We start from the raw sequence: 144,179 nt of genomic DNA on the forward strand, positions 1-144,179 counted from the left end.
TACGCAGGTGAGATATCTTTCGATAAAGGCCGAATGTACTACATGCGTATACTATGATAGGAACGATCTTGTTACTCGTACGCACGACGAATAGATCGAAATGGAGCGTTCTGTGAGACAAGAATTAATCGATAACCATAGAAGTATTTGTCATCTGAATGATATTGAAACATCAAATTACGAAGAAAATTTCTTCAAGAGTTTTTCATTAATCGCTTAATGAGTACCTGGGTAAAATTTAAGTAATCCAAATGATCATTGACGATGATAATTTACAATTTTTATGATGCATCTCGATTGATCGCATCCCGACTAATGTGATCTATAAACGAACGTGTTAATATTTGATCAATATACACGAAGAAAAAACTCAAGTCGTCATAGGAGGAAGAAATTTATGGAAGGCCTATCTTGTCAAATGAGATGGCATAAAATGAGATGGAAATAAGGGACGACGAGAGAGACTTTCGTCAAGATTCTAGCAAGATTCCTCGACTTTTCCTCTGTGTATTAAGAGTCGAGAGGCTCGTTCATTTTTCTTACAATTCGGAGGTCCTTTCCTTGCGAACGTACGGGGATGAAACGAGAAGCGAGCAATTTCGAAGAGGACTACTCTTCTTCGGCCAATGTCTGAGAAAAAAAGAAGAAACACGGGGATAGAGAGGTAAGGGGAAAGGAAGGGGAGAGGTAGGAAGGAGTTAGCGTGCTTAAGCATACTTAAGTCGGTGCCATAAGAAAATGACGAATGCTAATTAGCATATGAAAAGCTTCCCAACCTCTCTTTCACCTACACCGCCCCCATATCCCCCTCCCCCTACCTCCTACCTATCTCTTTTCCCACCTCCACTCTTATTCCTCTCGCCATCAGGAGGTTTCTCCCCACTCCAGGGCTACGATCACGCTCAAACTCGGAGTCGCTTGGCAAGGCGATCACGTTTTTGAATATTAAGGGTGGGATTACACCGTAGGCTTAACGCGCGAAATTTAGTCCGGCGAGGCCAGAGACACGGGAGGGTACAAAAAATCACCCTTAAGACTCTGAGTAACGGAGTTCGAACAAGAAAAAGAAGAAAATACGGAAAGAGAGAGAGAGAGAGAGAGGGAGAGAGAAATAAGGAGAGCATCTAAGGTTGATAGCTACGAATGTTGCTCTCGTACCGCTATCATGCATCATCTCTTTCTCTTGAGGATGAAATATCTTCGCGATGACGCACTCGTTCGTTGACTGATAAAGAAGATAATAAATAACACCCGGATACTCGCCGGTGGTGCTTTTCCGATGAGATCTTCCTCTCTTTTTCTATTTTCCTCATTTTCTATTTTTTTCCCTTTTTCCTCTTTTTCTTCTTCATCTTCTTCTTCTTCTTCTTTGGAAGGTATCAGTGTTCCCTTTGTTTTATTAAAAGGGAAGATTTTGGGAGACAAAGAAAAGAAAATAAGTGGAAGGATTAAAAGTTTAATTATTAATATTTTCTTTAGATATATATATATATATATATATATTGTTTCCGTATAAAACTGATTTCATTGTTAAATGGACATCGTTGAAATAAGATTGAAAAATGTATATACATGTAATATCGAGTGCATATCCATTATTCTTTTTTTTTTTGTTTCTATAAAATCTCTAAAGGCAGGACAGGAAAAATTTCAGGTGGATATCTCGCGAAGTCGATTGAATATGGCTGATAGTAGCCGCGCACGAATGCTATAGAAAGTGGGGATAGTGGACGACGATAGGGATACACATATATGTCCTATATATATATATATATCTCTTTCACTCACCTTCTCTTTCTCTCTTTCTCTCTCGCGTATCGAGGATGCAGGGCTTTCCATTAGCGGAGTAAGTGACCGTCGCTCGCATTTTCTTTGATGTCAGTTAATTTACTAATAACATCGTTCTATGGTCACCATCCGGGCCACCCTCTAAATATTTGTACCGCCAACATATCGCGACTTGGTCTCATGTAATTGAGCTTCGTTATTATTATTATTATTATTATTACTTTTATCATTATTTTTAACGTCAATCGGACAAGGAGTAAAAATCTTTCAAGTTTTATATTATTCGACGACGACGAAGTAATCCATTTAATAAGAAATATTATACGTACAATGACTGTTACCCTCGTTCGAGTCGAGTGAACTTAAGAAAATTCTTCTTTACCTTCTCAGGAGCCCTAATCTTTAGCGATTAACGTACGATATAGAAAAAGACGATTGACGTAGAGAAAGCTAGGATCAGAGGGGTCGGAGGGAGGTATGGTGTGGGACAGGGGGGTTGAAAATCAGGGCGGAAAGGAAGCTCGCTTGGCTGGGTCGACTTGGGGGGAGGGGGTGGTGATGGGGAGGGAGCTCGGTTCAAGACGATCTTAGCAGAGGATTACGTAGAATTAAGTCCTGGACGAGGGCGTGCCCCCGTAACACTTAATTTTTCCCTCGATTTTTTAATCTCTTGGTAAATATCGTCCMCCCCCCAACATTTGCCGTCCACCTCCCCCCCCCTCTGCTCATCTTTTCCGCCTACGCTTCTCTCTCTCTTTCTCTTTCTTCTGTGTACTTTTTTTTACTCTTCGTTCTTAGAGAGGAAGGTTCCACCCCTTATCGCGGCCACCGTCTTCCCTCTTTCCCATTCCCACCCCTTTTACTACGGTTTTCCTATCTTTCTCACACTCTTTCTTTCTTTCTTTCTTTCTTTCTTTCTTTCTCTCTTTTCATTTCTCTGTCTTTCTTTTACCATCGTCAAAGGAGAACCCATTTAAAAACCTCATCAATGCTTAAGCTCCGATGCTACCATAGGAACTAATCCCTCCTATTTTAACGCAGAACAGAAAGAGAGAGAGAGAGAGAGAGAAAGAGAGAGAAGAAGAAGTGAGTTGGCGGTGCGCGCTTTTAAAAGTAAGACTCCGCCTTTATTAGTAGATACAACAGTTTTATTTCCACCGAAAAAGACGCCGGGTAGGAGTCTCTCACCCGACTACTAGTCTTTTACTTCCTTCGCTAGCTTCTTTTCTTTTACCCCTTAACCCTTTCTTTTCTTTCTTTGCATGTAGTCTTCCTCCTCTATCTTGAGAGAGAGAGAGAGCTTTCTAATTGGTTTGATACTTGTATTATCGGAACTCGTAAAAAGTTTCCTCGTTCTATTCAGAGTCATTGTTTTTATGATCAGAAAATAATGATATCTGTATAAAAAAGAAAATATTAGTTATTCAATGCTTACAATTAGTTCGAGAGTAATTCCATTTCAATAAAATGAATAATCAAATGAAAGGTGAATTTAAACCAAAAAGAAAAAAAAAACATCAGATTCTTATTTGGTAAGTCTTCATTAGAATGAAAACAAAAAGAAATGGATACTTTTCGCAATCGTAGACGAAGGATGCTCGTGTCGAATGAAATTTGAGTAGAGGGGAACAGCTTATTCGAGTCGATTTCGACCCGAACTGTGACTGCGGTCAAACGTAAGGGGTGTGCGCACGCTCGCGGTTATAATACGCTTTAAACTGTTAATAGAGTACGTCGAGGATGCTTCACCTCGGCTGAATCTCGAGTGTTGGGCTAACACTCATGGACGGAATTAATCTACACACAGAACGACGACCGGATGGACGCTGGCCGAGTTGGAAAAACCGTCGATTTTCGTCGCGAATTTTCCGCCCAACTCCCCCCTTATGTTCCCTTCCTACCAACGTCCATCTATTCTCCGCCCACTCAACGTTGACCTCTACCCTTTACAATACGAACATGCTCGAATATGGAACACGCTTCGTCCGAAAGCGATTCGTTCGAGAGCTGTTGACCTTTCCATCAGGATAATTGAAAGAGACTTTTTTGGGAAAAAAAAACAAAAGCAACTTCAGAGTGGATCATCCTATCGAATTATTTTGAATATCATTTGTATCCTATGTGTTGACAGGAAACGAAAATTTTGTTGTTTAACGGAGTTAAGGTTTTGAGCAATGCGTTAAGGAATTTTAGAGATTCCAATAATGACTATTCGAAAAATTATCAAATATATTTGAGAACTTATTTAAGATTTTGTTGTTTCAGGTGTCATTGACGTTGCAACGCCTGACAAGAATTTGACGACGAAAATCGTCGAAAACCCCAAAGATTATTGTTCCTATTCGATATAATACTTTACGATACCGATGCTGTTGCGAAAGAAGGCTGAAGATTTTCGGTATTGCTTCAAAAGGAAAATATAAAATAAGTAAGGTTTCTCTTAGAAAAGGAGTTCCAACGTGATAACGGAGGTTGCATTAAGAAGACCGCGAGAAGAGTGAAGAACGATAGCTTAACATTACAATACCTACTGAGAGTTCTTCCTTCCTCGCTCTCGTTCTCTCTCTCTCTCTCTCTCTCTTACACTCTGTTAAGCACTTTCCTGTTTCTCTTGCCTATCAACGAGTCAATAAACGAAATATCAGCGAGACTAAGGATTAGAAGTCTTTTATGAATAGCAGATCTTGATGAATCGTCCTACGTTGAATAAAATCTCTTTCTCTCTTTTTGCGTTGGGTCCAACCGACGCTAATGGCTTTTCTCTCGATCTTTGCGAGCTATTTTAAAATAATTAAACTTCAGCAGCCATTTACTATCATAGTCCGATTAAGGAGATACTTGAAACTTATCTGAAGAAAAGAAAGGTTCGGGTATAGAATTTCTATCTTAAAAAAAACACAAAGAACGTTTCATTTATTAACGACAAACGATCCGAAAATCTTCTCTCGAAAAAAGAACAGAAGAAAAAAAGAAAAAACAATAATATGGACACGACATTATAATTCTCTACGATATGTTTGTTTCTCGCGATTGAAAGAAACTACTACGAGTCGTTCTTGTGAAATTCTTGCCGAGATAAAAACTTGATATCGAAGAAACGGTGATGGTGAATGGTTGGCGGCAAAGATTGCCTCGACGATTTTTTCAAATAGAAATAAGAGTTTTAAGAAGCAACATATGCTCGCACGGCAGATCAAAAGACACGCGCCCACCGATAATTGGTAGAAATCTTTTCGCTCAATTCCCAGCCCTAATACTCCTGCCCTGTCGTCGTCTCGTCTTCGTTTGAGGATTATAAGCGTTTCTCCTTGCCAATGGTGCTCTCTTGCCAATGGAAAAAGATCGCATATTTATTCTGTGTCTTCGATATCGTTTGATGGGGGGTATGAGAGGGCTGAGAAGCTCCCTGAGAGTTTGGAATTTATAGTGGAGAGGAAAGTCGAAGGGGTTGGGCGGGGGTGTTTGACGCGGTCTGTATCGATAGGACGAAACGAAAGGTTCTCTCTCTCTTCCCTCGTAGAGTCACTCAAATGAGGATGTCTTTACTTTGCGCTTTACTTTTATTTATCTCTGTGAAAGACGAAATTCACGGAGGCGACTCGAAGACGACGAACTTTTTTTTTCCATGAAATGGAAAGAAAAAGATGCTCCTCTTGCTTTTTCATTTATTATGACGATTTTCTTTTTCCTCCCTTTCGACTCCTACCCTATCACTTTCATCGTTAAGGGAATCGATCGATCATAAATAACACGTATATCCAACCGCAAGTTGTAATAAGGATCGATACACAAAGCTTACCTTGAAAAAACATTTTCATTGTAATTAACAAATAGACGAATGTTTGTAATGTTTATCGATTGAACAAATTTCGTTGAAAGAATTCGTTCCCGTTCCCAGACCAATCGGATAAACCTCCTATGACGAACGATTCAGCGTCTAACAATATCTGTTCTTGATTTTGGTAAGAGAGATTTCGAAAAGAAAAGATACTGCGGATGAAACGAAGGTAAGAAAAGAAGAAGAATAAGAAATAGAAGAAGAAGAAGAAGAAGAAGAAAAAGAAGGGGTTAACTTCTAATTGTTTTGTTAAATGACGCGCGAGTAAGAATCCCTCGGAGGACTTAAGCCCCAAAGCGAGCGCGCTCGGTGGTTTCAGTTCATTCCGTTTTCTCTTTTCTCTTTCCTTCTTCTTTCTCTCCCATCCCAGTTTTCCACCCCCTATACCCTCCCAGCTACCTTAATTCTTAGCTTTATTCTCTCCTAAGACTCTCTCTTAATTTCTTATTTCTCCCTCCAACGTGCCCCGGTCTTCCTATCCTACCTTTCGCAATTTATACTTTAAAGAGAGAGAGAGGCCACTGAATGCCAGGCTTAAGAAGACAATGCTTCGCTTTCAAACGCCGGCTTCTGGGACCTTTCTTTCGCATTAGATACTTTAATTCTTTAAACGTGTCCCTCCTCAGCCGTGCAGAACCTTATTCTTCTTGTTCTTATTTTTTATGTACAAAAACATAGATACTGCATATACAGATATATATAAAGAACGTAAATGAAATAAATTCAGTTTATCTTCCTTGTTGAGGAAAAAAAAAAGCGATGGATAATATCGGCAAGATGGTCGGTTACTTTGCTAAAGCAACTATTACGAACCGCGAAAATGATTCTATATCTCTTGATATACCTAATTGGACAAGTTCTCCGAGAATCTGTAGCGAAATAGAGAGAAAGAGAAAGAGAGAGAGAGAGAGAGAGAGAGAGAGAGAGAGAGAGAGAGAGAACGTGAAAACGATACGGAAGGTGGAAATGAAAGCTTTTGACCAAGATGAAAAGAGATAGAGAGCCGAGTGGGTGGTAAAGAGGAGAAGGCTGTTGATACTCGTCGATTTCTGATGACCATCTACGAGCCAACCATCGGCTGGTAATGGCCACTTTGAGGGCCCACCATAAGCTTTCCCAAAGAGACGAACCCTTGCCCTAAGTGGTCTTACACCGACGTTTCGACGAGGTAGATACTTACCTATCCGCAATATAATGACCACCTGGCCTTTTGCCCCCTCGCAGCGTCCTTTTCTCTTTAAACTTTGTATTTCCTTTCCTATCTATCAATATCCGTCTCTCTCTTTCTCCATCCTTATCTTTTGCTTTTTGCTACAGCCAAAATATCTAGCGTCTTTCTCTTTAATTAAATGGATATCAATTACCGATGTTTTCTCCTTGTCACGATCCCAAAGGAAACTCAGGAAACCCCCCACCACCACCGAGCTCGGAACTTTCGACTGAAAAAAAGTCAACAAAACTTTTCGCTTCTTATTTCTTCATGACTTTCATCTCATTTTGCTCCATTTTTTTATTTTTTATTTTTTATTATACTTCTATCTATAAATTTGTAATTTGGATGGATCCACACATTCGTTAGTAATTGTAATCCCCTGTTTTTTTTGTCTTTAAATTTTTTCTTTATACAAGTAATGATCCGAGTTTAATCGAAGACAATCGAAGAAATGTTTCAAGGATGTATCACAACGAAGGAAGAGGAGGAGGAGAAGGAGGAGGAGGAGGAGGAGGACGAAGACGATGTCGAGACTTTGGATAGGGTGCGAGAGAAGATGGAAGAACGCGAAGGGCTGGAGAAGAGAGGACGCGGGTCGGCAGAAGTACCGGAACAGGGGGTTTCAGAGGCTAAATGGAGCCACGGCAGAAGCAAGGGTTAACTCAATAGAGCTCTAAGTGAATTACTTATCGCGTACACCCAATATACAGACTAGATGCGTTCAGCTATAGCTCGTGGATACTCAGGGCCGACCCTATATACCTTTTCCTCATCCTCCTCCTCTTTTTCTCTTTTATTAGATCCATGCACATACGTTTTATTTAGTTGATATTTTTCCTAGTATTACCTTTACTCTTGCTTTTTTCCTCTCTTTCCCGATAACGCGATGCTTTTAAAATTACTTCATTCGAGTGTTTCTCTCTCACGTAAGAACACTTTAGATACCGGGTCCAACTAATCGTGTTATCAAGCTTTTTCATCGATACGAAGGCGTACGTCCGGCTAGAAATTTTCATGTTTCGTTAAAAGCTCGACAAAGAAGCCGGTCAAAAATTAATGAGCCGATTGGTCATCGATAATTTCATTAAAACGCCTAGTTCTATAGAGAAACGTTTTACTTTTATCGTATGCTATCAAAACCATTCAAAATAGAAACTAAAAAAGAGGATATTCTAAACCTACAATATATTAATTGTTATCGTTTCTAACTTTTGTATTCTTACAGAATTCTATCAAACTAATTGTCCGTGTAAAAATTGATAAATAAAAACTAATCATAAAATAAATATTACAGAGTATCCTCTAAGATCAAAAATGTAAAAATTGAAATAGTTTGAAATAGAAGATTCTTGATGTTTCTCTTAGGAATAAGCGATCATTTAATATTGTCAAGAGACGATATCGAACGGAGTTGACGGTCCTGCCTGGGAGAGAGTAGCGAAAGGATGCAAGCAGGTTATGGCATTCCAGGGGAGCCCTTAGAAGGCCTTCTACTAGCAGGATCTTTGATGGACGCAGCCTGGCTGCTCAAGAAAATTCAGTTAGTCCGCAGCTTTGTGTCCTGTCGCGAATCGAGTAAGCGAGAAAGAGCTCTGCATGAGCTAGATAGAAACAGAGGGTGAAAGAGAAAGAGAGAGAGAGAGAGAGAGAAGGGTGGGGCAAAGGGGTGGGAAGGAAGAGAGCTAGTGCTCGGACGGATGTCTCCGCTCCCAACTTAATTAGCCATCGCTACCTTAATTGCCGCCTGATATTGCCCGGGGGACAATTAGCGCAATTAGTTCGAAGAAAGTGTTGCATTTTCTTTCACGTTGCTCTTTCTTATATTTTTTGATACGTGAAATAGATATGCCTACGACAAAAGTTCATTCTTCGTTTCACTTTTTAATATAATAATATAATAAATTATTTTTATATTATACCTATATTGATAAATATTTCAATAATTTGTCAAATTTATGGAAATTTTCATCGATTTATATAGATCTTCGATGAATACATCGAATGACGAATCAAGCGGGAAAGAAAAGATGCAAAAAAAAATAATTGAGAAGAAATGTGGTTCGTAAAAAATAAATCGGCGTTCGTTCGAATATACCGAAGAAGAAGAAGAAGAAGATGATGAAGAAGAAGGAGAAGAAGAAGAGGGTGGAAAGGGAAAGACGGGAAGAAGGGGGTAGTTGGCATAGGCGGCCAGCAAAAGGGGTGAGCTCGCATAATGTAGCCGGCACGGCATAATAATTCAGAAATTTGCATGTACGCGGGCTAACTCCCCAAGTAGGTTATCTATGCTCGAAAGTTTTCCACTTGATATATAACGTATCCGAGGCTGGCTTCGTACGTAAACGTTCGTTCATACTGCATCTTACGTCCACGTGTTCTCTCTCTTACTCTCTCTCTCTCTCTCTCTTTCTAGAGAAGCAAAGGGATGGGTGCTTTTACAAGTGGACGTTACAGAGGAAGGAAACAGAGGAAGCAAGAAGTTGTTGTAAGAGAACACGCCTTGGAAGCCTCCAGACATCTTATCTTCAACGAATTCGTATTATGCGTGCAACGTGCACGAAGAGAGGAGGTCGTGGAGTATCTCTCAAAGATATTTATTTAACGAGAAACGAGTAAAACGCGATAATTCAACGAGTTATAGGTGTTTTAAAGGTCTTATCGATTACCACGTTAGTTTCATCAATAAAAAACGTGTTATATATTATACAATATACATAAAGCATGTAAGTGCTTTTATGTAAAATTCGAAAATTCTTTATTTTTGCTCTTATCGTATTCCACATTTGATATTGACATAAAAAATATTATATTATTTTTCATATTTTTTTTTATCTTTCTTACAGTAATAGACCGTAACACGAATAGAGTAAAATAAAAACAGAGACAGAGTAGATTTAGTTCGAGAATTCGTTCCTTGTCATCGATCATGAATTGGTTCTTTCAATCTGAATTACTAAATACTCTGTCGTAAATTATAGCTATAGTCTGACGAACACGTTGAATATCGCTTAACGTTTAATCCATTTTAGTTTCCAATAGTATCCTATTCGTGAGGAATCGTCGTAAAATCGTTTAAGCAGCTTGCCATCGTTTGCCACATAGGCCTGATTACCAGTACACACATTCCCGATCATAGCACATACGAGAGAAAATTATGAGGAAGGTTCATTAGGGATGTGTCGCATATGATATAGAATGAACAGTTTCTCCTATCGAGTAAAGCAGTAGAAAGAGAGAAAGAGAGGAAGAAGGTCCTAATCCAAATTACAAAACCTCATCTTGCCTTTGAAATCGGCCCTATGCTTCCTCACAACTTTGACATGAGATGTTACGTGTGTGTTCATCGTGGATGCTTTGCGGAATGAAATCCGTAGGGCGGACGATATGCTTTGGTTCGTCCTTTCTAATTGAGAGAAAGTTACTAATCCAAATATTATAGCGTCTCTCTCTCTCTCTCTCTCTCTCTCTCTCTTTCTATCTCTATCCCTCTTTGTAGCATTTGCCTTTGAAATTGAGTTGCTTGGTTGACTCTGTTGCATACGAGTTTAGAAACATGTAGCCGGTTAAATCGATAAGAGGTGCAAAATGATGAGAAAGATCGAAAGAAGATAGAAATCTAAACCTGATAGGTGCATAAATTAAATAGACATTTCGTGTTAATGAACTCTTGAGTATGCTCTTATTCTGATTCTTCTTTGGATAGAAGAGCTTTTTGCGAACGGTTTACTTTTCTGTTACGGTTATTTCTTTGGAGATTTAAGATTCCTATACATTTCGAGCTCCAGTATTATTATATTATATTGTAACATGTGCGACGTGAGATATTTAACACTTGAATTGATTTCTTTTATTTAATATGTAAATATATAACGATAAATTTCTGAACAAAAAATTCTTAAAGTAACGTTACAACATATCGTCTAAATTTTCAGTGACATATGAGACTTAGAATCTAATTCTCTTTAGTTATCTCTTTTTCTCCTTCTCTCAATACTAATCAACTCTGTTACTTTAACGAAACGTTTCTATCCTCAAAGAGATTTTGAGTCTCTGGCAAAGGGATTACACTAGCTGAAACTTCTACCGCGAGTTAGAATTTACAGCTACGGAAAGCTGTAGTAGAAACCATGGACGCGAATTTATTGAACGAAGCTGTATCAAATTCCGCAATCGTTCGTTGAGTCAAACTGGATACAAGATAAAACATAGGTAACTACGATGAAATAGAAACCCGATGGAGAAATGATTTTCAAAGGGAAAGAACTAACACAAAGGAGAACCGTCGATCGATCAGTCGAATAATTCAATCGAGAATGGAACAATAATTATTACAATAGACCAACTTATCTGCCAACCATAACAAATTTTTTTAGTCGTTTAACTATGTTCAACGTCATATTTTCACAAAGTCGATAGCAAAAAATTATATTCATTTATTTAAATAATAGCATTTTTAATGATACATACTTTTACATAAAATTCGAAATATTTGTACGTCTCGTCGCGTATCATCTCATAGTTGGAATAAAAAAAAATAATTTATATTATACGTTCTTTTTATTCCAAAGGTTTCATATCAAGATAAAAATCAAAGCGTTTTGTTTCGAGTGTTTGAACCGCCAGGAGTGTTTCTTTTCCTCCCAGAACAATTTCAATGTACATATTTTTTCCATAGGCAACTAAAATGCATACATGTCGGTATATGTATTAAAAAAAACGATTCTTTCGTTTTGGAAAGAGCTCGCGTATTCGATGCGCGAATGTAGTCAAGCATGTACTCGCGTTCGAGCGCTTCTGCTCGATCGAGCGATAAAAGGATCGGTTTCGAGATGAAGAGAAGTGGAGTAGTAGGTAGTCAAAAATATTGCTATCTCTCGAGGAACGTAGAATACTTTTTACCGCTTTTTCTTTAAAACGTTTTATGTGCATGCACCCCCAACCACTACCTCTGTCCCCCAAGTTCTACGCACCCACGCACGCACATACGCACGCACATAACCCTCCCACGAAGCGTCGTAAAGCTGAATTTATTAACACCGGGAACGACGGTAAGATTTGCCGAATGGTTTTCAATTTGTACTGTAACGTTCCAGAAGGAGTACATGCCCGACAGATTCCGTCGGTGCTTTCGTAGGAACATCATTATTATTATCAGAGTATGCTTTCGAAGTGTCTTTTTATTATCTTTCTTTTTTTCTCTTATTGCTTTAATATATATATATATATATATATATATATAGAGATAAAAGTATTTAGTTATTTATTACTCCATTATCATTCATTTTGTTTAGAGTAATATTAGAGAGATCGATTATTTATAGTAATGTGAAATTATTTAGACATACAGCATACGTACAGTACAATACAATTTATAATAATTTAGTTTATCTGTACATGTATGTATGATATTACTCGCATATTTGGCTTAAGTGTTTGTTATAAATATCGTATGGTTGGTTTCGATTTGAAAGGCTAGACTACGGTAGGCAGGCAGGCAGGCAGGCAGCCTTTCTCGAATGCAAATTATTGTGGAAAGTGCAGTGTACGTGGAGTCTCCTCCTGGTTTTCTCGAGACTTCGTCTCGAACGTCGATGCAGCGACCGGATTGGAGAATAGAAGGAAGCCTTGGAGATGTTCGCGGACGAGGATATTCGAATGCATTGCGCGGGATGCTCGTAATTTCCCCGGGTAAGCTCCAGCAAATTAGCTCCGGGCATACGTTACCCGCGCCTTAGTCCTTCCTTTCCAACACCCAGCCCACCCTAGCCCACCCTGCCCTTTCCGAGGGCAGCTTTTCTAGAAACCTAGAGATGGAGGAGAAAGAGGAGGAGAAGGTTGGTGCGGATAGGACACCGGTCTTCCAAATGTCTACGTTACTCTCCATTCTTCGTATAGGTGAGCTCGCTGTTAAGAAGGGGTGAGACGGGAGGGGCAAAGCTCGGCTACCGCCTTGAAAAAGCTCCAAGAGAAAAGAGAGCTTCGAGCTCGCGTAGGAGCGAGACGAAAAGTCCAAATAGTAGGAAACAGAGATAGAAAGAAGAAGGAAGAGGGAGAAAGGCGAAGGGTCGAAGAACACCTTGCTGCTTTACCAGACAGACAGAGAGATAGAAAGAGAGAGAGAGAGAGAGAGAGAGAGAGAGAAAAGGAGAGAGATAGAAGGAGATATCTCTCGTTCTTGGAAGGCGTAACGAGAAAGCTCCGCCTGCAAGCTCATCGGTACACGCCCCGGGAGTGTAGCTTTGCCACCCACCAGGCGAACCTGGAAAACACTTTGGCTACCACCACGATAACGTTAACCCCACTCCATTCGGCTCTCTCTCTCTTTCTCGTCCTTTCTATCCCCGTTTGGCCAGCAACCTTCTATTCCCCTCTCTCCTCTTTCCACTCCTTTGCCATCCTCATCCGCCTCCACTTCTGAATTATCCTTTCTCTGTCTATTCCGCACGACTTGGGTAGGAGTCGCAAGTTCGAAGCGCTTTGCACACAGATTGCATCGAAGGCATCCGTGGATGCAATCGTTACCCCACTGTCGCCTACCTTTCCTACCCCTTCTAACTCCCCCCTTCGAAGCCCCGTCCTAGAATTCTGTTCTTCCTATTCGTAGCTCCCACGACAGGTCCTCTTTACTCTGATCCGCAAGCGGCTGGAGGCGCGCGCCCGTGTGAGTGGATTTGTCGAGCTGCTATGGCTGCATAGAGACCACCACCAGTCTATCCTGAAACTTCCTTCTTCGCTTCGCTCGATCCTTTCCTTACCGATCCAAGTTTCTATCTAAAACCCACCTTCCTGAACGTTGAACAACGTTGAAGCACGTGGACGCCTTCTCCTCTGAGAGATTTATACTTTCTCAATCTATGTCAGCTTCTTGGCTAACTTAATGCTAATCGCGTCTTCTCTGCTTCATTTTCGCCATACTGTGGAATATGTGGAAGACTAAACGATGGAATATTCTTATAAAGACTCATAAAACATTTTATGACAGCAAATACGATTATTATTTACCGGCATTACCGTCTATCCATACATATTTTGCTAAGATTAGTTATTGTAATAGTTAAGATAATAGATAAGATAAAAAATGTTATTGCTTGCAGATGTAATGACGCTTTTATCCTGGTACAAGTTCGTTTGTTATATTCTTCTTGATAACATAGGACCATACGTGATCGCGATATAAGCGAGATTAAATTTCGGCGCCGTCGTGCACATTTTCGTACACATTCTCCATCGGAAATCGGATTTGATGAGTGTAAAACGTTGTAACGTTAAACGAAATCTCTCAAAGAATTCTGGATCCGTCGGGGCGAATCTGTTCAAGAGTAGAGGTCTTTGCAAACATATCATTATTTCCAAAGTAAAGGTAAATCTCGTGAAAACAAAGTAGGTATATGCGAAAAACCTTCTAATCATTCTTGTTTCGTATCGATGTCGTACATATTCTGACGACCATTAACGTAATACAGCATGTAATGCGAAAAAAATAATCATAAGATTACTTTTAAAATGAAGTATAATTTTAGGATACTGTAAAAAATAAGAAATATTCCGTTTGTATTATAAATAATTCGAAAAGATACAAAATATTGCAACGAGTGAATTTACTTTCTAGTGGTTAGCACAATCATCGGATTATCCGATTTAGGATACTGCACTCTCGGGGAACGAAGTATATTTCTCTTCCAGCTTCGAGATCAATAACATAAATAAAAATATCAAAAAAATGAACGGGTTACACAATTTTTATTTACTTTTCTTTCCTCTATCCTTCTTTCTTTCACTCTATTCCTTCTTCCGATTGAAACCCATGCAACATCATTCATTCGTATACATTCCTAATTAAAAATGACGTAGACTCTCCTATCTTCCGGTACGTTAAATGTTAAATCGTATTAAGATACGGTTATCCAACGGAAACCGGAAATGATAAATTACAATGTCATCGTCGGTATATCACTTTGGTCCTCGCATTTCTAACTGCTAATGTAAAAGTATAGAAAATAAGAAACAGATATATCCGAAAAATAATGATATGTACAGTAGTCAGCGATTGAAAAATAAATATCTATAGGTAAATAAATTTAGGACTACACACGTATAATCTTGTATGGACATGTATATCTAATAGAAATTATAAATATTGCTGTTTCATATGTTTCCTGTAACATATACAAAAATTTATTCTTTTCAATGTGGCATATATGATTAAATATTTAAATCCTATTGTAATAAATGCAAATACAGTTTTAAATACATATGTAAGTTTAACCTTGTTTTACATAAAACCGCTTAACGTATAAATCGCATACATAATAGTGAGCGTTCAATTTTGCAAATCCGTTTTAGCGATTGTACCTTTGGGGATAAATACAAATTCTAAAATAATAGCGAAGAATGAAAATAAATTGTTGATTAGATTTTGCAATGATGAAAAAAAGATCGAAAATTAAATTCAAACATAAATATCTATGTGTCGTATGGAGACCTATAAGACATTTACAAGAAACTATATTCATATAATATATTTACGTAAGCATTTGGTTTAGATTAGAAGTGAAATGCAGAAAAGGAAAAAAACGAAAAAAAGGGAAAGCAGGCATATCGCGGACCGACATTGAGAAGCACCGAAATATAATATGATGACCGAGGAATAATAATGATTTTACTTACTTTGTATACCATCATGCGTTTAATGTCATTTATTAACCCCTTACGGACTATCGTCGCATATATGTGTTCTGCGTAAACCATTAATTTGGCTGAGTAACTCATATGTATGTTTAGCGAACACAACTGACAGAGCCGAAAAACACAAATGTGTGTCTTACACAAAACAAACTGCAGTGTCCGACGAAGCTTACATTTCCTCATTGAGAATCTCGAATAACTTGCTTTAGTATCAACACAGTCAGTCAGCGTTTTGTCCGCTATTCGACAAAGCTATTATTTTAAAAATTTGGCAATCCCTAAAAGTGAAAATAAGGTGCAAAGTAAGTGAGGAAAGCAGCAGTAATGGAAATATTACATTCGACGAAGAAGAAACTTATTATGAAAACAGTTTAGATACCATGGAAACATCGAATGTAGAAGGTAAGAATAATATCATAAATAACAATATGCTGTTATTGAATGGGAATGAATAGACGAAAGCTCAGAAGAATGAATACGAGTTCGGAAGATTCGATTGAAAATATTAATAATTTTAGAAACACACCTACAAATATTTAATGGTCAAAAAATAATTTGAACCAAACATTGCATCATTTCAATGAAACAGCTTCTGGGATTAAAGGTAATATAAATTCGAGCTATATTCGTTATTTGTTACTCATTACTTGGTACTAGTTACTCGTTACTCGTTTACTTGTTTACTCATTTGCTTTATGTGTGTACACATACATATAATAATAATTTATCTAGAATTTTATACCTTTGAGTGCTATGAATGAAAATTGCGCTTAAGCTTGCGATTTCGAATGATTATTGCGAAAGCGGCTCGACCCAGTGGAATACTTTGCTTTGTATCCTTCTATTCGCAAAGGGTTCATTCTCTCCAATCATCATTCGAAGCTGGAAAGCTGCTAACTAAATACCCGTTGCATTGCGTTTATTCGTACGCAATTTTTTCATACTAATCATTTATTATCCTTTGAACTTAACACTTGTTATACGATAGGTATAATGAATCCTTTGGGATACTAACCCTTTACGGTCGTATTAAATTTATACATAGGTGTCATTTTAATCACAAGTAATCGATGAACGAACAGCAATACAGCATATGCAAACTTATGAAGGAAAAACAAAATTTATTGACTCTTTTTTAGACATTAGATATATGTTTTCATAATATATGTTTTAATGTAATTTTTATATGTAAAAATTGTCTTCCGCCCTGGATTTTTATTTTTACATTTATATAATGCCGCAATTGATATGTAGTATGCCATTAAATCTTTCCTCTTTATCTGAGGACGATGGTCTTCCTGATTTTTTGAAGATACTCGAACACAAAAATCACCTACATTTTGTTCCACAAATTTCCGAACAAACATAAAATGTGACATAGGCGTCTTGTTTTCTCTATTATTTGACACCTTATATAAGATGTATCTTTAAATGTAAATTAAGATAAAATTCATATAATATAAGATCAGTATGATTCTTTGCTGTGGTGGCTAAGAGCAGATATACGACCACAAAGGATTAATATATATATGTACATTACATCTTTATTACTAATCAACGAACTAGTATTGAACTACTATAATGGAAATCTCACTGAATTGCCAAAATATCATTTCTTGTTATTTTTTTAAATTACAAATTATTTACTTAAATAACATTGGAAATAAACTTTCCGATAATATCGAAGCAATAATCGGGGGGAGGGGTTAACAGGAAAGGATCGATCGATTATATGTATTTAGAAGAGATTGTAAACTCGATCGTTGCGCCTAAGCTAGCACGATCACGGACTCGGTCTAAGAAGAAAGTGTTGCAGATGCACAGGTGCAATAGAGTAGCAGTCTTGCACCTTATCTCTCGGGACACACCCTCGAGTAGTAAAACGATCGAAAGAGTAGGGGAATTTTAAGGGAGAAAGGAGAAAGACAGAGATGATTACCAGATTATCGGGTGCCGATAAGAAAATATGGGACAGTAATTAATGCAAAATTAAGAGAAAATGTGTAGATAATGTTGATAAAACATTAGAAAAAATAAAAAGAGGGAGAGGCAAAGGCAACAGCAAAAGCAACGGCAAAGGCAAAGGCAGCGGCAACGGCAACGGCAACGGCAGCGGCAATAGTAGCGCCGGTAGGACGATGGTGGGGGTGAGCACGACGGAGGGTAGGGTGCCGTAGGGGCAGAACCAGCGCCGCGACGCCTCATCACGCACAGTCGCGGCTCGAACGCCGTTCGATGCGAACGTGTCTTGTTACGGTCCGTCCTCGACCGCCCTCTCTTTCTCTATCTGTCTACCTGTTATTTTTCCTTCACTATTCTTTCTCTTTCTCTTTCTCTAATTTTTTTTTGTATTATCTTTCGCTCCATCTAACCCGCCTTATTTTCCTTCCTTCTTTTTTTTCATCCTAATCATCGAAGAAGTATTCGACGAAAGGATTTTGGACATTCGAAGAAAAATAATAATAGCGCACGATTATTAACATTCTTGATTTTGGTATCAAAGTTGTTATTCATCGAATCGAGGTATCGTATGCAAATTCAGAGAGTGACCCCTAAAATAATAAATATTCATTGTCTTTTTCTCGCGAGTGACAAGTGACTTTTGTTTTCATCGAGGATCCTAGTGTACGTTTCGTTTAAATACTGAGCCCCCTTCCCGCCCCCGTCGCTGTTTACTTTCCACTTTTCAACCGAAAGAGTTAGAGAGCGATAGTTCAGTCGCGAGCACGTGTCTTCGTTACGAGAGCCGATAGTTTTCGAGCTGACAAAACCTTATTCCTTCCTTAATTCTAATTATTTAAACGTTGACAACGCGATTGATATTATCGTCGTGGAAATTTTCAAATGACCACCACGATGGTGTGAACTATTTAACATTCAAAATTCTTTTGGTAAAGGATCCTTTTCATTCTTGACTTTATGAAAGAGAGAAAATAAAGAAGAGTACATATAGAAGGAGAGGAAACAAGTCAAAGAAAATCGAAAGAACGAAGGTAAACAAACGAACGAAGAGTGCTGTGTCTGTCATAAATGGCGGTGACTCGCGAGCCCTGGAATGCTCGCTGAGAGCTTGTTCTAAGGAAGGGAATGGATTTTCAGAGCGCGATGGACACGTTCGTTGAGGCATGGATGGCTGCTAACACAAAAAACGATCAAGTACAGGTGAGTCCATTTTTTCGATCTTTACTTTTGTCTTATTTTTCTTTCTATTTCGTAATCCCATAAGTACTATACAATTCAAGGCCAATACTTTCGATTTAACACATTCGACAATAGTAATAAACCTGCTTATTTCGCGGAGATGACACGTTCATAAAGTCAACGCATTCCTACGTTCGAGGGTGAGTTAACCGAAAAGCAACCCCTTTCCGACATTACACGGCCAATTGGCCACCCTAGTCAATCTCTACTACCCTTCTTCTATGAACGTCCCATTAAAACGTACATCATTCCGTTGCTATACTTTTAACGTTCTTTAAACCGAAGTTTTTAGCTTGAAAAAAGGAAAAAAAAACAAAATTAAATCTACTTCCAACCTTATCTTAATGATTAATTAAATGGCAAGTAAAAAGTAAATGTAGGAAATTAAATATTTCATTTTTTCCTCTCTCTTTCTCTCTCCCTTTCTTTTTCTTCATTGACTCCAAAAAGTGTTTAATACCAGCGCCCGCAGATTTATGTAACTTTGAGTAAAAGAGTTTTCACTCAAAGTTTCGTTCATTTAATTGTCCAGAAAATGGTCTTTTTCGTTCTCTGTCTGCACTAAAAGTCAATGTTCGGGAAAATGAATACATACATATATATATATATATATGTATATATGGGATAGATAGAAATATATTCATACGTATATTAATCCGTGGTACGGTCTACAATTTCACGTTGAATACGAGGCTAGAGGCAGGCATGGGTTAAAGGGAGGACGTAGGGAGGGAAAAGAGGGCTGGAAGATAATCCTTGGTAAAGCCGTGGCTCTCGAATGTGTTGCGTGGATGAAAGTACGGGACGCTTACACGTGTAGGTTGCCGGGGGGTCACGGGTTCTGACCACGATACGGATGTGCCCCTGCCTTCTTCCTGTGCCACGATCATGTTCGTGTTCTGGCATTCGGTGCAATAAGACCGCCTATCCATTGACCGCTGGATCTCTCGTTCCTCGATCGTCACCGAACTACGTTTCCATTCGGTCGAATATTTTTTATCGACGGACTTAGCACGAGAATATAGTTTCTAGATCGTTGATCACTCGCTTTCGTTGGATTGTCTTATCTCGAAAGATTTATACGTATATACATATTTACGTATGTATGTATACATGCTAAGATATGATCGAGAATGATTTGAATATTTTGGTAAGCACTGACTTTTATATTTCGTAATATAACAGTACAATAAATTATGATACCAACGAAATAAAAGTCCTATTAATTCAGAAATCTTTTACGAAGTTTCAAGATTTATTTAAAGTCTTCTTTTTTTCATTTTTTTATTTATATTAATTTATTATTATAAAAAAACGACGATTAATAAAAATACATAAAATTTGTATTTAATTATATCATTAAATCGAAGTTGGATCAAATTATTTGGCAAATAACAAATTTTAATCAGTAGGGGTACGTATGGAAAAATTTCATTTCCAATCTAATAAATATTTTCCTCGTTTCTTTTCCAACAAACTTCCTCTCTTCGATATAATTCTTGTCCGAATTTATGAATTTCGTAGAATTTTTGAAGCGTACGCGCGAATTCTTGGTTGAAATCGTTGAGTAGTCGTATCGAGGATAGAAATCATCGCGCTAGAAACGTTACGTCGAGACGAAAAAGGTTAATGGGTTAAATATCGCATAGTGTTGTAAGATTTTACGCGCATTACCATCCGCAAATTCTGGAAAGCCGTAAGCTTCACGAGTAGTAGCATGGTTTTGCGAGAGGTACTATCTCATTTCTCTTAATACGAGAAACTGAGAGAGAGAGAGAGAGAGATAGAGAGAGAGAGAGAAATTAATCCCATAACGTTGCTAGTTCACTAATAAAAAGACACCAATCGTGAAATACTTTTAAGGGGGAGAAAAATAGCGTGTAAAAATTATCCCTCTTTTTTTCTACGTCTCATGCGATGTGTCACCTAAGGAACGGTATCTTTTTTTATATAAAAAAGAAAAAAAAACCTAAGGACAATGCTTTGAACCAAGTCCGAGACAACGGCTTTTGTGCATACTCGACGTTTACCGGTACGCCTGACGATGTGGCTTCCTCCTATGACGAATCGCCCCGTCCTCGCCTTTCAGGTATTTCATTTCCGCTGGGAAAAAAATCCGGAATAGATACGACTCGCCACAAGAGTAAGCCCTTATTTTTTCTAATTGGTTAAGAATAAAAGATATGGAAATATTAACCGAATTCGATATATAATAGAAATTTTTGATAGGAGGTATACTATTTAAGTGGTATAATAAAAGCTACAAATATCAACATTTTCTGAAGGCAACGGGTAACTTTTGAACGATATTGTACTACCAAAAACGTCCGCACCCTTCACATATTTTTTCAAGTATATTCATGAATTTGTTTCGGTTTGATAATGCTTTATGATAAACTCTGTTACATTCTCTTTAACGTTTTCCTCATTTGCCGTTTATCAATAAATAGAAATAAAATAGATCTTGACACGTCTGAATTTATCATTATCAACGTCATAGGAAAATAAAGGTTGAGAGTAAGTCATATAAATTTCTGTTTTTCCTGTTGAAAAAAAAAGAGAAGAGACTGTCGTACAATTGGTTCTGTTCATCTTTCGGTTACTTGACGATCTTTCGGGAGGACGTTTGGTAACGCGAAGGATTTCTAAGAAAGACGAGGCGTGCTTGGAAGTTCGTGAAACCCTGCACGTTTATATGGCAAAGTGCGTCGTGTGTGCGTTGGATACGTGGGTAGGATACGATCGAGGCACGCATGGTCACGGTATTTGACCACCCCAGGCTCCCGGAATTATCGTGATCCATCTATCCGGCCTACAGAGTCGATACGTCAAACGTCGACTAAAGCGGATAGAGAGACAACAGAGAGAGAGAGAGAGAGAGAGAGAGAGAGAGAGAGAGAGAGAGAGAGAGAGAAAAAGGGTAGGTAGTGGGAAGTTGAACATTTCCAGCTTTTTGATGTAATAGATTTTTAAATTATACGAGTAATCCGTGATATGTGACGCGATGTGACATAATAAGATCCGCTGAACAAGAAGTACAACAAATTTATTACGTTTCATTTACTGTAGAAACATTTGGATATTGCGTCAATGAAAAAGAACTTATATACTAAGAAGGCTACAAACGATAGAAAATGATAAGAAAATTTAATACTAATAAGATTGAAAGACCAAGTCGAAAAAGTAGACCAATCGATTATATAAGAAAAGAGATTAAAACTAAATAAAAGATAGATCGAGGTATGGCTGCGAAAGAAAATAAAAAAAATCTGTGATCGGAGTTAATAATTGATCTTGATATTCAAGAAAAAAAAGAAATGATTTCCTTTTTCTCGTCATATAATTTATATTCTTAAATGAACATCTGTTACGTTTGACGAAGCATGAACTACACGACAACGATGACGGCAACGACAACGACGACAATGATTTATGTAACGCGATGGCATCGATCTGCGGATTATCTCCTAGAAAGGGGAGAGGGGCCCAATTATCGTTCGTGGGTATCGACCATCCGATATTTCGATAAGCCTGATTAGAATGTTGCACGATTAGCATGCGACGGGCCATGACAACCATTTAATTCCACTATCGGTCTCTCTCTCTCTCTCTCTCTCTCTCTCCTTCTCTCTCTTTCACACACATATATACACACACACACACACACACACACACATTCTCTCTTCTTGCTCTCTTTATCTATTTCTTACATCAGTGATTAGAAGCATTATCGACCTTTTAAAAAACGTATAGAAAGTCGGGACGCTTTTAGAAGATTTTCTTACAAATTGTTTTATTCTCCGTCGATGAAAGCTTTTCCTTTAGGTTATAAACGTGAACGCGAAAACATTGATTGCCTTTCTCTCTTTAATTCCTTTCGTTTTCTCATCGTACTTTGCTAGATTTAACTTTTGGAAATATCGCAATCCCATTAGAGAATTAATGGGTAGCGGTTGATATGTGCGTTAGATGGTAGTAGATATGTCGTTTATTATTTCCTTCTCGAGTGTTTTTATAATGAATTAAAAGGACTTTGATCGGTCTTTATTAATCCGATATTTGGATAAATTCCGATTCTTTGTGTAAGTTAAATCCATCGGTTGAAATTTCGCCGTTGTCTATAGAGACGATGTAAAGAACTGTGTGGTAGGAACTAAAAGTTTAAGAACGAGTACCGATTAAGGTTATCGCCTTAACGGGAAGCGAGCAAGCAGGAAACATCGTCGGCACGTATCTCCCTTTTCGCGAGATAGAAGGATTCATCGATGAACCTCGCCGATGACCCAGGGCCCATTGAATATCTTCTCTATCGTACGATTTTCCATTTTTTTCTTCTCTTTCTTACTTCAGTTCGACGTGGCCGATAAGAGAACGAGAAAGAGTATTTATTACTCTTAGAGATTGGGGACCATACACAAGTCATATACAAATATAAAGATTCAACAAAGATATTAAATTGTCGTTAACGTCGTTGATCATCTTCTGGTTATTCCAAATAAAACTATGAAACAAATTTCGCAAGATAATAGTATTTATTCGAAGAATACTCTAATCTTAATTAGAGAAAAGTCATCCATACGTAATGATAAAGAGAAATAAAGAGTAAAACAATTGTTATTTTTGAGCGACAAAAAGATGATAACGTAAATCTCGCTCTAGCTTGTGAAAATATAAGAAATATGAAACGTAATACGTAAGTCAAGACGTAGAGGTGCAATTTGACGAAATTGAAAAAACGACGTAGAGTGAGAGAAAGAGAAAGAGGTGGAACATAAAAGTTGGGAGAGAGAAAAAAGTAAGAGGGTGGTAAAAGGAGTCGAAAGGGGAAGAGAGAATGGAAAAGGTTGGCGGAATCCGAGTAGGGAGAGAAGCGAGGGCGACATCCTCCCCGTGAGTCACGTCGTCGTTACACGACGATGCCGGTCGGGGCGTTAGCCGGATAAGCCGCTAACCCCATCCACCTGTTGCCCCTTCTTACGGGCTGCCGCGTTCGGAAGTTCTCCTCCTTCTTCCTTCTTCGTTTTTCGTTCTTCGTCGAAACGAACCATGTTTGGAAAGAGAAAGAGAGAGAAAGATTGAGATAGAAAGGGTATTCGTAAAAGAGAAAGATAAAGACTGTTTGTAAAAGTATAAGAGAAAGAGAGAGAGAGAGAGTGCGCGCGAGTGTAGGTTCGTGTGCGTTAAAAAGAAAGATGGAAGTATAGGGCCCCCTCGTTGCCCTTCCACCCTCCTCGGAGCTCTTAGCAAGGCCCCAACTCTTCTTCTCATCCTCCTCCCTTTCGAAGCCGACTCTTCAGCGGTCTGACGTGTTTTTTGCAAGTGCATACCTCCGAGCAGCTCCCGAAACAGTAGCCGGTACTCCAGTACAGTCCGGGCAAGTGAAAAAATCTTTTGGCCATCGCTACCGGTTCCTAGGCTAATCGAATCCTCGATATTCATGCAATTTTATTTTCAATTATTACAGCTTCCTTCTCTCTTGGTATGATCTTTCTAAATTAAATTTTTAGATTGTATTTATTGACAGGGGAATAATGTTTGGTACAATCGTGGAAAATCTTTAAAGAAATCGTTCGATTATCGAAATCAAAATTACGAGCGTAAGATCAAGGCGTTTCTTTTTTTTTTTTTAAATAATAATTCATAGAGAAATAAATATAGGTCGAGATATTATTAATTTTATGACAGAAAATACACGGAAGAATATATTTCATGTCAGAATTAGAATAATAAAAGGATCAATATCTCACATACATATATATATATTTAGAATCTAATGAAAAACAAAAGTTATCCCTTATGTTAGTCAGCGAGAGTTACTCAAGATTATAAGAGAGAAGATAAAGTGAGGGTAATGCAAATAGGCGGCACGGCACAGCACGGCACGGCACGACAATGGCACGGAATTAGAAAGGATGACGGAGGGTTAAACGTTCCTCTCGTTTCTGGCTCATTCGCGCTCTCGAATTCCTCGGAGCCGTCATCGACGATCCAGTTCTTGATCTGGCGAAAAAGAACGATCGTTGGTGCATTTCGTAGTTCGTGGCTTGCTTGCCTGCCGGCTCGGCGCTGCCACCGTGTAAGATCGTCGCATTCTGGACCCAGTTAACCCTCGTTGACACCATGGACGGCTTAGCCGTTAGTGTTAAGTTCAGTTCACTCATACATAAATCTAAGTCCGCGGTGCGCTTATGCCTTAGCAAGCCGCTACGTCGGAATTGAGCACGTGCTCAGATTTCATCGGCGACGACGCTTAGATCATCCAGCCGCTCTCTCTCCGATCGAGCTCCGAAATCTTCCAGCGAGATTCCTTCAACTGGAATCGGTAGGATCAAATTATAAATTACTCATTTTTAATGTTGACTACATGTTATATAAACATTTGATAGATTAATTACATATTTGAAATATTACATTGGATAATAAAGTATCAATTTTCGATGAAATTATACATGATCGGTGGTGAGTTGTAAATTGATCATAATATTCGAATTTAAATTGCGATTACAGAGTCAAGCGTTGGCATTGACGCACAAGACGTCGCCACCTTCGAGACCCAGCAGCGTCTCGTCTTTACCAAGGAGTCCGCAGTCTCATCAGTCTCAACAGTCGCAGCAACAGAGCACCCCGCAACCCCCGTCGAGCACGCATCCTCACCAGTCGCAGACTCCCCTTGGTACGTCCTCCCATCAGACACCGTTCTCTGCTCACAATCAGCACCCAAAGCAAGAAATTACTGCGAGTCCGAAACAGGAAGGCTTTGACCTCAGTAAATCGGCCTCCAGCTCCGGTGAGCACTCTTTTCATTTATTAATCACCTAAATCTTATACTTGTAAACATGTGGAACAAATTATTTGACAATTTTTTTTCGCGTTTATCGTGAAAGTGAAGTCATAGTAATTTGAACGTCTTTATAGGAACCCTAGATTTTCCGCCTCTATGCTTTTCTGCCTTTTTTCGCCATTTCTCTCTCCCTCTCTCTCTCTTTCCCTCTTTCTCTCGATGTCTTATTACCTGCGTTATCCTCGTACACTCCATTACACTCCGAGTTTCGGCCGACTGAACATCAAGTCGAACGTGGGACTCTAGCGGCTATAAATTTTATCCCGAATTAAGTCACCTTTTCGTAGGACAGGACCGTGTGAAAATCACTTCTCGTCGAGTTTGCGAAATGTTATTCGGATTATCGTACTTGTACCATAAATGTGTTAAAAGAGTAAGAGCTTAAGATATCGGATAGAAATAATGGTTCAGTCGGTAATATTAGGTTTTGTCTTCTTCCTCGCGAGTTATCAATTTTAATCATTTTTTATCGGCATATATTTACTGATCGTTTAGTTTGAATTTTTATATTTTTTTTTATTCAAGTATTATATTGATATTATTTTTAATTGGATATCATTTTTTAAAGATAACAACGAATGATAATTTCTCCAAATGAAAACAATGCTCCTCAATTTAATGCTTCAGCTTAGAAAATTGGTTTCTATGAATGATCACGGTCTCATTGTAAGATCGATCAGTTTGATTTGAATGTATTTAGAAATGATGTGAAGCTTTGAGCGTCGCTTGTGGAATACTTCCGTCGAGAACGATGAAGACGCACGAACGCGTTCTCTCGCCGGAGGCTGTTAAAGCTCGTAAACGAGATAGACTATCAACGGAATTTCCTTGATCCTCGATAATGCTGTGGAAACAATTTGCGCGCGTCCGTTTGCTGGGAGGAACGGGAATCGTGCGAGTACCGAACACAAATGTATGGGACTCTCGCCATTGAGTCGTTTAAAAAAATATTCACATTCTTTAGACATTTTATTGAAATAACGGATCCATCCAACTCTTTGCAAAATCCTTCTTAATTCATAGGGACGTGAAAATAGAATGAAATAAAATAGAAAATTCTCGACCCCTCTATTATACACTTTGTTATTTTTATTTTGAAACATTTGATTTGAATTTATTTACTCAATTCATCCTATCGCGCTCGCCAACAAAACTTTCGCTTACAAATATTTCCATCAAAGTATATAAGTATTTATTCGCGAATGAATTCGATATAAAATGATATTACGACGAAGGCTGGGAAAGGTCAAAATGCTTTGATTGATCTCCTTAGGGAAGGAACAATTTTTCGCTTCGTATCGAGACACCGACCATCGGATTAGAAAAAGTTAGAATCGCGAAGTTGGCCGGATTACGAGGAATGCTTTTGTTCTACGTTAGCTGGTTCTAGGGCAAGAAGGAGAAGAGAGTCGATGCAAGGACGAAAAGTACATATTTGACTTTCGAACCCTTCTCGTTCACCCTAACAATCCAGGCTATGAAGCTCGAGAAGGAAAAGACACGTACTTCCTAAATCTACGGATTCTCTAGGATTCAACCTTAAATCTTGTAGCTTCATAACTACTCCTCTTTTGTCGTTCCTTCTTCGCATCGTTTTTCTTACGTCAATTCTTTTCTCACTTTATCTTTCCCTTATCTGCTTCTCCACGTTTTACCTTTTCCTTCTTCTCGTTCTGTTATGTAGGCTGACTCCATCGAAAAAGATAGAAAAACTTTAAGCACGAGGCTGGATTGCCTTGAATGTCCTTGATCATTCTCGACGAATCTAATCGATCGGTATATCGTAATGAAACGACGAGGAGAGAATGAATTGAGCTTATAAAATGATTAAAATGATGATGACAAGAGAGAAAAGAGAGAGATAGATCAGACAGACAAAAAAAAAGAATGAAGGGAAGTACGTAAATATATTTATTGATTTTTAGAACAACATCATTTAATGAATATCAATTGGATGAATTTTTGATGATTTTTAATCGCATTAATTTCAGTTAAATTCAAATGGATCTACGGTAAAAACGATTATCGAAGATAATGGCGAACAAGAGGATATCTTTATTCTCGAAATTAGTCGAATTTGTAAAACGCATTTGTAAAAGGGATATATCTCTAATTAACTTACACGAGAATTATCAACTTAACATTATTTACGCATTCTATATAAATGTACTTCAATACTACTGGATTATATAAAAATTCCAGCATCCAATTTAAAAACACCCTATATACACACCGTATATTAAATACACACGCAAAACTTACAAATACGCGCAAACGCACGTACACATGGATAAACGTATCGAGGATAGGAACGGGGAAAACGTCTTCTTTTCTTCTAGCATGGTTATCCGACCGTTTGGAGTTAGGATAATCGTGCGAATGCGCGCGTATTTCATTCGGATTTACCTGTCCACGTATGTGTACGCGCGAATGTGTTAGCGTGTGCTTACACGTGTGTATATATATGCGTGAAGCTAAAGCAAAGGGAAAGCAGGGGCGATACGAAACTGGAGGTACTATGAAGAAGAAAGCGAGAGAAGGAGAACGAAGAGGAGGATATTGTGACCCTTACGAACTAATCCGGATTAAATTCGAATCCCCGGCTATGCGGCTAGGCGAGTTGCGAACACGCAGCCATGGAGCGCCATCGTCTTGCGCCATACGATCGTTCTCGTTACGCCATTTAACCCTCGCGGGAGATCGGCTTCTAGCTTTCGAGCAATTCTCTTCTTCTTCTTCTTCTTCTTCTTCTTTTTATTCCTATTTACTACCTTTGTCTTTCTCTTATCTTTCTTTTTTACACACGGTATATTTTCTAATTTATTATCTAAATTATTCAATTAAATCATTAACTATGTTTTGTGCAAGGGCTAATATAAAAACGTTATTATATTTATAAGAGTCATGTCTTATGCCATATGTATTATATACTTAGTTTATAATAGCGAACAGATGACCTTGTAGATTATTTGAAACCGATTGAGATAAGGAATCGAATAGTATCTCGTTAGTACTGGTCATCTTTTTATATTTGATCTGTCCACTGGCAGGTGCGAGACAGCAATGTATTGTCGCGAGTAACGCGTGTCTCACGTTTCATACGTTGTACAATAGGCATAGATAGAATGTGATAGAGAGAGAGAGAGAGAGAGAGAGAGAGAGAGAGAGACTCGGTCCAGCGTCTCCAGTACAAGATCGATCGCCATTTAAAGCCCGTGCTTCGTCGTGGTCTTCGAGCGTGATTAACGACGCTCGGTTAACCCTTAATCGATCTATGCGTATTCTAGGATACATCGACTTACAGCTAGCATTACAGCATCCGATCGGTCCACGTCGTTAACGAGTCCGTGCCAATCGTCCATAATATATGACATATGTATATATTTATATCATATGTGTATATGAACACGCAGGTTCATTTCTATGCTCATCGACGAAAATAGGGATCATTTGCTTTAATCAACAAATTTTGTCATTTTTAATTATATCGTATCACGTCACCCGGTAGATAGTTAGGTATACAGTGATGTAGCTTACGAGCACAATACAAGTCAAATGCAAAATCGATAATTGTAACTCACAATTTTGACCTAGGTGAGAAAGAAAATCGTAATGCATCATGGTTTCTTCTTTTTTTAACTTAGCTATCTCGCAAATTTTGACACGTTAGATAGTCAATTTCAAAGAAACAGGATTATTTTATTCTGTAAAGGGGATAACAGGATATCGTAGCAAATTTCTTCACGAATGTCGAGAACGGAGTATCAAAATAGTCGAATTTATTGAAGGAAGATTGTTAATTGAGAATTTACTCGTGTGGAGATAGTAGATTGGCAGAATCCTTTCACGTATCTAACCCAAATTCGTTATTTAGTTTAGAAATAAATCATTTAATAAAATATTTATAAGTAAAATAGAATTCACTTAATTGACTCGTTAATCTAAAGCAATTAAAAGCTTCTATACTTATTTTTAACGCGAATCATTGAAAGAATAATAAGCAAAGAGAGAGATTTTTCTCAATCAGTTAATACAAGAAAAATTCGTAAAACACGTAACGAATTATATTCAACATTTCCTTTTTCACGCATCTCGCATAGAATTATAACATTTCCTTATCTGCAATACTTATCAATTTCAAATTTTCAAAAAATATAAGACTATACAATTATATAGTCATCGTTTACACTGGTTTTGAAGGTGTTTCATGGTACACCCGTTATATGACGGGCCGCAATGCCGTGGAATACGCGGGATACGGCTACGCGCGAGAGGTGGAAGAGGACGAAGAGGAGTGCGGAGAGGAGTGGAGAGGAGAGGAGTGGCGAGGAGAGGAGAGGAGAGGAACGGTGACCGCGTGGAAAGGGCCGCGTAAGAGAGAAGGGTGTGCACGAAGGGACCAAGTGAGAGAGAGAGAGATATAGTTGGGTGGTGGATAGGGGGGATGGTTAGGATTAGCTGAGTTGTGTGCGCTGGATTTCGGATTTGGACGACGGGCCGCGCTCACACGACCAATAATCCCGGATTAATCCTGGACTCGCACACACACGCATTGAGAAAGAGAGAGTGCATGTGAACAGTGATGGAGGTGCAACGAGAGAAAAAGAGCCTGTGGAGGTTCAGAGTAGGATAAAGAGCACGTATAAATCGACGGATATACGTGTATAAATGTGTGCGTGTGTCTCTGTATGCGAGATAAAGAGAGAGAGAGATTGAAAGAGTATATGTGTATATTCGTTCATTTATTTATTCTTTCGTATGTATGGAAAATTCAATCGTAGGGATAACACATCGATTGAATTATTCGGGAGGTCATTCGAGTTCCGTTGATCGAATAAAATGCTTCTATCTGGGAACGTATTTTCGTTCATATAATTATTAGATTCGTCGATTCGCCCGAGAGAGAGAGAGAGAGAGAGAGAGAGAGAGAGAGAGAGAGAGAAAGAGAGAGATATTTGTTCTATTCTACAATCATATACACGCAAATGTCTGAAATACTGTTTGTTTGAATATACATTGATCTATATGTAACAATTCTAAAAAAAGAAATATAATTGAACTGTAATTTATATGATACACTTGTTGGACAAACAAATTTATAAAAAAACGTAACCATAAAAATAACACAAGTGTGAATCTGAAACTTTTCAAATCTATATTTGATATAAAAATTTAGTTCACTGTCACGCGTTAACATAGATACCGTGTACACGTAAATTCCTACTCACGCAGGAAGATTCAGTATTCGACGTGGTACGAACGACATCGCACGTCATAAGAGAATGTGTCGATGTGTGTGTGTATGTGAATATCTGCCTGCGTGCGTGCGTGCGCGCGCGCGCGCATGTGTCGAGCCAACGAAGATTTGCTCGCACACGCGAGATCAGGTGTGCTAGCGAATATACTAATACGTCTATAGTATAGAGACATACACACGTGCAGGAGAACGGCTCTCCCAAAGATAATCCCCGTGAATATAGAGACCGGATAATCCCCGGAGAGGGCCGACTATCTCTCTCTCTCTCTCTCTCTCTCTCTCGCTCTCTCTCTGTATACGATCGCGATTGTCCACGTGTGTATGTGTGTGCGCTCGTCCATGTGACTCTCACTCATACACCAAGCGCGGATGATGGCTTCGTACAAAAGGGCGAGGGACGCGAGCGGCTAGAGGAGATGAGGGCCGGGAGGACTATGGCAGAGCACACAAGGTTTAGAGGCTAAGCGGCTCATCCCCCAGGAAGCTTTACATCCCGCCCTGATACGAACGGGAATTCTACGGACGATTCGAAAGATATTGCGTCTGTGTATACGATTCTGCGCACAATCTATCTTTCTCTTTCTCTTACTCTCCCTCTCTCTCTCTCTCTCTCTCTCTCTCACTCTCTCTCACTCGTTTTATCTATCTTTTCCTATTGTTTCTACGTATCCTTTTTAGATATTATACAATAACATATACATATATGTAGTTAAATATTTAATCTCTCTGTTTTCGAAATTATGAAAATCTTGCATCTTCTCTTATTTTCATTCCAGGCAAGTACTTTATTCGCTTATTAATTCTATAATCTTACTTAAATACGTTTGAAATTTCTTTATCTTTTTTTTTTTCGATTTGTTTATACACAAAGAATATTAGTTTTAAATATTAAATATAAAAAATCCGATCTGTTTATACTCTTCTTTAAATCCTTCTATCGTCGTTTTAAATATTCTTTTCATATTGGTTCGAAATTAACCAATGTAAGTAGAATTTGTAAAATTAATTGCTGATAAAGTGTTTCGTTTTATTTTCACTAGGTCAACAATTTTTTAACATGGTAATGAAACACGCGATTTGTACATCAAGGATGGCGGAAAAATAAGAAAAAATGATATAGCGAAGAATGATTTACCTTGTAAAAAAGGGTACCTAAAAGAAATTATTTTCGGCAGAGAGAACAGAGAGAAGGAAAAAGAAGAAAAGGCGAGATTGCGTATGTGAGCGATCTTAATTCTGGATTATACGATCCCAGATTCCTATAATCCTACCAGGCTGTCGCCCGAAAGGAATCCTGGGATTAGAGAGTCGAAGAGCAAGCCGACCATACCTGACGATAAATCGCCGGATAGTAAGACTTCGGATTAACCGATTCTAAATGTTCTCGCTAACGTTTATAAAAAACTTTCACGACGTTTTAAGAAATAATAAGCAAAGGAAAGAAGACAAATTTTTGAATTTACCGATATAAAAAGTCTGCTGAGGCTTTGCAGAACACGAAAGATTCGTAGAAAAAACTTTGAACCCTGAAACGAATATTAAACATATCAATTGTTAGATCGAACAAAATGTTTTTTTTTTTTCATTAAATTGTATTAAAAACTCCAAAAATGCCATGGCTAATTTATTAGATTTTCTATTATTACAAAATTTCTCAAGTATCAGAAGTCACGAATGTTTATTGGAAAACTAGTGATTTATCGGAGATATATTTTTTAACAAGTTTTAAAGGATACTTTTTTATATAGCCAATAATCAATTTAATTATTAGTATTTCAGGAAGCCTTTTATAAAAAGTGTCGGGGTACTTGATAGAACATATCGTATAATCAAGAGTATAACAATTGTCCAAAGCCGCGAATAGCTTCCCATGAGAATATCGTTGCGAATTTCGAGTGTCAGGATAACAGAAGACCGAGGGGAGAATACGAGGAAGAGGAAGACACGTGAAGGTCCTTTCTGCTATGGTCGAGGTCCGATCTGCTATGGCCCCCATTGTAGCCTGTTGCGTTAACTGAGTGGTAGTGGCTGCGTATATCAGACAGAGAGAGAAAGAGAACTAGAAAGAGAGAGAAAGAAACGTTCAAGGACGCTCGAAACGACAGCAGTGTCTGAAGTACATGTGAGAGATCTCATGGATATATCGTCGCGTTATCCTTTCAGCAAGAGGACCGGGATAAGGAACGGACGAGTAAATCAGGATCTCAGAAACTATGAAAGTAGAATCCTTGTGAAGGTAGCAACAACAGGCAGGATATAAAGGCCTGATCCTCTTGGATTTCCCGACTTCCCGATTTTCTCTTCGTCCTATATCAAAGCTCTTCCCGCGCGTCCTTTAAATCATGTCCTGCGTTCCTGATTATCAAGGGTCATACGCTACCCTTTTTTACCTTGCCAAATTTCCTTCTCTATAGGACATCCTTTATGTTCGCAATCTGCACGCGTGTGGTTTTATTAATAAAATAAAATATATGTAAGATAAATATGTGTCCGTAACATAATCAATTATGGTCGGTTATAAGGTTTAATTAAAATATAACTATTCTATTTAGAATCCAAATGTGAAATTGAAATATTTATTAAATATTCAATCATATAATTTTCATAACTATTCATTTAAATTTAAACTTACGTACGCGTAGAAAAAGTAATGAAAATATTTTTCATCGCGTCAACGTGAATTTGAAATGAGCGAAAATTTCTTTGATCCTTCTCTCGTTCGGCCGATTTGAAAGAATCTCCGATTTTGCTTACGACCGAACGATCATTTCATTTCTACGGCAATTGAATTTTATATATCGAAGAGAATACGGGTTCTCGCGCCCGAGGAAATAGTAGTCCGTTTTGAAAATTAATTTTGAGGTAATACATAGGGCCGAGACCGATTCCATAATACATATTTTAATAATTTTTATCCGGCTTACAAGTTCTCCTCATTTAAATGTAGAGAGTTTATCGTTGCGATGCCTCGCGATTCTATAAGAGCTTTAAAATAAAATCGATAAACGGACGCGTATAATGACGGCGATAACGATAATAGAATGCCCATATATATTTATATATATATATATATATATACACATATACATGCATATACAAAAACATACATGCATGTATATATGTGTGTACTTACGTAGGTACGCATTACGTGAAAATTATTTTATAAATTACATTACTTTTCGGCGTATTAATTTCTTCGCCAGCTCGCTACACAGGATTACCCGTTAATCACGTTACAATCGGCTTAATCGCGTCAATATTATAATAGTAGCGTTTCGTTGTAAAATCGAAATCATGGACACGGATCTATCGATCAAAATATCTCTATAGAAATATATATTGAAAACAATAAAAATAAAAATAATGTACTTATGATTATTTTATTAAACACGTTCGAAATGAGAGAGAGAGAGAGAGAGAGAGAGAGAGATCTAAAGTTTCAACGATAATCAGAACATTTTCGCATGAGTACCTCTCATTTTCTCGTTAAAACAAATACCCAACTCGATCGCACAATTGCTTTGGAGTAATTCTAATTCTCTCTTTTTATATTTTTCTCGTTCCCTCTCCCTTTTTTTTCACACCTACCTCACTTTTCACAATCTTTTTCATAATAAGCCATATCGATAACCTTAATACAGCATGTACCCTTAACGAGTTGGTCGTATGGTTACGGTGCTGGATCGATGTCCAGCAATTTGTAGGCCTACAAGAGCATCCCATTACCAGGAGCGTATATCCTTCACGAAAGTTATTCGAGGAGAACCTTTCGAAGAAGCAACAAAGCTCTCCTGTCCTAATACCGTTGGATTTGAGTGCGTTGTATGTTAGTAATAGATGGACTATGATATGCCTCACGAGGATGAGAAGAAATATTTTTCTAGAACTAAAAATATGCAAATGCGGTCCTTTGTTCGATACCTGTTGGCTTATCTTTACGAGTAGGATAACAAGAAATAGTAAGAGGATGAATGGTATGCACTTGGAGGTTACTTGCCATCCACTTCGCGGACCCTCGAAATGCCCCGTGACCCAAATAAGGGCTTTTGTAGGACCCCGGTGATCAGGAAAGTAGGATCACAGGACGAACGGTTATCCTTACGCACTTGGTATACCCGTACGCACCCTTTCTTGTTCTCTGTCCTCTTCTCCCACCAGTTTGCCCTTCCCAACTAAACCTTCCTTATTCGTCTCCCGAAGGACACCAGCCTCGACCCCACCAAGAATCCTGTTCGATGCATATGCTTCCCTGCTAGTTGTTTACGCATGGAGGCGGTAAAAAAATTCCCATAACTGCACTTCCCTCGTCGAAAGGATGGGAGGAGTCAGGATAGAACGGTTAGGAGGTGAACAGGATGTTCCAATACAATCTGTATAAACAACTTTATTTCATTTATCACCTATTTAGAATTATATCTTTTCATAATATTTCCTATTACATAATCTTTTTTAGAAAATTATTGCCTTATCTTGTAATAATTTAGTAGCAATTAATTTGACAAGTAAAAGTATGGTTTTTTCTTCCTTCATTACTAAATATAAAATACTACATGTTTTCGAACGTATAAAATTTTATATTAATAATAATACAATCCCCCCCCCCCCATCCAGCTTATCTTTGGCATACATCTGTAAATTTGAAAAGCCTCCAATTTGTTCAGAATAATTTCTATTGCATCGTATATTAAATGCATTTATTACAGATTGACTTTATCCATAGATGCATTGATTTTAAATTCAATCGTTATGAAAAGCTAAATAAAATTCCTCTTTTTTTCTCGTAGACTCGTAATTTGAAAATACTCGTTCATATCTATTGTTTATTGCATTATCATCGAGGAAATTATTTCCCTTATCGATCACGAATAAGTTTGATGATCGATTAAAATACAAGAATGACGATGAAGTCGATCGATACTCTTTAAAATAATCATCCGAGCGTTATCGGCTTTCGGACGTTCGTATCAAATTAATTATCATGTTCCCATCTTTCCACCTACTTCCGGACTAGTTAATCCCCTCGATTATATAATCCAGCCATTTAGGACTTAGACTCACTAATCCTCGGAGCGCCATCGCCAAACAAAACGTCAGGGTTACGTAATCTTTGAAGATTGCTTGATCCAGGATTACAGTGGAGACAGCTTCGAGGTTGCAAGAACATCTTCTTTTCCCTTGTATTTCTTCTTCTTTTTCTTCTGTACTTTTCAATGAGAAGAAACTTACGAAACATTATTAGACTTTAAACTAAGGATTACCTCGAAACCAGATAGAAATCGATTTATAAATTTCTTCTAAAATAATCAATCTCTAAATGTTACGTAAAATATGACACATTTTGAGATAATCGTTTTAATATTTTATACAGCAGGATACCCAATATATTTACGTATTTATATAAATACAACCGTATTAAATGAACATAAATTTAAACTTCGCGGAAGCGAGAACAAATAAATTTATATATTTCTTCAAAAAAATAATCAGAGAGAGAGAGAGAGAGAGAGAGAGAGAGAGAGAGATAGTCCCCGAGTATTACGAAAACATGACACGTTTAAAGATAATAATGTTAATAATTGGCAAAACAGAATACTCACATGCCTACAATGATAAAAAATAGACAAATAAGTATTTGAGAAACAAAATGGAAGGATCAAATCCATTTCCTTGTGTTCATAGCAAGGGCGATCTTTACCTAAACGCTAACATGTTCTCCTGATACCATTGTAGGTATCCTTGTCAGAAATTTTTATAAAGAGAAAGCAAGGATGAGTCGGATGGTCGTGCATATTTATCGTATTCCATGGAACGTCGAACAAAACGACGAATAAGATCGAAATACATGAAATAAAAGTAAAAAGAAAAATAAAGAGGGAAAGAAGAGAAAAAGAAGAAGAAAGATAAGATGAATACATTTGTCGAATCCCTCGAAGGTGATAACTAGAAGTAGAACGCGCTACTCTTCGGCTCTTCTGAAAACCTCGGACAATATCATACCTCCAACTCCAAAAATGCAACCCTGATCATTAACAAGGGCATAAGGGTTAACCTGCAAACGCCCATTGGTCGCACTGACTATTTGACTTTGGTTTAAGGAGAGATCGAATTAACAACGTCAATGATGACGTTTGCTTACCAACCTAACAAGATGTTCTCCTAGTTACTGAGTAAACAATCCTCGTCTACCGTCGTTAAAGGACGACCCTCTTCTTCTAACGTAGTCAAACATTTAAAAAAATCACTATACCCTTATTTTTTCATTTCATTAGTATCTCATAATTTTTATATTAATCATAGTTTCATCCTTAGTGCATTTTAATTAAAAACTGTTGATTTTCTTTTTGGCTTGTTTATGCAACTTTCTGCGATAATTACTTTTGGATCTTTTTTTGTACTAAAATTTCATTGGTTATTTGCATCACGTTTATGAAATTCTAATTTACTTCTAAACATTCTATTTTGATATACGGTAAATATAATATAATTACGAAATATAACGATGTGGGTCAAAAAGTTACCTGTTCATCAAAATTAACACTTATAGCATGTCTATTACTCTTTGAATAAGAGAGAGAGAGAGAGAGAGAGAGAGGGATAAATATGTATGAACGTATGAACACATTGAAGGATATTACAAATTTAATTAATTCTATTATCCATTCTACAGCGATTGGTCTATTAGATCATCACTGACACCTTTGTTCGATGGACAATGGCTTCAATCAGATAATCCACAACTATTTGATTAATCGAATCGCACTCACTGATAAATGAATGAGTCTTGTGCGCGGCTATACTCTCTCTCTCTCATTCTCTCGCATAACTAATAATACCTATTCTTGCGACGTAATAGATCGAACCAATGCATAATAATATTCATATAGTAATCGATGCGCTCTATGGGAGCCTTTTGATTGGCTTAATAGACACTTGGCTAATCGCATCAATAATTTTTTGCAGCTATTTTTAAACAATTAGACAGGAAAATGAGCGAGTTCCGGACTAGTTTCTTTTCTTCAACGAAAAAAAAAACCAAGTTCGCGCAAAGTATTGTTTGAAAAGTGTTAAGGACCTTTGATTATGTACATAAGAATGACGACAAGGTTCGTTTAGAATCGTCCTAGTGGTTCCTCGACACGTGACTCTTGAAACTTTCTGCTCTCCTGGGACGGAGAGGTCACACGGTAGCCTTATCCGCATTCCCGTGGGATCCCATCGGATTCCCTAACGAAAAGGACGAAGATGGTGAAACAGGAACGACACGCTTCTGGACTTGCAGGATACGCGAAATGTACGAGGTTGCTTTCGAGCAACGACGAGGACGACGACGAGGATAACGATGATGACAAGGATGATGATAACCAAGCATTAACTCGAGGACGAATAATCTAGATCCGTGTTTTGTCTAGCCATCGGCGATTTAGTTGGGGATATACGGTCTCCGGGTTACCAGGATACCAGGATATCGAAGGATCCGTGAAAATTCTTCTTCTTTCTCGCTTACGTCCAACATACTGCTTGTTGACACTGAGGTGAAGATTCCAGGAATTCTGGGAAATCCAAGAGAAACTCATTTATGTAGTCCTGATAGGAAAAGTCCTACCAAATCTGGATAAATCCGTGTGAACTAGATGGATGGATGAGTTCAATCTTGTACATTGAGAGTGCTCTTCCTTCTCATTTACTACCCTACTATCTTCAATTTCACACGATTAAGAAAGAATCGTAAATGAAAGGATCGGCGAGAGTAATCGAATAAGTCCAATCTCGAAGTTGTTAACGATGCCATAACGCATGAAATTAATTACGTGTTTTCGTAATATTTCAAGATTTGTTTGTATGTGTTTCCTATAAAAGTAAAGGATATACATATATATATTGAAGATTATAAATAATTAAAAATTTTCAAAGGATATAACTTTGAATGAAGTTTTACAAGGATACAGGATTCTTTCTTCCTTTCTCTCTCTTTCTCTTTCTCCAGGAGTTCTCGAAGAATGTAATTGTGGAGAAAGAACGGACACCGTAAAGATTCATAAACTCCTGGTAACAAACCCCCTAAACTCCGTTCTAAATCAAGGATCAAACTGTGTTCTCTTCGAGCATCGTCCTTTCTGCAGGGTACGCACGCCTGATCATCCTTACCCCATAAGGTCCTGTTACCGAAAGCCCTTCGAATTCAACGGAAATATCGGTGAGATGGCAAAACGATCCTGGAAGGAACCGAATGCTTTTGGCTCCTTTCATGCTTTCCTGCTGATCTAAGGATTCGCTTATCCTTGCGTGTTCGATCGACTCTCTCGAGAATATATGCGTTTTCTCCTAATTGGAGGTGCTTGTCCTTTTTTTATTTCTTGGCTTTAAATTCGCGAATATAAGTATCTTTGATATTTTTTGTTTTAAATATTTGTATTCCTCTCGAGAATCTCGAATAACTTATGCGAGAATAAGGATATTAAGTAGTTTATGGGATTAACAAGGATCTGGTTTATATAAATGAATAATATATAAATCATTTTTGCTCCAACTTAATAATGTTTTTTTAACTTGTCATAATTATGAACAATCTTCAAGTCAATCTTCATTAAAATCTATTATTTGGATAGATTTTAATAATGACATTTAATTTATTATGAAAATCAAAGTAAAAGAATTGTCTCCATGCTTCCATACGAAATAAGACAGTGAAATGTCATTAAAAATAATCTAACAAATATTTGTGAAAAAGCAAAGATTTTTCAACGATCTGAAAGCATTGAAAAATTTGATAAATTGGAAGAAAAAAAAAAACGCGGATTTAGAGCAGTAGATTGTCGTAAAGAAGTAAAGAAAGAAGAAGAAGAAGAAGAGGAAGAAATCGACTTTACTTAAAATTAATCCTCGATTCTCGAAGATGTTAAAAATAATCCGAGATTAAAGCTCGCGACGCGCTACGAAAGTTTGATAGAAAGTCGTGAGCGCGCGCGCGCCACCAATTCATGGCACGCAAGAACCATTTCGAAGAAGGAAAATAACAAAAGAATAAAGAGGAAAGAACAGAGAAAAAGGCGCAACAACAAAAAAACCGGAACGGGATCTTAATTCCGTCGAATAGGGATCCCTCGCAAATCTCTATCTTCCTGCTTAGCTATCGTACTATTGCGATGGTGGTGGTAATGCTGGTAGTGATGGTGATGGTGTTGGACGTAATGGTGGGGGAAAAGGATCGAAAGAAAAAGATAGGAAATAAAATTTATTTTTATGACCTGAAACCGGTATGGGAAAGGGCCGGTGCACCGGAATAAATGCAGTCAAGAATTACAAAAGATTACAGGTTAAGAATAAAGTAATGAATGAATCTGATGAAATAATAAAGAACGGGAAGAAGGAAATAAGAAAAAGACCCATGAATTGTAAATAAAATATGATAAAACATTAAAATAAAGAATTTAAAAACAAGCAAAGAGTAAATAAAACTCAAATAAGACGATGCTCCAGCTCGAAACGAGTTTTGTGTGAATACTTTTTCTTGATGTATTACATTTATATCAAATTTATTTTACTTATATATACCGAATTAGATAATGCATCAATTTTTAACTCTTAATGAATATATACAAAAGTTATTATATACAAAATATAAAATAATATAAATAATAAGAAAATTTATTGAAAAAAATAAAGAGATGGGAGAAAAAGAGTAGATGTCACTGGGTAGAATGTAAAATACAATACAATGAAATTATTGGGAAGAAGGGAAGAAAAGGAAGGAAACGGAAGGTAAATAATTTCCCTCCGGATCGACCTGGTTAAGATTCATAATTTATGATCTTGGGAGTAATCCTAGATGGGAGTGAGGGGTTAGGATGGGGACGGGTCACTCGGTAATGCGAAGAGCCGAACGGAGAAAGATGCGTGCATGGAAAAAGGGAGACGAAGGAAGGTAGACGGATAGAGTAAAAGAGCGAAAAAGAGGATAGGAGTGAGAGAGAGAGAGAGAGAGAGAAAGAGAGAGAGAGAGAGAGAGAGAGAGAGGAGTTAGGACTCATCCTTTGATCCGGGATTTATTTAACTACGATAGCAGAGCGTGGGCTTATCCCGGGGGAGGTTTTAGCCGGCAAAGGGGCGCGCTATTGATTTTTAGCTGGAGGATTAAAAGCGCACTTCCGTAACACTATACTCCAGCGCACGCACATGCACATGCCTTTCGTTCGTTCGTCGTGTTTTTTTTATCGTTCTCTCTTGCCTCTGCTTTTTGTTATATTTTTCCAAAGCTGGGACACTATTTCGTTTTATAATTTTCCTTCCTTCTTTTTTTTTTTTTGTTTATCTACCTTTTTTTTCCCTCCCATATTCGATAAGCCAGGATAATATACGCGTTGCTTTTGTCGAGCGAAATGAAATAAAGGAAGAGAAGACACTCGTGGATGTCCATGATAACGAGAAGGAAGCTAGACCATGCGAGATAACGATCTTCCAAGCTTATCTCTGGCAGTACTTTCAAAACGAGGTCAGACCAAGCGCAAGTGGAATTTCACACTTTCTCTGTTCTCTCAGCCCCTCGCGCTACGACGCCAAACGTTATCGTCCTTTTCTTCCTCTGCTCTTAAATCTGTTGGTTGTTGTTATTGTTACTGTTACTATTGCTCCTCTTGTCGTTACGACAAACGATCTAAAATCGAATACTCAAGTCGACTAAATCTTAACAACGTTTAACAAGGATCAATGGGTGAATGCGTACGTTCAAAATAAACTAAATAATGTTAAACGAAATAAAGACAGAGATATAGAAAAAGAGAATGAAAGATATTGTCAAGCTGCACGTTATCCTTGCTCGTTCGTAAGGAATGAAAACGGACTAAGACCGAGATCACTCCCCTTGGCTTTGCATCCTCTATTTGAGATACACATTTTCCACTTTCGTTATCCGCCTTCTGACTCCCGTTCGATCTTGGATCAAAGTGCAACGAACTTACGGACCGAGCTTGAAATCTGAAAGCAAACGATTGATCGAACTGAGGAACAGATAGACGAAGAAGCGTCGTGTAACAACGCTACCGTGTCCGCTATAATAGAGGGTTGATAACAAAAAATGTCCTAAGCTGAGAAATGAGAAAAGCGTATAGGTGAGTGTATGTGTTGCGTGCCTACGTAAACACGATGCACCGATCAGGCTGGCTTTAGGAATACGTTACCGTCGTCATCGTTGTCGGTGGTTATCTTCATGGGTCAGCGCCCACGGCTGTTGGCTTAATCTTCAGCTGCCGAGGAAAGAAAGAAAGAAAGAAGGCGAAGAAGAGATCGGGGTGTGAGTGAAAGAGGAGAGAACAGAGGGAGAGAAAGAGAGAGAGAGAGTGAGAAAGTTCAGAGGAAGACGAAGGGTCCATACGCGCTTATCTTTATCCGATGCTCGTTCGTCGACGAACGTTCCTCGTTTAACCATTCTCTTTATTTCTATCCTTCTTTTTTTTTTTTCTTACTTCTGAAATCAAGCGAACGATTATGCTACTCGATTTAATCCAATCGCTAAATTTTTATTATTACCCCGACTTACGGGTGCGTCATCTCTCTTCCTCTCTTTCTTTGCATTCCTCCCTCCTATTATCCTATTTTTCTTCCATCCTTGTCTCTTCCTATCTATCTTCCGTTTTTTATGTTTCTTTTTCTTTTTTTTTTCTTTTCCCCCTTTCAAGAGCAATAATAATGAATTAATTATTGAATTATCTTTTCGCTAACGTCATACTCGTGATTCTTATTTAACTTCGTTTGTTTGTTGCATATTTTTACTATTCTTATATATATATTCTTTCTACGGGGTAATTAATTTTATTCTCACCATAAGTTTCAGTATTACTTTTTTTATTTGTTCTTTTCTCGGAAAGATTGACTTTGTTTTCAATTCGATATTTGCTTCATTAAAGTTACATTTAAAGTTAAATTTGAATTTCTTGTAATTCTCATTGAACTGCTCGTAGGATTCGGGTTTTGATCTATTGATCGAAAGAATCTAGAATTAATCCCGGTCTATTTCTTATTTAAAGTAGGACACGATCGATACTATTCACCTTTCTCTCTTTAATCAAGATCACTTTAATTGTCTCGCCGGAGTCAACGTTGCGTTCTCGAAGCTGTTCGATAATCGTTAGGTTAGTTTTAAATTGTCTTCGGGTAATTAGCCAGGGTCGTCGAGTCCTTTCTCGTTAGTTGATCGTTTTAGATAGATCATTAAATGTTGAATCGACGAATAACGGTGTAGAAGAAGAAGAAGGAGGAGGAATAGAAGATCGTACGACTAATATGATCTAGTAGGATGCACAAAGTGAATCGCAATGGTCGCCAGCAAATAGTGCGTACGTCCCTGCGAGCACGAACCGTGTAAATCGTATTAGGGATTATTGCATGATCAAAAATATCCCCGAAGGATAATCCTCGAAGGTAGTAGCTATGTGTGAGTGGCATTAGCTCGGACGTGTATTATGATGCGTGTAGGTATACGTCGATCCCCTGAAAACCCCTATGGCCTCGCTCTCTCTCTCTCCCTCTCTCTCTCTCTCTCTCTTTCATCCTCTCGCTCGCCACCAGCATACCTATCTATCTCTCTCTCTCTCTCGCAAACACTACGTCATCGAGCGTATAAGAGAGTCTGTGTGCGTATCACCGCTACGTCGACCTCGGCGAAAATCCACGCCTCTGCATCCTGCTTTCGATTTATCTTTCTCTTCTTTCAAACGTGAGAGAGCGCGCGAGCATAAACAGGTGACGCGTCGCGAAGGGTTGCATTTCGGTTATATCGACAAATTTTCTATCCTTTTCTCCCTTTTCTTTTTTTTTCTTCCTTTCTTTCTATTTTTTTTATCTTCTTTTCTCTCTCCTATTCTTTTCTTGACCTCATTTCCTGGATCTCTATCATTGCTCCCTTTTGTCCTTCTTTATCTACCTTTCTCTTTTTTGATGGAAAATCAATTCGACACGAATCAATGATAATCAGAGTTTTAATAATCAATGCCGAAGCAAAAAGATTTTCGTTTTATTCATATATCTCGGTCAGTCAACTATTTTCTAACAATAAATTCAATCAGCTTCTAATCATAATTAATTCATATTCGGTCGTTGACAAAAATATGGTTAATACAATTTATTAAAGTATTATTTCAAGACGAATATTGTACGTCCAATGAGAGTCGTCGGTCTTAGCAAAAAGGGAACATTCCTTTTTCTACTTTTCTAATTTTATTTTCATTTAATTACACGATAAGACATTGTCGCGTAATTGCTAGCTTCTCTTCGCTGGAACAGTATTAAAACGAGCATACACACGTAGCTCTGTGTTCGCATCATACATAATCAAAAATAAGGGCTCGTTTTAAGGTACACGAAGATATTCATTGCTTTTCCAAAAGACTTTGTTCTCTCTTTTCTCCGAGAACAATATTCTTCAGAGTTTATTCATTAAGACTTCGTTATTCATTGAAGAGACGTATTCTTTTGAAAAATTGAATTAATCCTTCCTGACCAGATATTGCACTCAGTTGTCCTATTTTAACAAGAAGAATCAACATTCTTTTCTTTCTTATATTTTTGCATTTAAGAAAAAAACTTTTCTCTTCGAGCATTGTTGCAAAATCTCTCATTCAGATGCAAGAAGATGCCCCAAGTTGGAGATCCAAAAATAATAAAGAGAGAGAGAGAGAGAGAGAGAGAGAGAGAAAAAAAGACAAGAATAATAATAATAATAATAATAAAAAAATAGAAGAAAAAGCATAACGAGTTTCAAGAAATTTTCGTAGTTCGTCGTAACAACGTCAACGTTGTTATTTATTACACTCTATCGTAGTAATCAAAATGTAGTAAGTAGCAGCTCTCTTTAGCGTCGACACATTCTCCGCTCGTTGTCGCTTGAGAATAATTAATCATTATTTATAGGGTTAGTAGCAACGATCAATTCGTCCTCCGGGAATCGATCAACGCGTCTCGATTGAACGAGTCTTCGAGAGAAAGGAAGCTGCAAAAGCAGTAACGTGCTCGTTATTTCTTTCTTACTCTCAATGAGAGAACACGACGACAAAATACTTCTTCGAGAAAGAAAGGAAGAAAAACAGTAAGATAGAAAGCAAGCAAACAAGCAAGAAAGGAAGAATAAAACGAATGAAAGAAAGAAAGAAAGAAAGATAGAAAGAAAGACGTCTGCTCGCGTTCGACGTGCACCGGCAATCCTATTTCTTTCTTATGCAAAATCTTGGAGCTGCGCGTAGCGTGTTAAGGGATTAAAAGTCTGCTCTATAGGGTCAGCCGAAGGCTTAGTACTCCTAACAAGATTAGCCTAAGATGCCGAGTCCGCATACCCCGAGGATTACACATTATGTATTCACCTGGATATATTCACGCAGAGTAAGAGAGAGGGAGTGAGTAGAGGTGGGGAGTGGAGGGGGGGGAGAGAGAAATATCTAGTTCGTGCCTCTCGAATATATGTAGATACGATGCCTTCCTTCAACGACGATGACGCTCTTCTCTTCTTATAAGAATTAGTATCTCCTTAATCCGAATGGATTCTTTTCTCGAGCGATGTTTCTCAAAAATATAATGATTATCTAAATAATATATATTGAAGAAGAAAAAACGTAAAACTTGGGAAAGTATTCTCGAACGATTCGTACATAATGATGGAGAGAATCCGTGTAAAAGAATTCGTTTGAAGGCATTGTAATAATAGAAGACGCTTAGAGTAGCGAGATCCTATAACGTGCTGGAAGAAAGAAAGCATCGCTGAGAGGGAGCCTTATCTTTCCCTCGTCGACTAGTACTCTATTTCGAGGCCGAGATACCAGAGTTCATTCTATCTCTTTCTCTCTTTATTTCACTCTTTCCACTCGCTTAATGTCTCTTCTCTTTTCTCTCTTTCTTTCTATTTTTCCAAGTACCACCACCACCACCTCCTCCTTCGATATTTCTCCTTTTCTCTCTGTCTCTCTCTTTTTCTTTCTCACGCGTTTTGATTATAACAGAAGCGAGAAAGTCTAAAACGAACGAAGGGAGATAGAAAAGAGATAGGTGAATAAGAAAGGAAAGAAGAAAGTCCGAGAGAGATACGGAGAAACGAGCATTGAGTAATTGTCGGCTTACGTCTGTCAGGTCGTCAAAAGCTCTCTCTCTCTCTCTCTCTCTCGTCTTCCCTCTTAAGCAACCGTGACGACCAAAAATCGAGATAAGCTTACGAATCTTTTACCCTATCTTCTTTGCCATTTCACCTCATGGAAATCGCGAGTTACAACGAATCATTCCATGCTTCGAATACTTTTTCCACTTCTCTTTTCTATATTAAAGAAAGTAAGGGAGAGAAAGAGAGAGGGAGGTGTGTACTCAAACGCATTTGAAATATCCTTTTAACTTTCCTAACATGCACGAACTTTTCCATCGTCTCTTTAAAAGTGGATCGAAATCGTGTTCCGAGTTGAAAAATAAATTCAAATTTAATAAGAGAAATATTATAGCGATGAGATGAACGTCAAGCGTATTACGAAGAATTATTTTCATATGAGTTATTGATCGATCTTCTTTTACATAGACATATGATCGAATGGGAGCTCGCGAATAGCCGTATAGTATATACATATGTATGTGTAATAGAATAAAACTAGAGTCCCTGGCAACCACTGACTCCGGTCGCACCAGGTGTAAAGTATATAGGTAAAAAGGAAATATATCTCTGTCTCAATACTTATATGCGAAACATCGCGTTCAAAGTTTCGAGCAATAGCCAGAATTAGAATTAATAGCAATCAATTTTGTTTTCAATTTCTATTGCAAAACGTCGTGTCTGCGTTTGAAATTATTTCATAAATATAATATCTTAGAAAACTTATCACCCCAAATTCGATACATCGAAAACAACTTAAAACCAATTCTTAAATCGCATAATCGCGAAGCGATTTTGTACTTTCAGGTAAGTTGGTTGGCAGGCAGGAGCAAATAAGACGTAGAAAGGAGAAGTTTTCCGAGATGATAGAAAGTGAAAGATAGAGAAACATAGAAAGACAAGACAAGACAAGACAGGACAAGACAAGACAAGAGAGGAAAAGGATAGAGCGATCCAAGAATGGTAGGAGTAAGTGGTGGTTTTGGCAAGGGGATGCTCTGATGCGATTTCACGCTGGATTTGCTTAAGATCTCCGCTAAGGAGCCCTTTAACCCTCCCCTTTTACCCTTCCATCACGCTATCTACGCGTTCGTGGCTTCCTTCATCTTTACTTACTTCGGTCACTTCTCCTCGGTAATTCTCCTTTCTCGTCCAAAATGCCACAATAGAGTTAAATTATTATCGATCTAAGACAATCATTTATAAATAGTATCATTTATTTGATATTTCTATAAGCTTTCAACGTAACTTTTGGCCATAATCGATAAAGATCTGAGAAAATCTTTATTTCAAAGATATCCCATAAGATCGTATAAAATTCTCTCCAGATTGAAGGATAATCCTTGAACTGACCTTCTCCTCCTTTGAACTCAAAGTTCCGTACGCAAGTCGGCCTTCGATCTCCCTAAATATTTGAGATCCGTCCGAGCAAGTGGAATAGCTAAATCCGACGTATTCCTTGGACGGATGGACGATAGGGAGAGCGGTCGGGGTTGAGGCTGGAGTTTGAACTCGGGGTTGGGGCTGGGGTTACGTCTGGAGGATGGGGTGGTTCAGGTTTTGCGTTGGAAGCCCTCACGGATTAGAAGCGTTCGTATTGCGCACGTATATCCGTGTTTTAAGGATGCTCGCGCATACACACGGCTGTATGCAAACCCTTATGGCTTAAGCTAAGGCTAAGGCTCTCCCTTGAGATTACTACGTCATTCTGCAGGACTCTCCAGTCGCCGGAAGGATCAGCCTCTCTCTCTCTCTCTCTCTTTCTTCTTCCTTCGGAGGATTTCGCCTTTCCTAAATCAGGTTGTCAGGCCACGATCCTGCTTCGCGTCCGCCGATCTAGAAAGACGTCGTCCAATGCCGTCCGTTCGAAGCTTCTTCGATATCTTCGAGGAAAAAAAAGGATCTCGTCTTTCTTTTTCAATATACGCAAGATTTGAGAAACATAAGAACGCATCTCGTTCGACGAATAATCCTTGGCATCTCTTCGACGACGAAGAAATCGGGGACGAAGAACTAATGGACTTGGTACCTACCTGTCCTCTTCCTATCAACCTCCCACCTCCCCACCTCTCCGCCACCGTTCTTCCTTCTCGTCTCTTGCCAACTCTAAATCATCCCCCGACAACGAGTTCGCGCTCGCAATAACTCGTTACCGAAAATCCAAATTAAGCTCCTTAGCCAAGAAATTTACGAGACGTTCGTTGCCCCTCTCTTCTTCCTACCTTCCCTATACCCACGTCTCCCTCCCCTCTTCTTCTCTATCTTTAAGACGCACCCCTTTTCCTCCTTATATACCTTCAAGAACGCAGTTTACCAAAGTAATTTTAATCTTCGATGCGTATGGGACGCGCGAACGCTCCACGATCTATATCTTCATCGAACAGCTGTCCTGAATGTGTGCGTCTTTAAATATATATATATGTATTGACGCGTTCATGTATTCGATAAAATAACGAGAGAGTGAGAAAGATAAAGGTACGTCGTTCTCCTTGCTTTTCCACTATATATATATAGATATATATGATATACATATATATCTCTCTCTTTGTCTCTTATTCTCTGCCTTGTATAAGAGCTTATTCTCTAAGCGTCTTAGAGCAAGTTTTCACCCTTGCTACTCTCCTACGTACTCGAACGCGCGCGTTCTTATGAGAGCACGATCGTCAGCGATCTCAGAAATCAGGCAAATCGTAGAACCGAACATACATCTCCAAGGATCTCCACGTATTTAGCTTTTAAGACATTCAATGGATAGGAACAATAATCTTTTCTTATCTTTTTTTTCTATGCTAATAGGATATGTAAGTTTTCAATCACAGATAATATATTATACAGTTCAAAGATATAGTATCAAATCTTGACGTTTAAAAAAGAGAGATCAATTTGTTGTTGACCCATATTTTCTTTCTTATCCGATGAAAAGTTTATAATTGCATAAAAGGAAGATATTAAATGGTGTTGTTAATTCAATTGAATAAAAAAAAAAACAAAAAAAGGAAGATATGTAACAGACGATCACGCAAAAAAATGCAAACGACGTACAAAAGTATTCATCCGAACAAAGTTTAATGATGAAAAAATAAGAAGAAGGAAAATAAAAGGTTAGAAAGTGGGAAGATAAGTTAGTTCTCCGCGATGCGTGATTATGTCGCTAAGAATGGGCTAATACTCGGATTTAGAAGGTTTCGTCGCGTGGCCGGTTATCTTATAAGTTACACCGACTGTAATGTTATCTCATTAGGTACGTCTTATCTAGTGCTTTCGTCCGCGCTCGAGCTTAGCTCCTCTACCCGGGCGGAGCTTAAATCGCACGCGAGCTTAACGGAACGAATGGCTGACCATTGGACGCACGCGAACGAAACACGACGCGGACGGCGAGCAAACCTCGAGTCATCCTAAATCAATCCTGAATTGTGTTAGTTCGATATCAACTAACACGACAAACTTTAACCTGAGCTCTTCAATCAAGTCCAACCACTTCATCCGTTGAAAATACTCATCTCGGCCGTAGGGGTCTATTATTATTTCGATTAACAATCACGCTTATAACAATGCGATCAAAATAATATATTTCGTTGTGACATATGTCAATACGATTTCAATGTAGCCTACAGTAGCTAGGATGATAAAAGTGTAGATATCCTACAACGTGTTAAACATTTGTCTATTTTTCATTTTATCAGAAAATAGAACGATAATCCTAAATTCAAATTGTATTATTTGTATGTCATAAAATTCCGAAGTCAAATTTAAATGAATACTTTAATGATCCGTTATTTCCCTACGTTTTCGATTAAGTATCAGAAAACATAGAATCGGTTGTATCATTCGCGAACGGATAAGATGTATTTTTCTGGGCAGGTACGATTGATAAAAAATAAAATCAGATATAGTTATCATTATTTTTTGCGCTATTGCATATCGTTAGATGCGATTTTATTGGCTTCGGCGATAACGATTCAATGGACACCTAATAATCCGCCGGAGATTATCTCACTTCGTTAATCGAACTTTCATTCGGGACATATGACTCAATTCAAACAGAACATTTTACGTTTTTTATCTACATTTTTTTTTTATTTCTACGCAATATTAGATAATTCTCAGTTTACGTAATAAATCTACGTTATTTTGTCTGTAAATGGAAAAATTGTATCACTATTTATGAGTCCAATCTTAGAAATGGGCCTATGGATAGATAATAATGATCTATATAATTCTTCTGACAAACATATGTTCCAGTTAATTTTTATCGCCAACTAATTCCAAGTTAAGTAGCATATTCGATGAAACTGCCACCGAATCCAACAAACGTCTGATAGTGGAATTTATCGAAAGAAGTTTAACAAAACTAATAACGTTCGTGTTTGCAGAACATTTTACGAAGAAAAAAATTGCTTATTGATCGAGAAAACAATACGAGAATGTGTGTTGATATAGAAACAAGGTCAGACAATATTTACATTTGTGCATGAATTTGTATCATTATCATCTCCGTTATCTTCTATCCATCCTCGAAGTCATTTTTACTTATCAAAGAGCAGACAAATTTTAGGACTTAGAAAATAAAAAAAAGAGAAATGGAGAATTCTAGCGCGCGTTAGGAAGCAAATAGAAACACCACAACCACGTTTTAATGTAGTCAACGATAAAAAGGGGAAATCATTGAAAAAGAAAGAAAGAAAGAAAGAAAGAAAGAAAGAAAGAGAGAACATGAGGCAGATAAACGCGTCGAAAGAGTTGGGTCCTTATCTGTAAAGGCCGACATCCGCCGGATCAGCTCGAGATACCGAAACCACCCACACTTTCCTTCTTCTTTATACACCCTTCTTTCTCTTCTACGCTCTTCGTACTTGATGCTTTAATTAATCTCTTTATTTTTTCATCAATGAGTGTATATATATATACACGTTCATGTGTATTTACGAACAAAAGGATTAGAATTATTGTTAATAAAGTGTAGATATAATACCAAAAATACTTGTTTAAAATTACAATACTATAAGTTTAACGGTGACTATGACGATGACAGAGTGTTCGAGATAGATGAAGTTAAACTTAAAATAGAAACTTCATTAGATGAAAAGCAAGCGAAAAGTATGGCTAACGTTTTGTCTTTGACCGAGGCTTCGTTATACCAACCGGCTGATTCGATTTCGAGAGATTATAGGCAGTATCGTCTTAGATTACCTAGTCACGAAGACGAAGAAGAAACCTTAGGATCGAGGTCCCACGCGTACTGCGACTCTTTCTATCTCTATTTTTTTCTCTTAATCTCACTTTTTCTCTCTTTAACCCATCTGCATGACACTTTTCTCTAATTGGGAACTACATTCAATCAAAATAGAAACTAGAGTTCCTTCGAATGATCCAATCGATTGAATTAGATACAAACACTCATTAAAATTATAAATTTCAATTATTTAAGCGCGAGAAAATAATGTAGAAAAACAATGATAAGTTGATACGTAATCGATTACATTTCATATAAATGGCTTATCAAAATATTTATGCGATTATAGAGAAAAAGATATTTAAATATAATAAATAATGAGAAAAAAGAAGAAAAAATATATAAAATAAAATAAAAGAATCGATATATACATTTGATCCACGTATTCGAACATTTCGCAATCTTTCTTCTATCACTCTTTTTACGTCTCTCGTCATTTCAAAATCGATCTTTTAAATAATCTCCGTTTATTTAGCCAGCCACGAAAGTGGGATTAATCCCTAAGAGTATCGCCCGTTTAAGAGATAAGCTAGTTCAAAGCACATAAGTATACCGCCATATTAATTCTATAAATAACACTTGCTAGTATCCGTCCAATAGATAATCGCGCTTAGTTCAACATTATTCTCAATCGAGTTTCCTCCTTCTTTCTTATTTGTGATTTAGAAAGACTACGAGCTAATCTAACCGACAAAAGAAATAATCTGCCTTATGCGGAAACTGAAGAACGAAGACGCGGAAAGAAAAATATTCCCAGAGAGTATCTTTCACTTCGTTTTCTCTCTATATCTTTCTCTCTCTCTTTCCCTCTCTCTCCACTGTTCACTCGTTCCCATTTAAAAGAAGAAGCCATTATCGTTGGGGATGGCCCACCGCAAACTCGGCCGCGGGGTTGTCGAAAAATATGTTCCAACTTTTTTATCTCACATCCGTAAAGCACCGAGAGTGCTGAATGCGACCAGGGAGTCGTTAATTTATCAGCAAAAGAGTCAAAAAGAAATAGAAAAAACATCGTAGGGAGAGTAAGAGAGAAACGCAGCATTTAAAGAGAGCGCCACTCGTTCTGTCGACGAATCGGCACCAACGTTCTTCCATTTTACGTTTATCGGATAAAAGACAAAGGGGAAGGAAAAAAAAAGAAATGAAAAACGAAAGGTCTCGATGGAGAATCGATTAGTTTTGCTGTTACTCTCTTTCTCGTTCTAATTCTCCCTCTTTCTCTCTTTCTGGCTCTTAACCGGAAGTGCGTGTTTGAAAATAATGCGACCGTTTCGCGGTTTTAATTGAATATTTAATAAATCGCAAATATATAGTGCGCCGTGTGTGCGTGGAGATTTAATTAAATTTTAATCGCCTTAATTAATTCCATTACAAAATTATGCGCGCGCTTACCTAACCCCCTTCCCCCTATCCCACCCCTCCTCCTGCTATTCCTTCCTCCCTCTCTCCCCCCCCCTTCATGATTTCTCCCCATGCTTTCTCTTCTCACATCCTTCTTCGTTCACCTCTCCTACCGATCGTGGCCCGTTCACGGATAATTTTGCGTTATGCTCGTCGCTTGAAACACATGCCCATATTCTATAGGGATATTCTACAGGGATTTTCTGTATTTTCAAATCTTCCTTTCCCGTTCTTTTCGTTATCTCGTTCCAATTAAAGTTTCGAGGCTAATCGATGAAAAAAGGGAAAAAGAGAGAGAGAAAGAAAATTAAATGTTGCAAATGTTGATATTTTGTTAATGTGAATATTAATGATAAACATTGAAAAAGTGAAATAATAATTATTTAAGGATATATATATAATTAAAGAAGAATAAATATGATTGCACGAGTGATATCTCAAATTTACGAAAAATAAGTGGATCAAGTAAGAAGAATAAATTTCAAAGTCGAAAAAACTAAGCAGAAATTCGATCTTAATGATTGGCCGAGAAAAATAAAAAATAAATAAAAAACATCGGTATGTGAAACTCGGTCTGGTCTTGATCTTTTCTCCTTCTTTTTCTTCATCTTTCTTTCTTGGAGGGTCCTCCCGATGAATCTTATCATCCAACATGAACTGTCAAAGACGAGAAGGTTGCTTGACGCTTCTTCCGACGTGCCAGTTCCTTCCTCTCCGTTAGCGAGCCGAACGGGGAGATAACCGGAAGTTAGATAGGACCTGCACCAGAAATGAGAAATGTCTTTGCCGTTGCAGAGATTAAAGATTTCGGGATGAGTTTGCTGCCACTTTCTTCCCGTCTTCCCCTTCTTTTGGACTTTCCTTTTCACGATCATTCGTCTTTTAAGGCAACAACTTTTTAGACAACTCGACCTTATTCCTTCATTTATAAATTGTACCATTAATTAAGATTATCAAACAGCTGATCGTTAACTAACAGATAATAAACTTATCTGAGCGAGTTGGGAAGAAAAAATTAAATATTATAATATAAGAGAAGAACGATTAGAGCAAGCAAGATTTGACTGCTCGTTATTAGATAGATTGTATCATAGGAACGAAGTAGCATCGGTTAAATACATCTCATCTTTGCTTAAATAGGCAACCATTATGAGAATAAAGGTAGTAAGATCGTTCTTTAACAGGACAAGTCACGTGGCACGGTGAATCGTAAGACACGAAACGTTGCTAATAAACAGACCGCGTAATACGGTCTACCGCGACTAAACCCTGTGGCGTAAAAGCCCACCTTAAACCAGCTGATCCCGGTACAAAGACGACGCAAGGACCAGGCACCTTAATGAAAACTGTACGTCCCTGGATTAAGGTGGCCACCGGTCAGCCTACAGCATCCCTCTAGGTACGACCTGTCTTATGCAATGTAGGGTGTAGATGAGAGGGAAAGAGAGAGAGAGAGAGAGGAAACCTTCTCTATGATGTCCGACCATATTAGATGGAAGTTTAGAGGCATTAATATCTAATATAGTGGCGCCAGGTAGTAAATCCTTTCTCGGTTATCTTCGCTGAAGACTTAGCACCTTGCATCGAGGAGCCATTGGCCATCAATCTACCTGTCTCGAGCTCCCTCGGCTCTTTATTTATTGACCTTAGTCGTTTAATATCGATTGTAAATAAGTTACTCGAAAACAGGTTGATATACACGTAAAGAGATAGATAGAAAAAGATGCTTGCTGCTTCTTCTTCATTAATTGTAAGAAAAGAACGACTAAAGGAGTAACGAGGAAATGAAATCAGCATTTAAGGAGCGTTTAAGATAATCAAAATCCACGAACATTGAAAGCATACTTTAAGAGATTCGGTATTATGCGAATTGGACCTGGTAAAGCACTGTTTTCTATCTCTTATTCCTTTTCATCCTTTCTTTCTCTAGATCTCTGTCTCTGTCTCTCTCTATTTCTCTCTTTCTCTCTTTCTCTATCTCCATTTTCTCGGTTTCGGAGAAATCTGGGATTATGATCTGAAGTAGGATAGAGACTCCGGGACTTAAGTCAGGGTTCACAAGGATCGTAGCTATTGTGCCATCGCCCAGCTTCCATTGTCTCGGGTTAGACGAGTAGATCTGCATATGCTTAACATCGGAGTTAGACAGCTCTTGGCGATCTTCAACTCCGCGAATCATCTCAAATATCATGATTCTCCAACATCGAAGTCGATACCCATTGTACTGTTGGAAATGCCTCGGTGTCAGGGTAACCAAGACGAATTACCAAGGCGGCTTTTCCTTCTTCGGCTCTTTTAGAAAATCTATCGTTGTCTTAATTTTCTTTTTTTCTTCCGCCTCTAATCGAATTCTCAATGTTCTTTGTTCCAGCTAAAAATCTGCCAGTTCATTGCGTCGTCGAGACAATTCATAACATTGTCGAGAGTCATGCGAGCAATGCCCGAGAAAATTGGCGAAGACCTCAAATCGAGACCGATTCTTATGTAATCATTCCAGTCGCAATGCCTTTTCAGGTAATTTCATAACGTTCAATTAATATTTAAAATATTGACTTAAAAAAAATTACTTAAATTCCTATTAGAGTTCAATAATAATGAAATTCATCTAAAAGAAATGAAAATATTTTATTTTGAGGCATTTGTTCATCCCTTCGATACGATTCACTTTTATATTTATTGTTTCAGGATTTAGTGGGAGAGGCATTGGTCCGGCTGGGTTATTCGAGCGATTTAATACCTAGCGCAAGAGGTAGCATAGTGATAAGAAACTGGAAACCTCTACCGATGGAAAAAGTAGCGGAAGGTCCACTTTTAACAGTTGGCGATATCCTTGCTGAACTTACCTCGGTAGCAACCTTGAAGATTCAGGTTTACAGATCGAGACCACCACCGCCTAGTCCCGCAGCCGAAGTTAGAAATAAATTGCTTAGGCTGCTCTTACTTCATAGCCACGCTCTTCTCGTTTCCGCAGGATGTCCTTTGGACGAGGTAAAAATCTCTTTCGTTGAATAAATTCTTTAGGAAATGAGGGAGAGAGAGAGAGAGAGAGAAAGACAAAACGATTGTCAAGGTCGACTTGTAAAGAGCCACCACAAGGAGCACTTAAAAATGTATAAAATGTAAATCTAGCCCGAAGAGTGTTTGCCTTGGTAGCTCTTTAATCTCATTAAGAAGTCCTCCTCTTTGGTACTCTTGTTCCTCCTTGGTAGAACGACGCTGGTAATCTTCGCCGTTGGTGTCTCGCACCCGGCTGATCCTCGCCTTAAATAAATGTTCTCTCGGTTTCGTGTCGCCAATCGAAAATTCAACTCTATAAAAGGCCCTGACCCTCTTTTCTTTTCTTTACCTTTCTTCTATCCTTTTTTCTTTCGAAAGAAAAACGATCACGAGTACTTTGGCAAGCTATTGAATATACATGGATCTTTGCAAGAGTTATCTCTCGAAAGAAAAAGCGTTGTAATTCTTGCAAGAAGTAGACGAAGCTAGATCGATGCCAAAGAAAATTGTCTTTTCGAGTTCTTATTTTATTTTATCTTTCCTTCAAGCTTTCCGTCTTTTTTCCAACAACGAAAACGATGATCCATGATACGTCAACTGGAAAAGGAGAACGTTTCGCGATCGTGCTTTACCGACAGTAGAAGATCTTATAGCATGTGATAGGATTACCCTTTACTCAACCAAATTCGCAGCCTTCATCAAAAGCCCCTTCGATATCGGCACAGGGTAGCCACCCTTCAACCACCCCTCTCTCTCTCTCTTTCGCTTACTTGACGAACTGGTATTATCTAAGTGCACTCTCTTTGAAGATCCTGCTACTCGCCCATCCCCGAACTTTAATGCCGCTCGCGGTGGTCTATGATTACCAATTTTCTCTGGCAGACGTTACCCGCTCGTATTTCGGCCCGTCGGCTAATGGCGAACAACCGTGATGGAGAACCTTCGTCTCTCATAGATTTGCTTTAATCTGACAATGATTCCTACTCGAAGATTCATTGACTAAAAGACGTTCGATTCTATCTACAATTTCAACATGACATTTTGATCTTTACTCTAGTAGAATATGTTGAAAAATTGATCCAATTAATATTCTTCCGACGTGAAGAAAAATTATATTTAGTATTGTCTAGATTTATTGATTTTCAATCAAAAATTTGGAGACGAGTTTCGGTATAGTCTAACATCGTCTTTATTCGTAATTTCACTGATCCTAAAGAATTCTATTAAACATCTTTATTACCCGTGCATATAAGATTATTTTTTACCAAAATTAAAAACAGACGTATCATCTTCGAGCAAATTTTCCACCCACTTTCTTAAGCCTTCGGAACCGTCGTGTAAAGTAAATCGCATTAGCCCTCGAAAGATGCTTATTGTTGACAAAATTACGAATTCGTTCTTCATACGTGTGTTTGTTCGCGGATTTAAAAGCGATTGATTTACTACTGGCCCGTACCTCGAGGAGATCAGCTGACAGACATCACCTACTGCGTCATCCTTCGAGAATAATAAATACGTGTAAATCAGGCTCGAAGAGAAGCGCAGCTACTTGTATAGTCTCAGATAAGCCACTCTCTACGTTTTTGAACAACGACGACGACGACGACGACAACGACGACGACGATGTCTGTTTACCGAACGATTTCTCAAATCTTCTTGAGAGAAGTCTACGTCGACTGTCTGGCCAATGACGCCTTTGCACTTACTTACACCGCTTTAACCTCACTGAATGATTAAGTACGCCGTTATAAAACTCACGGATGAAGATTCAATGTTGCTGTCAGTTTGTAATAACGGATTAAAGATACTTCGTTAAACGTCTACTTTAATTACAAGGTTAATTATTCTCCCATCTTCTCGTTTCTTTTTTTCTGACTGCTCGAACAAACGCACGTTTTCATGATGTATCTACCGGTAATATAAATTTATATCCATATGTTCGTTCTTGAGAAAATTAATTTCAAATATTTATTATTCCTTAGTATGTTTACTTAGATAATTGTAATAGATCTGACACGGAGTCACTTTATCATTGCTATCGTTAATATTATTATTAAATGGTATAATTTTATAGAAATATTTTGAACGTTCTTTTCTACATAGTTGTCATTGTTGAAATCTTTTATTACAAACAATACATAATTCCAGGAATATTTTTAAGTATCCAATTGATATCGTATATTTACTCGAAATAGAAAAAAAATATTCAACAATTTCACTATGAAAAAGTCACTTGAAATTATGACCCTCGTGGGTTACGCAATATTCATATCGCAAATGTAAACTTGGAGACGTTGTACTTAGGCGAATAGTTCACACCGAACGGAGCAAGGCCGTGTACAATTCTTAGCTACTTGATTGATATATCAATCCGACTTTAAGTGTTAGCGAAGAAGTATCGCTGAATCATGTCGAAAGAAACATTGTAAATCACGTTTAACACGAACGCTTTTAAACAATACTTATTTACGTTATGTTACAATCTATGATTTTGTTTGTTTCTGAAAAGAAAAAAAAAACATGAAAGATGGGTCATAAAAAATTGCGATTTAAGATCAATTAGATCGTTGCGATTTATAAAATGACGAGTCGTGGCGATGCTTCAGAAATACAGAATGGATTACCTCGGTTTATTAAGACTTCGTCGAGCTGCTTGATCCTCATTTCGCGGAGCATGTTTGTTCTTATAAATCATCCCACAGATAAGGCACACTCTCCGTACTACTTCCTACGACTTCGAACTTTTCCATAATCTGACTACTTAATGCCCGATGACGGTGAGCGCCATCCTCAGGGACAGCTATCGGCGCTGTGCAACGCCCACTTGTGTCAACACGATTAAAAGAAGACACGCGCGTGCCAGGATCTTACGCGATTCAACTCCCTTTCGATCACTCATATGTCCTTGCTATAATCAATCCTCCCCTGGTTAAACAAATCCTCTGATTATAATTGCATCCTTGTAATTAACGATTTTCTCGTGTCTTCAATAATAATTGTCAATTTTGTTATTCGTCAAATGAATGAAATCGAATAAAATTCAAAATAGTATTTCCCTAAGATATAAATTATTTAAATATGACGAATAATGTACATACTTGGAAGTCTAATCTTACACTCGTTTAATCCAAGTAAAGCAGGAATAGCAGGTAATTTCAAGAGGATTCCCATTTTGCCGTAGATGACACTGTTGTCGCTCTGCAGAGGCAGCAACGATCTCTCCGAGGAGACCAAGAGAAATTTTGAATCTTGGCTACAGCAACAACAATTGGGTCTTGGTCTTAATCCGATCGTACCATCCTCGAATCATCATCATCATCATACTCAAAGTCCTCAGCCAGATGGTAGCGGACCGATCGGTGCTGGGACCGGGGCGATTGGACCACCGCATCCAGCACTTTTACAATACTCTCATAAAACGCGTATGAGGACTAGCTTCGATCCAGAACTCGAGTTGCCACGACTTCAACGTTGGTTCGGTGAGAATCAACATCCAACTCGACAACAAATACAACATTACGTGACGGAGTTAAATTCCTTGGAGTCGCGACGGGGTAGGAAACCATTAGACGTGAACAACGTGGTTTATTGGTTTAAGAACGCAAGAGCTGCTCAAAAGAGAGCAGAGACCAGAGGTGTCAACGGTTACAGTCCACCAGGACTGAGTCCAAGAGGCGCTAGCATCGTTAGCGAAGATTGTTCTGACGAGGAAGAGGACTCCAGGCATCAGGTACACAATATTTTACTCAACTCTTTCACACATTTTATGTGTGTTCATTAAATATATAATATTATAATAAGTGTGCACAATATAATCATTTAATTATAACTTTCTTTTTCAACGAGCCTAATATTAGAATAATAATTTCGATATATATATATATTACTTCGCGATGATTATCCTGAATTATTACAAAGCTCGCCTTCGCTAAAGAATCTTTTTCGTTTCTTTGAGTTTGTAGTTAACAATCCTTAGCTTCTATAATGAATTAGCCCGGGTCAGGTCTGGTCGGTTCGTTCTGGAACGATGAATTTACGATCATTTCTAACAACCTCTATTAAAAGCCGGCTTCTCAGACTCTCTCGTCTCATCCATTTGCTTCAGTCGACGTCACCGTCGCCCTGCCCACCTAGCAGTCCACCGGTCGGTCCATTATCCTTGACTACACGACCAGAGGATCAACAACCGCCACCTTCGACGCCATCTTTAGTCAAGCAAGAGGACACCAGAGTATCTTCTGGTTCCGAGGACGAAGAAGCTAGGCCAACTGGTCCTCTCCCACCTGGATTTTCATTGGTACCAAGTCCAATGTTTGGACATGGTATTATGTACATGTCCCATTATTTACCACCACGTGGACCAGCCGGATGTCCGACGAATATGATCGACGAAAGGAGAAAAAGAAACCGAACGTTTATCGATCCTGTAACGGAAGTACCTAGGCTTGAAACTTGGTTCACTCACAATACTCATCCGAGCCATGCGGTACGTTTCGATCTTTTCAATACTTTATCACATCCACTGCATTTTTCATATTCAAGAATAATACAAATCTAAACGCTTCGTTGATTGAATTGTTTTTTAATAACTGGCAATATCTCTGAAACAATTCGTTTATTTCGAACAACTCGAGCAAACTGAACCATCGAAGCAATCTTTCATTAATTAGATCGCATATTTGAATTTGCTCGAGCACTTTAAGTATCCTTAACCTGTCAACCTATCGATCGAATTCGAGACATAAACTTGTGATACTTAATTTTAACCGAAGTATGCATTAATCTCTTTTCTAATTTTTAAAATAATACAAAATAATTCAATAAACACTCGATTAATTTCGAAATCGTAAAAATATCAGTATGATATTAAAAGTATTCATCGTGATCGATTCGCAGCTCATTCTCAAGTACACGGAGGAATTAAATCGGATGCCCTATCGCCAGAAATTTCCACGATTGGAATCAAAGAACGTGCAGTTTTGGTTCAAGAATCGTAGGGCCAAATGCAAGCGATTGAAGATGGCCCTTTTCGAAGGCGAAGCACCTCAACAGCATTCATATCACGCAGATTAGTTCCTTTAACCTTGATCGCATTAAATTAGAGACACTTGATTCAACGTTACTGCGGAAGAAGAAGAAGAAGAAGAAGAAGAAGAATAAAGGAAAGGTGGAGAAGGAAAAAGGGATTGTGTAAAAACGCGAACGAATGTGAAACATATTGTTATATAAAAAAAAAAAAAAAAAGCCGAATGCTCGAATGCACTATTACTTTGAACGCATTGACCCGCTGTCGGCCATCTTTATTGTAATTATATTGCGTAATTATTAATATAATTATCATGGAATTTGATCAATGTAAATACGAGAACGATATCGAATAAATCTGTATGTCACGATTGATCGTCTTCTTTCAGTGATATTTCCATCATATATTCTATTAAAGAGTTTTCATCGAGTTGGAGATTCAACAATTATATAGAGTAAGTATATCATTGTAAAGATAATTTACAATAACATTCGAATAAGTTCTTCTTAATCAATATAAATTAATTGAACAAATCAAATTTAGTTAAATCTAAATTTAAATGATAAACATATCCGTGTCTTTTCTTTTTCAACAATATTTATGATTTAACACGTTGAGTGCTACGTCAGTCCCTGGGGACTGACAGTAGACTTTTGGTTTGGAAGGCGTGGGTCTTACTGATTGTCTTTTTGTCGCCTGAGAAAGTATATCAAATCCTCTTTTCGTTAAACAAATAAGATAGAGAGATAAGAAATGATGGTGAAGGACGGTCGATATAGGCCTTACGAATTCTCAAAGTCGAAAAATTGTTTAAATTCATCTCGTATGTTGATATGGATGGCTAACTTTGAACCCAAACGAAGATAGACATATGCACACATTACATATGGGATATATCTTTCCACGAATAGGTACGTGTCGATAATGTCTTCAAGTTTGTTCTCGCACAAAGGACAACCATCGACCGAAATCTCGTCCCTAAGATAAGACTACGAGGCTGCCATCGAAACAACCCTAACTCAAGCGTCACGACGATCAATGAATACTTCTCTACAAATGGGAATCAGAGAATGTTTCTATCTTCAACTTACTACACATACCTAGACACTGTTAGAGAATTTCAGAATAGTAAGAGACTACTTCCTACGTGCTTTTATGATATTATGTCACTCTTAATTATTCATTTCGTATTCATAGAAATATTATATCAAGTAGCTGATTAATAGATTTTTCGTTGATTTCGGTAACATGCAGAAGAAATGATCAAATTTTCAATGTACAAACCCGCTACTATTAATTAAAAATTCGAGTACAAATTGACCGGTAAGTAATGTATTAATAAATATTTAAATGAAGTAAAGGATAAAACGTTATTTGTAAAAGAGTAATGAACAATTGAACGATTCGGACATATTATACAAATGATTTACAAGTGATCGAAGCTTCGATGAATCATTTAAAATCAATGTTTTATTAGAATATTGTATTTAGCGACTTTATAAAATTATTGATGTTTCTTTATTACTCAAATAACAATTTTGTAAAGAAAAAAAAGAAAGATCTAGGGTAAAGGATAAGTTCGAAGATAAATTTCGTTCTTATCTGTCAATAGTAGACGAATATATTCCAACTTTCTACTTTGTTCGAACAAGTAGTAACGTATAAAGATGACGAAAAGGATATCATCGTCAACGATGTATACTTAGAGAGGATAGGTCCTTTTGAATGCCCGTTGAGAGCGTCCCAGATTTAATGAACATAGGCGGATTTGTCCAATTAAAACGTCTTACAAGGATCCATCTGAAACCGAGGTTTATTTCGTTCACAAAACATCGAATCTCGACTTTGACACGACCCACCTCTTCTTATCCCTCGACTACGTAGGTATTATACAATATATATAATACATTTCACGGTTATCCCCCTTGTTATCGTTATCGAGTCTCCGTTTTTCCTAGAAAGGAAGAATATTATCGAGAGGAGCGGACAAATTTTTTCCTTTTGATTTCATGATAAGGTTTAAAGCGATTTTGTGATCCTACCTTTTCATTTATTTTCACCGTATTTCGACTTTAACTATATAATTGTTCATCGATAAATTCGTCTAATGGTGTTCAATAAAAATCCAAATATGATAAATCCTCATGGAATTTAATTTGTTTCTGGTAAAAGTGAACAATTCTTGATATCATACATGACGATTTATATATGAATTATTTCGTAATGAAAATTTAGGATTTTCACACTTAAACTCAAGCCTGACAGGCAATCGAAAGAAACGACAGACGGAGAGAAATCTTAATCCCATCAAAATAAGGAAATCAAAAAGAAAAAGTAGAAGAAGAAGAAGAAGAAGACGAAGGATCGAGGAGGAATGGGTCGGACGGATAAGTAAAATTGAGAGCAACGTCGAAGAGGAAGAAAAAGGGGAAGGGGTTGGTTGGGTTTCTCAGGCAAAAATCTAAAAGTCAGCAACCTCGGGGATCATCCCTCTATCTGATCTTAATTTGTCAGCCGTTACGAGTATTTCTCGAGCAGCGCGTTCGCGCCGATGATAAATCGGCCCGGTCGCGAGCGGCTTATAAACGGTTCGCCATTTTACTCGTAAAGTCGTTTCTTACGAGACCCGGTCTAATGGGAGACGAATTAATTAGCGAGAATAAAAAGATGATGATGATGATGATGAAGAAGAAGAAGAAGGAAGAGGAGCAGGAGGACGAAGACGAAAAAGAAGAACGAGAAAGAGAGAGAGAGAGAAAATTGGAGGAGTCAATTCTTATCGGCGTATTTCTCGAGTTCAAACTCTGGAGAAATATTCGGTTGATACAATATGCGAACGGGAAGAGATAGAAAGAGATAGAGATGGAGAGAAACAAGGAGAGAGAGAGAGTACGTTTCGTTCGTAAGGGAGCATTGTGTGCGCTTCGGCATTCATAGGACGTTCTTATCTTCCTATCCGGAGAGCTGTCAGCAAAGTTCCTGAATAATAATGGAGCGTGAGAGACAGAAGGAGAAAGAGGAAGAGAGAGAGAGAGATAGAGAAAATGTGAGGAAAGAGAAGAAGAGGAAGAGCTCGCGGCGTTCTCTCCTATCAGCCGGCTAGGATATGCCTAACTATTCTGTTTCAAAGCGCTTGCCGGACGTTTCGCCATAGATAATGTTGTCCAGGATGGTTAGATTGTTGGATACGACCGATAAGACGACCAAAAAACTCTTTCGCAACCTATATACATAGCTGTTACGAACAAGGACGAGTCGATTACGTCGAAACTACCCTTTCGGATTGTTACTTTACGAGGAATATGCCTTTTGAAGTTACGTGTCAAACGAATACGAAGAACATATTATACTAGAGAGAGAGAGAGAGAAAGAAAGAAAAGGGAACGATTTGCAAATTATATAAAAGCAGATATACAAATAATAATCTCAAATCTTCATATAAAATAAACATAATTACATTTTTATTTAAGAAAAAAATTAAGAAAAGAAACTATAGCATCGTAAAACAATTCATTTTTTCGGGTTATCGCGCGTAGGTACTTATAAAATATTGTATAATGTATTGTAGTCCTTAGCGAAAAGTTCTAGCAAAATAAAAGATAGGTTAAGGTGGAAGAACGTTATCACGGAGGGTCGCCGAGAAAGCAAAGAAAACAAGGAAGATGAAAAGGAGGGAGTCAAGGGAGAGTTAAGAGACTGAATCACGAAGGAGTACGAGAAATCGAGAGTTCGCAAATTAGCCGCAGGATTGGCCTCATAATCCTTGAGGGATGCGAAACGTTTATTCCTCTCTGTCTCCTTCTATCTATATATATATATATCTCTTCTCTCTCTTTTTCTTACCTCTCCCTTCATCTTTTTTTCTCAAGGGTGGTAGATGAGGTCGTATAAACGAACTCGCTCTGCAGCCCTACCTTCTTTCTCTCCCTTCCCACGTTCTTTCATTCTTTAATCCCACCCTCTTGGAGTTACTAGCAGCGACCGTAGTAAAAATTACGAGCACCGAGAAAAGGATCGGATGAGGAGAGCAACGATTGAAAGTAATGAGCCGTGTGATAGGAGGATCGCCCGTGAAAAGAGAGAGAGAGAGAGAGAGAAAGAGAGAAAGAAAGAAGGTAGACCATCTAATCCATAAGTTGGAACTAATTAATCCCGTTAATTTAACACCAATGGCCAAGCCATCCCTCGGTCAACCAGGACCAAGCAAATTTCACGTACGATGATACGTTGCTCGTATTACATATTACGAAAAGAAACGAATAAGAAGATAAACCAATCGGTAAGTTAAATACCCTCGAATACGAAGAGGAGATCCTTAATTGATCTATAGCAAAAGATTAAGTGGATTATATGTCCGTGGTTGGTCCTGAACGAGACGGTTGATTTATTACAGTTAAACAAACTCTAAGAACATTTTTTCATTTTGATCGTAAATAAATTATGCTTGAAAAAATTGTGAAGAATATTCAAGAAATATGGAGAGTAGATTGAAAAATCTGTTTACTTTCCATGATCTAATGATAAGTATTATAGATTATAAAAAAAAAAGAATAGGATAGAGTAAATGTAGTGGAGTTGAGCATTAATAGACAGGGGGTTTACTTAATTGATCTACAGCTAAATATTACGAGATCAGATACAACGTTAAGCCGAGGAAAGTGGGCAGTTGTTAATCGGTCATTCGGCACGATCTATCGTAAGAATAGTTGGTAGAGAAAAGGATCATACCACTTAGCCCGCTCGCTTGCTTTCTCGGCAAAAAGTATAGAGAAGAAGGATCTTTTCGCGACCGTAAATAAAAGAAATCCTTGTAATGGCTTTTGCCGAAGATCCTCCTCCTTGGTTCGTCCATCTCTCTTTCTCTCTCTCTCTTTCTCGTAGACCGGTTATTAAGCCCTGAGGCAGGGAGAGAGGCATCCAAGTACTCACCCTACCACGGGGCCCTGAAGGGTGAAACGTATCGAAGGTTCACGTTAGTAGGCTCGCTACGTTCTCGTCCACTTGCCGGCAGCAGCAACCTCGCTTAATTCCTTAACCCTTATAGACTTTGAGAAAATTTAGGGAGCTCCGTTCTTGGCGAGCCGATGTGGTACGCGTATAAACTGCCGCGGGTAGGAAGTGGAAGAAGAAGAACCGAGAGAGAAACTATGAGAGAGAGAGAGGGAGAGAGAGAGAAAGAGAATGAGCGAGTAGCATGAATACCAGGTGCTCCTGGGATCTTGGCGGCATCTTACGCCCGGACGATACATAATTTATGTCGCGCTCTGCCAGGCTTAAGACAGTATTAAGATCGAGCGAGCACCAACGCGAGCCGAGCCCTTTACCTCTCCTCACTCCATACAGGATTCAACCTTTCTTTTCCTTCTCTCTCTCTCTCTCTCTCTCTCTCTCTCTTCCGGATCCTCGAGATCGAGTTAAGTTTTCCTTTTCTTGAATAAAAAAGGATAATCCCGACTACGAATTTTACTCCTCACCAGATAAACGTTTTCAATGAATTTTTCTAAGATATCCTGCGGTTGATTTCAGTTTTCTTTGATTATATTCTTAAGTATATCTCAACAGATTGAGTTGGTTATTATAAAAGAAAGAATTGAGATCAAAAAATTGTCAATAGAGTTTTTCGAAGAGACGATGTGTGGGAAGATAATCGATAAATATTTTTCTATTACGCGCGAGTCCTTAATCGCAAACGAGAATTTCTAATCTATACCGATATATCATTTTTCGATTTTTTCCATTAGACATCAGAAGAAATTCCATAGGTCTTAAGGTCGGTGCCGAAAGGAGATCAGGATTCGAAGGAAAAACCACGCTGATACGATAGCACTGGCTTCTTAGCCTTTTTATGGTCTGCCAAACAGAATCCTTCTTCCTACTTCGCGTACATCCTTGTGTCCTTTTGATCCGATACACGCGTATCTTTCGCGAAGAGAAAGGGGAAGAGAGAAAGATAGAGAGAGAGAGAGAGGGAGAGAGAGAGAGAAAAAGGGAGAATAAAAAAAGGAAGAAGGAAAACGAAAAGCTCGAGGTCGTCGTAGCCGAGTCGTACAAGCCGAATCGTGGAAGGATCAAGGATATTACGGACATATTTTCTCTCGGGTAGACTCGACTCGATCTTTCTTAGCGGCATGTTTATTCAACGTGGGATTTAAAGCCGGCAAGCATAATAATATCCATCTCGCGTTATCACCGTGAACGTTAAATTAACTTTACGATCGTCCTGCGAGTTCGTAAAATTATTATCAAACGCAACGTTTACGAGCATCTTCTCTTAATGCTAAGAAACATCTTCGTATAACATTAGAAAATAAACCCATACACGTACATAGATATACCTTATAAATATATAAATGTATTATAGTAGACCGGTTGTATAAAAATATCTAGATCCTTCGTAAAATTTGACGAGAACAGACGGACGGGAAAGAACCCAGTAGGATTATCGAAGAGAATCCTGTCATCGTCCAGCAAAGGATTTTCCTCCAACGAGGAAGAAAAAAATAAATAAAAAAAGAAAGGCGGAAGAAGGTAGACAAAAAATAAGAAAAAGAAGAAGAAGAAAAGGAAAGAAGATAAAATAATTGAAAATTTTCAAACGGTCAGGGAGAAGGTGGGTACGATGGGGTAAAATCTGGGGGTGGGGGGGTAGTTGGAGAAGAACGTCTTGGCTGGGCGACTTGCGATAAAGCAAAGAGCCCGCGCTAAATACTTACATAAATCTGTATTGCCTTGCGCAGCACGAGAGGAGCTTATATTACACTTACACATACGCACACATAGATGCGATTGTAGGGAAGGAGAGTGTTGACCGGTTACATCCACCACCGCGACAAGGGGTTCGTTCTCGAGATATTTCGATGCATTCTACCTAAAGACGATTCCAATGGAAGTATCCTACCAAAACGATGATGGATTATATTTGCCTTCTTTTTTTTTTTACATTCTATTTCAAATATATTGTTTTCATTCGAATTAATACCTATGATTTAAATTAAGAATTGTAATCTTATTAATATTTCATCTCTTTTATATTTTACTTGTATAATTATTGTATAATTTATCCTATTATAACGTTCTTTATATGTATTTATGTATATGCAATATTACACACACATACACGCAACAAGAGATCATAAATAGTAAACTCCAAAACGGTCCAAGACGTACGCCGAGTAGAAAGAGGGTGATTACGTTTAAGGGATGCCGATAGTAGATAGGGTGTCTTATGGGAATCGCTCGATTGATAAAAGAAAAAGAAAAAGAAAAAGAAATATAAACAGATACAGGAAAAGAATAAGACAACATATACCTTTGGTTCTATGCGAATAAATAAATCTTTCCTTTCGTTGCCTAAGGTTAAAACATTAATTAATAAACTGAGCGAATGAAAAAAAAAAATAATAGAAAAAAGTGTAAAAAGAGGAAGAAATAGAAGGTGGTGAGGGTAAATAAGAGGAGAACGGTACCTCTCGCGAGGAGAGAGACGCAGGGAGGAACGAGAGGATAGGAGAAGGGGGTTGGGTTTGAGGTTTTCGCAGGATTCGCGACTGCCTGGGCAATAAATCTGCCGGGTATATCTGAGCTCATGAATGTTATTAAGATACAACCCCCCGCGTGCTGAGCGCGGGAATAGTAAGATGCACGGGTGTGTATGTGTATTTGTGACTATATACCCTGCGTAGGAAGATATAAAGGGAGTGAGAAAGATGGGAGAAAGGAAGAGAGAAAGAGAAGGTGAATGAAGAAGAAGAACAAGAAGAAGAAGAAGAAGAAGAAAAAGAAGAAAAAGCAAAGGAAGGAAAGTAGCTCGTGTAAGACCGGTAGCTCCTGGCAAGGCCAGCCAGCCAGCGCAGGGTTAAAGAGAAGAGTTGGGGTGGGGGGTTAGAGAGCAACGATGGAAGAACAGAAAAGAGTAGCGACCCGGAGAAACGGTTATGAAGAAATACCGCCGCCGGTAATCCCGCCATAGATCACCGCTTCTACTGGCCGCCTCTTCTGTCTTCTCCTTCTTCTTCTTCTTCTTCTTCTTCTTTTTCTCCTTTATGTCGTAATATCGTAGACTTAACGTGCGTCGACATCGTGTAGAAGTTCGTAAAACGAATATCGTATCGATTAGAAAGTGTATCCTCGTCGAAGATAACAGAAAATATATATAAACGAATATAGTTGTGATTTTTGATGAAGCCACGATTTAACAACGTCTTGAAGATATGTACGTAACACTCGAGTAACTAAGTTCAACATTACGGAGGGTTAATTAATTAAGCTTTCTCGAAGGAAATGGACCATGTCCTCTAACATCAAAGAGATACATTCGGGGTCTATCCCTAGCTCTTTTCGGTCTTTCTCGGTCTCTTACATTAGTCTGTATATCTGTCTGTCTAAGTTCCTTTTGCTTGCCAATTAATAAAGGACCAATAATATAATATATTTGTCCACAATCCGTCGTCTTATTTCCTAAATAACGAGCAAACATCGTACGGGACTATCATTCGTCGTGGGATTTGATTCTACGATAATTGCCGGTGTAACGGATAAAACTGTAAAATGAAAATATTACGTCAAGTGATTAAATCACGTTAGAAATATCCGGATTTCTTTTGAAAGTTATCGAGTTAGTTACCGAAATTGGCTCGTCATCGTTCGGTTCATGATAACGAGTTAGAGGAGGACAAGGATGAGGCGGTAGAGATGGTGGTGGTAGTGAAACAGAAAGGGAGGAACAACTGTATCATAGAACAACGTATAACGTGTAAGCCCGAAGGGTGGTTTATGTATCGCCAAGGCAAGATATCCGATGATTTAGCTGTGCTCTCGGGGCTGCTCTAGTGAGTTGGAGGAACGGGGAAAGGGAGAAGGGGAAAGAAGGATGGAAGAAGGAGAAGAGAGTAGTCTTCTTATCTCGCGGCTGGCCGCAGTAACCGTGGTGTAATCTTTTATTAATTCGTCGACTTAGGAAATTTATCGTGGCTTTTGTTTACCAGTAGACGCTACCGCGTTGTCTTAAATCTCGCGAATATAACAGAACAACACTGTTCCTCTTCTTTGCATTATCTCGACTATCTCTTTTGGCGAGAAACCATAAAGGGAAGAAAAAGAAAAATTCTCGTTCGAGTTTCTCGTTTTCTGTAATTTTTCTTTTCCAACAAAATAAGAAAAGAAAAAAATCATTTTAATATTATAATTCGAAAAAGTAGAAAAAAGTTTGAGCAAAGTGGTATTGCCCTTAATCGGTTGACATTTGTCGCGAAGGAAAGGAGGAGAAAAGGGGGTGTGGTTGGGCGAGCTAGGTCTACGAGTCTCGCGAGAATTTTCGTTATGTATATACAAAATTCCGTGGCATATACGCGAATTCCATATAACGGTGCCGGAATGGCGCTATATTATTATTAGAGTCCCTTAAGTCTAAGAGCCTTAAATCTGCGATAAGTTATGGGCACCCCTCGTGCCACCCCGCGCACCACCGTTCTCCTCCTTACCTTACCTTCCTTCTTCTTCTTCTTCATCCTCCTCCACCTCCTTCCGCACCTTATACCATTTCCCTGTAATATCTTAGTCTACGATGGCGCTTCTTCGGCCTTTATCTCGCATACATTATACGCCCCCGAACGGGCTGGTCTTCATCCCTGAGAAAGAAGGGGTAGGAAAGGAAGTATACGTTTGAAAAGGGGGTCGAAGAGTAATTGAAAGTAACTGCTACCACAGAAGCTAACCTAATCCTGTCTATTCTAATCAAGATAAACCTATGGGGATCATCTCGCATATTTCCACTTTCATATATATGTTTGTGCTTTCTTGCGATGGCTTTATTTCTTATAAATCATCGTTCGTCTTTGAGAAAATGAAGAAGATTTTTGTATTCAAGAATGGAAACAAAAATCTATTATTTATTCGGATCTCAATCTGAAAGGAGAAATTAAAAGAAAAAAAAAAAGAAATAAATTAAATAATTAATCGATTAATAAGTATTTTTGAGACGATGAAAAATGTGAAAAATAAAAGGATCGATTGTCGCGAGTATAACGCCGGAAAGAGTGTTTCACCGTGCGACACTGGCGTCGAAGGATCCTCGCGGATGAGCATATTTCACGGCGCTATCTGCAAGCATTTTGTGCACATCCGAGGAGTTCGTAGAGTCGAAAAGATGGCGGTTGTACGGTTTGCGGGCAACGTGCCAATCTTGCTCGATGTTTTTTACGGCCGTGATAAGCGCCGCTGTCCTCTTACCCCTACTCTCCAGTTCCTCCCATAGAGAAACCTACCACGACCACCCTGAAACCCCAACCCCAAGTCCCGAACGCAAAGAACCCCCAACACCACCCGAAGAAAACGGTTACGAATGTAATCTTTACCTTTGCTTCGCGCCTTAATGGACGTTTCCTCGTTGACAGGTCGAAGCCCGAGAAACGTTGAGCTCGTTCGTGTGTCTTTGACGCAGGATGCCTTCTCTCGTTTATGGCACCGAGGAACGAAAAAGTGCGATAAGCTCTCGAGAAGGACGTTTATATAGACACAAACACATGCGCAAGCTCTCGCGTGGTTATATCTACACAACTGTAGTATCAAATGGAATAATGGCAACTGAGCAACCCCCGCCTACAATTTTCTTCCCTCTTGTCTACATCGACATCGAACGAGCTCCGATTTAAACGTTTCCATCTTCTCCCAAGATCGAAATATTCAACTTGCAACTCTCTTATTTTACCTCAATGTTTATTTCCTGTTACCTCGATTAACTTTTCTTTTCCTGCGACCTGTCCTGGACGTTTAACGACCTTTTAGGTCGCGAATACCTAATGTCGACAAAACCTCGAACCACGACAAGCTCAAGAAGCTTAAAACTTTGATCTATCTTCGTTGACGAACGTCGATCGTCCAAAGCTCTCAAGATAAAATTTCGATTGTCGATTATCGCGTTGAAATAAAAGCTCTGTCGTCGAACTTAACTGTGAACTCTAATAAGGATTTGATGAAAACACCGAGAGAGAGAGAGAAACAGACGGATCAGAAAGGGTGTTGCAGATGAGTTACACGCGACAACGATTAGACAATAGAACGGAAACGTGAGGAGAACACTGAGGTTTTGGCAAGCTTCGAGATTCTCATCCTCTTCTGGATGCTTTGGGAGTTCCGACAGATGTGCCCGGTATCACCCGGAAAATACGCGTGCGCGCGCGAGCGCAAGCAACGAACGCAAGCAACGCTTTATCCTTACGGGGTGCCTCCGTGTTCCTGATCTTGTTAAGGATGCACTGAACCAAGAATAGCCGGTATTCATTCGCGTTTCAACGAGAGACCTACCTGTTTACGCCATCTCCATAACATTCCTATTATTAACGTTCAGTCAGCATTTAGTCCGACTAACTTCCATTATTTCCTTATTTTATATTTTCTCCGAGAAAACTTTTTATATTACTGTCTATAAATTTAGAATTATGATTTTGTACTGATAACTAACAAGTAGTTACAAACTTGTTTAATTCAAATTATTGAAACTTGAAAAAAACTTTAAAATCTGTAATTTTTGTTATTTGGAATTATTAATGAAATAAAATAATAAAATAATCACGGGTATATTAAATTAATATTCGAAATATTATTAATATTTTATATTATTGTACGTTTCATTCTGAATATGTAAATTTGTAGATAAAATAATTTCCAGAAAAGCAAGGATTTCGAAGGACCGACCGCTTGACCAAATACAAACATCGACCACTTTGATAATGCGACCCTTGGTAAAGTCCCATTATGATACTACCTTAATTCAAGACAATAAAGTACGCGTGAGTGACGAAAAAGCGAAAGAGAGTTCAGTGAATTTAATTTATAAACATGCCAGAGCAATTACGAATACGCATTTCGGAAGACGTTCTACGTTTCTTTCTCCCTCGCGCCCAAACACGCGCGATCCCTTTTCTAAAAGATATAAAAGGTGGTGTAAAGGAAGGAAAGGAAGGGAAGGAAAGGAAAGGAAGGGAAGAGAAGGGCACACGTAGGGACCGTGATTTCGGCGGCTTTGTACGAGACTCCGCGGTGGCGTTGAAGCCAACAAAAGATAAGCCGTTATTTATAACCCGACTTAAGGGGGTTGAGAGATCACGGGGGTGGTTCCAAGACGAGAATGAAATTATTTTCGAATCTCGACTAGAGTTTCTTCTTTAAAAACAAACCAAGAAAAAAGAAAAACAGAAGCAGCGTAAAGAAAAGAAGTGTTCGACATTCGGTTCACTAGTCAGACCGAAAGTTAAATCTCGAAAATGTCAAAAAGACAAAAAGAAGAATATATAAAAAATGTAAAGATAAGAAGTAAAAAAAAAAAAGAAAAAGGAAACTTGATAAGAATCTTCAATGCTCGTTCTCCCCGTTCTTAGGAGATTCAGTGATGCATGCTCGAGAGAAATTTAAGAAGAACCGGAGAAAATATCGAAATGTTCAGGTTCGCTGGTAAAAAGGGGTGGGGTTGAGGCAGTGCCGCGCGCGCTTCGAACCGCCACTGGGGATAGGATGAAGGCTGGATGAGGGTGGGAGGAGTGGGGGGAGGTCGTCGCTGCAGAGAGAACGTGCATCCCCCGTGAAGCTAGGTGTTCTGCCGGTGGTGATGGTAGTGGAGGTGGTGGTGTAGGTGGAGGTGGTGGTGTAGGCGGTGGTGGTCGTGAGCTGGCTCCTCGAACTGATCAATACCTGAAACACCGCGAGGTATCGTCCCGTTATTTCCGGTCTCCCAGCGAGACCGGAAATGAAGGCGTTAAAAATATATACTTAACTCCCTCCTATATCTATATCTGTATATATATATACATATATATTATAGAATGAGATATATAGAACCGAGAATTTCTACTTGGCTTCGACAACGAACCAAGACATTATACAATATATCCTTCCTTCGTTGCTAACGTAACTGGCCTCAATAGTCCTGAACTGATAGAATCGAAAAAAGTAACAGATATAGACAGAAGATGAGAGCATTTTATACGCTTTTATTGCATTAAATGCAATCCTGACTCTCTACGGTAGAAAACACGAACAAGTTTAGTTAATTCTTTGATCTCGAAAAGAGATCGTTTATATGAAATTTCCTTAGGGATATCTTTAAGAATATTTCTATTAATTCGATAAAATAGAACCTTGCTACCACTCTTTATTCATCATCTTCTAGAAGAGAAAAATGACAAATTAGAAGGAAGACAAATAAGATGATCTTTTCTCCCACCAACTTCCAGCAGTACGAACATCAGAAATTTGAGGGCGTGACCAGGAGTCCGGTGTGGAAGTCCGGATTTGCGAAATCGTAGTGAAGGGGTTGGTTTAATATCAACAGGTAGAACGTTCTCGTCCCCACCGGATAAGCCGAGGGCTAAGCGCCGGCGCTAGCTAAACCTCTGGCACCCTCCCTGGAGGGTGTGACCTACTCTTCCCATTGGTCCGAGTGGACGTGTGAAAAAGAGAGTCCTGCGCGAATAAAATCTTTTTCCAATCTTTCACCTTTGCAAAGGGTGGAGCTTGTTTCTTAATCTTCTTCATGTTTTCAACACTGACAATGAATAAAAAACATAATATGAATTTTAAGATCGAACAAATAAACGAATCAAACTTGTTTTCATTTTCTTCGCGACTTGTCTTTTCAAGTAAAAATAAAAGGTCGAAAGGTAAGTTTATTCCTGATCGATGTTACACACGTTATCGATCTAATCGTTAGAAGTAGCTATTATTTCAAAAAAAGAAAATAAGGAAAAGGAGAGACTACCGAAGAAGTATCATAGATGCTTCTGTCGGATCGACGTAGAGAAGGAGGAAGGAAAAAAAGAAGAAAAGGAGAAGAAAAGGTCGTAATACAGCGACGGTAAAAAAAAAAAAATTGGAAAGAGAAAATATCCGCATGGGTCAGCCAAGAGAGGCTTATACCGAAGAGCTAGCAGCCTCAATATCGGCTTTTGAAATGCTTCAGGTATTTATCTAATGTCTTATATTTTCCGCAGGACTGCATCATTCGAATTTCCATTTTTAAAGGTTTTACAAACGAACCGTTTTCTGTATCAGCATTGAAGGACTACCAGCACCGAAAGGTACTCCGTTGAAGAAGCGGAAACGAACGAAGGATCGTTTTGTGTTTAAGAAAATCTTTCTCGATTAGATTTATAGATGAAACAAAAAAAAAAAAAAGAAAGAAAAAGGATGGCGTTCATAATGCCCGCTCTTTTTCCTTTTTTTTCCTATCACAGGGAATAATCGCGCCATTACACATCGCTTATCTTACGGAGATATCGTAGCAGCGTACCTCACATAACTTATCAAAGATAAGTCCTCAGTAGTTTTCAGAAACCGTTAACAATACTTTCGGATCGGGCCAGTCAACTTCGTGTTAATTTTTGTTTATGGAATAAAATGTGAAATTGAATGATCCAAAACGATATTTCTATAGTAATTATAATCGGCGATGGTGCCGATAAAAATTTCATTATTTTTCAACTCGTGACCGTAAGACTTATCACCGGTGCATTAAGATGGAGCTCGGAAAAACGATTAGCTTGTTAATGATTCATCACCTAGTGATTTATCTATTGGGAAATTTATCCCTTGCTCATAGTTTTTGTCCCGTTAGATGTTTGTGTTATTTGGGCCGACATCCGAGAATTGTCATGTGTTCGAAGCAGGGCTTGACAACATTTCCATCTAATATCACCGATATCGTGAGTCTCTCCATGAAATATAATATAACAGTAATCTTCAAGTTAATTCATCCAATTGCAATATGTTCTCATTGGAAATAAAATAGTTTCGTTTCGCTTTTCCCATTGTTCCACTCAAATTATTAGTTCATTACTCCACAGGTAGAAAACTTGGATTTGTCGACTAATCTATTGACAGAGATCACGGATGATATAAAACGCTTCGTAGATCTACAAATTCTAAACTTAGCTAGAAATCAATTAAATTATTTGCCAGAGAGTATAGGAGAATTAAAAAATTTACGTAAATTAGATATCTCAGAAAATAATATTGAGGATATAAGCAATATAGCACCTATCAATCGACTGCCTTCTCTGATTATTATTTTCCTATCTAAAAATCCTCTAACAGAGTTAAACAATTTGAACAGTAATGTCCTTCAAGCTGTTGAAGCAAGTTACTGCGGTAAGATATTTATTATTTGCATTACTAACCGCGTTATCTTACATCTGTATGTTTTTTCTCATTTTCCAGGCATCAAAAAGATTGATGACACAACATTGAAAGGATTACCAGATTTACTGAGTCTAAGTTTAAAAGGAAATCCGTTGAAAACAATTCAAAAGGCATACAGTAAAAAGTTACGGTGGTTAGACATGTCCAATTGTCTCTTGAATTACTTAAATCCTGATACTTTCACTGGTTTCCCAGTTTTAGAGGAATTACGTCTGAATAATAATCCTGCGCTCGTTTATAGTACAAGGTAAGCATCTAATCATAATTTAGAAGAATATATCATCATGTTTAACTTTTGTAGGCATTCTACTCTACAGCATTTGAATTTGAAACAACTGGACGTTTCAAATTGTAATTTGGACAGACCAGGTCTCCATGGTTTGCCATCATTGACCCACGCCAGATTATCTCGAAATACGATACGTTTACTTCCAAATCGAATTTTTGCTAAAAACAGACAACTTACTCACCTGTACTTAAATTCAAACGGTATAGAACATTTGAATATAAGTACCTTCGAAGGACTGGTGAAACTTAATCATTTGGATTTGTCAATGAACGCTCTTGAATTCATCCACTCTTCAACATATTTTGACAACGTTGAACTCAAATCGGTCAATCTCTCTTATAACAGTCTATACCAATTTCCAAATTTGACGTCACTTTTGACATCTTTGGACTTATCTTACAATTTCATAGAAACGATGGAAAGTGATTCTTTAAATGGTATGCCCAAAATAAATAGTCTAAATTTAAATGATAATCGGCTACAACGTTTACCCAACGGATTGCAATCATTGACTTTGACAAGGCTAAATATTCGAAGAAACAGACTAATGGAATTAAATAACAGTAGTTTCGCGGAACTACCTGAACTTGAACAAATCGATGTTTCAGGTAAGCACATCATACCAAAATTATATAGAATTATTGACTTATTATTTCTACTTGTAATAATTATCCAATTCTAACGGTGCCAGGTAATCGTCTAACCGAAGCAATAGACCCAAGTATTTTCCAAAAGAATGTCAAATTAGAAACCATTCGACTGGAGGATAATCCATGGCGTTGCGATTGCATTCAATTATACTTAACTTATCAATATTTGACAAATCCACCTGCCAAAAGCTTGCCTTACACTTTGATCTGTCAGAGTCCTGCCAACGTCTCCGATTACACTTGGGAGAGTGCCTGCTACAACGTTTGGAACGGAGAACTCGTGTACAGTAATAACAGAATATGGGGTTTTTTCTTGATGTGCGTATTCGTGCTAATTATTATGGTGGGTACAGTCACGTCCATCAAACACGCAATCAAAATGAAAAGACAAGCTATCGAAGAAAGACATCGTATCGATAGAATGGAGGGTATTGAAAGACTGAGACTCTTACAACAGAGGTAACGTTTCTTATTCTTATACTTACTTTAAATCCCGATACTGTTTTACCTACGAGGTTTAACCTTTCTCTTATCGGCTGTTGATAATTATTTTCTATCTTAACTACAATCAATAATAGGAAACTATTTTACCTTAAGAGCAAAAATTGTATTATCATGAATTTAGTTTGTATAATTAATTCGGCAAGTAATTAGAATCGATGATGATCCAATTGACAGGAATCAACAAAGACAGGAAAGAACGGAAACAGCACCGGAACCAAGGATCCATCCTCTGGAATTGATCGGACCACCCAGTTACGAGGAAGCTGTTCAGATGCCAAGACTGACGCATTCCTTGGATACGTTAAACGAAGTTTCTATAGAGAATGTTTACTTAACTAGACTAGGCTCTGTCGACAATTTACAAAACAAGAGAAAAAGATCGAGAAGACCGAGAAAGAGAACCCAAAGCGAGGACAATTTGTTGAGAAGAGAAGAACGTCGCGTTGAAAGACTAAGAAGAGAAAGGAGTAACTCGGCTGGTAACGTTTCTGATAATGGAGAGAGACCAACACCGGTGACGAATCCTACAAGGTCTAAATCTTCGTCTACTCGACGACAGAGAAGGACAAACACTATAGAGGAACTTGAGGAGTCTGGAAGTAGTAACAAAGGTCGACCGAGACCGCAAACACCTAGCGCTAAAAAGAAAAAACGTAGAAGAACGATTAGAGACGGACACTCGACGGACGATGAGGATTCCGACATCCAAAGAATCACTAATAACAGGCCGATCGTCATCAAAGACCTACGAAGGGAACCGAGAAGTGGAATTTGGGAGATGCAAACCGAATGCGATTCTTAAAACTCTCAACAATATTAAACGTCCATGATGTTCTAATGCTATTATAATTTGTATATTATTTTTATTAAAAACGCTTAGTATTCTCGAGGTTAGATGTTTTTCTATTCTTAAAATAGAAATACTAGGGGATTGTTCTAGTTCAATACAAAATTCAATATGATTCCAATGCTTTGATTTAAAGTAAACCTTTAGTATAAACTTTGAAATTGGAACAGATACGAATCTCGTAGTGTTACTTTTAAACTCACGTAGCGTGCCTTCCCGTAACATCCAATTACTAAGTTAACCATAACGAATAGGTGTGCTCGCGGAATCATAGCAATTTGTTAGTAACCTTCGAGCTGCGTAAAATACAGTATTATTTCTACGATATACGCAACTATTAATTTCATTAATAATTACATATCGAGAGACATTGAAGAGAGAAAGACGAGATGGTAATCGGAGCGGCATGCTAGTAACTTCAAGGATTAAATGCAAATTATTCATTTCTTTCAACCGAATAATAATATTTCGTAGACTCTATTTGTTGCTAGTAACGAAATCAATCGATCTATAAATTGGGTTACAAATTATCACTTCGATGTTACGTAGAATGCTTATTATTCATTTTCACCGAGTATGGTCACTATATTTTCTTGTCCTCTTTTTCGTCTTTCTTCTGTTTTATTTGTTACCTCGATCCGTGCTAAACATCACTTACGTGATATTTTTTCTTTTCAGATTCATTTTATGTAATTATACCTTATCTTTTTTATATACAAAAAAATGTCATAAGGATTTATACATTCTAATTGAAGATTACACTTGCATACATATACGTACATATATATATGAATAAACATATTTTCTTCACAATGTAGGTAAACGAGGTAAATCTTTCGTTTCGTTTTATTAAATACACTAATGTAAGTATAAATAAAATCTTCATGTACTTACTCGGATCAATTACTTCCAAATATTATGCATCATTCGAAGAAAAGTTGAAGAAAAAAGATTCTTTTTCCGAGGAGAATTAACATGATAGGGATTATAAAATTGGTCATACACATTCTTAAATTATCCATCGTTGTTTGTACGACGTTGTTCACAAAGGTAGGCACCGTATTTCTAATGAATGATTACGTCCAAACATTATGTCTTCGTAACCATAATACGTTTTTAGGGGATGCACAGTACATAATATATAATACATATAATAATTATAATAATATATATGTAATCAGCTTATTTGGCTCACATACCTAAATACAAACGATCTTTGATTGATAGTACGAAATAATATTAACGACAAAAACTTATTTATACATTCAACGTTGTAAATACATATATGTAATTAAATGTGACGAACATTCGAAATCCTTAATCCTTAAATGAATTAACTAATTATTAAAACTCGCATAAAGCTCGTACCTTATAAAATATATCTCTCCTATTATCTTATAATTTTAACGAATAAATAATTGTAATAGTCGATAGAAAGGCAATGCGCGTATTGCCCGTTTGCAAATAAATTTATATGTAATATTTTTTCTTTCTCTCTCTCTCTCTCTCTCTCTCTTTGTCTCACTATATATATATATATATATTTATATACGACATTATAAATGGTATAAACAATAGAAGCGTGTTATAATAATGTCGATAGCGATAAATACAGGGCTGAAAAATAATGCATGCATACGTATTGATTTATCTAATAAATCGTGTCTTTAATTTCTCATACGAATGACACATTCTCAGCGACTGATCGGAATCGATGAACACGCATTAAAAATATATTATCATACAAATAGTTCAATTATCGCTTTGAAATGATACTATTTAGTAAAATTGATAGACATCGGTAATAAATCTAACAATTTAATACAAACAAAGTTCTATATTCATGTTTATAATCTAAAACCAGCCTTGCTGTATTCGCTAATTAATCTCAAACACGCAATATGAAGAAAAAAAAGGAAAATAAAAGACAAAAAAATAAGAGGAAAAAGAAGAGGAAAAAGAAGAGGATCAGAGTGACGGTAAGAGGAATTGCGTCTTATTAACAATCAAACATGACGGGTGTTTACGTATCGATCGACTAGCTATTACAATTTGTCCATTCACGCAATAATAAGAAACGCAACAAAATAATTATTAACACTTATGTAAAGTCTAAACTCCAGAGCGTCACGTATTCATCAAATATCAAACGATTCTTGTTCGTTTGGCCGATCAAGGCTAAAATTAGGAATTTCATTCAAATAAGCATACGGTATAAAAAAACAAGAAAATGAAAAGAATTATTATGGCAGGCTTGGAATGTACCCTCTTGACGATAATATACACAAAGTAGGATTAAAATAACAATATCGCTTGTATTCTCCTCACTTTTAGATTCGCTTGCACTCTGTGTCTAACATAAGAAATAATTTCGGAGGATACAACGGTAGGACTGGAAGATCTGTGAAGGAGACTGACTAGTGTGCTAGTACAACGAATGTCTTCACAAATCTCGTATACGATTAAACTCATGCGATCTTTTTGTTCTTTCTTTTTTTTTGTCTTTTTGCCTAATCATCCATTTTGTCGAAGTATAAAACAAATAAGAAAAAAGAAAGTTATGTACAAGTCCACTTAGTTCGCGCTCACTCTCGCCTAGAAGAATCACGTGTCGTAAAAAGAAAATAGATAATCCGTTAGATCAGATATTCGAAGAATATTCTCGTTGAACGTCCTATAATATACATGAAAGTGTCGATTTCTGAAGGTGTTTCGAACGTGGCCCTGACACGTAGGGGCTAGAAACCAACCAATCACGTTGTCCGTATACACTTCCTTGAATCACCTGACGTTTTCTTGGTATTCTTTCATTTGCATTTCGTTGCGTCATTAGTTGGATCCTTTGTTAAATGACATGGTTTGGCCAGGTAGGTCGTTTCACGGTGTTTTGACTAGATTATCACCCACAGACGTTCGCGTTATGAGTATAGGCGTTTTTGGAACGCTGTCTGGATTCTCTTGAAGAGTAATCTTTACTCTCTGAGCTCCAGGACTCAAGGGTGGACCATTCGGTTCGGAAAGACGCGGACTGGTCGTTCTTGCTGATTCCACGGGACTGGTCCTCTCTGAAAATGAGTCGTCTTTCGAGGATATCGAATCCTGTAGAGCTTCTTGCACAGGTTTACAATCTTCCTGAGTATTTAATATCTTTCTGGGAGGTTTCACGGGATCCGCGTGGTCTATGTGATCTGAATGACCATTTTGAGTTCTGTCTCTCTCTTGAGCCCTTATAGAATCTTTTGTATCCTCGTGTTCGATCGTACCATCAACCAACGGCATGTTTTCTGGACTACCGTTCGATGCTATTTTCGGTTGCGCTTGATTCCCTGTATCTAAAAGAGACTTTTGCATATCTTTCATCTCCGTACCATTCTCCACGTCACCCCGTTTCCTCTTCTTCTTACAAAAGTCACCTTTATAGGCTGCAAAGCCGACCAAACCTGCCAGAATGACCAACAAACCAGCCAGAACAACGTAAGAGCCCATTCCTTTTTTCGATTGTTTGGCAGGTGACACTTTGGCTAATTCATTGTTCATACCAGCGACCTCGGGTGGTTCCACCATGATCGTACCCAATTTTGACATGTCCTCGGCCTCATTACTTTCTACAATTTCTGGACCAATTGTAGAAAAGGGTAGTGGAACAGTTGCAAGAGTTACATTTGTTTTTGACTTTGTAACGGGAATTTCTCCGAGATTATCGAAGGTCTTTATTACCGAAACATTTATGAATCCTTCTTCTTCGATGCTAGGTTCTTTCTTCTCTGTGGTAGTATCCGTATCGGTAAATACACTAAGAATCATAGAGAAAATACTTTCTTCCGAAGTGCTCGATACATAAACCCCATGGTCTCCTATTTTTTCATCACTTTCGTCATCTTCGTTGGGCACTACACCAATTCCAGAACCCTCTAAACCAGAACCCTCATCTCCCGATCCTTCAACGGGATAAAACAAACTATCCTTCACTTTCTTTTTCTGTGACATTTCTGTAGTAATCTGATGTTTCTGGTCCTCGAAATCAAAGAACAGCTCTTCGGATTCCTTTATAGACTTTTCCAGAGGTGCTTCGGTTGGCGTTATTAGAAGTGGACTTTCACTGCTACTTGCTGGACTAACTTCCACTGTCGTTTGAATTAATACAGTCGTCGATGGCTCCACGGTAGATACCGGATGTATCTCCGGAGCTGGGGTTTCAACTTCTTCAACCTGCGTTCTTTCAGAAGGTTCCTGAATATCTAAAAACTCGTCGTTTGAATCCATCTCGTCGTAAACATCGCCAGAACCGAAGTCTTCTGATCCCTGATATGGCTGATCACCCAGCATTTCCTTGTCATCTTGCTCCTCTTTACAAATCCTCTGCGTCTCCAATTTCATAAGCGACGTACCTTTCGAACCATTCGGCCCAGCACATGTAACCTTCTTCGACAACTTAACACTTCTCGACGTCAACAAGTCTCTCACGCGTAACGTTGCGCAATTACATTGCAGTGGATTACCATGAACATCCAAATGTTTAAGGTTTTTCAGAAGAAGCAATACAACCGGCAACTGACTGATATTGTTCCTTCGAAGATTCAAACTACGTAACTCCTGTAGCCCTTCCAAAGATGACAAGTTCAAATATTCTAATTGATTGTTAGCGAGGTCAAGACTCTTCAAGTTGATCAACGTTCGAAAAGTACCAGGTTCTATTCGTTTCAAATTGCCACCGGACAAATCCAAATGTTTCAAATTGTTCAAGTGTTTGAAAATCTTCGGATCCAAAGCACTGCCGACCACGCTGGCTTTCAACTTTTCCAATTGATGAGCGTCGATGTATTTGATGTCCTCTAATTGGTCGCATTGTGTCTCCGTTTCGTTCTCTAAGTTGCACAGACAATTCGTGAATCTCGTACTATGCAGAATAATGAGGAGGAACGAGATGAAGCTCCCTAATGTCTTCATTTTTTTGTCTGATCTATCTGCAACGAAGAAAAAATCTTCGATTACATTCGTTTTATTTAAAAGTATTTACTTTAAAGTACAACGATCATTACATATATTAAAAAACAATTAATACTATGGAAGTAGGTGTGAATTTCAAGTTCTAATGAGTTCGCGAGAAAAATGATGGATTGAATATGAAATTAACACAACGGCGAAAAGTTTAATCGTATATCATTGACTAAATAAATGAATATGACCGATTATCGTGACTGCTATCAGTGGATAATCATGATTATCGTTGCCTGGGTGATTGTCAAAGTAGGTCTCATAAGATAAGAGGAAACTCACTTTCATACAATAACACGAAAAAGAATGTTTAAGAAATTGTAGTAAGAAAAATTCAATTCAATTAGCGATCAACCTTGACATTCTATCAACAAATCTGCTGTAAAATCTTGTCAAGCCATGCAAAGTATTACGTATTTCTGCTCTCGTGTTAATCATTTTCGTGAAGTCATCGTCAGCGAAGGAAAAAGGACTATTTTCTGATTCGTCTTGCCTGTTAAGTGTTAACCTTCCGCCCATACACATTCCATGTATAAATGAATAAGTTTAAAAACGGAGAAGTAATTAAAAGAAAAAAAAAGCTGATACATAAGCGGCAAAGAAGAGAAAAATAAGGAAGAAAGTATGAAAGGAAAGGAAAAAGTATAAAAAGAGAAAAAGAGAAAAAGTGAAATCGAGGAAAGAATGGAGGATAGCAAGTATTATTTGCATCTTTTTTACATACTGTTACCGTCCGGTCAGTGACGTCATCATACTGGTGATTCCCGTGCAACGTGTAAGAGAGATATTTCGAAAAAAGACACCGTTTCACGCGCGAGGAAACACGAGCGTTGAACTCTCCCGATCGATCGAACGATCCTACGGATCGTGTAATTTCTACAAACATTCTATACGAGGGACGTATAATAAAAGACCAATTTTCGATTCGAATGTTACAGGAAATGGAAAAACCAACGAAACTGATGATCGTAATATTTTCATATAGACATATATACTTTCAAGAGTTAAAACCGATGCTTAAAGTCGGTTTCTTAGGTCGACAAAATCGGAACTTTTACAAAATTCCTAGTTTCTAATCTAATCAAAAGCTCTGAAAAAAAGAGATAGGTAATGAAATAGTCATGCCTACGTTCAAGTAAGCAGATATAACATGAGCGTACGTGTATCACGTGTTTAAAAAAAGAATGACTTAATCTCGACGAGCCGAGCGTGTCCGTTCGATTAACGAGCTTTTCTCACCGTCCTTCGTTTTACCCACGTTCGAAGGCCTCGTTGATTGCGTGCGCGTGTACATGCGTGTACAAGTAGTCGTAACACACGGGAGCGTGTGTACCGTACTGACTACTTCTACTGTTAATTTGCAAACAGACGCGTTATTTAATGGGACTTAAGTAGGTACGCGGTGCGCAAAGCAGTCGTAGCATTTTGCCAGATCCCAGTGTGGGCGTTGGCAGGTCATGGCCAATACCTTTGAGATTTCAATGCACAACTAGATATACGTGGGAGCATCAACCGGGAAGAATCTACTGATTGTGAGATCGAAAAAAGGATTTGTCCACGGACTAGAGAGAACGAAAAAACTAGAAATTTGAGGCAGTATTACAAACCGATTATTTGTTTGTCGTCTCGACTACGAAGATAAGAGAAACATTGATAATAAACAAATACAAGATACTTACGACTTATTTACTCAGACGCGCGTCGCATCAACAGCATCGCATCAAAAGCATCTGCAATAAATAAAGATATACCTTGGTTAAAAGTTTATTCACTATAAAGCATCGTACAAAGCATCGTCGTACGGGCAAGTCGTCGTCAATGTTTAGGCAAAAAATCACGATACGTGATCCACGTGTTATAGGGAAGGATCTCAAGAGATCGTAAGCGAACGATCGGACACGCTCGACGGACATGGTACTTTGTAAGAAAATAAATCCTAAGATCCCGAGTCCAGATACCAAGATGTTTTTATGAAAGTTTCTTTCCTTCAGAATCACGCCAATAATTTTCGTTACCTTCTTCTTAACTTCTCTTCAGAGTATAGTACTTCTTCGGAAACCTCAGCGGAGAGGATAATTACGATGGACGTCATATTAACGTTCGCGCGTCGAAAGTAACCACTTCGAGTCTTTAATCAAGTAACAATTTTCGATCTGCCCCTTATCCTTATATTTTTTAACTCAACAAAATTCCATAGACCAACAAGTAAGTCTAATGTCTTTCTTTCCGAGCATTCCATTGCTAAATTGTTAGCTTATGAATTTGGAATCATAAAATAATATTAACAAAAAATATTCGGTACTTAAAATCGATCTCCTAGCAACCCCATTAGGACTATTTACAAAAAGTCTTAAGTAAATGTTTGACGAAGTTCCATTAAAGTAAAATGTCTCTGGAATTCTTAGCAATGCCATTTGTAGAATTTAATCGTTGCCTAGTCATCGTATAAACGTACAACCGACAATCTCTAACTAACTTTTACTAGGACAGGTCGAACATATTACGCGAAACTCATTTCCTTTTTATTCTTTTTTTCCCCCGTTAATCTCGCGATACAGACTATAGCATATCTCATCTTTGAATGAACAAGCCGCATCGAAATGTCCTTCATTCTCCTACACGTATGCATAGTTACGTATGCTGATAATCTATGTTGCTAACGTATATACGTATGTATATATTGTATATATCATTCGTGTGTTTCTGTCTTTTAGGTTGAAGGGGGCAACGTACGCGATACAATTACACTAACGCACACTTCACGAATTTTATCTCACTTCGATATTTGTGATCGATCATTGCTCTCGAAATGTCCGATTAATTCTAATTGAATAAAATAGTTAATCGAGAAATATGATTGATGATCTATTATTATTTCAATATTATCGGATGAATCCAATCGAAGGAAAATGATTAAAAGTCGTAATGAGCATGACGAGAAAAAGGAACATGTACGACGGCTTCGGACTCGTTTTTTGCTGCTTCTCTGCTTAACGGTATCCGGTACGACCTCGTGGTCCAGTTCGTAGCGCGTTACGGAAGATCCAGCTATTCCAGAAATCGTTCCGGGAGGTCGTACACCTTCCTGGAGCATGGATAAGGAAGTTCAAAGTACCCTTGTCCGAAACGTACCGAAAAAGTTCTACAGAAAATCGAGTGATTGATAAATAACTTCCGACAAATATAAAATAGTGCTATTTTTTATCAATTATTTCGTTTAGTTAAAAGCATTTATCTTTTCTATTAAAAATAAACTAAAAATCGAAGAAAATATAGACTTTGATTTGACATAATTTTGTTGTTAAAACTTTATTACAATTGAATAATAATCGAGGATTTATTTAAATAAAACTATCGAAACTAAGAAATAGAAAAGAATTATGTAATACCGTACGAAAAAGGTAAAATTTGAGTAGTCAAATGCCTCCTTCTATCGCTTCTTAGAAAAGGCAAAGTTGTGTCAAGTGTCAAGCTTAGATATTCAAGCGATTCAGGTTAACCGACAATGCGATTATTCTTGCAAAATCGTCTTAAAGACGTCAGAAAAAAGTCGAAGTATGTAAATCGTCATTCATGGTGACCGTCGTAGACAGTGCTTCCCCTATTTAACTTTTGCGAATCCTTGCATTGATTCAAACAATTAACACTTTCGATCTCTCCGAGGAAAAAAAATCACGAGAATACAATCGACCTCTCTTTACCTTTATCTTTCTAAGTAACGATAGATGATAATCTTAACAGTCAAATGAATTAACATCGGAAATGATCTTATTCCGAAAATTTATCTGCAATTTGATGATTTACATTTATGGAACAAATTCATATTAAAAATTATTTTTCAAAGTAAAATCATCGGGAAAACAAAATTGTTTCCAATTGAAAATCGAACCTTCACCTTTAATAGAATCTTTCTAAAAAAAAGCCTCGTATTTTCTTGAAAGAAAAACTCATAATAAAAACAACCAACTATTCTCGCGAACCGTGATAGAAAACGAGAAGATCGCGTGAGGATCGTGGAATTTCTCGCAAAAAATGGAAGAATCCCATGCCAAGTTGCAGACAGAAAACGATATCTCGAATACATAGTAAATGGAAAGAACGAAGAAGAGGAGGAGGAGGAGGAAAAGAAAGAGTGCAGGAAAGTTATTTAAAAAAAGTCAAGAAACGAAAAAGAAAAGCTCGAAGAGAGGACGAAACAGAGATTCATCTAGACTGAAGAAAAAGAGGTAACGGAGAAGGAAGGGGGGAGGGTGAATAGACTACACAAGAAGGCCGGAGAGCTTGACTCGTGCCCCCAATATACAAGGTGTCCCACTTAAATATTTTCTTTGTTTTCAATGATATAAAAAATGTTTAAGTCATACATTGATCGGTGAAAACAAAAAAATAGGAAATGATCTATCGTGGATAAAAATAATTTTTACTATAAGGAAATTTTGTATGGATTCTTTTCAAGATCACCGGTATTTTTTTTATATTATACATTGTAACGGATAAAAATATACATCTAAGTATAATAGGACACCCTGTATGTTAGCATACACAGATGTAAGTATGTACATACATACATATATCGAAAGATATCGATATCGTTCGGTCGTGCGAAACGATTAGCAAAGCGTAACGCATCAGAAATCGAGCGGAAGCCACGAGTACGAACGGACGGCTCGACCGAGCTGAAGAAATGCCAGATAACGTTCTCAAATAAAGCTCTTCTAGCTTTCTCTCTCTCTCTCTCTTTCTCTCTCTCTTAATTTCTCTATTCTATATATCTATTTATCTATCTATTTATCTAACGAGTAATCTATCCATCTATCCCTTTTTATTTTACGGAGAACGGTTTTCGAGTTTGATGCACCGTCAGTTCGCATCTAATCCAGGAAGCGAATGACACAGGATACGTGTACAAGGGAAACATCGATGACCGGTCGTGCGAGTTTCTTTAAAAATAAAAAATAAAAAGAATGTCACTCTTTCGCAAATCTCTTGTCTCGTTCTTTTAATCTTTTTTCTTTTTAACCTCATTACATCCTTATCGTTCATTTTTATCTTACAATAAGATAAAATGAATTCATTTTGATCGATTATATGATCTTTAATGTATTTTATACATAATAAATATCAGTATTGTATTATATAAATAAATTTATTCAAAATTACGTAATATAATGATTCCTTAAAGAAATAAATCTTATAGTTCGCTTTCTATTGATTTTCTAATCTCGATAATCGCAAGAGTCATTGAATAACATTACAAAAAAGAAATAGATAAGTTGAGAATAGTCAAAGTGCAAGGTTAATAAACCAGATGTGCTTTTATAACACGGCCAAAGAACAAACACTCTTATAAGTGGTATAAACTCGTGAGACGATCGATGCTCCGAAAATAATTCTTATTGGCAACCAATGGAAGCAATTACGATCGATATCTTCGATACGACATCGTACGAGATCGTTCCAACGATAGATCTATCGATCCTTTCCTTTAGATCCTATACTTACGACAAATAATGGTTTATCGAAAATTGTAAGACACGACTCGAAAGATTTATGAGATGTTGTACGTTTGTTCACTCTAAGAGTAATTAACTTAAATTGCTTTCGATGATTACACGGAGAATGACTCGTCCAGAGATACATTAGGATCGAATCATCCAACAAAATCACTAACCGATGACTATTAGATGAGTCTAGTCTAATTCCTTTCAGCTGAATCGAATCTCCTCTACTTAGTTTCAATGATTATTCGATCTAAGAATAGTTAACGTTGTAATGTTCTTTTCATGACTTTTATTGTTTTTTAAGTGCAACGCTTGGCTTTAAATTATCATCACTTTGACTTAGTTAACATCTACGTATTTATTTATTGTAGTACATATATCTTTTTTTTGCTATATTTCTTTAGGAATTTACATATGCCTACATTAATATTTATACATTCAATCTGACTTAGAAAAGTAACCGAGTAATTATGATAATTCAATAAACGCTTTTAAAATATTAACATATCAAATGCTTAAATAAATTCAATATTCACAAAAAAATGTGAGAAAGATAGAGTGTTATGAATATCACGAACTTATCATAATCCTCAATCCTGACAATTTTATTTCAAGAACGAAATAATCGGACATCTCCAAATAGGGAAAACACTTCCGAGAATCGATATAGATCAACCGAGTAAAATTACAAAGAGAGAGAGAGAGAGTAGAGTCCTCAGTACTTCTTGTAAAAACGAGAAGCTGCTCGTTATCCTTCGCTGTCGAAGTAACCCGCTCAATCTTGAAACAAATCATATGTTCGTTATTCGCCTTGCAATGACGACCAGTTATCCTTCGTTCTTAACATACTCGAGAAATAGCAGGAGTGCTTGTACGATAGGTAATTTGCAAATTTGCTCTTAAGCACGGGTAACAGCACACGTCTGTACGATTTACCATCGCATATTTCAAATGTTTTTTCCTCTTTCTCTATCTTTTTCTCACTCGCTATTTTTTGTTTAATTATAAGAAAAATCTACATCGTCACGTAATACCTTTTTTCAAACATAAAAGTTGCATACCTATAAACAAGTAAATAGACATTTGCGGTAAAAAATATCGATTAATATTAATCGTCCTCTTCCATTTGAATTTTTTGTTCTTCCAATAAACACAGGTATAATATGAATGGAACGTTGGGATAAGTTATTCAAGAAACTCTGCATTCTTCTGTACACGGAATGAAACAGATTTCCAAAGAAAGCTATGCATATTCTATATCTCTACATCGTATCGCCCCAATGATCGCGAAGGTCATCGAAATTACGTCCGAGAGATTCAATCGATATCCGTTTTCTAAAGGACAACAGTAGTTTCCTTGTCGCCTCACGTATGTAAATCTATTTTTTACTACAAATAAGTATACAAATAATTTTAATGAAAAAAAGTAAATGCATAAATAACATACACGTACAATTATTCCGGGGGATAATACTAAATTATTGGATATTAAATTAATTTCGTATGATCGACGACAATAATAATAACGCAACGTGAATAGATCTCTATTTGGTACAATAGATATAACACAAGAAAAAATATTTGAGGAAGGCTCGTTATATTTTCTTTTTTATCTTATAGCAGGTAAAAGAAAAAATAGGATTTTTAAACAAATATATCTAAAATGGTGAAAAAAGTAACCGAATATTTGTAAAACTCAGTCACTTCATATAGAAACACGATGGACTTTCACGATGCATGTCGTGAGAAAGGTGACATAAGAGAGACGCGAGTCAAGCAATAGTCTTTAAAGCTTATTCGACTTTCATCGTCGCTTCGAAGAGGAAGAGTTACACAAACCGGATTTGGAAGCTTCGCATACTTTTTATGTCAGTTTCTTGTTTCTCGTTTATTCAAATTAACGAGCCATTTTCTGATGAACTTTTACGATACGCTTATCACCCTAACAACGATTTCGCAGAATCCTCGGAGAATATCTTTTGATGTCTAAAAAAGAACGATAGAAAGATCTATGAAAACAGAGAGAGAGAGAAAGAGTCTTAAGTTATCACAAGAAAATGACCAACCTCCGTACGCTCGTTAGCTTTGTTCTTGATCCTTACTGAAGAAAGTTAATGATAGATACTGGCAATAGACTTTCCTCTTAAGGTGGCGAACATCGGGGACGTTAATTTCAACATAAATAAACCTCGAATAAAGAGTTACTATCTCTCTTGCTCTCTCTCTCTCTCTCTCTCTCTTTCTTTCGATTATACCGAGGTAAATACTTTGGTCTAGTAGAAACTATTATAAGTCATCAATTTTTATCCAACAAATATTATCCGTTATTCGAAACAAAAGACAATGTTAACATTTAACTATCATATTAATTTCATTACAAAATAGATAGAAAGTTCAAATCTTTTTAAATAATTAAAATAGAGAGCAAGTATGATTTTGAAAATCAATGAAAAACCTTAGATCTCAATCGGTACGAACATACGCGAAGTTGTTTCCCCCAAAAAAAAGTCTATATCGAGATGTTCATTAAGTCGATGAAATTATTAAGGATACATTTGACTTTTGACAGAATTAAAGTTCGTAGCTACGAATAAATGAAATAAAGAAATGGTTGCTTCGTGGATATCCAAGGTACCGCCTCCTGAAATCGTCCAAACGGCCAAGGTTCTTGGTTTTCACGATATAATACAGAGGCAACGTACGCGTTGCGTAAGCCGAAGCATTGCCGTGTTACATCATAATTTCTCCGGAGTAACCCGAGGACCTCCACCACGATACAACGATTCGTTTTCGTCCTTCTCTCTTGCTCGCATACGAACTACGTGAGATCGCGTATTCACACAACTTGCTTGTGTATAATAAGATATAATAATAAGTGTGTGTATATATACATGTCTGTGCGCCTATTACTTTTTATACCTTTCCACGTTCACGTTTATTCCATTAGTAACTCGTATATCATTACACAGTCCTGATACTTTTCTATATTAGAAAATATAATGTAAGATTGTTCGTTCAAAAAAAAAAACACAACAAACAAAAAGAATATAAATGCGTTAATCGTGAATTGACAATAAATATACTTGGCTAATTTAAAAAAATTTTAAAAGAGATCCTTGACAGAATTAAATGAACAAAAAAATAAAGTAAGAAACTGGCGTAAAAAGTTTCGTAAAAATGACTGACTCATACTGACTCGAAAAAAATACCACCTTTCGATTTTGCTGCGTTTCATTGTACGTGTGCATGGTGACTATATAACGTACGATACGTAACACATACGTGGATGCCGACGAAGAGAGCAGGACGAGAAAGAGAGAAGATAAAATATATACGAAAAGGTCATAGGTCAGCTCTGACCGTCTCTGAGACATCAGCATTGCTAATGCTGTAGCCAGTGACGTTCTTCTTTGCTCGGGTATACGACCATATTAAAAATCTGCCCTAATCGCCCTCTCTATCTCTCACTCTCTCTCTCTCTTTTTATTTTTATTTTCATTTCCTTTCCTTAGACGCGCATCAATTCGCTTGTACCTTCTTCCTCGAAAAACCTCACCCTCGCCCATTCCTCTCTGTCACCGCAAAAGGCACGCTAGTAGTACCTATACAGGGCGTAAGATACACGAGGGTAAACCAAGAGGTTAAACAGTTATCTTCGATTCAAATAATTGCATTAATCGAAACAAACAGATCATTTATATATGATCCACGCGCTTTGATCATTATTGGTAAATAAGAACAAAATTAATATTGCAAACGATCCAAATCTTTTTTTTTCATTTATCTAAACATTAAAATAACTCGCTACTATAAAAGTTAATGTAAGATAATGACGATTCTAACGAAGATACATAAACATTCTTCACAAACAATAAGATGCACACTTTACCGAGAATAGAAGGAAAAATAGTATTCTTGAGGTACATTAAAAATACATTTATGTATATATGTATGTATATAATATAATAGATAGGCAGTGTGACGTCAGAATCACATGTAGATAAAACAGCATTTGTTTAACGCTCGCACACGTTACGCTATCGCGCATCGATGATAACAGCTAACGATAAAAATAAAAAAGGAAGAAGAAAGTCGAGTTTTTGCCTAAGATCTTCGATAAAGAAAATGGTAAAGGAAAAACAAAGAAAAAAACATAAACCCGAGATCTTGATTTTTATACGAAAACAAATATTGAGATAACATATCAAGTTATATTTCTTCTTTCTGTTTTTCTTTTTCTTTTTTTTTTAATACGACACAAGCTCGTTCTGGAAAATTTTAATTGAAAAATAACATGAAAAATAATTAAAGGAATAAAGTGTAACAAATCGAGTTGTTTGAGAATCGATGATCAAGTTCAAACATCGGTAACATAACGCACGAGGCGTCCCTGCTAGAGAAACGACTGAAAAGGTAATGGCGGGTTCGATGACGTTGCGTAGTCGTAAACACCTGGAAACTAGTTATCGTCTTGATATAGGCGAGAATCGTATTGCGAGCATTTGAAACCTATGTGGCCTTACTAGATGAAAGAATTCAACAGATCGAACATAAGCGATCTCTCGATAAGTGATATTAACTAAAGTAATAACAATGATTTCAATCGAATGGTAATTGGTAACGTTATTCGATAAATAACGGGCTTTTATGCTATACAAAATTATTTATTACTATAATAAATATTACCTGGAACACGGTTTTGCCAATTCATACCAACAGGATATTAATCCAGTGATTAATCGTCTATTGAAATTTGAATAAAATTAAGTAAATTCTCTGACTTAACATATATTCTCTCCCATTTCTTATAATACTAAATATATTTTTCGTAACGCATTCGAAAAATTATAATTTTATGCTTAATCATAAATTGAATAATTATTGTATAATTAAATATGAAAAAATTCTTTCAAATGTTATTGTTTTGGAACGATATAAATTTAACAGAAAACTGTGTATAAGTGCATAGATACATAGAATCTAATGGCATGGAATCGTAAAAGAAAAATAAACGATCATTTATTCTCGACTTACCTTAGTCGTTGTTATTTTCGAGATAAATTCATGCATGTACTAGATCCGTATGATGGAATCGCAACGGGGATCGTAGTTTGACTTACATATGTATGTATATAAAGAGACTCTACTGCTCAAACAACGAATGGTGATCGTTGATTTAACCGACTTAGGAGTGCGTACGTTCACTGGCTACGATAACGTCTCCATGGAATATAATCGATGATTAATGATAAAAAAAATAAGAAAAATAAAAAGAACTAGAAATGAAAAAAAAAAGATATACTGAAAAAGGACTTTAGACTCCATTTGTAGAAAGATACATATCTAAAGCGACTTACGATCTTTCCTTTTCTATTCGCTTAATAACCATGCCTATTTACCAGTCGACTAACGATCGAAATTAATTAAGAACAAGTTAAACAAGCCTATCTGCCATCGTAACGCAAACTAGTCATGCACTTGTGATAAGATTTAAAGGAATGTCTTCTTTCTCTGCTTTCTCGTTAATATTTTCTTTTCTTTTTCTTCTTCTTTTATCATTCGTTTGTTAATATCACGTTTATTGTTACACATACAAATGTAAATACATTAACTCCTGTACATAAATTTACGCGTTAGGTGGAATGGTAAAAGCACTTTTGATAATTCTAATTTTTCATACGTAAGTAAATAACTTAAACGTTTCTTATCGAATTTCGCGGTAACATTTGAGACGTCGAATGATGATCTAAACGATTAAGTAAATTCATACCTTTACCTAATATCCTTGATTGTTCATTTTTCGACGACTATATTCTTATTGGCTCTGAGGTTGTTAATTTTGAATGGAAATAAAAAATTGATGACAGAACCAGTATTTCTGGCATTATAAATATTTTAAACGAAGTCTACAGAACATCGTGTGCTGGGGATTTTCACGACAATGTAAACTGATCGGTAAACCAAGTTCCAAAGCAATAAATAATTTTTAATGCAGTATATTTTACGTAGAAGCAGTTATTTCAATTATATTACAAAATATTCTTCCGTTTATGTGTTTGTAAAAACATTTGTACAAACTGAGCAAAAACAAGATACTGAAGACACTGGCATTGATATCTATCGTTAACCTCACAATACACTTCTAAGGCTATTTTTATAAATTCAGTTCAGTGATCCAACAATAAAGTTAAGAATTTTGATTCTCGACCCATATCCTAAAAGAACATATCTACGCGACATTTTTATCTCTTATTTGTTATCTTGACATATTCGGCACATGATTTCATCGTTTTTTATTCCAACGAGCTAAAAAATATTATTATTATTATTATTATTATTATTATTATTAACATATACAAAATTTGCATATTAACAAATTTCTACTATACATCGAAGGAAGAACAAATTTATTACAAAATCTTGATACAAGTTATCGTTATTTAAATTGTTTACATTTTAATGAGATTATTTTTATACAAAAATGATGATGAAATATAATATTACAAAATAATATATATATAAAATATTAAAAGTGAAAATGTAAAATATAAAAATGACTCTTTAAAACAATTTAACTGGAATATCGTAAATCTGAATCGCGTCATACGAGCGAATAAAAAAAGATAAAATTAAAAAAAGATCGATATCTAGTTGGATAAGGTCCCCGTTGATAGAAAGAGTCGAGTCATCATCATTTGAAAAGACAAGAAGATAAGAGAAGAATAAGAACGAAGAGTAAAAGACAGAACATAGGGAACGTTCGAAGTCATAATCGATTGGTCCTAATTCTGGCCAATTACTGTCCCATCACAGTCAACACCGGTTCTCTTATTGTCAGACGCTTTTTCTATGTTGGCAAGCCGTACACTTGTTCATTCTCTTACATATATATATATGTTAAAGTAAATATGTTAAATACGTTAATTCGTGAGTTAAAATGCATTTCTCGCTGGAAAGTGAATTTTCCAAATAATCTCGTCGAGGAATGGAATTATAATATTTCAGATATTTAATATTTGTGTATGTGCATGCATGTTAAATAACAAATTTTCCCAATGAAATAAGTATATGTATGGTACTATCATTAAAATGTTTTTATAGAATATAGAAAATGGAATTTTAATATTTTTAATATGTATGTGTATATGTTACTGTTAAAACATGAAATTAAATGAATTATACGATTTAACGCCGACATATATATGCATGTATAACACATGTATATATGCACGCACATAAATATATGCATACACACACAGTAGTCAAAGACGATGAGAACGGGCCATATGTCGAGCTCGATTCTTAAGCACTCAAGGTCGCAGTTTCCTCCTCCTCCTCCTCCTCCTCCTCCTCGTTCGCCTCTAAGCTTGTTCATCTCATCTTCGTCCACTTAAGAATTTCGTTTAGAAAGATTTGTAGCGAACAGAACCGAGGCACGCGCTCGGATTTAGTATAACTCCGATACGATGGGATTATTACCTGTTTCCTCATACACAATTGGTAAAAATTCCCTAAGGGAAAAGGTTCGATGCACAAATTACTTGCAAGGGCATGGCAATCGTGTGCAATCACTGATTTTTTCCAAAAAATTTTGTTTACACACTTGTAATGGTTCATTCTTCGTCGAATAACAATAGTTTCTTATTTTTGAATTACGAAAGTATTATAATGTGAAATAAAAAAGAAAAAATATATTTTTTGTATACATCGTTGCATCATTAATTCGCGTGAATGATCATAATCGAGAGGAAATTTTCATTTACACAAGTTTGACCATCGAGAAGAAATATTGTCGTAGCGATAATCTTTGTGAAATGACATAAATGAATATAGACAAATGAATTTGTGATTTTTTTAAAATTATGTATCACCACACATTTTTATTCTTGAAAAATAAGAAAAATTTATTCGAAAGGAAATCCGAAGGAAGAGAAACGATAGGACACTTTAAGTCTCAAGTTAAATCTGATATTTAAATAAAATCTCTGATCGAAATTAATGAACATTCGCAGAAGGACCGATCCTCCCGATAATTTTTACAATATTCTTTGATAAAAACAAGCTCGGCATTGACGTCATAGAGAATCAAACGAGTCATCGAGCGTAAAACTTTTAACGCGTACGTTTTATTCAACGTTTAACGAGCGCTAAAGTTGATTAAATGAATAAATTCAGTAATGATTCGTGGCAATACGAAATGACCTTAAAATAGTCTGATATCTATCACTTTTATTTGGGTTACATATCTGGCAATGAAATTAAAGCGATAAAAAAATGTGCGAAACGTGCGAATTAATATTAATTTCTTTTCTCTTGTTTTTTCTTTTTTTTTTCTTTATTTCTTTCTTTCGTGTCTCTAATTAAAACATAAAATATTATGCGTATATCGTAATCGAATGTTATGTCACGAAATTGTATTATTTCGACACTCGTATTTCGTAATAAATTGAATCTTTAAGAATAACAGGTATGCAAGTAAAACAAAGAATATACGAAACTTATTTTTAGCAATGGACGTCATTGGAAAAATAGATGAATATTAAATATATTAGTTTATGAATAAGATAGTGGAAGGAATCATACGAGAAATAACTATTGACGTAGGTAAGAATGATGTCGAGATATTCATGAATGAAACTTCGGAAGGAGTAATGGAGCTACGTCAGACGGAACGTGAAACGCTAAATTTCTTTCTCGTAACGCAAGATGTTCCTTCTGTATATGTAAGAGACTCCGAATCGATCAAGGTGGATATGGAAATAACCATGCGGAGTCATCTGATCGGCTTAGTAATCATCTTCTGTGGAAATACCTATACTGAAATCAGCGATATTTTTTTTTACAAAGAAATGAAAAGATTGTAAAGCGAAGACACGTGTGGATGTATATAAATTAATAATTATCAAATTCTGTAAGGATCATTTCTAAATTACAAGGATTCGATATAAACGAACAATTAGTGAAATTTTGATATACGGAGTAGGCTAGAACTTCTTGGACTTGTAATTTTACGACGGAGAATAAAAATATCAGAAAAGATTAATTGACTTTCGTAATCAACTTGTAACTTTTGACTTGCTCTTTACGCTACAAATAAAAAACATATAAAATACATTAGAAACAATGCGAGATAAGATTTATCAAACAATACGATTTCTAATCTTTCACGTTGAACGATTAACTTTGAATATCTATTAGTGCGTATGATAAAGAAAATTTCAAATAAAATAAGATAATAAAAAAGAAACTTAATGTAATGCATAGACATTTGCATATTACGCTTATAGACTATGATCTAGGTATAAGATTTCTTTGGAACAATTAAACGAGACAGTCAGTCGTCGGTCAAAAGAACGGAGAAGCCAGATAGACCGCAGACTTCGTCGGAGTTTTGCTGGAAGGCATACAAACGAGATACATCGAGGTGTCTTTACGCAGCTGTCGATATATTAAGAATGCAAAAACGGCAAAATGATATGATGGTGATACGATCGATAAATCTTTTGGGTGATCCTTGACAAGTTAGTGTAGGAAAAAATAATTAAACTTTCATTTTTGTGTTAGTAAATAATAATAGAAAATAGAAAAGTAGAAAATAGAAAGTAAAATAAAAGGATATAGGAATAGAAATAAATAAATAAATGAATGAATGAATGAATGAAAGAGTTCGAACGATTCAAGGATTCTCGGATCGCGACAATGAACGCGTTGTAAATCGTATCTCTCTTCGAGTTATATCTACAGTTAGACAATAGAATGGAGCCATTCTCCGAGACTTGATAAAGTGAGAAAAAGTACGAATCTCTCTAGATAAATCCCGCTTCGAACGAAGACCGAACGAAACGATCCAAAATGTAGAAACTAAGAGAAGTGCTTCGTAACAAAGCGATCGCCACCCGCCGTTTTTGACCCTGACTACTACCACGTCGACTAGCACTATTTCATTTCCAGCATTTCATTCTAATTTTAGTCAAACCTTCTCCTCTCGATTTATATCTTTTTCTCTCTTTTACTTCTCTTTCGTTAGACCGAAACCGGAAAATTCGTGACTACGCGGAACCGAAATGAATTTCAAAGGCGTTCCTAATACATTAGCAAGCGGTAGGTAAATATACATTACCATGAGTCTTCGAATCAACTGGTAATACATAGTATATAATCTAACTTTAAATTAACGAGTCTCCCATTTGCAAATAATCGAAGAATTTTATTGCGATTAATACCCATAGCAGTGATTCACTTTGAAAAAGTCATCTGTTTTGAGTTATTTTCTAACTTCTTTCATCACGAGACTAATACGAATTTCGTGCATTGAATTCTTCGACTATAACTCTAAAGCACAACCGTCTGAGGAATTATATTTTTAACCTTTACTCGGTCCGCCCCTAATGAGCAAGGTTACGTGCCTCTACACTTTCGACGACAAAAGAGAAAACTTAAAAAGACACGAACTGAGTTACAAAAGAGTTCAAAGAAGAATAAGATAATGAAGCGGTAATGTACATTTCATCACTTAAATACCCGATTGTACAAAGTCTAACAATATCTGTAAAAAGAAAACGACATATAACATATATATATATATTCTTGACAAGACAACTCATTCCGTATGACATCTATGATAAAACACAAAGAAAATCACGATATCTATTATTTACGACGGCTTCGATAAGGACTATTTTATTACACACATATTTCCATTTGATTGCTTTCGAAAATAAAACAAAAAGAAAAACAATTACAAAACAAAATGACGTTTTATCAATAAGTTAAAAAGAAAAGTAGTAATAACAAAAATAAAAATAAAAATAGTCTTAACCGACAAATAAATGACACTTGTTGAATGAAAATGATTAAACTCACCTCTGGAATGAAGATTCGACGAATAGATCCGTACTCCGACTCGAGAGTTCACTTTATCCCGAATTTCCTTTCCACAGTAAAATAAAAAAAAAACACAATTGAAATTATTCAAAGGAAGACCAGGAGGAATATTAAGAAAAAGAAATAGAAAAATAAAAGTCGAAGGGCAGGCAGGTAGAGAGGAAGGATCGCGTCGTCCTAAGGAGGCAAGGTTCGCAAAGGTTCGCGCGAGACTGGCTGGAGCCGCGTTCTCTTCGATCAGATCGAAGCCACCGAAAGAGAGAGAGATACACGTTCTATTGCAGCCTGAGGCCAACTTAGGACTGTGGACTCTGACAGTACACCGCGAGTCCTCCTCTCGCTCTTTTTCTCACTCCTCCTTCTCCTCTTCTTCTTTCCAACTGCTCGCTCGGTAATTCCCTCTCTCTCTCTCTCTCTCTCTCTCTCTCTCTCTCACTCTCTCGCACTTACTCATTCTACCTACCTTCAACTCTCCCCACCATATCTGCAACACCGTTGTATACCAAGCTTGGTAGCACCGAGAGATCGGAATAGGTGCTCGAGATAGTTTCTACCGAACCAGAGAAACCATTCGCAATTTAGACACGCTTTTAGTTCTTCTTTTTCCTCTCGTTATCGATAACTTTGATTTTCATGATACTTCTTCTTTTCCTTCTGCGATTTTCCAATTCGTTCTACTACTTACCATATTGACGCTCATTTTCTTCTAATAATGTTCCTTACATCGATTTATCAAATATTTTTAACATTATTCCCTTAATCGACGAATATGAAGAAAACATTAATTTCATAATAATTAATATTAGATCGAGTGTGTGTGTGTCGAACGACGTATTATTAATGAAATTGTAATCGTTGATTATTAACCGATAATCGTTAACCGTTAATCATTGAATCCTAATTGAAATATAATTTATTTAGACAGCAATGTGTCATATACAATCCTTTAAATAATAAATATGTTAGAGATTTATTCCTATAACGACTATATATATAACTTTTTAATAATTATGAGCAATGCTACATTTAATTATGATAAATCGAATGAAATAAATTGAACGAAAAGATCTTGCGAATAAGTATATGATGCAGGTCTTCTTCCGCCGAGATTACTTAAAGAACTAAATTTATTCGTTGTATACTTTCCTCGATCGAGGTTATTTACATTTTTTAATGTCAATCTTTTAAAAGTCTTGTCTATTTATAGGAGAAAAGCAGTAAACAAGGAGGGAGAACAAAATCGACAGAATTCATCGCGGAAATTATTCACAGTAAAAAGAAAGAAAAGAAAATATAAATATAATGTTTTCAGGATAATCTTTAATAATATTGGAAGTAGTCGAGTTTGAAGGATCAACGACACGTCGCGATCCGTAGACACGAGTCGTTTCATTCTTTCTCCGTTAGTTGATTTTCTATCTTTCGCGATCGTTAGACTTAATGTTCAGACTTCAACTTAAACGAGGAAGACACGAGAACAACTCTCTACCGGATCTACGCATTCTCCGTTACTATAATAATAACGGCTCGAATCCTTCCAACTGAAGGAGTCCTTCGACGCTTGGTAAGCCTAGATTTTTAACATTTTTCATACAAAGCTTACAGGAAATGAATGTCATTCTCTCTTCGAACAATAGAAAGTAATATAAAAGTAATGAGAGTATTTTTTTATAGGTGTGATATAACATCGAATATTTAAGTTAATTCCTTTTTAAACGACATTCTATTTTTTAACTTTTATAACTATAGGTTGATTCCTCGACTTAATGAAATATATGTATATGTGTATGTGCATATGTATATAGTATAAGCGGGTAAAAGAAAGTTCAACAAAAATTGCAGTATTTACCAATACACTTTCGATTAGTTTCGTCTGGAAATTGATTATTTTATTGTCACGATAATTCGAGTTTTAATTAATGTATTATTATATATAATATAATATTTTCTGTGTCGTAGTTATTTTTAAACGTACGTTACCGTTTTAAGTAACAATGTAAATATGTTTATTGTATGTAGACAAGTTTTGATTAAGGAACTTAAATAATTCATCGATTTTGATTATTCGAATCCTTATTCGTTTCACGATTCCTTTCGATTCGAAAGGAAACGATCTAACTGTACCTATGTACGCATGCCCTATAAGAATTCTATACATAGCATGTATTGATTTATTAATCAGGAAACATGTAACTAAACTTCCGACTAATCGAGGAACCGCTGCTTTCCGTCTAACGTAACATAGAAGAGACTACGATTTTACTAAAGTTCAAGTCGTCTTACCTTATTGGGATTTCCTCTTTACCTTTTCTTTCCTATTATGCGTTCCTGTTACGCATGTAAAATGCATAGTTACAGGTGTGTCGTGCACGAGCGTCCTGTCTAGAAACGAATTCTATTCATTGTTTCGACGAAGAAGAAGACTGACGTGTCCTACTAACAATAAGTCATTTTAAATATATCAACTTGCAATCGTCTAACTTGTCTAGACCTTCTTACGTATGCAGATCATTATGTGAGCAAAATTACAATTTCTTGTCTAATAAATACATATTTTTTTTGTACATATAAATGTTATATTTATTATGCATATAAATAGCTAAATAACCGATTAAAACAAGTTTATTGAAGTGCGTTATTGAACTATTACATAAAGTAATTGATAGAAATTAATTTTTATATGTACCTACGTAAATATGAATTCTATTTAAAAAGCTAGACATGTAGAATGAGATAAAAATCACTTTCTCTAAAATAACTCGAAATAAACTATTTAGAGTTATATTTTTATATATTAATTTTCTACATTTGTGTTTACATAAATTGTTCAAATTCCGTTGACTCGATTTATAAATGTTCTATTAACCGTTTCAACCAAATCTTGTGATTTCTCTAGATAAAACGACTTTTATCTCAGCCTGTATTCGCTTAAAATATCTCATCGTTTCTTACGAAACCATAACATTTAATATAAAGCGTTGAAACAGAGATTATTAAAATCGTGTATACATCTTTAAACATGAAAATGTTGCAAATGTTTTCTGGTTATCTTTTAATCCGGCCTTGATAAACCGTTGCGATACTACGTAATATCACGAATGTACTTTGCTCGGCACTTTTCTTTCTTCAGCTACGACGAATTTATACGTACGGAAGAGCAGTCTTTTCCTAGTCTATACGAGTTCTCTTCTCTCTATATTTATGAATATTCGACTATATTTTGTTCAATCGACGTTGCACTTTACTATTCCTGGAGAGACTCTCCAAGAGAAATTAAATATCGTAACTCTTTAGTTGCCCGTACGTTACCATTCTAATCAATTTTCTTCACATTAGTATCGCTGAATAAACACATAATTTATATATCGAGTAATTAATTAATCAAAGGTAAGATGATACGAAATTCTATTAAAATTATTTGACTTAAGTAGAAATTGTTCAAACGTCCATTTTATGAATTAAAATCATCACCGAAATATTTCATCTAAACACAGATATTATTTTTAAAAATATTTTTCTATTATCATTCGAAATACTGACAAGTAAAAATAAACGATGTTCCAATATCTTCAAAGTTATTATCAAGTCATTCTTCAATGAAAATGCAGTATTCGAGAGGATCAATTTAAAAACACGTAAAACGTTTTACTTTACCACCCAACGTGTTCGACTAGAACAAAGATGAATCCAACATATGGAATGGTAAATGGTTGTAATTGCAAAACGCTTGATGTACGCAGCCATTAATGCTAAAGTCTTTCTTATCTGCTTATAACTTATTTCTCTATCCCTCTCAATATTTTTTCTCGGACACCAGCTGTTTATTAAAAAAAATACAGAAAAGAAATACAAAGAGAGGGAGAGAGAGAAAAAAAGAAATATTTAGAAATCTTTATAGAGGGTGTATCATAATTCAATTAATATAAAAGCAGACATATTTGATTTACACTTATTAATTATAGAATTTATTTGTATTTAATTATTCGAATAATTCATTTTCAGAACTTTGTCTTGCAACACGACGTACGACTAGTTTTCTTAGAGTGTCGAGTAGAGATCGTTCTAGTTATTTTCTTAACGTTCATAATGGTTGGACTCGATCAGCAGTGCAAGGTGACTTCCGACGTGTAGTTGTCATTGTCGTCGTCGTCGTCGTCGTCGTCGTCGTCGTCGTCGTCATTGACGTAGTTGGACCCAAGTCCACGTCGTAGATTTTCTGACCCAGAAAGAGATTCTCTCTCTATATCTATGTACTATGTATATCTTTGATATAAAAGAGTGAGAAAGATGAAGCTTCGAGACATAGAAGGGAATACTCGCGACGAGCTTAAAGTTCCCCCCTCCCTCTTCATCCTCGAATGGCTGTCATATCTTTTTGAATTTAGATTATAACCGCACACAAAAATTACAAAAACATATATATTACATACGATATTTTTCGCTTACCTTTGAAACGTCTCTTTTATCCAAGAAAAATAATGAAGTAGCTAATTACAGAGGTACTTTAATTTTTTGTACTCATTTCCAGGATCGTTGTAAGATGGCCGGTTATTATGAAAGTGGGCTAATTGTAATTCACGTATTTTTTTTATTTCCAAGTATTCCTTCCGTAACGATGTATTTAATAATGCATTTGTTCAATTTTCCACAGAATAACATGCAAATGAATATTTTTCTCTTTAACCTCGGAATTATTTTATGTAAATATTGTTTAGATCAAATAGGTATATCACAAATCCCCATTTATTCGACTTCCCTAACACGTTTAAGAACATGTAGTTTCCGCGTGGAACATCCAATTTTATCGTACAAGTCATCGAAGAGCTGAACGAACTGGTTGCGAAACGGGACACCTTGTAGATGGTAGCAAAGCCGTCGACACCTGCCGTAAATAATTCCGCCATCTACTTCCTCGTGCCATCAACTTACTCGCGTCCTCGGTTTTTCTTTTTTTCTCTCAAAGGATTTTTATCTTCGATATGCATATAATTACTAAGACTCTATTAGTCACGTAATGTGTTCGAGGACAAAATTGTATGCAAATCAAGTACGTTTTAATCGAACAAATCGAGAAAAGAAAAAATTTATCGAACCCATTCGTTAACATCGATAAACCGATTGGTCAAGATTATTACAAAGAATCTAATTAAAGAAGAAGCAATCTCAGCGGCTCGTTTACGAATCTCGTTAAAACTATTTACATTATTAACGGTACAAACGTTAGAGTAGTACAAGTTTAGAGCAAAGTAATTAATTAAGAGTTCGATTGAAATTTTCATTAAGATAAGTCAGACCTTGTTAAATGATTAAGTAAATGAATTTTACATATAATTTATAAACGTTTATATCGATTGGCAAAACTTATTAAACTATCCTTTGCGATAAATTCCCAAGATCTTTTTTCTTAAGAAGAAGAAGAAGGAGAAAAGAATAAGAAAGAAAGAAGATGTTATGCTTTAATCCAGCGGATCGAAGATCAAAGGATTCACCGGTTCCGTGAGACTCTCACCATCGACTTCGCATTGCTATCGATTCACGCGTTATCAAAGCGTTCTAATCGGCTACGATTCTTACAAGGCGTAACCACCTTGATTCTATAGAAAAGCGTTTCTCCTAACCGTTATGTGAACCGATAAGAAGAACTTCTTTTTCTAACTGTCGACATTGTCCAAGATAACTGAAGATAGGTAAGGTAAACTGGTCATCAGGTTGCGTAAACGTGCGCACTCAATTCGATTCTTTACAGCGTACAAAGATTATGTTTGTAAGGTTAGCATATAAAATTATTGCCTTTAGAAAAGAAAAAATAATGTATACCAATAGAATACAAATTTCAAGAAAGTTTCATTATTTTGTTATCTTTACGAAAAAAGTATGATATATAAACTTGTGTTTAAAAATCTGACCTTATTTTTAGACGTCATGTAACATAGTTCAGTGATTATTATTAATTAGGAGAGGGATGATATAAAAAATGATTTTTTATCGAAGATATATAAAGGAAAAGGTAACGAATAGAATACGCTCGTCGCAACGAGCAGAGCATCTTAATCGGGCATCTTAGATGGAGGAGAAGAAGGTCCAGGAGAAGAGAAATCACTTAGGTAAGAGAGCAACAGAGTAACTCTATAACATAAACGTGCCAGTTGGTGGCAAATTTGCGGATGCGTGCAATTGGCATTGCCTGCTACTCTACTAGCTCTACGTTAGCTCTGCTCACTCTTACCTCTACGTTCATTTGACCATATGTACCGATATACGTACGTTGCACGTACCTATCTGTCTATACATACATAGATATATATATAAATGCATATATACCTATATTTGTAGATAGCACGTAGAACGTACGCGGAGGACAAATCGGCAGCTATGAAGCAGTTAACTTAATATAGGCTCGCGCAAACGAACAAGTACGAGAAATATACATATGCCATCGGCGACCTCGGGACCTTCCCTAGGTCAGTGTTAATTCTCCGGAACGGATCGCCTCTTCCGAATATCCGGTTGGCCTTCGAAACGGCCAAAACAAACAAGAAGAAGAAGAAGAGAGAGACTCGTTCGATCAGTTTCCACATCTTTTATTTTATCCTCCCTCAACTCGTACATTTTACTAACTTCCTCGATAAGATATCTTTTCTTCTACCCTAGTATATCTCTTCTGATATTTTTATTTTACCAAAAGCTTATTGATATGAGAAGTCTTTTGTAAAGTCAATTATTTTCTAAACAAACGTTTTTGATGTATCTATCAAAATTTGCTTAAATCATAAGCAATATTATTCTTATAATTTACGTAGTACAAATGATTAATCGAAGTTGTACAAATGTTTAACTTTTGGTTATTTTTAATAGATTGACCTAAAAAAGTGTACGGAATCGAATTGCATATAAATTTCTATAATATAATACAACATTTGATTGGATTATTTATCTAGATACGAGGCAAAAGATATTTTGATATGATGTAAAAATGGCGTAATCGAAATCAATTTCAAAGAAAAGGATTCATTTATATCATTAATTCTTGGGTGTGAACTTTCAAGAATACCGCAAACACGTTCGATGCAAAATTTAAGATTCTCTTTAACGATGACTCATAACAAATATATGAGTATTGCTTATAGATATCTCCTATCTCTTATTCTTTTTTAACTCTACTTGTAATCTCATGGTCGCACGTTCAATTTATAGAGTACTTATGTATAACTTATCTCTTTTAGATCGCGAAGAAAATCTCCTCTCATTTAAACAAACGCGTTATTACAAGTATATAAAGCGAAACCACTTAAGACCTATCCACCGACAACGACTTAATAATTTTCTGAAATATTGGCATAAATATTCTTCGATCCTAACGATGAAAGATAATTATAACGGTCTATTTTTTTTTTATTTTTTATAAGAACAACGAAAATATATCGTAAGTTTGTTAAAAATAAAAATAATAATATTAATCTTATTGTTAGAATGATTACCGTTCCTATTACTTCTAAATGGTTCACTCTCTATATATAAAAACAAAAATCAATAATCGAAAGATTGTAGAGAAATGTTTTTTGTTATATATCTATCATAGATCGATGATTTATGCTTTTCCCATTTTTTTCTTTCTTTTCTTTTTGAAAATATACTTTTTGCTTTTCTTTTCTTTTTTAACGTCCTGTCGATTTGAACCATGCACACGTGGAATGCCGTAATGATACCGAGTACGGTATATAATGTCGCAACTGTATTGAGATACCAAGTAACAGAGAAAGTCTATTTGTACGAAACTATGAAGTTTGAAAAAATCAGAGTGGCTTCATCGAACGTCAATAAAAATATTACTTAACACGCTCCGATTTCGATGAAAAGAATTCATATGCGAAATGGTTTTATTTATTTCGAATCGCTCGTATACATATCTGCCTAAATCATTAAGGATCGTTTTGTTTAACACAAAATTAAATTTGGTATAAATAAATGAATATACGCGTTCGTGACACTGCAGTCTATTTATTGGACGATCTAATCTCTCACGTTTGATCTTACTTCCGGATAATAGTTCCCCCTGTTCTCCAGACGACTGCACTGGATATCTTGTTGCTACGACTAAACTCTTAACTGCTAAAGTGTGAGTCAATTTGAGTGTACCGGACATTATTATTTTCTAGAGTACCGTTAACGGGTTTATATAACAATGGGAATATGGCATTAAAAAATTAACGTAACTTAACAACAAGAGAATTTCGACATTTCTCGTTATACTCTCCTAACTTTTTAACGAGCTCTAGATAGGTTGATCTTTTAAAATTCGACTTCTCATGCTTGTAAAAAATGATCGTACAAACAGTTTATTAAGAGAGAAAAATCATTTGAAATAATACGAAAAAATGATCTACTGACGGTATTGATTATAATAAGAAAGAAAATAATATGAAAATGATTGTTCTAATAGTCATGGGGTAAAAGAATAATTATAAATAGAAAAAAAATATGATGTCTCCCCGTAAGATAATTCGATATAATTGTATAGTTAATAAACGGTTCGCGATTCGTCACACGTACATTCACGCATATACACGCGCAACAAGTAGCATACATCGGCGCTTGTATTAATTAGCTTATTAAAATTACATGTTACATACCATAATTAGTATAACTCGACGTTTACATGTACGTATTCTTAATAACATGCATATATATTAATCGTCCTCTCACTTTCTTTTAACATATGTATATAGATATACCTTAAAGATTTGCAGTGTTCAATTACATAGAACGCGTGTCGTGTGTAAACGATCGCCTTGCAACCCACGTAATGATTGTGTATTCTGAACCATATACGACAAGCGTACGACAAGCGTCAAGTCGATCATTAAAAGAGATACAAAGAAACAGCGGGAAATTGCGTTCGATGACGCGAAAGGAACAACCGGCTTCTTCCTGTCTATCTTTAAGGCATCCTTTCAGATTAAATGGATCTTCCCGATTCCAATCTTATAACGGGTAAAAGGATTTCAATTCATTATTTCACAATTCTACATTAATCAAAATCAAAAAATCAATTACATCTTTTACAAATGTAATAAGAAAATTTCAACATCCACATAGTTGCGCCCATTTTTATTTTTTAATCTAATTTAATTGCATTTGCAAGTTATTTAAAATAATTAAATATAATACATATATTTTTTAACTCTTTTTTTTCCATTTCATTTTTAAATTCTGAAAATGTTAAATTTTCAAACAATCCTATGCATAAAATCGATCACGAGTTAGATACAATCGATATTTTACGATGCGTTAAAGGAAAACTGAAAACGACAAATTTTCTAGCATCTCGATCAGTTGATATATGCTTCAAATATGTGCACTCGATAGACTGAAATAAATATAATACATGATTGACGGTGTCACAGAAACCGGAGATAATCTCTGTATAAGCGAAAGACACGTTGAAATCGTTACGTAACAGAGATCGTGTTTTATTCAGCTTCATCCGTCCATTGGTGGACGAAAGAAAGAGAAGGAAGATATAACGCAACCTTTCCATCGTCGTAAATGATAATAGCCAACCAATGAATAAACAAAACGATCCATTTTTTTCTTCACGTCATCGTACATGACGACAATGCACTATTGATCCTAAATTCTTCTAAGGAATATTATTAATTGTTCGAAGAAAAAAGATACAAATTTTGCAAATATCTCGATAACAATTCTTTTTTTTTTTTTTATTTCTTGCAAGTGAAATTGTAAAAATTTCTCGTCATAAGAAACAGCATGACCTAAAAATTACTTTTAAAAAAGAGAGAGATACGCGTAATAGAAAATAAAAAGCAACTTTCTCCTTTACATAAAAGTTTCACTCGAAGATAAATATCTAATTCTGAGAAAGAAAAAAAAGAAAAAGGAACATAAAATACTAAACGACAATGATCGATCTCGCGTACGTGATACAGTTCTCGGGAATTTCTCACGCTAAATAAAAAAAAAAAAGAAGGCTTAATTATAGAATTGAAGAAATTGAAAAGCTTAGCGTGACAAAGATCTCAACTTATTAAACACTTTTTGGCGAATCAAGCAATACTGCAAATGTAGCAGGATAAAGTGGTGGTACCGCGCTAAGGTATTACCTTACGCCTACATAACATCGTCTATGGACATTATACAGGCGTTACCACGAGAATGTTAAGCGTTAATAGTTCTACTTCCCGGACACGACGAGTTTCGACGAACGTAATGCGAATCACCGACTGACAATGACATTGCTAACTGTATTACATACAATGTAAATAGTTGATGGCAAATTTTATTTCTAATTCATCATCGAAATTTAATTAAATTTCTAATTTCAATTTTTTAAATATATTTTTATTTTTTTCTAAAGATTCGAAATATTCCTAAAATTATATACACATAAAATTTTTCGATCCTTAGTTAAATATAATTAATATAATTTTATGATGCTTCATGTTCATTCGTTACGTTCATTCCATGCATATGCGTGTATATCTCCTATATGTATATTTAGCGTGTGTATTTAACGGTACGTTATAGCTTCATGAGACCTCGAGTAAATTTGAATTAGGGAGCCCGATGTACGGCGTTGAATTTTTCTTCGAAACCAAATATTTTTTCTTTTTATTTTTAGTACATAAATAAATTTATAGAATATTGATTTGGAGACTTTATACCCTTCTGTTGATGTGGACCCCAAACAATCGCCCTTTTTGCCCATAAGATATTAAGAACAAATTAATATTTATTTTAACATCGTAACGAGATTTGATAAATCTTGTTATCTTTATCTCGTTTATGTTTTATCAAGAAAAATTGAGAAGAGTAAAAATAATGGATGTTTTATTGTTATTAGAATCGAAGAAGAAAAAATTTTTAATCGCTACAACGATTATTATACTGTCGACTTTTTTTTCTTCAAAGAATACACTTTCGAATAATCTCTATCACGCAAAAATGTACACTGCCTCCGAATCTGTTGTTTGTCTTCTTCCTCGATGATAAGCGATGGGCTCGCTAAGAAAAAAAAACCACTTCGTTTAATTACTTGATCCTTCTAGCTTTTACGTCATTCGAGGTCAAAAACTAATGTAAGATATGACGAATGCATATACTTAACTCCTTTTAACCAATTGTGAAAAAAATTATATGATATTAATTAACGATAACATTATATAAAATGACATGAATAGAGAGGAAGCATACAGGTAGGCATGCAAAAAATATGTCAGAATATACTAAACACATGCAACATACACAAATCCGCCTTTTATTACTATATTATTCCTTAGGAAAGTCATATAAATAGAAATCAATAAAAGAATTTTAAGTGACTTCCATAGAGGACAATGAATTTAATTTACTGTTGGATTTCGAAGAGGAAGGTACGTCGAACTTACACTCTGTGCTTCTAAACTACAATATACATATTTTTCGATTAATTATCAATTATTCAAGGTATATAGCACACTCTAATATACTTTACTAATATCTTTGATTGTTTAAATTAAAATACATTTCTTTTAACGTTTCTGACCAGCGATAACTTTGAGTTGAAAATTTTCATCTAATAAAATATCAAATCGAAATTGTGTTTAATATTCCAAGTATATATATATATAATCTTAATATAAATTATTTATTAAAATTTTATTACATATTTATATCCGATTATTTAATTTTAAATATTTAATACTTTTGCTTTTTAAGACGTTCGACTTATGGTATTATTTTAATTTTACCTTACATGTATAGCATCAGTTATGACGGCGACGTTACCTTGTGGTACTAAACGAACATAAAATAAGGAGTGAAACACTTTCGCTTGCTCGAAACAAAAAGCAAGTCGACCTATAACCCCCACTCATTTTCGCCGACCTAAATAATAACCGATTCTAGCCAATCCGCCAATTCGTCGTGTTACAATCTAATGCTCTTAACAAGCGTACGTATGTATATAAAGTATATTCGTGGCTGCTGCGAGATGCAGTGAACCACAATAACACGAACACTTCTTAGAAATTCAACTAACACTATCGATCTTATCGTTAATAATTTCATCATTTCTATTTCCTATTATTATATAGGATTTTCTCCTGTCAATGGATCAAGGATTCCGCAAAATATTGCGAACAAAATATTGAAAATTATTTTTCCAAATGGATGTACTCATTTTTTATAGCACACGGTGGATTGACAGTTTCTAAAAAATTTTAAAAACCAATTACTCTTTTTCGAAACTATATTCTCAAAAAATCTTAGCATAAAATGTCTTATTTATTTACAAAATAAATTATTCGTTTTTAAAATCATCTGGGAATTTCACAATAAAATATATTGAAATCGACATAACGTTCATACTCTGTCCATAAGAATGAAAATTTTAATGTACAAAAAAAAATGGAGGTTTGCACGAGAGCAGGTGCAAGTTGATCGGTTCGTCGAAGATATGGCTTTGCTTTCTTTCGAACACCTGTCGGTGTCATCATCGTCGTTTCACCGCAAGCAGATCGAATGTAACGTCCTGGTCGGCATCATTCAATTTTCTCGTATTTCTATTCAATCTCGTTGTGATTGATTATTAATTATTGCTAATCGTCAAAATATAATACTAGGAAAACTTTTAATACAGTTAATCATTTTTAGCCTATCCGATACTTCCTAACATTTTTTTGGTCATTATTTATTAATCAAGTATAATTAATTGTAATAAATTTCCCTATATATACTATTTTAATATTTTAAATATTTATGATAAAAATCAATATATTCGGGGATATATTGAAAAATAAATTTCTTATTAACGAGCGTGTGTTTCTTTCTCGTTGGCCTTGGATGACTCATTCGAATAACTTTCGATTACGAGCAATGAACTTTGCAAAATGCATTGATTTTTCTGATGACGATAAGACAACTTGAGTATACGAGTATTATACAAGTGAAAAAGAACAAGAAAAAAGATGGAGTGAAAAATATTGAGAGTGACACTATCGATAAAGTATTTGAAATGAATATCAACAATCTCTTTGAACTCCTACTACAAAGTTATACGAATAAGGGTATGAAGGAATAAAGATCGTTTGGTACACAAGATCCCACGTATTTACAAGCACGAGAGGTGTTAAGAAATCATTCTAGGAATGATTCAATTTTTTTCTATTTAGCTAAACGGCAAATCGAATGGAAGAGGAACAGAAGAAAGTAATCAAAATGACAAAGTAGGAATACGAGCATAGAATTTCTCGCTATTACTCGATCATCGAATACATTCTACTCAACTTGGAATGTTGGAGAAAGAAAAGTAACCTTGAAAGGAGCTTCGTAAATCGAAATAATCGTTTCTATAAGATAAATTATTTTCTTCTTTGGCTGATCTTTTATATCATCGAACAAAAAAAGAAAGAACTGAGAAGAATTAATGAATAATCATAAATTAAAGTCTCTCGTCAATTTGAACTCCTTTCAAAAAATTTAAATTAGTAATTGGTCCCGAAGTTTGTTCCTCAATATTTCAATGTTATCTACAATTCTATCTACATCTAATTAATCTTAAAAATAATAAAATCATTAAATGTGCTCATAATTTTATAGGATGACATTTGAACATTAATGAAATAACAAGCACTATTAAACGATTCATGTTTGACAATAATGTAAAAATTATATTGAATTAATTTAATAAACACATTTTTGTTTGAATTTAGACTTTCATTAGACCACTTTCATAATTATGGACAAAAATAATAATCTTTCTAACTGGAATATATTTAAATAATAATTACACTTCCTCGAGTATAGGCAAGTACCAAATATCTTATGTGTGTATGCATATGTATGTCACGAAACGCATAAATCATCGATGAACTGGTAACCGATCGATACTGATATATCAGTTTGAAGTATCTATTAATTAAATTACCTTCGTGGTCTCACTTTCGCTCGAATTTCATTGAACAAGAGACTTCGATCGTGGGTCTCGATCTTTAAGAAAATAAAATAAGAAAAATAGAAAGAGAAAGAGAGAGAACACTATTCCCGCAGTACAATTCTCTGCGATAAGGAGTTGGCGCGAACGCGACCACGAGGAGAGACACAGTACGGAGATATTATGTAATAAAGCATTACGAAAGCGGGGTCAGGCTAACGAGAGACTTGCATTAGCATTATAACTGCGGCATCGCTTCATATTATAAGCCGCGGAAAGCGTTACATCCTCGTCTACTTCTCTTCTTCTCCCTCATTTCCTATGTCTGTGCATATATTTTACCTGCCCCAATTAATGCTGCTGCCCTTTTTATATTTGTACAACTGAATAGTTAACAACTTCGAATAACTTTATTTTCGAAATTCGAAGTCAATGAAATAACAAAGAAGCGAAATAATCGAAATTGGTGTTAGTTTATAGTTTCAATATTTTGTTCCAATTGAAGAAATGTGTTTCACCTAATACGACGAATGAAAAAAATATAAAAGTGTAAAAGTTTGAAATCGACTTCGAGAACTCGTGGGATTCTTCCATAGGAACTCGAGAAGATAACAAGAAAAGGATCTTCTCGGAATCATAAATAAAAGCGTCGTGTCATTGGACGTACTCGTTGAACGATGATCGCCAGGTTACCACTCTCGCTCGCACTTCGTCTCCTTTCTTTCGACTTTTCTTCTTTCTTCTATTCCATTCGGGAAGCAATACCTACACATCCAACAGCACGCGTTCGACGGTAAACTCTTCCCATTGACATTCTTAACGCATTTTACACAGCAGGATCTTCTTCTTCCTCTTGGACGCGATAAAGAAGGATGCTGTACCGCCATTATCACGATAATTGCTCCTCGTTCCTTCCCGTACTGGATAATATCTAATAAAAGGTTTACTTCGTAGCGGAATATCATTAAATAGGATACTCGGCATAATAACAAACGTTGTAATTACATATGTAAGTATCTAATATATGATACATTGTTAGATACCAGACATGTGTATAAAACCCAAGAAAAAAAATAACAGAGAGATTTTCTAGAAAAAAGTATAAACTTTACAAGAACCGATAAAGACGATTGAATCGAATTTTATCCGACATCAAATCGAGGTCTTGGTAAAACTTGTCGTCTCGGATTATGGTTTAGAAACGTGGATATTATCAACCAAGAGAGATATTAGTTTCACTAGTGTGCATTGGACAACAACGATCGTTGAGTGAGCATTAACACGTAATGATTTATGAAAACGCATCAATGATCACGAATATTATTGTAAAACGATATACTATATATCCGTAACTTATATCTTGTTCGAAAGAGATTAGAATGATTATGATCGACCACATACTCGAAAAGAATTTTTCATTGTTGTGGAAAAGAAGAACGCTAAAGTCTAACAATAAGACTTCATTCCTATCTAATAATTTTCACATTGCTCGATGAAATATCAATAATAAATGTGTTAAAGCGCCAATGGAAATTTTGTTATCTGATAAGAGCTCTCGGTATAAGATATCTGATACAAATGAGATAAACTCTTCGTCACTGTACTAGAAAAATATTTAAGTAAGTCTCACACACATAGATCTCTATTTACGCGATAAATTATCCCACCGGTTACTCTTATACGCAATTTCATTTTATGCAATTAACAAATATATTTTTCTACAATATTTATTTTTTTTTCTTCGATTTACTATAACATCTCATTTTTACTTAATAATATACATAAAAGAAAACATTAGTTTTATGTAAATTACATTGTAAGTTTCTACTATATCGACACTTTAAATCGATATCCATTGAGCGTAGGTTTCTATTATTCCGACCTTCCAAGAAAATTTCTCATATACAGTAGTTATCATAGAATTCATTTTCTACAGTAGATAGTTATACCTAAATTTCAATTTGTATTAAAACCCGTAGGAACGCTGGCAAGGAACACTTTGAATAATTATGAAATGGCGACGTCATGAGTGGGAGATATGTTATACACATGCGCAACAACAAATTCAAGGCGCAAGCACACTTTGAAAAAAATGAAAGTAAAGTTGATATACCTGCAGGGGATATATTTAAAGTTGATATCCAAAAAATAAGGTAGTGAAAAAAAATAAGTTATTCGTTCATAATGTATAAACAATAGGTAAATATTTTCATTTTTTCATTTTTTTCTACTGTTGAGGTTCTATGCCAACTTTTCTGCGGTATCATTATATATGTCAAAATCTCTTTGTTTTAAGTCAATGAAACAATTACCGTCAATCAGTAAGACAGAAATCAACTATTACAAAGTACAGTCAATAAACTAGGAATTTTCTATATATTCTTAACATTAAAAAATTAAAGATACTTTTAAAAAATGTATTTGTATGTCTATGAGAGTTTGTTATTGTTTTACTTATTTATAAGAACGTAATATTTGAAAAATTACAAGTCAGACATTTACGCAAAGTCATACATTAAAGTATTTTAAAGAAAATATCCGTATATGGTTTTGAATTGAAGTAATACGTGCTAATTTCTCCTTTTCAACATTATTTCACAAGTTTGCTTAAGTGAAAGGATTAATAAGGTATATTAAGAAAATAATCGACAAGTTTCTTGTTACCATTCGAATTAAAATAATTCAAATTTCCTTCTCATTTTTCTTTTTCTCCCTCATCCAATTTATTTAATTGTCTCGATACTAGTTCCCACTTGGAGATCCACGAAGGTCTGCTCATTTCTTGCGTATTAATTTCTTCTATCAAGTTCATCGCTCGTATAAAAAATTCATTTATCTTTCCAGCAGTGCCGCGTCGTAACTTCGGAAAATTTTTATCTGCAACAAATTATCTCACTTAATGCAATTTTTCCTTTATTAATGTAAACCTTCCTATACAATTTTATCGTTTCTTTTTTTATAGAACTTAATATTACTATTATGAATAACAGTGAAAAAGTAAAAGAGTAATAAAAAAGTTAATCAATAAATTTCTCATTATTTTTTATCCTATGTGTCAACCGACACTTTCATGCATGTACCAGCATATATAATATCAGAAACTAAAGAGAAGTAACACGCAAGTTAATTTAAAAAAAAATATGCTAAAAGTGTAAATAATCGATTTACTCGAAGGTCGGAAAGAATCTTTTATCCAAACAGTTTGCTGGGTCATGGCACCAACGAATCTTCTCGTCACGAGACTTTGACTTTCTCCTGTCAATGGTCTTAAACGAGAAACGAATCTTAAAAGATATTCCAAAATATATCTGCTCGAACCAGCTATCTTCTCGAAACACCTTTCTGGTTTCGAACTCCAAACGACGATGTAACTGAGACTATCCAAATCGAGAATAGGATTTTTCAATGTTTCCAACCATTCAAAAAGTAAACCAAAAAGAACATCGAGATCTGTTTCGAGTTCTAAACGTTGCCATGCTGTACATCGATTGTTTAAATCCACCTAAAATTTATCGTAATTAATTATTATTAATATTATTATTCAAATTTATATGAACTGTAAATTTAATTTAATTGGAGCACTTTTATTAATAAATTAAATTGTTTCATTAATTTACCTGATATTGTAGTAAGAATTTTTTAGTTTTATCGGACAAATTTGTCGAATCTTTAATTAAAGTTTTAACAACTTCATCTATATTAATCTTTCGTAAGATTTCTTTGCTCGCGGCAACCTTTAGATCAATTTGTGATTGTATTTCTTTGTAACAATCGTTATCAATAAGATCCTGTCCGTGAATTCCATCGGCCAAAACATCGTCGACGCAACTATCGTCCAAACCTACACGATTATCAATTAAAATATGAACTTTCTAATATTTAATTGGAAATCTATGATAATATCTTAAAAAGAATTATTTTACGAGTACCTGTATAAGCTGAATCGCAGGAAGGTGTGTCAGGTGAGGTACAAAACACGTCGCTCAATCTTCCAATATCATCTGCAGTATCACGTGATGATCCTTCACTGCTACCTGCTCTAGCTTTTGTTGAAGCTAAAACATAATGTTTAATCATGATTGATTGTTACAATCATTTGTTTACGATAAGGTAATCGTTAATAATTATTCCCATATTTTTTCTAAATAATTATTTAAAATATTTGAGTTTTTAACAGCAAGGAGTGTTGGAATTTTTTTATATAAAAGATACTACTATTATTTATTTGAATATAAAATTTCACACTTACTTTCTAGACACTCCAATACAATTATTTGTCCAAAATATAATATAAAGAATAAAAAATAATAATAAAATTATATGAAATTAGATTGATTACGTACCCGAATAATTGAGAGATGAGTCAGCAAGGGATTCTGTCCACGAATAAGAATGTCTAATATTTCCTCCATTTTCTCGTAATTTTTCCAATATGTGTGAAATAAATTTTCGTGTGAACGGTGTATTAGAAACTTTATATTCGATTTCGCAAGGGGAATTATCTTCTTGACAATCGCACAGCTGTAGAATACGTTCACAGATAGTGAAAACAATCTATTAACAAAAAAACAAAAAACATGATTAAATTTTCATGTAATTCAAAATATTTATCTTTCTAATAAATTAATTAAAATGAAAAACCTTAGGTATATGTTTAAAAGTACGTTGTTCATAACCATGTAAGACATTATTCTGTCGTTTTAGATACGATTGAAGGCTACATGCTTTTTTATCACCGATCGTACTGTTCAGTGGATAAACTATCATTTGTGGTAAGACGAAATGTTCAAATTCTTGAACACAAATGATTTGCCCTCGTGTCTGAATAGCGCATGGTCGTTTCATACGAACGAATCTTATGGCATCGTTTGCTCTCACTCGTAGATTATAAATTAAATAACATGCGATCAAAACACCTGTTCTACCTAAGCCTACGGAATAAAGGAAAGAAGAAAATATTTATTATCATTAAAAATTTAACAATGAAATTCAAGAAAAGAAAAAATATTAAATGAACATTAAAATTTAATGAACAATTATATTTTTTGTTTATTTTGAAATTAATTTGTTGTAGGTGTGAGATTCGTCTATCAGTGTTCGCAGATGTTTGTCAGCAGTAGAGTCGAAAATAGTATCAATTAGTTTTATTGTCCACCGTGTTTAATTGATGCTATAAATAACAGGCTCGTGTCGTTGTGTTCCGAACGGAAACGGAAACCATTATCACGACTAGTATACTTCCGCGTTTAACGAAATGGTTATGATATAGGCAAGCATAGCAGATGACTATGATATAGATTTATGTCTATTATATCTGCCATTTTACTTATTATTTTCCTCTCAAAAATTCACTATTACCATTTCCATGAATGTTTCCGTATAAAACAATTATTTTCACTTTTTTTACGTACGTTTGAATTTTTTTACATTAAATTTAATTTTTTATCGAATAAGAATTTTCAATACCAAGAGGTTTTAAAATAAATTTCAAATGCTAATAAGAAAAGAGATAAAAAAAAGTTTTTTAATACTCGTGGCTGATAAGCTTTACATTTCTCATAGTGAGATTCTATATCCGTAGGTATGCCACTGACAGTGAAAGGTCGAAAGTCAATGTCCTTCTTTTAAATACCAATTTGTACTAGCGGGTAGTACCAGACGATTGCGGACACGGAATCTATGTATTAGGACCTAATTTAACCGCACGTTCAACGATATATTATAGAAAACTTCTACGATTAATGAAATAGAAAAAATAATACGGGTTCTAGATTATTTGTATCAAGTATAATATGTGTCTATACCTAAATCACAAATATCCATCTTTAATTTATCGAATTAAATTTCTACCATTTACATATGTTTATTTGTTTATTTATCTAGTTAGTTAATTAATTTTGTCGACGATAAACTAATCGATACGTGTATTTAAGTGTATAGAAAAAATGAAAATGTACTCAGTTCGATATTTTGTTCGGAAGATTTATCGTAACGATTAATCTTGCAACACCTACAAATCAAGTTTATTTATCGAATAGAGAACACTTAATCAGCTTTTAAAAGTCACGCTTCTCACCGTTTACGAAATTAGATGATAGATAGGGGTTACTACAGTCTATTAGACTTATATTATCTTTCTGTCAGCCGATAAATCTATGAATTATTTATATACATTTAAACAATTTCATTTAAAATACAATTTTGAAACATTCAAATAAATTTATATAGAAATTATCTCATGTTTTTTTGCAAACCTACGATATGTAAAATACTCTTTATAAATGAAATGAAATTTCTAACTTATTCTTCACATAATTTTATATAAGTGATTTACACAATTATGAAAAGTGATCTCTGTTTGCTTAAACATTACCGAACCGATCAAACGTACGTCTGAATAAGAAAAATAATTTTGTTATCTAAGAATAAAACGCCCTAAGTCAATATTATTTTGCAGTAGGTAGAAATTAGATGAAAGAGAGAAATCGATTTACCAGCATGACAGTGAATTGCCACTCTTCCTTCTTGCACGGCAAAGGCTACGACCTTGACCATGTCCAAAAGTTTTCCCATCGTTGCTTCGCCATAATCTTTTAGCGCAAAATTGTAATAATAAACTGCAAGATTAACAATAAACACAAAAACCACATTAAATCCCAATAATACAAAAATTTCAAGAAAATATTCAAGTAAACCAAGAACTATGATTAAAACAATACCGTTAATGTTTTCGCTTTTTATTTAACGTATACACGTATGTACATGTGTATGTGTATGTGTATGTATATGTATATATAGGTAAATGGTTTTGCTGCATTGCATGTTCCAGCACCGAACTTGTTCAATCTAGTTGTTAGAATCAAGGAACACAGTCGGTTCTTCCTTCCTACCAGGCTCTACCTGTTTAACAAGGACAACCTACTACCCCCTACTCGTCGCTATCACAACCAACCCCGTTTTATGGCGAAACGTTAGCCCAAACTACTTTCCTACCAATTTCAACCCACAATTATTCATCTCCTTCCGTATTCTCTTTGTAGGTATGTGTATTACTGATTTTTATCTACAACATTAAATATTCCGATTTCCATCACATAAATGCGATATGTTTGTACAACTTTACCTATTTGTTTTTATAGATACGAAATCATTTGAAAAGTAAATATATATTTTAACATGCGAGGGGGTAGATTGGAAAATTTTTAATTTTGAAACAAAAAGAAAATGTTTTATTTTAAATTAGAAATAAATTATTTGAATGCTATAGGCTTAACACTTTTCAACCCACCTTCGTATATATGTGTTAGTTTTATATATTAATTATTATTAGTCAGTTAATTATAATCGCGTGTAACTTCGTAACAATCGTCGTCTCGATGATTCACTAAACTTGACAATAAATTTTATTACGTTTGAAGATCCTAGAAAACTATTTCCCTTTATACGAAGATTTAGGAAAGATAAGATTGGATATATCGTAAATTATTTGAAATATAAAATAAAGAATATCGTGTTGAGGGGGGAAAGGTTGAAAGTTAGTTCTTCATGAATAATAAATCTGATGGAATTTATCCTCGAATGAAGAAACGACACATAAGAGTATTTTTTTTATACAGGGTGAGGTAAAAGTTACTTTAGCCAATTACAATAGTTGATAGAGAACAGTCAATTCAGAACTTGGACATACATTCTTTGCTGTGTCTCATCATATATTGGAATAAATCGATAATTAAATGATATGATTTTCGTATTGAATTTAATGGACATCAATTTGAACAATTTATGTGTGAACAAATGTAGAATATTAATTAATAAATAGTACGCAAATAAAAAATAGATTGTTTCGAATTATTTTGAGGAAAATAATTTTTATCCGACCTTTTGTTTACGAAGTATTTGATTAGATAAGATGAGATAAAAATGAAATATATTAAATCATTTTGTATACGTACTGTTGTTTTTCATAAAAATATTAGGATCATAGGTGAAGCCACTCTTTTCAAGCGATCCCCCGCAACTTGCATGTTCACCTGACGTTTGTAGGTTTATTATGGTCTTTATACTCCACCTTTGGAATTGGCCAATTATGTTTTTCTCGATGATTTGACTAGTACTTGGCCGTGCCATGGCTAAAACGTCGTCTGTCACCCTAACACATAATGTCAATGTTTATGTTATCTTTTGTACATACAAGGGTGGGTTGAAAATTTTCGAGCCTCAAACGAACCAAAATTTGTATCTTTTCTTGTAAATAAAAGTGAGTTCGAACGTAGAAAAATTTTTGTTTACTCTTAAACTAAAACTTTATTATTTTATTTATTTAAATTATTCAATTAATAAGAATTTAATACAAAAATTGTTTGGCATTTTCAACAAAATATCAGCATTTAATTTTTCGTACATTATTTCATTGTAATTTTAAAATTATTTCCAATTCTGTTACTTTATTATGTCATTACAAATTAGGTTAAAAAAAAAATACGTTGTAATAAAAGTAAAGATTTTTTAATTGTAAAATACGAGGGAACGTCGTGCATGTAAAAACATCGATACACGTGTACCGGAACATATAAATCACCATAAATTACAAATTTGCAGTTCATAAATATTTCTCGTTCAAAGGTATCGATCCATGCACTGACACAAACCGTGATTAACATAAAACCACGATAATATGCAAAATTTAAAAAAAAAATTAAATCGATAAGGGAACGACGATTTTGTATATATATATTTAAATTTTTAATCTACATTAGAGTTTATATAAAAAAAAAAAAATAAATATAATAGAATAATCTCTCTCTCTTACCAGTGCGAAAAGATGTTTTGTATCGCCATATGAACAGGTGGCCATGCTTTCGGATTTTCATACTTGCATCTGGATCCACCGCAAAAAATGGCACACTGTATCGCCTGTGGCGTAAATTTTCGTAAATTTTCCGAAATCTTATTGTAACCGGGTAACGGTGTTTCCGGTAAATTATGCTGTCCACTTTGTAGTCCAGCTGGTATTAATGAACTTACGTCCATTCTGCGAGAGATCGCAAAATCACAAATCTTTCGATCGTTTCTTCGATCTTTAAGGAAAAAGAAATATTTATATAAGTAGTAAAAAAAACTTGATCTACATGAAACATAAATTAACAGTATTGTAACGATCGTAATAATAATGTAAAAATCTTAACGAATGTATGAAAGCAAAATTAACAAAACCTAATTTTAATTTTGATCGATATGAAATGTTATCGTCATCAATTAATAATACTAATTTTACGTATAAAAATTTGAGAATAAATAAAAAATTTGTATTATTCAACTTACGTATGAAAATTCCTTGATATAATCTTCGTCCATCGCATAAAAGCACACACGCGTGTTACGAGTTATAAAAAAAGAATAGATTATATATTTCTTTTTCTTTTTATACTGATTTAATCCTTAATCGCAATAACGATGATAATTTAGAATCGAGGACGCATAAATTAGCTTCGATCACGCGGAAATGAACACACGAATGACTGTGAGTGATTGAGTATACATACAACTGAAAGAGACAGAAAATGTTAATAAAAGAAAATAAAAAAAGAGAGAGAAAGAGAAAGAAATGATCAATGGGAAAAAGCACTTAACGTATTCACGTATAAGCGCATAGCGACTGGCACTCCCGCCACACCAACAGCCACTTTATCCGCTTTAGAATCGTAAGGGTTGCGCGCGTGCGTAATATTAGCACTGTTTTATAACTGTAGCGTTCCCTACCGGCATATTCAGGACCGTCAAAGAATATTTCCTTCGTCGTGTTGATCAACTAAACAATTAAAATAATTATAATAATAATAATCATCATAATAATGATCTTTTTTTTAATTCAACGATAAAAAATAACACGATAAGTTTTTCGTAGAAAATAATTAGGAAGAGAAAAGATTTCAATGTGTAGACAAGTGTTTCTTTCTATTACAGAAAGGGGATAACTTTTTTGATTTTCATAGAAAATAGTAAGACGGAAGAAAAGTTGAAAAATTTCAACAGGTGTTTTTTTGATCATAGAAAAGAAGTATTCGTTATCTTTGTAAAATATAATTAGACAGAAGATTAGTTGGAATATGTTAACAAGTGTTTCATTTATCACAGGAATAAAGAATTCTTTTTGAAAAAGAAGAATATGTTTAGTAAGTGTATGGTGATGTATTTATGTATTTAATAATTCAATCAATCAAATGTGTTTGTATGTGTGTATGTGTGTTTATAGAATTTAATAATTAATATATTATTTTTAGTAATTAGAAATATCAAAAACCATATATAAGACACGATATTCTTAAAATATTTAAATTATTATACATAACAAATTATATATTTACAGAGCCACGTTGCATTTCTACAACATATCAATTAATCTTTTGTAAAAAAATATTTTTTTATTATTTTTCTCGTCATCTATGCGCTATTTGCTATATGTTACCGAAAAAAGAAATCGCAATTAACATTTTTGCTCCATAAAGGATTAATATATATACCATCCCTTTTTTAAAAAGATAATCAATCGATTATTACCTTAAATAATAAATAATAACAAAAAAAAATAAAAATAATAAAAAATCAAGTGGAAAAAACCACACACACACACACACACACACACAATCAAAAGCATTAACCACAGAATAAAAATACAAATAATAGAATGTTATCAAGATCGCGTTTGACGCTAAGTCAAGTTTTGTCAAAAATCAATGATTCATTAATAAATAGAAATCCAAAAAAAAACAACAGACACAATCGTTAGTCAAAAGAGATTGTAGATAGAAGATAAAATAAAAATATTGAACGATAGATAGAGAAATGAACTAGAAAGAAGTTTCACATTCTTATCCAGTCTCGAGTTGACCAATCGTGTCGCTAGTTGCTGTTTAAGAAATGGCTGGTAAAACGAACGCATGGACGAGGAGAAGAACGATTCTCGATGAGCTTGGTCGAATCAGCAGTAGCGGCGGACGCGCGCTAGTGTCGGCATCGGCTCTTGTGCTGTTGCTGACTACTGCTGCTATTGCTGGTTGATCATTTTTCCTGATTCCATTTCATCAACGTTTTCCTCATCATTATCATCATCATCATCATCATTGCCATCAATTATATCTCATCGTAGTCTTTAAATTCTACACTTTTCATTATCGAGTTCTTATAATTTTCGTCATAAATATTGTTGCTCAAGGAAAACATTTTAATTAGAACGAGTGCCCATTCAACCTTCTGTCTGTCATCGAATATATCTAAAATAGTTGCCAGGAGTAAGCAAGAAAAGTAGTAGAAGAAACAAAACCGGTTTCCATCGGCGTGGGAAGAAGAAGAAGAAGAAGACGAAGAAGCGGCACGAGCCGAAGAAGATAACCAAAAGCCTAGGAGTTGTTAGACACGCGAGTTTTTCTTCGGGATCCTTTTTCATTTGGGAAAAGTCAAGGGGAAAGAGAGAAAGAGAGGAAACTTAATTTCTCTCATTGTCGAAATGAGCTCGTCGACTTATGCGGGGTAAGCAGCAGTATTTATCAAATATATTTACACAAATTTAGAAATAATCAATACGATTTAACCCCTTGTTTCCTAACTTTATTAGGAATTCACTAAATATTTGGGAGAAAAATCTTAACAAATTTCATATATATATATTTTTTTTTCTTTTCTTTTTTTGTTTTTTAAATTACATTTACTACTACCTTTGTTTTACGTTATTAATTAACTGGGTGTAAATGAAATACCCTTTATATAGCAAGGATTATAATTCGCCTATTTTAGTTTTGTTTTCTATGCGAAACATTGAGATTCATTTGTAGGAAATGAAAGACCAAAAGAGATCATTTTCGTTTTCTTCCTTTTAACAGAGAGAGAGAGAGAGAGAGAGAGTTAAGAGATTTATATTCGTGTTTCTCTTATTAACGAAAGAGACGAAGTGGAGACTCCGATAAGTAGTGTCTTCCCTTTTAGCTCCTCTTAAATCCGATCTATACGGAAATACCAAGCAAGCTTCAAATTCGTGAAAGGATTGAGAAAGGTCAGGAAATAATAAAAAGAATGAAAGAAATTATGTTCCCCTTTTTTGAGTATTCATCTTGTGTTCTAAACATATCTCCAAATAAAATCAATTCAACCCCCCTAAAATAAGAATTACAAGAAAAAAATAATATAAGAACGAAGTAGAAAAGTATCTTCATTCGTGAACAAACGAAAATAAGATGAAGTTAGGGACACTTCGTTCTTGATCATTGATGAAAAGACAAAATAATATTCACCTTTCGCGTTTAAATGTTTTCCTAAGAAAATTAAGTTCAAAATGAAGAGTAAAAATAAGAAGAAAGGAAATAGAAGTAGAAGAAAAAGAAGAAGAAGAAGAAGATGATGAGAAGAAGAAGTAGGGACACGTTTTGTTCGTGATCACTCGATCAAAGCCATAGACCTTGTAGCGGTTCCAAGAAAACATTTCGACCTACATTTCGTATTCGAAGACTGACTTCGTTCGAACTTTAATCGTTTCAAGATCGAAAATCTTTTTTCTCGTTTATCTCTTTCCAACCGATGACTTTTTGTACGCTTTTTATAAGTTAAAATAAATAAAAAAAAAAAACAAAAGAAATGATTTTTTTATCGTTCGATCTTAGGAATAAAACGAAAAAGATTAGCAAAGCTCGTGTTTGTAAATTCTGTTTCGAACGAAAAATATAAGAGAAGTATCGAATCGTTTCAGGGAGAGAAATACGGTCCAATATTCAACATGAATGCTGTGCATTGTTCGAATAGCCATCGGTGAGTTAACTCAACGAAGTCTAACCAAGAACGGAGTTGATATATAACGATCGCCCACGTTATATATTCTATCTCTCTTTCTTTCTTTTACGCAATTCTTCTTTCAAATGTTAAACACCCACGTAAATACAAATTTTCCTATCATTTTCTTTCAAGATCATTTTGTTACTTACTCAACTACTTTATTGTAATTAAATTTTGTTCAATTTACCACCCTCTCGATAGGTAAAAACAAATTTGTAAAACATTTGTGTGATTAAAAGGTAAAAGAAAATTGATAGACGATGTGAATGACCGATGTCGGTCCCCTTCCGATCGAAGGTATAGGAAAATTGTTCATTGCCACGTGCCATCACCACCTCGGCAAGCAATTTATTTTTAACGTGCGTATACGTGTACCGGTTCACGATGGCTCATCGCTAACGTTGGACCACCGTCCTTCTCTTCTAAGTCTATACTAATCTTCTTATTTTCTTTCTTTCGTTTATTTTTTCGAATTTGATCTCTTCTCACTCTCTCTCTTTTTATGTATTTTTTTTTCTTATTTTTTTCTTACCTCATTTACTTCTCTCTCTCTCAACCAATCTTTTTGCTCGGGCGAACATTTGGGATAGACCAATGCGTCCGATTTCTCTTATGTTAGCAATGACTCATTCTCATCTTTTCTTCTGACTCCTTCCTTACGCGTTATCTCGCACGAACTAATCACCGAGTATCTGCGAGAACAAATCCAAAATAGATGAGCATCGATGTTCGCAATGATCCATTTATACTTTTCCCATTAATAGTCACGTGTTTACGTTCATGAAATTTAACGATCAAACCAACAACTATTTATTCTCGTTGACATCATCCAATCGTTTAGTTCGATTTATTCCCTTAGTATCGAATAGCAAACAAATTTTCTCTCTCTCTCTCTCTAATTCGTGTAAAAATAAATTTAAAATAATCTTTATTTTTTTTATTTTTTTTTTATCTTTCCATCTTTCCTCATCTTCAATATATTCAATCGACCCATTCGTCTAACCAATCGGTTTATTCATAACTCCATTTCGTCTGGTGGTTTTTTTTTTTCTTTCTTCTTTCTTTTTTGTTACCGCGTACGAATAAACCACGACATACGAAATCCTAAAAATAAAATAATCGGAAGCATTTTATACGGCGCTTCGCCGCGCAGGTCAACCCGCTCTAAAATTAAACCGTGCTTGGCGTATCTACCTAAATACATTTCTATGCTATAGACTATCTCTCTGTTGGCTGGGTTCCGAGCTTCGCGGCATCGCACATTCGATTCGCCATGACCGAGCTTTTCTCAGAATATTTCCCATTTACTTACCGATCACAATCCTTATTTCGATTCCTAATTTTCCCAACACTTTTCTATTCAAATCATTCATTTCCATCATAAAATCTATTCTTACTTTATTACATATCGTCAACAAGCATCTACAATATTTCATTTCAAAAAATAAAATAATAGAATTTTTTTGTTCAAATTAATTTGTAAATCATTGAAAATGTTGTTAATTTGTTATAAAATAAAGTATAAAATATTTGAATTTGTTGACATAACCCAAGTTATGTTTCTAAAACGTGAAAGTTAAGTATAATTATATAAATATAATGAATCATGTTGACTTTCTAATAGACTTACAACGAACGATAGTAATTATTACGAATGAATAAAAGAACGGTTTCGTAGTTCTCGCCAAATATTTCACGGAAATCGACTCCACGACTATTTGAAGCACCTGCAGAATAGACGAGACGTATAAAACGAACTCCGCCACGTGTTACAATAGCCGTGCCAAAATAAAAGCGCCCGCTGTTTCAAATTCTTCCCGAATATTCTATTATTAAAAGTTTCGCTTTCCACATGAGAAATAATACACCCAACAAAAAGGATGAAAAGATATCTTGCGAGTCTTTCTTAGTATGATTTTTTTTAGCTTATTCTAACATAAAATCAATCAATCAAAATATAATAGTACTAGAATAATATTATAGTTGAGATATTTGACTTTGATCTGAACCGAGGGTTACTAACCTTTTTTACTATCGACAAATTAATCTCATGATTAATTATGGAGAAATATTTTATACTTCAGTTGTCTTCTTTTGTAGATATAATCAATCGAGTTTATTAAATGTTGAAGATAAATTCCTATTGTTTTCTTATTTTTAATCTATTTTGTTATCTTTTATATTATTTCAAGAAAAATTTGAGTTCTATAATTTTATCTAATACGGCAGCATATATAATTTTTTATTCTTTATTATATCTAATTGAAAAGTAATTATATTATTTTTAATATTATTAATTTTTATCTAATTTTATTTAATATTATCGTATATTTGAGAGCAAAGTTACGTGTTTACGATCGATTAAAAAATCTATCAGTAATATAATTCTATTTCTTTTTATTGTATTTTTAATTTATTTCTTCGAAACGTCTATACACCTAATATTCACAAAAATAAGATAAATCAATTCGGTCGTTTTCTCTGCGAATAGAACGTAATCCCATCGTAAGCTAGTTTGCTCGACTCGAAACGAACTAAAGCATGGCGGGGTGTCGGTTAAATCAGCGGCTAAATTTACATAAGAGTATCTTGAACTCGGTAAAAGCTAGTAAGGTAGCTTGCGATATGAGCTTCTTCTTCTTCTTCTTCTTCATCATCTTTTTTCCTCCATCGGCCAAAGGAAAATTACCTTCAGATAAATTCGAGAGGTGTAAAAAAATTACAAAGAGAGAGAGAGAGAGAGAGAGAGAGAGAGAGAGAGAGAGAGAGAGAGAGAGAGAGAGAGAGAGAAAGAATACTTAAAAACGGTGAACACGGTTCTCGATAGGTCGACCTTGCAACTCGACTTAACGCGAAACTTCCTTAAATGGAATTCGTTTGCCCGTATTGGACGACGTATCACTCGTTCTTGACTCAAACGACTAACTTGTTATCTGGGTTAGTTCACCAAAGTCATAAAATACTAAGGTGTTCTATATTTTTTCTTATTATATATTTTTTTTTTCTTGCCAATACACTACTGGGTGTACTAATACTCGATTTACCAAAAGAGAAACAAAACAATAAATATTACTATAAAAGTGTAATAATGTTTTTTTAATATTTAAAATTAAAATATTAAATATAATAATATAATTAATTCACATAAAAACTTGAAAACTGATAAAAGAAATAACGGTTTTACTATGGTCCACTCCTCCAAATATTTTGTCAAACAAAATTTATTATTAACTTTTAGGACACCCAGTATTATAAATTTGTATCATAGAATTGTTCGATGATTTCTCTCTATTTCTCTCTATCTTTCTTCTTCACATAGTTACTAAAAGCAAGAAAGAAACATTTGTTGGTGTGCGTCAACAGGTGCGTCCAAACGGGTCCACGATTGAAAGAGTGGTATATTTTAGTCTAGATGAAAATATATAATATATGTATGTACCTAGCTAACTCGGTGTCTATTATCATCGCTTTCTTTTATCTTTTTAAACGTGATGCGACCAACGTCAATATCAACGACAAATGTATAAACAATCATTCAAATAAAAAGACATTTTAAAAGATTTTTCGTTCTTCGGTTCGTTCATTCGTTCGCGAATAACTATCGGACGACTTTGGGTTAGCGTATTGTCGATATTTTTAGATCTAGCAATATTCTAACACACATCAGTTACCAATAACCAATTCTCTCTCTCTTTCTCTCTCTTTTTTTTACTTTCTTTTCGATCATATATTATTTATTTTTACTAAGATAAAAAATAGAAAAATAATTAGTATTATTAATGTATATATATTGAAATGTATTAATATTAAAGATAAATATTAATTATGATAATATAATTTATTAACACAGACCACAAAAATATGGTTATATTATTTATAGTTTTATATTGCAAATAACCAACTCTCTTTTCCTCTCTGTCTCTCTCTCTCTCTTTCTATTTCGAATCGTTTCTCCAATATTATTTTCTTACTTTCTTTTCGATCATTTATCACTTACTTTCTCAATAGTCCCGTTACTCTTCACTCTCTTCACACGTTGATCATTTGTGTTTATGTATGCGTATTTATATTGAGATATATGTGTGTACGTAGTAGTCTCGTAAAGATAACTCAAACTCTTTTGTGTCTCCTCTTTTTAAAACGCAACTGAAAGTCAAGTGCACAGTGCAACATATTTAGAGGAATGATTTAATCGTTTGAACGAACTACTACCATTTGTGCCTCTTGTTTCTGTTATACTAACGAATTATTATCAACATCAAAGAATACGCTGACATCACGTCTACTTCGTCCTATGTTTTAAATTTCTAAGTTTTTCCTTTATCCCGATTAACGTCCAAAATAATTCATGCCACGGCATTTCTTTTGTAAACATTATCTTTCGAAGAATTCGATTTTGCGGTTTTCGTAACCACTTTTTCCTTCAACTTTAACTGTAATTTAAACCATCAACGCGTAATACTACCTAATCCGTTTATTATTTCTTTTTATTATTATTATATGAATCACGCACACCCGCGTAATATTTTTCATAAATATTATTTTTTGTATTGAATCAAAGTGCGGTAGTATTTATTTTTGTTTGTTTTCCAAATTATTCGTAAACGTGTTTAATCAAAAATTTACCTATAGAAAAGAATAATTTTTAAAGAATTACATTAATTTTATTTAGAATAAATATTTTTGTTTATCGGTAATAAATCTTGAAAAGTTCATAACTACAGGAATTCATCCTAAGTTCTCGTAATCGATGAAATTAATTAATTACATTTCATTGGCTTAATCTTTCTCGTATAATATGTCAGATCATTACGAATATAGGTGTAAAGTGAAATATGAATACGTACAAGGTGATTCATCTTTCGTGCGACTGCATGCCGCAGATAACGTAGGAATGTCTCGAACGATTTAAAAGACAGAGAAGAAAAATAATACAAGAAAGAAGAGAAGGAGAAGGAGGAAGAGAGAAGAGGGGAGGGGAGGAGTTAACTTTTGGCGTGTATTTTTGCAAAGCTTCGCTTATTTCACGAACATATGCTCGATTCTATCTCGTTATTGTATCGATTTTTTCAAATACTCTCTTTCTTTACAACTTATGTATTTTTCTCATTTTCTTTTTGCAGGAGCTCGGAAGCAGCGGTTTCAGGTACGTGTATAAACATTTCTTTTTAAAAATCTCTCTTGAAAACTTATTTTTATTTAAGTTAATACGAACGCATCATCAATTCGAAAACTTAATATTTTTTGTTTGTTTAGAAAATTCTATTAACATAATTGAAAATGAAAGTTTTCTTTCCATACTATTTATAATAAAATTTGTAAACTAAATTTTGTTTATCTATCATTTTTATATGCGATTTATACAGCATATTTGCATAAATCAAGCGTAAAAGTTGATTAGAAAAAAAATTCCCGTAATATTATTTAATTAACTTTCCCGCAAAATATGAATCGTTTCAGGATTTTGTGCCGCGCCTCCACCACCCCCACCACCACCACCGGTACCCGGTCAAATGCCAAGTATGAGGATCAGTACTGCCGAGGTAAGGCATATTTCCATTGGCGTGTTCGACTTCCTTTCCCAGTCGCAAACCTTATCGCGTTCCTTCTCGACGTGTTTTCGTACCATCGTGCGTATTTGCGTCTACACATACGTAAAGAAAAGAAAACAAAAAATACACACGTGTGCATGTAAATGAAAGTTTTCACGGCTGATAATTCTACTAATTAAGCATTTCGAGTAAACACACATTTTGCTGATAAATTTGCACGAATAATTATGACCCGTTACATGGTAACAATTTTAAAACAAATTAAAAAAACGTTTTTGATAACTTTATTACGAGAGTGACCTAATTAAAAACTATTAATAAATTTGTATCATCGTACATTTAATATTTTTTGTTGAAACCTTTTTAATTGTTAGAAACGTTCAAGTGATTCTCATAATTATTAAATCAATTGTTGTCACGTTTGTCAAAGTTTAATTAATTTGTGTATTTGTATGTAAAGGCACCAGGAATGAAAAGGGCCCAATTGCCGATGAATCCAGACACTGGCTACGAACCACCGATAGCCATTCAAAATGCTATTTTAACGAAGGACAAGAAACCCTTTACTTATACACCCGGTATGGGTGGTAAATTAGACCTATCCCAAATTCGAAGTCCACGTATGGCAAGAAGAGTAGCAAAGAATGCGAACGACGAGGGCATAGAAGGGCCACCAAAGTCAGCCCTCGAATCGAAACCAGTGCAACAAACGAGTGGCGCGAGTCTCTTTGTTCAGCCGCAAGTCGCCGTTCCGGTTTTCCCACTGAATGCTCCACCTCAGCCTCCGGTTAATAGAAATTCGCAAGTGCCGATTCTCAATAGAGTGCCCTCAAATGGTAAAGAATTCTATTCTAAATTTAATGATTATGTGTTGGTTATTAGAAGGAAATTAACTCTTGAGTCATCTATTTATTATTAACTTCAATATAATCGGAATACCAAAAATAAAAATACTATTTCCATAATAAAATAACTTGAAATATGAATAAATAATTTGAAATAAAAGGTAAAAATGAATAAGTGTGATTTCAATTTGATAGCAGCAGATAGACAAATGGAACAGACAGCAAAAATAGGTGCCAAAGAGGAGACGAAAGTGACTCCCATCCAGATTACAAATATTCAACCAGCCTCACCCGAAAGTCCCGGTACTCCCCAAGTGACATTGGCGAAAGCACCGACGCCTTGGTTACAAAATAAGAACAAGCAGCAGGAAGAATTGCCGGAGTGGGCGAAACGTTCGAGCGTCAATAAAACAGCGAACTCGTCACCCGAGTATAATCCGTCCACGCAGCCAACCTACGCTACGAACAAGACTGAGCTAACTCAGCAAACGATACCGCAATGGCAGCAAAATCAGCAAAGACAGCAAACATCTCAACAGCAACAACAAAAGCAACCACAACCACAAAGTCCAACCTATCAACAGATACGTCAAGTGTCTAGTCCTACAATTCAGCAACAACAGGAACGTCAACCTATGATCAATCACCAAGCACAGCAACAAGAAAGAGTCATACCGATCCGTGTAAGTATTTTTTTCCTTCGATTACTATTAATTTCCATCGGTAATTAATTATCAAAATTGAATCATTCAAAAAATAAGAACAATTAAATGTCATCGGCAAATTTGTTTACTTTCTTTGATTATTTTTACTGATCATTTTTAGATCGAAGACAGACCATCGGTATTCGCAGTAAAACAAGAACCCGGACATCATCAATTCAAGACTCAACCAAGTGTCCATCATCAACAGCGATGGGGTCAAACGAGTCCTCAGAATCAAATCCCACAACCGCAAATCTATGTACCATCTTCTCCGCAAACTCAACAGGCACCAACATCATACGTCATCCCTATCATGGTCGAAGGTGATGATAGGAGAACGAACGTAACAACTGCCAGTAATGTTCAACAATCTAACGTTAGAATCAATCCTGTTAGAAGTGAACCAGCAAAAATGTATGTCAAATTCAACATCCTTCTTTAAACTTGGATTAGAATTAAATGAATTCAATTTGGAAAAATTCAACAAAATATTTTTAGAATTGTTCAACCAAGAGGTCCAACACCAGTTCAAGAACCTGGACCAGTACAATCTCGATCCTTCCGAGTTCTTCAAAAAATCACTGATACAGATTCCTTGAACGATGTTGATAATGAACAATTGCGTAAACTACAACTTACTGAAGATGATAGGATTTTGATGAACAAGTTCAAGGAACAAGGTAATTATTTACAAACATTTTCTTTTTATTGGGTGATCAAAATGAATGAGCGAGTGATTTATAGTTGATGGGGATAATTATCTTCATCAAGAAGAAGATCCAAGATATCGTGGTGCAGCGATACCATCGCGTGCTTTCCGATTTTTGCAAAATATGACCGACTCTGGTGAGATCTCAGCTGCAGCTACAAGTAAGTTTAATTTTATAGAATATTCGACAAAAAAAAACATTTGTAAGTATATTAATAATATTTGTGTTCAATGAACCAAGTAATCCAACTTTGGTTCGAATATGTGTAAATAAGAAAATAATTTGTACACGTTCGTATATCAATTTTAATGATAATAATTAAATTTAATCATAAACGAATTTTGTGCATCCCTGTTTTTATAAAATATAAATTATTTAATATATTAACAATTTTATATTAATAATTATATAATAATATTTTCTTCACAGTGCCACGAGTACAGAATGCAAACAAGAAACAGAATAGAAACTCTAAAACTTTTGGTACGATCTATTATTATTTTTTGTTTTATATGAACCATACTTTTTTCTATCTAATTTACAATTACTTTAATATAAACGGAATATAATTAAATAATATTTGAAATTTATATACAGAAGACGTGCAATCGAATTTACCGCCAAGCGAGCAACAAGTACCCGAACCGAAAAAATATATGGGCAGTGCGATACCTTCTCGATCTTTCAGAATATTGCAAGCTATGACTGCACCTGAGAGCTTAGGTAAGTAACATAGAAAATAAAATTCAAATAAATATATGAATAATTATTTTCAAACTATCATGTAATAGAAATCTATAATAATCATCTCACGTTCATACAAAACATACCCGTATTAAAAAAAAAAAAAGAAGGAAAAAAATAATAATTTCGAACAATAAATTCACTCGCTAGATATTACGCGTGCCTACTCGTTCAAGAATTAATTTATTTCACACCAAGGCTTTTTAGTAATCTCATCTTCCGTTAGTGTTCCACGACGATCAGCGTCTAACTCGTAAAATAAAATCAAAATGTTCCACACAATTAATAATTATTAAAATATTAATAAAAATAATAATAATAATAACGCATAGTGTCGCTGGAACAAACCCGAATCCTGTGTTCACAGGAATAACGAAAATTCCTCCGAAATTATCGTGAGAATTCCCGTATCCCCGGCCGAATTATTTCAATGACCAATTAAAACAATTCATAGAATGAATTATTTATCGTGAGAATAAAGTAATCATCTTCGAGATATTTAAGTCGCAAGAAAAAAAAATCAATCAATCTAATTTATTTACAGAAGAAACTTTAGCATCCAGAAATTTGTAAGATACATTTACATCATTAATTACAATCGTTGTAACATCTACTCTATGATCTTTCAAACAAAATAATACTTATTTTTTTGTTTAAATCAAATCAATTTATATAAAGAGTAGATATTATATACGATAGTAAAAAAAAAAAAAACATGATTTTGTATATAATCAAGATCACATAATCTACCCAGGCAGATTTCAAAGTCTGTCAAAGTTTCTTCGTCCAACGTGGGATTTTTAACATCAATAAGACATGCATTAACGAGCATACATATATAATACACATATACACACTATTTCATGCACATATATAACTATATACATATATAAATAAATATATGTATATATATATATACAAGATATACGATAAATTCGTGGCGCGTAAAACGGTCTGATTCACTAAAAGTTTATTTTCGTGTACGCTCTTTACCTCCTCCTCCTCGTTCAATACGAATCATGCCGTATCTACATGCCGTATCTTACACACGCATACGTACTTACTTAACTTAACTTAACTTAACTTAAATGGTACACGAAGTAGATTTATAGTTAATGGAAAATTAATATCAAGAATTACGACGGTGCTACGAATGGACTGGGCACTTTTAACCGGGAATGTGTTGCATGTTTACATTAATAACTTCACGTTTATTTCGCACTTTCAATCTATCATCTCTCTCTTTCTCTCTCTCTCTCTGTCTCTCTCTGTCTCTCTCTCTCTATCTATCTATCTATCTCTTTATCTCTATCTCTTTCTATTTGTATTTCTATCTCTCGTCACTGGGATGATGTATATATCATACAGTTATATTTAATGATTTGCATTGCATAAATAAAAGTGCACAGTTGCATGTGTATACACATTTAAGAAAGAGAGATTTTTATTACAATATTTTTTTTTTATTTATCTTATTTATTTTATCTTCTTCTTCCTCTCTCTCTCTCTCTCTCTTTTTTCTTCTTTATTCCTACTTCTTCTTTTTATTCTACGTTATTCTGAAGCATGAACACGCGTTATTGTCGTTCAATCCGAAATATACTTCTTCTTACCACCCATCCGTTTTATTTATACTTATCTCGTTTAAAAAAAAATACGAGACCCCGATAAAAAAATATATAGGCAAATATATCCGCCGTTCGTAGTTGCGGTAAACAATTAATTAAAAAAAAAAAAAAGAAAGACAAAAGAGAAAAAATAAAATAACATAAGAGGAGGCCGTTCGATCGTTTGCTTGGTGATCTCTTTTTATTGGCGAAATTTTCGGTAGTTTCCTTTGAACACAGGATCAATGTTTTTTTTAATTCATTCCTTCTCTCTCACTCTCTCTCTCTCTTTCTCTCTCTCTCTCTCTCTCTCTCTTTGTTCACATAATATCTCGTGTCGATGTCATTATATTCGTCCGATTATATTCTTTTATTTGGCTTAGAATCCCTTTTTTTCATTCATTTTGCCAACACATGACCCCCTTTTTTATGATGGATTTACGCGTTGTCAGGGGAGAAAATTATTTTTTGTCACTCTGAACATTCGTTCACAATTTTCAATTATAATTAAAACAATGACAAACATTTTACTTTAATCATTTAATTAAATGTGTTACAATCAAGATTTCGTATAATAAGAAACTTTAAATAATTTTGACCTTAATAAACTTGAATATGAATCCCAAAAATTATGAATTTAATTAAAAATCAAGCAACACTACTGCATCCAAATTTTCTTAATACTTTTCACAGCGCTCATAGACACAAAAAAAGAATTTTTTGAATGTTCGGGGTGAGTTCTCCTCCGACTTATCCAACAGGAAAAACAAAAAAAGAAAAAGAAAAAGAAAACAATAAAAGCAGAAATTAAGAAAAAGAAAAGCATCGTTTTTCGAACTACTGATGAAAATGATAAAAAGGAAAACACAAAAGAACAAACAAGCCGCGTTGGAAGAGGTTGATTTTTTTTTGTCTGAATGCAATGTGCTGTTTGTTGTAGCCACGCAAGAAAATCGTCAAGCAGATTACACCTGCCAAACCGAGAATAACGTGCCGGGCAATCAGCACGGTGTATATATCCCTATCTGTCCTGCTCCCCTTGCTCCAGTTCATCCTTCAGGCCCTTTACCACCACCACCATATTGGAATCCCGAGGGTTGGTGGAATTATTATCATCCAATACAATATCCAACAATTCCTAATCCAAGCGATCCTAACTCGATGAAGTTACCCTTCGATCCGTACGTTTATCGTCGTTACGAGGACGGCAACACTTATGTTTTCTATCCGGTTTACAATCAGAATTACATGTCATGCGATAGTTTCGATCAAGTGAATAATATTTATCCGCAATACGTGGCACATTGTCAAGCTCCGATTCAACAGGTGAATGTTAAAGAATCGATCAACAACACCGTAGAACCAAATTTGATAAATGAAGAAAATCTGATTACAACGTCAAATGATAATAATGTTTTTAAGGAAGATCATTGGAGAAAAATGAATGATGTTTCGAAGGTACCGATTAATGAAAAAACTAACGATCGTCTTACTACGACTCTGAATATTGTTGAGGAGGAAAAAGAACGAACCATTTCAAAAATTGATCCTGGACACTTTGATAAAACAAAAATCACTGTGCCTAATTACACTTACGTCGACTGCAATGATTCTAGTGAATCAGATTCGGAGAGTTCATCTTCTTCTTCTTCTTCTTCTTCATCTAGCAAGTTGACCAAGAGCAGGAACAACGATACCACTACGAACGACACGATATCTGAAAGTGATTCGGATTCTTATTTAGCTTACTCGACGGGTTTAAATCCACATGGAAAGTCTGAAGGGACTGATCAATGCGATGATAAGATCGATGACAAGAAACCCGCTGAAATTGTTAATGAACCCTATTTGGAGAACACCATTTCCAGCTGTGATTCGCAAAACGAGGATGACGAGGAAGAGGAAGAAGAATATCGCGTTGAATCTTTGAAAAGTGACCCAGTTTTACCAGCTCATCGGTTAAGTGTTATTTACGAAGACACCGAGCACGTAGAAGTTGAGATTCCTTATCCAAGAAAAAACAAGGACACCAAAAAGTGGAACAGCGTGACCCCTTGCGATGATCCACCCGACGAAGTGGACACCACCGTCAGCGTCAGTTTACCATTGAGATTTAAATTCTCTGTTTCTGAAAACAACGAAGATGTTACCACGGTAATCGTTGGTGATAGTCAAATAAAATCGGAAAAAACACGAGCTTCCGAAAAAAATCATCGGATTGTGGAAGAAGAAACTACAGTTGATTTTACATTGAAGAGACCAGGTACAAAAGTTAGATCGATGGAAGAAAAAAATATTGAAACGATCGACGAAACTGACGACACTGCCCACGTTAACTTTACCCTAAGAAAAGTTCCTACGAAAGTTAACAGAGTTAATTGCGAAGAATCCGTCGAAACAGAATTTACGGTTAGATCGAAGAAAGTTGACGTTACCAGTCACGTTAGAAAGGATAAGAGAAAACTGGATGGTGAAAGGCAAAGAGAGAAAATTCTTCGAAATAATCAGGATCGATTTAGTTTCTTGTCAATAGAGAAAAACGATCTAATCGATTCGACAAACGAAAAAATAGAACCAGAAATCGTAGTGTCCGAATGTAATTGGAACGAGGATAAAGAAAATTCGCGAAATTTAACAACAACAGCATTAACAAAACTCGATGATCCAATCGATGATTCGGAAAGAAATCCAATAAAAGAATCCAATCAACAAGACGACGAAAGTTTCGTCGAATTGGAAGTGGAACAAAGTAGTAAAGAAAGGAAACATTTGTTGAGCGTACAAAATTCACGGGAAGAAACCGACGACGAGGACAGCGGTGTAACATCGGACATGAGTCGAATGATATCCGAAGTTGACACAGATTCCGAGTGTACATCGACGAAGAATTTAAGAAAATATCAAAGGACTCAAACCCATTCGCGTCTTTTCAGGCTATTAAACGATGACTCTATCTTAGCAGAGGATACAACGGAGATGACTGATGGAGGATTAGGTTCATCGCTGAAACGAGAATATCTGAGTCTACCATTGAAGACACACGCGTTCAATTACGACGAGAACAATTATTGTTCTAATTATTCGAGTGGGTTAACGTCGCCAGAATATTCGCCGATTTGCGAACAATCTTGGAAAAAATCGCACGAATCCGAATTGAACGTCAATCGGCAATTGAATAATCAACAACATCGTCTTGAGAGAAGCATTTCCAAGGAGGACCCCTATTACCAAGCATGGAAAAGTCCGAAATCGAATAACGCGAACGAACGTGATCAAAATCACGACGTTTTACCATCGATCGCTTTCAAAATCCTCGAAAGCAAAATTCCTTATTGGAATTACAAGGTCAATGTTCTCTGTCCACGTATCAAAAGCACCAAAAACGTACCCCAAACTTTACAAGGATGCAAGACGAACGGATCGAGTGGACCATCGGTTGTTAGATCTTCACCAACGACAACCCTTCCCCTATCCTACGTCGATAACGACCATTGCTGATGGCCCGGGGCAGAGTGAGGCCCGTGTTTGGCCGCAAACAACCGGTCCACGGAACGAGCTTCGCGCAACTTTTCTCGAAATTCGCAACGACTGGGCGACTAATGCCCGGGGAGCTACAGGCTACGTGATTTTTTTTCTATCGGTACATATAGTTTCTCGTATACTCGTCTTTTTTTTATCTTTTATCTATCTATCTATCTATCTATCTATTTATCTTTCTATCATTTTCTTTCCTTTTCCAAATTGTACATTTATCCATTAGGTTAATTATCCTGATGGTCAGTTAATGTGGTCATTTGTTTAATTTTCAATTAAATGCCCAACTGATTAGACCAATGACTCTATACAGTTTTTTTTTCAAATGCTATTTACTTACAATTAGAAGAACAAAAAATTGCACGGACTTATTGGCCTTCATAATATCTTTTTATTCTTCTATCATTCGTTCCTTTCTTCCTATTCCTATTTTTCTTTATCTTTCATCTTTTGATCAGCCTGTTTTTTGTATTTTTTCTTTTTTGTGCTCTGCAACTCATACGCGCGACACGCGTTTAATAAAAACAATATGATCAAGATTATATTTTTTGTTTCTATTTAATCTAGACAATAAAAACGTAACCGGTTATCAAAAAAAAATATATGCTAGCATCGCTTAATTCTCGTATCTCGTTTTAGAATACAAAAAAAAAGATATATTTATCTATTTATTGCAGTAATCGCATAACGCAAAACTGTCCATACGATTATTTTCTAGTTTTCATTCTAAAACCTGTATCGTTTCTAACGGGTTACATTCAATCGTTATAGTCTACATTATTTTTTGGGAAGAAATACAAAAAATATGTGTGTGCGCGTGCGTGTGCGTGTGTGTGTCTGCGTATATATGAAAATCGTGAAAAAATATCAAATCTAGTTTGGACAAACGGGTTTCAGAGAACGGTGTCATTACCATAACTAGTTTGCTAAATATTTTTGGTTGACACATGCATGCAATCTCGTAACTGTCTCTAACGCAAATGACAATTTCTGTAATCTCTTACTGCTTCGATTAATTTTTTTTTCTTTAAATTTCAATGACAGTAAAATAATATTAAATATATTAGGTTGCTCGGAAAGTAATTTCATTTTTGTCATAATAAATAAAAGACGATTGTTTCATGTTTAGAATCCAAGATATTTTAAATAATCTTGAAACTTAGAACAATGAGAAAGCAAAATATGACGAAAATGCAAACCTTTATTTTCCATTTCTGATGCGATGCCAACACTAAATCACGTCTGAAATATCTGTTGCTAGAACGTAAAATAATTTTGGAATTTAAAATAAGATTGGGTATCGGTAAACACGCGACTAATGAAATTATTTTCCGAACAATTTAATATATTATTTATTGCATGTAGAGTATTTGTTTACTAAGCGAATAAGTTTGACTAACTATCGCACCAGTTCCATTCGTAGAAAACTATTGTTCGTTTAACTTTTAAAAAATGAAATTTGTGATCGAGGACCAAGAGGATGCTGACGAGTCGTTAATAAAAAAAAATATAAAAGATAAATATTCAAAAATTAAATAAAAGAGAACAGAAAAGAAAAATACAATGAAATAAATAATATTGTATCGAAGTATATAAGGTAATAATTAATATAAAAATCAATTCAATACTATAAATACCTATGAGGAATCTGGAAATGGATAATAAATGGTATGAATTCAATTTGATTAGCATTGCACGTTGTTTCGATTTGCTCGTTTTGAGATACTTGATGTATTATTGTTGTATCAAAAAAATACTATTATTGAATTTAAAATGCAATCTAAATAATTTTCATTACAGATATGTCCGATGATTAATATTTGTCTTTGATTTTACAGGACCCGATGCAACCGATTACTGAACGCAGATCGGGCTGCACGATTCTTAGGAAAGCTGCTGCGTTATTAGTGTGTTTTTATTTTGTCACTTAATTATTATTATTATAAATTCATTTTTTTTGTCTTTTTTTATTATTATTATTATTATTATCATCATTATCTTCTTCTTTACATATTAATATAATCTTATGTATCGTGCGTATCGATATAAATCTATCGATAACGTCGTTTTTTCCTTTCTCCTTTCTTTTTGGAAGAAAACCTAAACACGTAACCCACGTTCCATTTATTTTTTCTTCCTTTCGTATTTCCTCCCGCCTGGTAGATTCGTTATCAAATCATCATCCCACGATATGTGTGTCGAACAAAAAAAACCAACAAACGACTATAAAATTAGAAGCTGCACATAAATGTTTAGTTTTATTGTATTTACTAATTGCGTCGATTAATTTGTTTAAAAAAGAAATGATTATTGTTATTTAAAACGAACGGAGAAAAAACTCACGATAGACTCTAATCGTCTTTTACGATTGATAACAAAACAAAAAAAAACGTAATAATAATAATAATTAATATTTAAAAAAATTATAATAAAGAAATAAAATATTACAAAAAAAGAATAAAACTACAAAACTAGAACAGAAACAAATGTACTTACTACACAAATTCGTATTAGATGAGAAAGTATACGTTGGTAATACGATTACCTCACAAACACTGTCATTATGTTACATTTAAAATGTAAGTCGTGTAAAATAAATTATTTATCAAGAAAATCTATCATTGTACCCCGAAACCCGAATAAATGTTCTAATCAAATTACGTTCACAAAGTAATGTACGTTCGTTTACGATGCATAATGTAAGCTATGCAAGTCCAGAGTACAATACCCCAAATAGCTTCTACCAATACTAAAGTACGACTATGCATGTTACCGATACGCCAATGGAATGGAAAGATTTGATAACACAATTCATGACCGATGTACATTAACAGAGCGTTCATTCCTAAAAATTAAAAAAAAAGAACTGAGAAAAGTTTCAATTAAAAAAGAAAAATATTTGTTTAATTAAATTAGTGTTGAATTAGTTACCAGGTATTCGAAAAGGACCACCTCTCCATATTCTAGCAACATCGACGAGCAAGTAACAAGCTGATAAGAGTCCAAGCGCAAAAGCTGTTGTTACCAGTGCAAAAGATAGCGACCATAAATTTTTATTTACGGGTATGACGTAAACGTGCGCGAGAAATCCTACGATAGCTAAAAATACCGCCCATAAGAGCCATCTTATAACCCTGTCCTTCCAATCTTTATAGCACAATAAAATTTGTCCTGCCTGGACACCCAGAAATACTTGAAATATCGTTGTCAAACAACCTAAAATAATCAACCGAAAGGTTTACGAATTATTTTTTTATTTTATTTCCTTTTTTATTTACCTAAAATACCCTCAGGATCGAAAGGTTTAGATCCATAAACCGAAACTATCATCAAGTTTTGGTATATGTGTTTAGGTGTTAGAATTAAGTCGTCTATATATCCAGCAGCACCACCTGTACAATTCATATACTTTCCATCTTCGTGACGTCCACCAGGGCCAAGATAACCACTGCGATAACGTTACTTATTTAATTTTTTGACAATAATGTCTAGTAAATCTTAAGTATACGTACATACGTGGGACATCCTGGTACTGAAAGTTTGAATGTTAACAAGCAGTGTACTACGACGATACCTACTACCATGATCCATTGTGGTAACAACATAGATACATCTCTTAATCGTTGATGCAACAAATTCTGAAATATAAATAATCTTACATATTATTCCTATATTTTTTATGTATATTAATTTATTAAATATATTATAATAAACTCGCCTGAATTTTTTTAGGCTTTCTAGGTGTTAAAAATAGAAACATCGAAGCAACGATTAAATAAGCTAAACCAAATCTTTGCAATACACCAAATATTCGAATATTTTCTAACTGTGATACACTGTCTACTGTGTTTAATGCAACACCAATAAAAAATAGCATCACGCTTCTCTGTTAAAAACAAAACACAAATATAAAATTATTATTTGTATTAAATTAAATGTTCTCTCTCTCTCTCTCTCTCTCTCTCTCTCTCTCTCTCTCTCTCTCTCTCTCTCTCTCTCTCTCTCTCTCTCTCTCTCTCTCTCTCTCTGATCACTTACCTTCAAAATGTTTAAAGAAATTTCTATTTTCGAAATACCGCGTGATAATTGCGAGGATATGGCTATAGGAATACAAACTCCCATAATCCACATGAAACATGGAAAAACCAAGTCTCCTATTAATAAACCATTCCAAGTTGCATGCTGAAGTAGATAATATCCTCCAGCACCGTTATTAACGAAGATCATAAATAATATGCTGATTCTATGATAGTCGAATAACAATTAATTTCTTTTAAAAATCT

General features: G+C 35.6%; 7 protein-coding genes across 10 annotated transcripts in view; 3 read left to right on the forward strand and 4 right to left on the reverse strand.

Annotated features, from left to right (window-relative positions):
- The window catches only part of LOC106785668 (solute carrier organic anion transporter family member 1A2-like), an 18,138-nt gene extending 4,291 nt beyond the window's left edge, over positions 1-13,847 (reverse strand). The window contains exons 1-4 of the mRNA XM_014746309.1: positions 13,842-13,847; positions 13,714-13,789; positions 6,666-6,806; positions 1,159-1,176 (exon numbers count right to left, since the gene is read on the reverse strand). Of these exons, the coding sequence (XP_014601795.1) occupies positions 1,159-1,176; positions 6,666-6,806; positions 13,714-13,789; positions 13,842-13,847 (241 nt within the window). The remainder of the gene's footprint in view (positions 1-1,158; positions 1,177-6,665; positions 6,807-13,713; positions 13,790-13,841) is intronic.
- Positions 13,848-17,750: 3,903 nt separating this feature from the next.
- Positions 17,751-60,954, forward strand: LOC106785751. Of its 2 annotated transcripts, XM_014746468.1 has the most exons (8): positions 17,751-18,517; positions 18,624-18,686; positions 25,233-25,512; positions 54,941-55,083; positions 55,255-55,557; positions 58,748-59,296; positions 59,672-60,052; positions 60,463-60,954. In XM_014746468.1, exons 2-8 carry the CDS (start codon positions 18,630-18,632, stop codon positions 60,637-60,639), a joined length of 1,890 nt encoding a protein of 629 aa, XP_014601954.1. In that variant the 5' UTR covers positions 17,751-18,517; positions 18,624-18,629; the 3' UTR covers positions 60,640-60,954. The 2 variants fall into 2 exon arrangements, with proteins under 2 accessions (XP_014601954.1, XP_014601953.1); XM_014746467.1 differs by having other exon boundaries at positions 17,751-18,686.
- A 14,145-nt stretch (positions 60,955-75,099) lies between these two features.
- LOC106785669 (leucine-rich repeat-containing protein 15) lies at positions 75,100-78,026 on the forward strand. Its single transcript, XM_014746310.1, has 6 exons — positions 75,100-75,285; positions 75,427-75,730; positions 75,800-76,028; positions 76,083-76,678; positions 76,762-77,179; positions 77,399-78,026. Exons 1-6 carry the CDS (start codon positions 75,100-75,102, stop codon positions 78,024-78,026), a joined length of 2,361 nt encoding a protein of 786 aa, XP_014601796.1.
- An 80-nt stretch (positions 78,027-78,106) lies between these two features.
- On the reverse strand, positions 78,107-99,766 carry LOC106785731 (protein windpipe). Of its 2 annotated transcripts, none has more exons than XM_014746425.1 (3): positions 99,431-99,766; positions 84,746-84,796; positions 78,107-83,031 (listed from the first exon to the last, which is right to left on the reverse strand). In XM_014746425.1, the coding sequence occupies exon 3, from the start codon at positions 83,016-83,018 to the stop codon at positions 80,949-80,951; it is 2,070 nt and encodes a 689-aa protein (XP_014601911.1). In that variant the 5' UTR covers positions 83,019-83,031; positions 84,746-84,796; positions 99,431-99,766; the 3' UTR covers positions 78,107-80,948. The 2 variants fall into 2 exon arrangements, with proteins under 2 accessions (XP_014601911.1, XP_014601910.1); XM_014746424.1 differs by having other exon boundaries at positions 78,107-83,035.
- Positions 99,767-115,851: 16,085 nt separating this feature from the next.
- On the reverse strand, positions 115,852-122,997 carry LOC106785681 (protein tyrosine phosphatase domain-containing protein 1-like). 2 transcript variants are annotated; one of them, XM_014746327.1, is made up of 10 exons: positions 122,703-122,997; positions 122,191-122,412; positions 121,334-121,530; positions 119,876-119,998; positions 118,023-118,312; positions 117,725-117,935; positions 117,311-117,436; positions 116,999-117,222; positions 116,550-116,883; positions 115,852-116,258 (listed from the first exon to the last, which is right to left on the reverse strand). In XM_014746327.1, the coding sequence occupies exons 1-10, from the start codon at positions 122,738-122,740 to the stop codon at positions 116,077-116,079; spliced, it is 1,947 nt and encodes a 648-aa protein (XP_014601813.1). In that variant the 5' UTR covers positions 122,741-122,997; the 3' UTR covers positions 115,852-116,076. The 2 variants fall into 2 exon arrangements, with proteins under 2 accessions (XP_014601813.1, XP_014601814.1); XM_014746328.1 differs by having other exon boundaries at positions 115,853-116,258; positions 122,191-122,458.
- A 1,357-nt stretch (positions 122,998-124,354) lies between these two features.
- LOC106785744 (putative mediator of RNA polymerase II transcription subunit 26) lies at positions 124,355-142,291 on the forward strand. Its single transcript, XM_014746457.1, has 12 exons — positions 124,355-124,907; positions 131,324-131,346; positions 131,661-131,743; positions 132,213-132,588; positions 132,796-133,280; positions 133,423-133,715; positions 133,800-133,981; positions 134,046-134,171; positions 134,441-134,494; positions 134,609-134,734; positions 137,303-140,002; positions 141,735-142,291. Exons 1-11 carry the CDS (start codon positions 124,885-124,887, stop codon positions 139,858-139,860), a joined length of 4,329 nt encoding a protein of 1,442 aa, XP_014601943.1. The 5' UTR covers positions 124,355-124,884; the 3' UTR covers positions 139,861-140,002; positions 141,735-142,291.
- Positions 142,292-142,503: 212 nt separating this feature from the next.
- LOC106785743 (heparan-alpha-glucosaminide N-acetyltransferase-like) overlaps positions 142,504-144,179 on the reverse strand; it is a 4,753-nt gene continuing 3,077 nt past the window's right edge. Inside the window, exons 6-11 of the mRNA XM_014746456.1 lie at positions 143,935-144,139; positions 143,615-143,782; positions 143,413-143,534; positions 143,175-143,344; positions 142,828-143,112; positions 142,504-142,741 (exon numbers count right to left, since the gene is read on the reverse strand). Coding sequence (XP_014601942.1) covers positions 142,560-142,741; positions 142,828-143,112; positions 143,175-143,344; positions 143,413-143,534; positions 143,615-143,782; positions 143,935-144,139 — 1,132 coding nt within the window. The 3' untranslated portion in view covers positions 142,504-142,559. The remainder of the gene's footprint in view (positions 142,742-142,827; positions 143,113-143,174; positions 143,345-143,412; positions 143,535-143,614; positions 143,783-143,934; positions 144,140-144,179) is intronic.

The sequence above is a fragment of the Polistes canadensis genome, unplaced genomic scaffold, assembly GCF_001313835.1.
Source record: "Polistes canadensis isolate GaletaPanama2010 unplaced genomic scaffold, ASM131383v1 scaffold_55, whole genome shotgun sequence".
NCBI classification, from domain to species: domain Eukaryota; kingdom Metazoa; phylum Arthropoda; class Insecta; order Hymenoptera; family Vespidae; genus Polistes; species Polistes canadensis.

Excerpts from the sequence above, each read along its gene's own strand:
- LOC106785681 (XM_014746327.1), bottom strand. The coding sequence starts at position 122,740 with ATGCGATGGACGAAGATTATATCAAGGAATTTTCATAC. Across the intron at positions 119,999-121,333 it reads TATTTTTATGAAAAACAACA|TTTATTATTACAATTTTGCG; the intron begins GTACGTATACAA and ends TTAATCTTGCAG. Across the intron at positions 116,884-116,998 it reads AATTCTTACTACAATATCAG|GTGGATTTAAACAATCGATG; the intron begins GTAAATTAATGA and ends GATAAATTTTAG.
- LOC106785744 (XM_014746457.1), top strand. The coding sequence starts at position 124,885 with ATGAGCTCGTCGACTTATGCGGG. Across the intron at positions 133,982-134,045 it reads GAACAAGTTCAAGGAACAAG|TTGATGGGGATAATTATCTT; the intron begins GTAATTATTTAC and ends AGTGATTTATAG. Across the intron at positions 134,172-134,440 it reads GATCTCAGCTGCAGCTACAA|TGCCACGAGTACAGAATGCA; the intron begins GTAAGTTTAATT and ends TTTTCTTCACAG.
- LOC106785669 (XM_014746310.1), top strand. The coding sequence starts at position 75,100 with ATGGAGCTCGGAAAAACGATTAGCTTGTTAATGATTCATCACCTAGTG. Across the intron at positions 75,286-75,426 it reads CATCTAATATCACCGATATC|GTAGAAAACTTGGATTTGTC; the intron begins GTGAGTCTCTCC and ends ATTACTCCACAG. Across the intron at positions 75,731-75,799 it reads TGTTGAAGCAAGTTACTGCG|GCATCAAAAAGATTGATGAC; the intron begins GTAAGATATTTA and ends CTCATTTTCCAG.
- LOC106785731 (XM_014746425.1), bottom strand. The coding sequence starts at position 83,018 with ATGAAGACATTAGGGAGCTTCATCTCGTTCCTCCTCATTATTCTGCAT.
- LOC106785751 (XM_014746467.1), top strand. The coding sequence starts at position 18,612 with ATGGATTTTCAGAGCGCGATGGACACGTTCGTTGAGGCATGGATGGCT. Across the intron at positions 55,558-58,747 it reads CAGGATGTCCTTTGGACGAG|ATGACACTGTTGTCGCTCTG; the intron begins GTAAAAATCTCT and ends ATTTTGCCGTAG. Across the intron at positions 60,053-60,462 it reads ATACTCATCCGAGCCATGCG|CTCATTCTCAAGTACACGGA; the intron begins GTACGTTTCGAT and ends ATCGATTCGCAG.